This window comes from Leptonotus elevatus, chromosome 1 (assembly GCF_054856555.1).
Source record: "Leptonotus elevatus isolate MCC_2025b chromosome 1, RoL_Lele_1.0, whole genome shotgun sequence".
Taxonomy (NCBI): Eukaryota; Metazoa; Chordata; class Actinopteri; order Syngnathiformes; family Syngnathidae; genus Leptonotus; species Leptonotus elevatus.
In genome coordinates, this window is record NC_141239.1 from 4,361,494 (window position 1) to 4,505,672 (window position 144,179).

The 144,179-nt window shown below is 41.4% G+C and overlaps 2 protein-coding genes across 7 annotated transcripts in view; one reads left to right on the forward strand and one right to left on the reverse strand.

Annotated features, from left to right (window-relative positions):
* Nucleotides 1-4,276: 4,276 nt before the first annotated feature.
* Nucleotides 4,277-78,007, reverse strand: efr3a (EFR3 homolog A (S. cerevisiae)). Of its 4 annotated transcripts, none has more exons than XM_086079742.1 (25): nucleotides 77,472-78,007; nucleotides 55,088-55,164; nucleotides 54,123-54,250; nucleotides 51,643-51,793; nucleotides 47,914-48,035; nucleotides 46,599-46,748; nucleotides 40,947-41,093; nucleotides 35,191-35,269; nucleotides 34,467-34,602; nucleotides 31,105-31,176; nucleotides 27,611-27,778; nucleotides 27,428-27,542; nucleotides 24,607-24,658; nucleotides 23,076-23,248; nucleotides 21,763-21,838; nucleotides 21,516-21,677; nucleotides 19,620-19,751; nucleotides 17,039-17,106; nucleotides 16,832-16,959; nucleotides 14,109-14,159; nucleotides 11,273-11,358; nucleotides 9,525-9,573; nucleotides 8,892-8,995; nucleotides 8,709-8,758; nucleotides 4,277-8,289 (listed from the first exon to the last, which is right to left on the reverse strand). In XM_086079742.1, the coding sequence occupies exons 1-25, from the start codon at nucleotides 77,479-77,481 to the stop codon at nucleotides 8,184-8,186; spliced, it is 2,592 nt and encodes an 863-aa protein (XP_085935868.1). In that variant the 5' UTR covers nucleotides 77,482-78,007; the 3' UTR covers nucleotides 4,277-8,183. The 4 variants fall into 4 exon arrangements, with proteins under 4 accessions (XP_085935868.1, XP_085935860.1, XP_085935875.1 ...); XM_086079734.1 differs by lacking the exon at nucleotides 77,472-78,007 and adding an exon at nucleotides 64,568-64,607; XM_086079749.1 differs by lacking the exons at nucleotides 14,109-14,159; nucleotides 77,472-78,007 and adding an exon at nucleotides 64,568-64,607.
* A 16,159-nt stretch (nucleotides 78,008-94,166) lies between these two features.
* adcy8 (adenylate cyclase 8 (brain)) overlaps nucleotides 94,167-144,179 on the forward strand; it is a 66,654-nt gene continuing 16,641 nt past the window's right edge. The window contains exons 1-8 of one of the 3 annotated variants that reach the window (XM_086072250.1): nucleotides 94,167-96,120; nucleotides 124,849-124,998; nucleotides 127,951-128,081; nucleotides 129,017-129,128; nucleotides 129,517-129,644; nucleotides 132,926-133,084; nucleotides 136,375-136,645; nucleotides 142,133-142,330. In XM_086072250.1, the coding sequence (XP_085928376.1) occupies nucleotides 95,179-96,120; nucleotides 124,849-124,998; nucleotides 127,951-128,081; nucleotides 129,017-129,128; nucleotides 129,517-129,644; nucleotides 132,926-133,084; nucleotides 136,375-136,645; nucleotides 142,133-142,330 (2,091 nt within the window). In that variant the 5' untranslated portion in view covers nucleotides 94,167-95,178. The remainder of the gene's footprint in view (nucleotides 96,121-124,848; nucleotides 124,999-127,950; nucleotides 128,082-129,016; nucleotides 129,129-129,516; nucleotides 129,645-132,925; nucleotides 133,085-136,374; nucleotides 136,646-142,132; nucleotides 142,331-144,179) is intronic. The other 2 variants (XM_086072241.1, XM_086072232.1) reach the window with 2 other exon arrangements.

Genomic DNA, 144,179 nt, shown 5'->3' on the forward strand with positions numbered 1-144,179 from the left:
TTTGTGATTAAGAGCTATAGAAATAAACTTGACTTGACCTGACCGAAAAGGTCCATTTCCCATATACCGGTCAATAATACTCCCGTTATGTAGAGCTATTAATTGACACACAATTGATTATCTACAGAAGAGAATGAGGGCCAGTGTGTCGTGTTTCAGTTTAGTAGGGGTTTTGTGTTTTTGTGTTGTGTTTGTCACGTCTTCCTGAGTTAATTCCCTGTCTCGTTATGTCTGATCACGTCCACCTGCGTGTCTGCTGTTCCCTTCCAAGTGTGTTTGACCAATCAGTGCCCTCAGCCTATTGAGTTCTCCAGGTGTGTCTCATTAATCTTGGTGTGTTAAAGCCCGTTTCAATGAATCCTCATAAGTTCCTTACCGTTTAAGCCTTTCGTCCACACGATGGCGCCGTTTCGGAGCTTGAAAGCGATCACTTATGAAAAGCGGGCTCCAGAATGGAAACGGCGTCCGTCTGGATACTCCTCCAGTGATGACGTTTACGGTCGCAGCTCCGCGACGACGCATTGTCGCAGATTGGTGACGTATACGCGATCCGTCAGACTGTCGACAACAATGGCGGATAGCCGTGTTGTCGTCGTTTTGCTTGGCCTCCTTCTGCAAAAATATTTTGCTTCTTTATTCCCACGTTCAACAATCGGCGTTGTACTTGAATCAGCCGCCATTGTGCCGTCTCCTGTGTTCGTCTTTTTCATGTTGTTTTCATACATGCAAAGCCATGTTTGTTCTGTAGATTGCAATAAAGTTAGAAAAAAAAAAGTGTTTGTCTTCTTTGCTGATTCTTCTTCTACGCTTTCAGTTAACTAACGTCCGTTGGCGCCACTCCAGACTTGGCATCTACATTACAGCCGTGAAACGTCCTCAGCGTCTTCTTTTGGACTCACGCAAGTCTTGAAACGCTTCTGGGTGGACGAGATTTGTTTGAGGAACGGGGCCTAAGTCTGTTATGTTTGTCCAGTCGGCGTGTGATCGTTGTCAAAGTCATGCGTCGTCGTCGATGTGCTGTGTGAGAGTCTGTGTTTGTCGTCGCGTCAAGCTAAGCCTCATCACAGTTAAGTCGTCTTCGTCTCAGTCTCACTTTATTCACAGAATTTTGACTTTAAAGTGTACTTTTTTTCTCTCTCTCTTCACTGGCCCTAATCGTCTTCCGTAATTAGCAAATTAATCAACAAGTATTTTAATCATCGCATAATCATTTGGAGACATTTTTTTTAATTTCAAATTGTCCAAATCCTCTGATTTAGCATGTCAACAGTAATTGTTGACATGAAAGAAGCCCGATTATCTTTATCAAAATAAGATAGCAAACATCTGCTTTGACTTTGGAAAACAAAGAATCGAACCGGTAACATAGTAAAAAAAAAAAATTACTATACAAATACAAAAGTACAAAATAACCACCAATCACTGGTTAATAAACAGTAATCTGGGAAAAAATGCTTTTGCAATACACTCAAATGCAAAATCAAAAATAATCCAATTAGTCGATTAATTGATTGAATATTTGACAGATGAATCGATTCTAAAAATACTCAATAGTGACAGCACGTCCGTTATGAATTTCACACTTTTACACTCACCAACATTTTCCAAAAATGGTTGAGCCCTCGCCTGGAAAATGGCTTACCTTGTTTGCTGGTCCCGCTGACACCACCAGAAACCGAGTCCACGTCGCCGTCCTCGTTAGCCAAAGCTCACTTTCCTGTAACCTTCCAAAAGCTGCTCAGATGGCAACCTGGTGTGCGTGCGTGTGTGAGTGCTCTGTGCTCCCAAACCAGTGCGGGTTCGATCCCCGAGTGCATGCTTAGAAGTAAGGGTTCCAAAAGGGTTCTTCATGAAGAGCAGAGGTTCTACCCAGAACTATGGGCTTTTGAGGTACCTTAAAAAAAAAAAAAAATACAAATCTTCAAGGGTTATTTTGAAGTTAAGGGTTCCTGTAAGAACCGTTTCAATACAGAGAACCTCAAGCATGGCGGCTGGAACTCATGACCTTCTTGTTGGGAGACAACCACTGCACCACCTGAGCTATGCCGATCTTGTTTGTCGTTTCCCTCTCCTGCGTTGCCGGAGTGTCCAAAATGAGGCCAACACGGAGGCAACAAGGGTTCCATCTGACACTCGCAATATACTAACCCACAGCAGGAGCGGCATGGCTCAGGTGCTACACTGGCTTTCCACCAACCTGAAGTTGGTGGAGGTTGTGGATTTGCACCTCACCCTTTAAGTGGCCTTTTTATTTTACGGTGCGAATGTTTGCTGCTGGTTGTGTTGCCCATGGGTCAAAGCTGGATTTTAGTGCGTGCTGGCTGCCACGTCGGTTGCCCCGTGACAGTTGAATGACGGCTTTGCTACCGAATATACGATATGCCACGGGTGCAAAGGTACGACGCATGTGATATTGACAATTTTGATGGTGCATATTTATCAGCAGCGCTTGCCTGGATGAGCTTCACTAAAGGTTGGGACAAAGCGAAGGAAAGGTTACTACGACCATGAAGAATTTTTGGATGGCATATAACGCGCATGCAGGCCACCTGGCTGTTGAATTTCTTTGCACCACGATCGGTACGGCACGCCATTTTCTCCTTTTTCCTCCAGCCGTGCCCACCTCCATCTGTTTTTTAAAAAAAGTAACTTGTTTTAGAGGGAAACTCGCTCGTTAGCTGCCCCACCTGCCAATTACGTAAATTGTGATTGGAAGGCACGTCGCTGTCTGCAAGCACGTTGGACAAAAACAAATACATTTTAAATAAATACGAATTCCTGCTGTTGCAGGCTCTTTAGCTTTTCCATTTTAAGCAGTGTCTGCCCAATTGGGATGCTCTGTCGGTGTTCCCACGGAGAGTCTTGCACAGCTGTTCGATTATTCTGAAGTAAACGGAGCGCAAAACGTTTTCCTTCGCTCCATTCTCTAAATGCGCTTTCGTGGCGAGGTGCGGCGACAACAAGTGGAACTAATTCTATGAACATGACATTTTCAGGAAAAACAGCATGCACGAAGGAAAGATGGCCCCATTTGCCCCAACGCACGCATGGATGGAATCGGCGCCGATAGTGTCTGGTTGACTTCCACCACCGCCCCCGCGAAACAAAAATCAATAAATGCATACAACGGACTGCTCTCATTCGACCATGCATGACTTTACTTGACTTTTTAGAGATGTCTTCATCTGGTGCAGTATGTATGCCTTGCATTGGTGCTCCTCGCTGTCTTTTTTGTTTTCGTCCTCCCTTTCTATGTCACGATTGCTGATATGAATCCTCCTGGCTGAGGACATCCTGTCATGTTGCTGATTCCCCTGGACCTGTGTTCGTCTCTGTCCTGTCCTCCCTCGGGGACCTACATAATAGCTTTTCCTTAGACAGTCTGCTGTGCTTATCCATCATTGTTCAAAGATTTTTAATAAATAAAAACAAAATACAAATTATTTTTGAATGTTTCTTATTACTGTGTGGTTCTCAATACAAACCCTTATTTAAAAAAAAAAAAAAAACTCCTTGTGCAGTTTCTAGATAAAACCCTTGAGACATAAAAGGGTTCTCAGTGGAACTCCCTGTTTGAGATCTAGATGAAACCCTTAAAGGGTTCTTTACCTCTCATACAGGGTTCTGGGTGGAACCTTTCACATACAGGTGCTCGTCCCAAAATTTTAATATCCTCAAAAATTTGAATAATTTCCATAATTCCATTGAAAAAGTCAAATTTTCATAGATTATAGATTCAGGGCCCACAAGTGAAGTGATTTCAAGTATTTATTTGATTATTTGGGCTTCCAGCTCATAAAACCCACTAAAACAGGATGTCAAAAAATTTGAATAATGTGAAGAAATCGCTGTTTTATGAGCTGGAAGCCCAAATAATGTAAAAATAAACACAACAAAATACTTGAAATCACTTCAGTTTTGGCCACTGAATCTATCATCTATGAAAGTTTGACTTTTTAGCACTGAACAGTAAGCAATTACTACTGAGTATTTAGCAGCAGGTATTTAATAGCTTGTAACCAAAAATTAGCAAATAACATTTAGCAATATTTAGCATCCAGAATTGAAGCGCTTAGAAATGACTTTGAGTCCGTATCAAGCGTTGAACATTTAGCATGTAGCATTATTCAACATCTTTCAGTTAGCATTATTTAGCATCCAAGATAACAATTAGCATGAAGACTTTTTCATTTTGCGTTTTCTTGTCACTTGAATCAAAACAATGACTTGATTGTTGTCCCGCTTGTGTGACAAATGAAGACGCACTCGGTCAAGCTTGAGTGTCAAGTCAACTTTATTACCGTCACTTTGTCATGATTAAACAACAAACAAAGCACTTGCAAAGTTCACGAAGCGCCTAAGCCACACACGCACACACTTCGGAAAATAGGATTTGATGTGTTCCTTTTTTTGTGTGTCCAACTTTGTTGTACTTTGAAGAAAAACGCGACGAAAGGTTGCCAACTTTTGATTTCATGCTTCAATCAGTGACGTGCGGTGAGCTTCATGGCTGGCGAGGTGCCGACAAAGTCACATTTACAAATTTGAGGGCCAGTCTGTCAGAACAAATGGACATAAGTGATCCCACATTTACTCTTATAGTATTGCACAGCATTTATTCAGCGGTATAATCTTGTTTGAATCATGCAAGCCCCCGCGAGAAGGAACTTGACTCATGCTCCTGCAGCTGCAAAACAGGAACTGTGCCCTTACCACAAGATAGCGGCTGGAACATTTTGCGGTTGACGGTTGAAACTTTCAGTGCCGGAAAAAAAAAAAACACGTCCGCATTATTATCTGCGCAATGACTCATATACGTGATAGTTTTTACGTTGCTGCTGTGTTCTCCCCCAACCTTTAGAGCAGCAACGGCTGTGTAACTAGGGACCGCCCTAAAGAAATAAAAAGAGAGGGCTCGGCAGAGTGTGCTTCAGAACGGGTAGGAGATTGTAATCTGTGCACATCTCTGTCCGTTCTCCTTGCCAGCAAAAAAATGTGAAGTCTCCTTCCTTGTCTGTTGTTTATTAAATCTTCTAGGTTGACTGAACCTGATACATTCCCAAAAAACATGACGCACATGTCTTTGGACAGTCACATTTTATACCCTGATACTTTTTCATGCTTTAGTAAAAGAGATGGCTTGGTGAAAAAGTTGTTGGCAAAAAAACCTCATCTAATCACGCATCAAGGATATTTTTGGATTGAAAAAGAAAATCAATATTAAAGCACAGAGCAGACAAGTCAGATAGAAAATAATTTGATGGGCTCATCAGTTGCACGATGCCTCGCCTGACCGCACGTCCCTGACTTGACCGCTTCATCAACAACAACCACTGATCTGAATATATGACTGGATAGCCGTTGGGCAAATACTTTTTTGGTCAAGTCGCGAGGCCTCCACATTGCTCCACCCAAGAAACGTTTCTCGGCATACGATCCTATACATTTACAGAATCCAACTTGGAGAACATTTGAGACAGTACTTCGTAGAAACAGCTTGATTTATGATGTTCTAAATTTGTTAAACATAAACAAGACTTCAGACATTTTACAACTGGCCTTAAATACATGTATAAATTCTAAGTTTAATGACGTTTACAAGAGGAAACTTGTATATTTTTTTTAATGAAAGAACTGTAATTCAACAAAAGATGCCTCTGCCAAATCTAATATTGGGGTCTGAGGAACTGAGTGATAAAAGAAAAATGGGGTCAAAGTGCACATGTTAAAAAAATAGTGACCTCCCCGCCAGCCTTATACTAAGAGCTTACGAACTGTTCGCAAGATGGGAGGAGCAAGATGGCCGCCCAGTGGCTTCAACAGTTTGCACGGGCGTGTATGGGCTATCGGCTATCCTGTCATATATACAGATCAGTGGTATCAACCGAGCCACTCATGAAGGTCGCGGCGCCGCAAAATGTCAAAATATCCACATGCGCGCACATTACGTACGTTTGCTGTTAGCGGACTAAACACGACACATGAATCGGGAAATACATTCAAATATTGATTGACCCGCGCCGAAGCGACATTACGACGTGACAACAGACTTCTTGTCTTCTGCAATACGATCACGTCAGAACAAGCAGATAGAAAAATAGACCTTCTAGTGCTAAAATGACACATTCACAAACTACGACAGGTTGCTTAGAAAAATCTTAAGTGGATGTTGGCGCATTTTCAAATCAATCTTTTGATGTGCATCATGCGTGTGATGTCACGTTCAAGCCACATTAACATTCATTTCCACGCCGGCGGCTTTGATTCTCAAATCCTCCAACCATCAAACTTTCCCGACCAAAACGACTGACGTCCGATGTCTGTGAGATCGCGACGACGGGAGAGACGCCTGCCAAATCACTCGACAGCTTTTCTTGAAAACCTTCAACGAGTCCAAACCAAGACCAGGAAAAGTCTTCCGTGGTTCCAAAGTTCTTTCATTTCTTTGCACGTTCACCAGACTTGTTTTGAGTTCTTTCAAAGTTCTCCAAAGTCATTTAAGTCCATCAGCTGTCAAAGAACCTTAAAGGTTGGATCAAGATGTTGGGAAGTTCATCCAAAACCATGAAACTTCTTACTTAAAAGGTTTGAAATTTTGTCACTCAGATGACTGACTTTTTTCTTTCTTTTTAAGATGTTCAAATCAAAGTTCGGGTGGGGTGGGGGTGGGGGGGAGTGGGCACTCACAGTCGACTCGATACCATTCTGACATGACATGTCAGGGAAGCTGAAACATACTCAACGTAACATGCTAACCCTAACTTCAAAATAAAGTTGACCAAATACACTAATACATGGACGGCAATGCAAATAGCCTTAGTACACTTTTACTTTGAAGTTGGCCCATGTGGCGTCGTGACTTCCCTTTTAGATTAGATTTTGATTTTTTGATTGACATTGTAGTTGCAATCAACATCAACATAACGCTATCCCGAACTCATGTTCAATCGCTAATTGAGGATGCTAAGAAACCGCTAATTGATTACGCCGTCATTGTAGGACACGGCAGATGTTTGACTTTGGCTTACTTGAATTCTTTTTCAATATTCTGGGCCACAGCTACTTTGTAATTCACTCTCAATGTTTAAAGGAAGGGAACGTGCCTTAAATTGCACGTTGAGGTCTTTTCATTACTTAAAAAAAAAGATAAATATAATTTTGTCTTCATTTAGTCTATAAAACACCATTAAAAAAGAAAAACATTCAACTCAAAATGTCAAACTTAGCGGTTTAGATTTTAGGAACACAACTTTTAGCCATTAATACCTTCTTATTTCACACATGAACCTTTAAAAAATAAGAATGTTGCTGCCTCATATTGCACTTAAAAGTTGTGATCCTAAATCCTATGCGGCTATTTTAGATATTTTGAATTTTTTTTACATTTGTTTTTATTTAATGGAAAAAGCTTTTTACAAAATAAATGAAGACAAAAATATATCCTCAAAAGTTTTCAAGGTTCTTTGAAGTTCCTGAAACTTCTTCCTTCCTCTCTTTGATTTGTGAAGTTTTCAAGTGATTTTTAGGGATGGGAAAGTAACAGACCGCTCGATACCTGGCCTTATTTCAAGGTATCGGCATTTGCGACGGCGGCCGATTCTCTTGTGGGTGCTTTACGATCAGGAAGTAGAAAAGAGAAAAATAGAAAATTGACATTCATTTCACATAATTTGAAGGACAACTGCTATTTTGGAACAGATAGGTCTCTCTTTAAAATGATCTCTTATTGTTTTTTGGGGGTAAATTTGATGTATCAAACGTACTCGTGCTATCGGTACTTGGTATCGGTGACTATTCAAGAGCTGACTACGCATACTGGTATCAATGTGTGTGAAAATAGTGCTTTTGCACAACCCAAGTGATTTTCCGTTCTGTCCCCCCCAAGTCCGCGTACTTTCATGACCATCCAAAAAGTCGTGGTCGTGTCAGCAAACTCAACTTGCTCAGCTTTCAAGCATCTTTCCAAGCAACAAACAGCGCGAGAACTTTCTTGTCTTTTGAACGCATTTGTAACAACAAGCTGGTGATCGGCGGACATGACAAACTACCAACATGTTCAAGTCAGCGTTGATTGCACGAACTTGTTTGTTGAATCTTGTGCTGCTGCCCCCTAGTGGCTCTTTTTGTTGCGCGATGATGATGAGAATGTTGTGAGTACAGGCGTGTTGTGTTTGGACACACACTCAGTAGACGCACAGGTCGGGAAACTTCATCTCGTAGATGGGCACCGACTGGTGCTGGGCGTGGCCCGAGGACACCGACACCACGCCAGATGGACTTGGGGGGGGTCTGGGGGGAGGGTCATGTCACGCCATTAGCTCAATGCGACACTAGTATGGAGTGATGATGTCACTGGATTAGGGCTGCACGAAATTGGAAAATCATGCGATATTGATGTTGAAATTTTTAACATGTACCAAAAGAAATGACATGTTTATTATACAATGAAAAAATAAATCACAAAAATTGGGTCATTTTGTATAAAACAACCCAGAGGGTTGGGTCAAATTGACCCATAAAAAATGGTGGATCGGTCCACTGTTTTTAGAGTGCATTTTAGTTAGTGGCTGACTGGTCAAATTCAGATAAAAGCATAAAATTCCATATGAAACTTATTGCATGTTTTTGCGTTATGCATATTGCATGAGCCAAAATCTCAACATGGATATATTTTGGATATATTGTGCAGCCCTACACTAGATACTCACCTGATGGTGAGTTCGAAGATGTGCGCCAGACGCTCGTGTAGCATGTTGGCCTACACACACACGCGCACGCGCGCACACACACACACACACACACACACACACGCACGCACACACACACACACGCACACAAGTGAGGTGAGCGTGGATGTTTCTATTAAACAAGTTTCCCTTCCTCGTGAGTACCTTGGACTCGCAGTGCGCCGCGATCTCCTCAAACGGAGCTTTCTGGAATTTCTCCATCACCTGACGGCGACGCTCGCGTTCTTGATCCTCCAGGACGCTCGTGTCTGACCGGCACACACACATACAAGGATAATCAGGCGTTTACAGACTGTTTTAATTTATTTTTTAATTCTACCCTCTAACGTATCATATACAAGACATTTTGAGCCCTACTTCATGAGTATAATTTCCCCCCCCCCCCACATTAAAACCCTGACATATATGATCTAAAATGCATTGCACGGATAATCCATTAGAGGGCAGTATCACCCAGCTGATAACTTTTCCAGCAACCTTGCAAAGGCGGAACACTGGGGACGGTAGAGAGAGAAGGTAGTACCGGGGGACGGGCAGCACCCCAGAACCCCAGGCCGGGCAGGGAAAGGTCAGTTCTAAATGTATTGCGTTGAGACCAATGTATCAATTATGACACAAAAATCAAAAGTCATATGTAGAAGTTGATTTTCATTTTTTTTATTAGTTCAAAAGAACCAATAAATATTCTATTTACAAAGAATAAGAATTTTCTCTCATATATTTATTTCATGGTTCAGGCTTTGTAGGGTCAAAAAAGAAATTCTGTTAGAATCTTACCAATGGCTTTCTTCAGGGTCTCAAAGGTGATCTCCTCAGTCAGCTGTGACTAAACAGACAAACACATTCGGTTTTATTGTACAATATTAATAAAGTTAGAAACTTATTAAATCTCGCCCCTTTTTACACATTCAATTTAAAACCTAAAAACATTCATCTTTTCCGTCAAAAACTAACTTGAAACTATTTGTTAAATTAATAAAAAAATTATCATTGACACGATGTACAGAAATACAAAAATATTCACACCCGAGTATTGGTGCAATTCTTACTTACATTACATCAGTAAGTTTTCTACCAACAAAGAAAACAGTAAATGTATTAGTTAAGATAGCGCATACCAACACTGGTAATAGAAAATACGGAGCAACAACGGTACAAACAACAGTTGACACTAGGAAAACATACTAAATCTGATGCTATAAAAAGGTATGAAAATGAAAAGTATATAGGCATTGCTTTATTAGAATATCTTGTGAATTATTTGAGTTATTTACAGTTATATGTAGGGCTGAATGATTATGGAAAAAAATCGAATTGTGAAATACACTTAAAGAGGCTGCGGCAGCACATAAATGACGGTAACTAATGACGATTTTGTCAGTCTTAATTTTCATTCATGAAATTGGACGACAACATATGGCCACATACAGACCTATTTAACCTCAAAATATAGGACAACTCAAATTTATCAGCCGCTGCCGGCCGCACACTTGCGTGTACACTCAGTTTACAACACGCGCGACACTGCGGCAGCCGAAAAGTCATAACTCACAACGGTGAAGTGTTGTTTTAAAACCAAGATCAGATTAAACATGTTAGACCCTCGTCTCAAGGTGTTATGAGACAAAAAAAACTCACCAAAATGACGTGCACTTATGGCGCCAGTTACAGTGGTGACGTTCCTGCTCCCCCACTTCCCTCCTACCGCTCTGTTTCAATGCGCATTTAAATCGCAGCTTCTCGCGATTACGTTATCGCGTTTTGTCAAACCGCGGTTTAATTGCAAATGCAATTAATCGTTCAGCCCTAGTTATATGTATATATTTATGTTGGATTGAAGTAAAGCCTCCAGGCCCGGTTATCCCATATTTACTCTTATATTATTGCAAAGCATGACTCATGCTCTTGCAGCTTCAAAAACAAGAACTATGCTGGAACATTTTGCAGTTGAACTGTTGAACTTTGACTGTTGAAACTTTCAGTGTTGAAGAAAAACACGTCTACATTATTATCTGCACAATACCTCATATGCATGGTTTTAATGTTGCTGCTGTGTACCCCTCCCCTGTGTAACTAGGGAATGCCCTGAAGAAAAAAAAAAGAAGAGAGGGCTGGCAGAATGTGCTTAACAGCGGTAGGAGATTGTAACTGTGCACATCTCATGTCCGTTCTCCTCGCGAGCAAAAACGGAACAGAACGGGTAGGAGATTGTAATCTGGGCACATCTCTGTGCTCCTCGCGAGCAAAAAGAATCAAAGTCTCTTGTCTTCCTTCCTTGTCTGTTGTTTGTTAAATATTCTAGGTTGACTGAACCTGACACTTTTATTTATTTATTTTTTGGGCAGTTTTGGTCCTCCCTAAAGTTGAGGCTAGCTGGGCTCTGGGTGCCTTCGGTGCAGGCGGCGCGGGCTCACTTCCCGCCTGGGAAGACCACGTTTGTGTGTGTTTGTGTGGACGTGTGAGCGAGAGAGAAAAAACAAACAAACTTGAGGCTAGCTGTTAGCACACAAACTTGCGTGTCCGACCTTTTCCGGCAGGCTGCTGGCCAGGATGTCCACCTGCAGCGAGATGGTGTCCACAAAGCTCTTCCTCCTGGTCAGGCGCTCTTCATCTGCGGGACGCCACACGATTAGCACCGCATCAGGACTGCAAGCGCTAACGGCTAAAATCTTTCAGCAGTGCTGAAATCTTTTTTATTTTTTATTATTTATTTATTATTGATATTTATTACTCTATGCGGCGTGACTGGAGCCCAGCAGAGGGCCAATTTAGCAGTTTGCTTCACATGGACATTTTTTGACCTGGGAGTACATCACCAAGCCAAGGTGGACTTGCTTCACCTGTACAACTGTACAACTAAGGGACCAGTTGAGTCAAACATTTTGATGCTTAGGTTCAACTGCTGGAAGACGTTCAGTTATTCACGATCGTTTGTTGACATAAGAGAGATTTAAAAATTAAAAGTGATTTTTTTAAATTTCTGCAGAGGTTGATGAAAGTTGAACAAAACTTGTTTGAAAAAAAGTTTAAAGCATTTTTTGGTACCAGGAAAAAATAAAGCACATAAAAAAAATGTGGTCCAGGCAAATGCGCTCAGCAAATATTGTGGGTTTTTTTCTAGGAAAAAAAAGAATACTTTTTTCCCCCTGTGGTAATTATAAAGAGCATCCATAATTAACAAAATTTACAAGGGAATTTTGTTTCTAGATTTAAATTTTTGTAGGTAATCTAATTTTAAGTAAGGTAAGATAATTTTGCTAGCTCTTTTTTTCTTTCATGTATTTGCGTACAGTATTTGCCTTTTTCCAGGGGAAAATCAACCCACATTTTTAATGAAAATTTTAATGAGCAACAATTCATGTTTTTGGGGGGAGAATTTATGAGCGTCAATTTGCAGATTTTTTTATGACTTAAAAAAAATCATGGCAATTACAGTATGAGCGGCAATTCATATTTTTGCAGGAAAAAAGCAATTATAATGACCATCAGTTATTCGTATTTTTACGAGGGGTGGGGGCGGGGGGGGACACAAGTTCACAAGCACTTGCTGTTGGCCAAGTCACTCGGCTGGTGCTATCTTTAGCTATGATGCTAGCACAAACTGCAACAAACTAAAGGACTTTGTCTAAACACCACATGACCCAAACAGGAAATCAAATACTCAGCCCATGAGTCCAGGTGAGCCGCAGGCGGTCACAAGCCGTGCGACGTTAGCATTGGAAGTGACTAAACAACACTTGAAAGCGGTGGTTCTCAAACTGGGGTCCCCGGGGGTCTGCCAGCCATTGCTTCGAGCTCAGCATACATATTTCACAATAAATGATGCATTCGTGTTAAAAAACGGGCACACCTACATAACGTCGCTATCGAGTGTATTTCCAAAGATGGTACATTTTCATATTTTGTAAGATCCTAACTGCGTTAAATGAAGGCATTTGAGTCATTAAAATGCCATTGTCTTGACTTTGCACTAAAAGCATAAATTGGAGTCATACAAACATTTGCTAATTGCGATGTTTGTAAAATGTTGACAAAATGATTTCTTTAACCCTATAACGCCAAATGTAGCATATAAATACAAGACATTTTGAGCCCTCTATTTCATGAGCATAGTATTTTTTCCCCCATTAAAACCCTGACGTATATAATCTGACACATGAATTGCACGGATAATCCATTAGAGGGCAGTATCACCCAGTTGATGGCTTTTCTAGCGACCTTGCAAGATGGCCCCAATTGAGAAAGGAGAGACATTTATACTTATTAATAGTGGGGAATGTTCGTTCTGATTTTTGGAAACACTAATATGTTTGAAATGTCTGTTTATTATTTTTGACCGTTATAAAAGTGCGAATTTAAAGCACTATGACCAGATGTATCAAATATGATACAAATCAAAGGTCATATGTGGAAGTTGATTTAAAAAAATAAAAAACATATTTGTTCAAAAGGACTAATAAATACTTTATTTACAAAGAATGAGAATTTTCTCTCATATATTTCATGGTTCCTGCAGGCTTTTAACCCTATAAAGCCTGAACCATGAAATATATGTTTATATAACAATTATATATATAATAATAACATCTAATATATGTAATTAGGGCTGCCAAGATTAGTCGACTAGTCAAGACGATGTTGACAATCGCGACTACTGTTGGTGATTAGTCGTTTGTGGCAGCCCTAGAACTAATAAAAAGAAAAAAAGGAAAATCAACTTCCACATATGACTTTTGTGTCATAATTGATACATCCGGTCTCAACGGTTTAAAATGTACAGCATACATTTAGAACTGTCAACCGACGACCGGGACCTTTCCCTGCCGGGCCTGGGGTTCTGGGGTGCTGCCCGGTCCCTGTGCTCCCTCCTCTCTTCCCTGTTCAAAGAGGGCTCAAAATGTCTTGTATTAAATATGACACGTTTGGCGTTGCATTGAAATTAAATTGATTCTAAATGACGTTTTTCTGTTTTTGTAGATGATTGAAAGGCATTACATTTTATTTCAAGTGTTTACAAAGTCAAAGTTGAGCAAAATAATGTAGGCTTGACAAAAACAAACAAACAAACAAACAAACAAACAAACAAACAAAAAGGTTATCTTGTATCATCTCCTCTGTCTGGTGGAAACCTCGAATGTCCAAATATAATCAGTGATATATAAGTGATATTTTTTCACAAAAGGATTCCATTGGACTGCCCCCACGTGGTCTTGTCTGATTGATTTATTGGCCGATTCAAAATGAGGATTACAAGGTGGTTCTTGGGAGACTTTAATCCTGGACCCCAACATTTTGAGAAGCCCTGGTCTAAAGGTCATGTGGGTGGTCTGTTGCTACGGTTACTACAGTTGCTATGGTTACCTCTGGATGTCTGTTTGCACCTGTGCAGGATTTTCCCCACAGTGTAAAGCACTGACAGAAAAGGGAAAGATTAAAGTCATATGACACTTCTCAACCTTCTAGGACCTCAAGATGACCGAGAACTTGTCCGCAAGTTGTAGCAGACATTGTTAATGTTTACAAGTAGACACTGGTCGCATTCGTCGATAGAACTTTCACTTTGATTGGGCCGATTCATGAGTTCGAAAATACTAGCAAATGCTAAACGGAAGGACGTCGTCGGGACAGACACTTTGATATCTCACTGCGACTGGAAGGATAAGAGAGGAAAACGGAAAACAAGTTACAAAACAGAAAAAGATGAGAAGTAAGGGACGAAAAAGAAAAAGAAGGAAATGGGAAGGAGTAAGGAAGACAGTGAAGGCATAAATAGGAAGAAACAAAAAAGGGGAGTTAAGAAAAGAAGGAGAAGAAAACAGAAGTGAGTGATGAGAAAAGGAAAAGGGAAGAGCTTAATGAAAGAAGGAAAATTGACTGGAAGAAAAAAAGAAAGGTTATGCGTGAACAGAAGAAGGAAAAAGAGTGAGCGATGGGAAAGAAGTCAAAAGGAAGCAAGAGAAAAAGAGAAGAAAAGGCAATGGAAGGAGAAGAAAAGGAAAAGCAGGAAAAGAGAGAGAGGAAGGAAATTGGAAGAAGGAAAAAGAAAATGATGGATAAAGGAAAGAAAAAGTGGGTGCGAGGAAAGAGGAAGGAAGCAACTCATTAGAAAAGGAAAGTGAGTGACAGGATGAGAAAGAAGACGAGTGAATGATGTGAAAGAAGTGAAAGGGCAGGATACGAAATCAGGAAAAAGGAAACAAGAAATCAAAAGAAGAAACAAGAAAGGAGAAGAAAAGCAGAAAATGGAAAAGAGAAGTGAGTGATGGGAAAGAAGAAGGAAAACAAGAAGGAAAAGGGGACATGAGTGGAAGGAATGATAGAAGGAAGGAAACTGATAGGAAGAAAAATGATAGGAAGGAAAGAAGAAACAGCAGTGAGAAGGGAAAGAGAGAAAAAGGAGGAAGAAAGACTGAGGCTCAAAGTGAGCGATGGTGCGAAGTTGAAAAAGTAGAAGAAAAGAAACTGAAAAAGAAAAAATAAATCAATACAGAAATAAAGAAAACAAAAAATAAAGAAAATAAGTTGAAAAAGTAGAAGAAAAAGAAACAAAGAAGAAACAAAGAAAGAAAAAGAAAGAATAAAATAAACTAGAGCTGCGAGCAGCTATAAAGGGCCCTCGCAGCCCAGGCCCCTTTGGGGTACTTGCAGGTTGGGCAAAAGGCACATTGGGGTACAGGTACATTCAAAGCCAAATTTCTTTGAAAATGGCAAAATATACCTTTACATATGGATTGTTTTTATGTGTTCGCCAGGTGTGATGAGTGTGTAAAGCTCAAAGCGCTTTAGCCAATGTTAAGACCCTCAAAAATCAGGGTCCGTTTTTATTTTGGGGCAATAAGTTGCCCTGATTGGCATTTTTTTCAAGTACATATATACACATCATCGTTAGTTTTACTCATAGCACAATATTGCTTGTATTGTCCATAAAATAAAACAAAATAAATAAAAAGTACATATGTATTGATAGGTCTGATGTCACTGAACATTTTGAGTGGTGGAAAGTAAAAAAAATATTCATAAATGACTTAGTTATCACACAAAGAGTATCAAAATTTTGGACAAAATACCTTATGTGTCGTAATTTTGTTTTGTCGACCCGAGGTCTAGGTGGCGCTATATTTATAACTGATTATTGTCATAGAGATACCTTCAGGTCGTGACTATAAACATACATGTGAAGTTTGGGATTTTTTGGAGCAGTTACCAAGGAGGTATTACTTATTTTGTCTTTCATAGCGAAGGAAATGTAAAAAAAATATATGATAACCCTCCATCGTCATGTAGTATTTAGAAAACTCAAGAACGTAAAGTATGACATTTCTCGTCACCACTAGGTGGCGCTAGATGCATAACTACATTTTTACCATATGGATGTTTTCAGACCCTGACTATTAAGATGCATGAGATATTTGGGATTTTTGGGAGTTATTAAGCATTTGCTCTTTTTTGATGAAGGAAATGTTAAAGACAAAATTTGAGGCGCCGACCCCATCATATAGTATTTCAAAAAGTCAAGATTTTTTCCCCAGTTGTTGTCCCAAGTTAATCGGATGAAAACTGTTGGCAAATGACCACTGACTTTTTTGTGTGTCTCGGGGCGCTTCACGTGCCTGCCAATTTTTGTAGCCCTCGTGCAACAGTGCCGGGATTGGTGCATATTTATCCACCCTATATGTTGTTATGGCAACTTCATAATATAACATTTTTCGCCCGAGGAGTGTGCAAAGATTGGTGAGTTTTCGTAAATGTTTAGGTCCCCAAAAATGAGATAGTTTACAAAGAATTAGAATTCTTACAAAAAACAAGATAAATAATAATAAAATATAAATATATAAATAAATGAACAAATAAAACAAAAAATTAAGAAAAAGAAGTTGAAAAAGGAAAAATAAACGGAGAAAAAGAAGAAGAAAAAAAGAAAGAAAAAGAAGTTGAAAAAGTAAAAAGATAAGAAGAAAAAAAGAAATAACAAAATAAATAAAATATAAATAAATAAATAATATAAATGAATGAAGAAATAAAGAAAGGAAAAAAGAAAGAAAGAAATAAAGAAAAGTTGAATGTTGCCGGCGCGCATGGCTGACCTGTGACTTGCGGCACGTAGGGAACGTTGAGTCTGTCGGCGTTGTATCCGGCTCCCGCCAGACTGTCGGCCATGTCGGCGCTCTGGAAGAAGAGTGCCCCGTCGTCCCTGTCCAGGCTGTCGGGAAGCCTGCGCATTCAGAAAGGACCGCGTCGTCAGCGCGCGATGACGGCGACGGAGAAGAAGCGCGAGAAGAAGGCTGACGTACGAGCACTTGTCGCGGAAGACGTGCTCGGGGAGAAGGTAAGGGGCGTCCATGTTCCGCAGCTCGATCACCTGAAAGTCCACAAGACACAGCTGGGAAGAAAGCTCACCGGGAAAAAAATCCTTATGTGGTTAATTGAAGGCTCCTTCATCAATTAAAAAAATATATGAAAAAAATCTTTAAAGGCAAACTATTCTTCAATACACATTCATAAAGATGAACGTTTTTCTGGAAATATGGGAGGTAAATGTGAAGGGAAAAAAATCCCAGAACAACAGCAAAAAGAATTATCACAGAATTTGCTAATTTGCATGTTCCAAACTGCAAATATGCGCTAAGTGTTGTTTTAATATCACCATCCACCACTAGACGGCAGACATGGCTTAGTCGAGCCAGAGTCGTTAGAGTTTGGCCAACTCGGTTTAAGCAGGGCAATTACGAACAACATGGCGTCCATATGTCATGTGACCAGCAGTTGACCAATCACAGCGTACTACTGTGTTTGTGATTGGTCATCTGCTGGTCACATGACATATGGACGCCATCTTGCTAGTGACTGGCAAGGTTATTTTAGTTAACGAAAACGAATAAAAAAACTAAAATTAAAAAAACAATTTTGTTAACAAAATGAAATAAAAACCAAAATGCTTAAAAAAAATTAAACAACGAACACTAACTGAAGCTACATTTTATGTTTACAAAACTAACAAACTAATTATAATTATAGCGAAAATGTCCTTGGTTTTAGTAATCCATTCAATACATGAGCCTTTGGGGATGATTTTAAATGTGATTTGAAGAATATTTATTTCGATATTAACCGGAATAAAGACGTTTTCATCTAGCAGCAGCCAATAGAAAAGCACCTTCAGATGACGTTGCTCCGAGGCGATCATTTCTCTGCTCCAATGGCTCGCCTGCTTTTTTATTTAACTCCTTCAAAATGCAACGCTAGGTAAGAAATGTGTTACTTTCACTCTGTACAGGTTTATAATTTAAATCATACTTGTTATTTTCAATAACTCTTGATAAAAGGTGGAAAGCACCTACTTCAAATTGTGTTATTTGCACAACAATGAAGTGTTATTTGCTTTCCAATCCTCAACAACAACTGTAATATTTATTTGTGATCATTAAAGTTGAAATGCTTGTTTAATAGGGATTCAATACTTGCTCCAGTTTATTTGTGGTAACTGCTAAAAGAGTTAAGGCAGGTTTATTCTTTATCCTGATTAGTATTTGTTTTTCATTTTATTTATAGCTGTACTTACTTCTTTTCCATGCAACATTTTTACTTTTATGTTTGAGGTAAAAAGAATGTCCAAGAATGAAATGTCCAGATGAAGGAAACAAAATCAAATATTTTTCATAGTTGCGTTAAATTCTTACTTTGAGTGATTAGTGAGGGGTTAGTCATGGTACGGCAAAAAGGTTTGGGCGTACGTACATATTAGGGCCCGACCGATATGCATTTGTTGAGGCCGATGCCAATACCGATTTTTGGCAGAAAAAAAATACAGATTACCGATGAATCTGCCGATTATTTCAAAATATGTCCTTGTCGTTTGCATCCTTGAATTTTGAGAAAAGAAAGTCTTCTTGAAATATCAACTTGAAATATCAACTTGAAATATCAACTTGAAATATCAACTTGAAATATCAACTTGAAATATCAACTTGAAATATCAACTTGAAATATCAACTTGAAATATCAACTTGAAATATCAACTTGAAATATCAACTTGAAATATCAACTTGAAATATCAACTTGAAATATCAACTTGAAATATCAACTTGAAATATCAACTTGAAATATAACTTGGAAGGACAATGGCAAAATAAAACAATAAGAAAGTGAAATAAGAATAGAATAAACTAAAATAATAGCAAATGAAAAAAAAACAGTAAGAACAAATACTGACTGTTCCTGTGCGTTTTGGCCTCTTGGGGGCAGTGTGGTGCCGTGCATCCATGGCGTACACACTTAAAGTGAGTACAGAAGAAAGTTACAGGACTGGATTCCGATTGAATTCTAAAATAACTCATTTTTTCACACATTGGGAAAGATTTGTGCCTTTGCGTAGTGTTATCTTACCTGTGGATATGTGTTCCCACAAAGTGTGTGAATATTCGTTGTTTAAAGGAAAAACACTCTCGAAGTTGATGATAACTTCCTGTTAGCATTTAAATGGGACCCTAATTGGCTTTTAGCAACGTTTTAAAAATGAAGCACCTCTTGTATTTAAATATACAGTGGATGTCATTCTTATCGTCGTGTGTTTAGTTTGACAGTTACCTCCAACTGGGATGTTATTAAACGGCTTAAAGGACGCTTCGGGACAACAGAATAACCAGAATAACATACGCTACACACTTGCTAAATGCTAATGCTACGCAGGCAAAATGGTGCATTCACGGTACTTTCACAGTGTCGCAATTTTCGATTTTATTCTATGATAACGTTTTAAGGGGATGTTTGAAGGACAATCATTAATCGGTCGGGCCCTAGTACATATGTCCAAAATAGTTGTGAGGTGCGGGTTGCACAAGTGCAGGCATGCATGGGTGGTGCAGGTGTGCTGACCTTGCTGACGTGCTGGCAGAAGCCGGTGTTGGCGATCATCTGACTGAGGAAGTTGAGGTACGCCGCCACCAAGGCCAAAACGCCACAACGCAGCCACATGGACAAATTCTCCTCGCTGGACAAAGCCATGTCCTACACACATGCACATAAGAGACACTTGAAACCGCAACCTGCATTTCTGCCTCCAATTTGAAACTAAGTATGACTTCCATCCATGAATGTGGCTTGAAAAGCTCAATTGAAACCCAAATTTCAAAGCCTAACTATAGTTTGAAACCCCAACTTGCGAGTTGCAACCGTCACGTTTGCTAGAACCGTGTTCCAACCCTACCCGGTTTTGAAACCCTAACGCTTGCTTGAAATCCCAACTTGAACGTGAAACCCCAATTTGAAACGACAAACCTTATTTTAAACCCTTACCATAGTTTGAAACCCTATCTTAAAGGGGAAGTCAACCCCCAATAATATGTTCTATGCAGCCCAACTAGTCTAAATATGGTATTGTTTTTTTATTGATTTACTTATTTCGAACATTTAAAATGACAAGAAAGAAAAAGAAAAAAAAGAGAGAGCATAATTTCACAATTGTGTCAAAAACAAATAGACATTCAAGTTATTCCACAAAACAAGGATGCAATATAACGGTTTTCTTTCTCCATAAATAATAATAATAACTTCCAAAGAAACTCATTTATATAAGAAAAGACTTAATGAGTTTCTTTGGTTAATATTGCCTTAGTGGAATATGAGGTATGCAGCAAATCTAGCTGTTTTGATCAATATCAGAAGGCGGCCATTTTGCCATGGCATCACAGTTGCTCAGGTCTCATGTAACAACCAATTACAGCTCAGCTTGAGGAAACAGGTGAGCTGTGATAGGCGGTTGACTTAGCAACTGTCATGCCATCTTCAGACGACAACAAGTGACAAAATGGCTGCCCCCTGAGATGGATCGAAACGGCTGCATTTTGCTGCATAACTCATATTCCACAAATGTAATATTAATCAGAATGTCATGTTTAGATAAGTGAGGTCACATTTAACATTTCATTGTCAAGAAATGTTTAAGGTTGACTTCCCCAACCCTAGTTTGGAACTTTAACCTTGTTTCCGAACCTGGGTACCGATTTCGATTTCCAAAATAGTGTCGATTCGATTCAGAAGGCCCCGATTCAATTTGATACATGTTGATTTTTGATTCAGTTAAGGATTTCATGCTGTACCAATTTTTATTTTATATGAAAGACATTCTCAGAAATACCAATGCTGTAAATAGAAACTTATTGCTCTTACTTGGTGCCTTATTATGAAAAAAATATCAATATTTACATTTAAAATTTAATCCAATGCAGTTACATGAATCACGTATGTTTTATTGAACATTACCTTATCAAAACAATAAATAATAATTGAAAAATATGAAATAATAAATAATTAATAAAATATAAATATAATAAAATAATAAAAAAGAATTTAAAATAATAAAAAAGAATTTAAAATAAAAAAGAATTTAAAATAATAAATAAATAAAAACTAAATAAAAATAATACCAAATAATACATTTTGAAATTGAAAAAATATGAATATTTACATTTAAAATTGAATCCAATGCAGTCATATTAATCATGCATGTTTTATTGGACATGAACTGATCCAAACAATAAATAATCATTGAAATAGATTACAACCCCAGCACTAAGTAAATAAAGTGGCAAAAACACTGGGCTTCTTTGTCAAATAAATTTCTCCGTGACGCGGGCAGGCACATGAATTTATGTTGAGGGCCGTAGTAAAAGTATCGATTCATGTTTTTTTTCGAATCGATAATGAGCTATGAAAATAAATATAGATTTTTTTTCAACCCAGCCCAACTTGAAACCCAGTATGGCCTCGGACCTGCAGCGCCACGGCGAGGCGCACGAGCTCGACGACGACGTCCTCGTTGGCCAGCTCGATGGTGATGACGGCGAGCGTGGTGAAGAGCATCTCGAAGTTCTTGTGCACGTTGTCGTCCTCCTTGCAGCCCAGGTAGATGTGGCGGTACAGCTGCTGGCCGTGCTGACACACAACACAGGCATGCTAATGGTTTCTGTGGCGACCGCATCTAAACTAATCGAAACGTCAATCAATGACTTTGACCAACCTTCTTCATGAAGGCCACGTCCTGCTTGGAAATCTTCTCCCGTTTGATCTTGAGAGCCGCAACGTTGGGGATGATCCTTCAGCACACACACAGTTAGACATTAGCATTTGCAACTAGAAATGAGCATTTAGTATACATTATTTAGGATCGAGCAATTACAATGTAGCAATATTTAACAGCACACAGCCTTACTTAGCATCTAACATTTAGCAATTAGCATTAAGAGGTCAGCTGCCAGCCTTTTGTGATTAATCTGTAGCATTGATTACCATCCAGCATTTAGCAATAGCTACTTAGCACTGAACAGTAAGCAATTACTACTGAGTATTGAGCAACAGGTATTTAAAAGCTTGTCATCAGAAAATAGCAAATAACATCTAGCATTATTTAGCATCCAGAATTGAAGCGCTTAGAAATTAGTTCTAGTACGTATCAAGCGTTGAACATTTAGCATGTAGCAGTATTCAACATGTTTCAGTTAGCATTATTTAGCGTCCAACATAACAATTAGCATTAAGACTTTAGCAGCCATCATTTCACGATGAATCTGTAGCATTGTTTACTATCTAGCATGTAGCAATGCTTAGCATTGAACATTTAGGAATTACGATGGAACATTATTTATCACCAAGCATTTAATAGTTTGCATCCAGAAATGAGCAATTAGAATCTAGCATTATTTAGCATCCAGTACTTAGCACTTACAAATGTGTACAATTACGTATCAAACATTCAACATTTTAACACGTAGCATTAAAATCTTTCATTTAGCTTTATTTAGCATCTAACATTTTGTGATGAAGAGTTTAGCATCCAGAATTTAGCGATTCATTTGTAGCATTGTTTACTATTTGGTATTTAGCAATACTTAGCACTGAACATTAAGCAATTACCATCGAGCATTATTTAGCACCAAGCATTTAATAGTTTGCATCCAGAAATTAGCATTAGCATGTAGTATTATTTAGCATCAAGCATTTAGCCTGGAGCACTTAAAAATCTGTAGTATTTAGTATCTAGCATCTAAAAATCAGCATTGATTGAATCTGAGTGTCCATGGGACGTTATTATGAATCCCAGCGGAGTTGTAGGCAGGACACGCCCTCCTGGAATTATAATTGGCTGCTGCATCCAGGCAGGTCACACCCTACTGCATCCAGGAGAGCTACTGTGTCTCATTTGTACAAAACAAATCACATTTGTTTGGGTTCAGGTTTGCTTGGATTTGTAGTAACGCCGCCACACTGAAGTCAGACAATGCCGTTTCCGACCAGAATGCAGCAGCCAATCCCAACATGATGCGTCGGCGGCACCTGATGCCTCGGAGTTTGGCGCGGTTGTCGTGTCGGTCGATGATGTTGTGCAGGATCTCGAGCACCAGCTGGCGCAGCTCGCTGTCCTCCATCAGTGAGATGGAGAAGAGTGGGTCCAGGAAGGGGGGCGGCAGAGCACCCGACATCGACTTGGACTTGAATCCCGACGTCACCTGGAAGCACCAACCAGGGAGTGACAGCACTCAAACCAAGACACGGACCAGAACCTTAACGAATGACAAGTATCTTCTCTCGGGACTAGAAACTACTCTTTATATACAAATAAAACCTTTCTTGGGACGAGAACCTTCACATACGACGAGACCATTGTCTTGGGACTTGACCATTGTTTTGGGACTAGAACCTTCTCTCAGAGACTATAACCTCTTTTCCTGGACTACAACCTTCTCTCGGGCATAAAACCTTTGCTTGGCACGAGAACCATCACTTCGGACTAGTACCTTCCCTTGGAACCACAACCCCTTCCTTGGACTACGACTTTCTCTATGGAGTATAACCTTATCACATGAGTAGATACTTCTCTCAAGACTATTCCTTTGGGATTAGAACCCTCTTTTAGGAACGACGACTTCTAATGAGACTAGACCATGGGTGCCCAAGTCCGGTCCTCGAGAGCCTCCATCTAGCCTGTTTTTCCCATGTTTCTCTCCACCAACACACCTGATTGATGATCAGGATCGTTATCGAAGCTTGCTGATAAGATGATGATTGGATTCAGCTGCGCAGGAGGAGGGAGACATGGAAAACAAGCTGAATAGAAGCTCTTAAAGACCGGACTTGGGCACCTCTGGACTAGACCATTCCCTTGGGACTGGTACCTTCTCATAGGACTACAACCCTCTACATTGGACTACAAACTTCTTTTGCCTCTAAATCTGCACTTTTTTAGGATTAGACCTTGGGAGCAAAACCTTCAATTGGGAGCTTCTTACTGGATGGTCCCGTTCCAATCAAAAGGTTTTACCTTTGATTGGAACGGGACCATTCATCTGGAACAAGACAATTTCCTTGGGAATAGGACATTCTATTAGGGCCAAAACCTTGACTTTAGACAAGGACCTTTTACTTGGAACTAAAACATTTTCTTGGGAATAAAACAGTTTCTCCTCTTGGGTATGGGCCATTCTCTCGGCATTAAAACCTTTTCCTGAGACTAGACCATTGTCTTGGGACTAGTACATTCTCTCAGGACCAAAACCTTCACTTTGGACAAGTCCATTCCATTAGAAAGTTGGTACAAACCATCTCTCGAGATGACACCCTCTTCCCTAGACTAGAAAACCCTCTCTGGATACTATGTTCCCTACGGAATAAAAGCTTCACTTGGGACTAAAACCTTTCCTTGTGACAAGAAAGTTTTCTCGAAACAAGAACATAATGGGACCATTCACATTCTCTTGCCCAGTCTCTTGGGACTTGTACCTTCGCTCAGGAAAACAACCTTCACTTGTGAGAGGAACCTAATGTCGGGATTAGGTGTCAATTCATAGTCTATGTTGTGATGACTGACCATGATGAGGGAGCTGAGCAACATGGTCTGGATCCTCTTGGTCCCCTGATGCCTGAAGCCAACAGCCCCGCAGGTCCCGGAAGGTGAGAGGAAAAAACGAAAACAACAACGTCAGCAGCTGTTGTGTCAACAGACAAACGTCAGTGTTTGTGTGTGATGGGGGTGATGTTGCGAGGGGATGGGCGGGGGTCTAATCTTCATGTGAAGGGAGGATTTGCTGTTAGCACGGTTGCTGGATTAGCTTCCCTCCTTTTGGCCAGGACACAGCAGGACGTCCATAAGGGCAAGTCAGAATAACAGGGAGTGTTTATGTGACCAAACATAATATTTAATTGGATAATTTTACAAATGTATGTAATTAAGTACCTCGTTTCCAAAAATTGTTGGAAAGTAAGAGACTGTCAGCAAAACTTCAATACAAAATCTTTCCAAATGCAGGAATATGCTAACATTCATGCCTTAGGTGGTTTTATTTTGAAGTTGTTCCTGGCAGCGAGTCGCGCCGTAACTGCCAACTCGACTCATCTCATCAGCCACTGTGGTTGCGGTGTCTTACAAACGTTTGTCAACAACACGATGTCGTCCTGAAATCAAGTTCAGATCGCTAAAAAAATGCTGACGTATTATGCAGTGCCTGTTGCCAGCATTCAGAACAGGCTCCAGTGTTAGCCGCTGCTAATCTGCAGCAAGCAAGAGGGTGAGAGCAGTTTAATAGACAAAAATGACTCTGTACACACCCTTCTGCACGTACACTCAGGGTTATTATAGTTTGGGAATTTTCATTTGAGTTAGTTTTTATTTCGTTTTGAGTTTTGTTTTTTAAATTTAGTGGTTCTTTTAGTTTTTATTAGTTTTAGTTATTTTAAAAATGCTTAGTTTTAGCTAGCTTCAGTATTGTTTTTTTTTTTAAAATGTGTATTACTTGTGCGCAGAGGTGGCAAAGCCAGGTCCAGAAAGTAAAAACCCTGCCACAGTTTGGCTTTAGTCATTGATGCTAGCAAGCTAGCTAGCTAGCAGGTAAACGAGCACTATGGGAGCTAGCTAGGTAGCACCCGAAAGTAAAAACACTGCCATAGTTTGGCTTTAGCCCCTGAATCTAGCTAGCTAATAACAAATTTCTTAGCTAAGCATTTGGTTGTGGCCTCGGAGCGACGTCATCTGAAGGTGCTTTCCTATTGGCTGCTACTAGATGACGTCACTTCTGTGTGACACTTTCAAACGTCCTTATTACTTCAAATCACATTTAAAATCCTCCCCAAAGGCTCATGCATTAAAAGTGCCAAAGACTAAAACCAATGACATTTTTGCTATAATTATAGTTAGTTTTAGTTCGCTTTGTAAACATAAAATGTAGTTTCAGTTGTTTTTTGTTTTTTAAAAAGCATTTTCATTTTTATTTTATTTTATTAACAAAACAGTTTTTTGAATTTTAGTTTTTGTCAACTAAAATAACCTTGTGTACACTATGCGCACATGACGTCACGTCCGCAGACAGTGGGTGGGAAATTGGAACCCGAATCCTGACTGAAACAATTGCCCAGAGGTTTGCAGGAGTACCCATTGAGTTCATCTAATAATAAAAAAAGTTTTCAGTGATAAATGGTCAAATAAAAAGGAAATTTTAAAGATATTTTTAGGTAAATTGTTACAAAGAGCAGCTTTAAACCACAAAAATCGCTAATGACATCACTTTGTTTTCATCCATCAAAATCTATGGGAAGAGATTTATGTAAAAATTTTAGAAGAAAAAAAATAATCAGAAAAACAGGCAATATTCATAGTAAAGAAGCTTGTTTCACTTTTAATAGAGAATAAACAACAAGCCTTTTTGATATCCCCAAATGAATTATCAATCAATCGTCAAAAATATCAATCTCCCTAGAGAGGATTCAAAGAAATGGATTTTGGGACTCAGCAGTCCGAAATGACTCAAATCACTCAAATGTCCTTGACACTTGGCCAAAATGTTGGCCAGTAAGGAAATCAGGGGACCGTACAAACAGCCTTTTAACTAATTTGCTCCCAAAAATGTATAAAAACGTTATTTTTCAAACAGTGCCATGGTCCCAAAACCGTATTTATACGTTCTTTATGTTTTTGATGCTAGAGCATACAGAAGGCTTTGATACAGCCATTGACCTGAAGAAGTCGTTTAAAGCAATGGTAGTTATTACAAAAAACGTCCAGCAGGTGGCAGCAGAGTATAAGAGATCAACCAGGGCCATGTTGCAAAAACTATTTTCACCAGTGTTTTGAACAGGTTTGTGAGTAACGATGAAACTTCGCTATATTGTAATGCTAATTGATGCCAAACGGAAACAGATAGAAATATACTTTTTTTTCTGATGAAAGAAAAGACTAATCTTTCTTTTGGTAGCTTCCTTTTTTTTTTATAGCAAAATAACACAATTTTCTGTAGGCCTTGAAAAATCTGTTAAAATCCAGTAAAACAGCTGGGAGTGAAGGGGGTTGCTTCATTGAAAATGGCTGCCAGTCAGAGAGTTAAGGGTGATTTTTTTTTCTTTTTAGGGGCGTAAAGCATATAATAAACATGAGTGCGTATTACACACAGGATTTTACACTAGGTTAGAAACAGTAGTTAGGGTCGGTTGGTAAGTAGGTGGCATCAGAAATGAGAAAATCTACATAGGTAAGCAAGTGGGAAGGAAGACTATATAGGTTGGTGAATTATGTAGATCAGACATGTAGGCAGGTGGTACAGTAGATTAGACATGTATGTACAGTAAATAGGTGCCGTATCATGTACTGTAGGTAGGCGGAGCAACCGGCCTCGCGTAGGCTTGACTTGCTTGCGACTCACCCGATCTTGACGGTGTCCAGCGTGTGGCACGGCGTCCCGTAGACGGGCACCTTGCCCATGATGAACATCATCACCTCGGCCCTCTGGTAGTCGGGAAGGTTACCGCCAAAGAATCCTGCCGGGGCGCAAGAAAAGCACGTCACCTTGGCGCTCACGTAGACGTGAAGACGTCCAAATGCGTACCGATGGTCTGAATGATGGCGTTCTGAACGATGCGCTCGTCGCTTTCCTTGCCGCGGCCCGACGAGGCGCTGCTGGCCGAGTTCCTGCGGGAGCTCTCGCCCAGCTCCAGGTCCACGCTCATGCGCAAGTGTTTCAGCAGCGTGTTGAACACCTCCAGCACCGTCGGACCTAAACGTTGGCGAGTGAGAGGTATGAGCCGCTTCCGCGGGCAAATCCAAATCGCCGACAAACAAACTCAGGCTACGGCCGCACGCCTTGGAGCTATGCTAGTACACGCCAGGGTTATTTGAGTTAACGAAAACTAACAAAAATACTAAAACTAACTAACTAAAATTAAATTAAAAACACAAATGCTTTTTAATTCATTCAATGCCAATGACGGCTATAAATGTCAAAATTTCATTTGAACTATTTCTATTAGTTTAACATTTTTTCCCACTTTTGTTAACAAGAGTATGAAAACCTAGAATTTGTTTTATTGTACATTTAGAACAGATATACAATTTGTGATTAATTGTGAGTTAACTAATGAAGTCATTAAATCTTTTTTTATGAATTTATGGCAATGGATGGATTAAAAAAAAAACTAACTAACCGAAACTACATTTTATGTTTACAAAGCTAACTGAAACTAACTATATTTATAGTAAAAATGTCCCTCGTTTTAGTCTTTGGTAATTAATTTAATGCACCTTTGGGGATGATTGCAAATGTGATTGGAAGTATATTTATTTTACTTTAACTTAACTTTTAATTTAATCGAAAGTGTCACACAGAAGTGACATCATCTAGCAGCAGCCAATCGAAAAGCATCTTCAGACGACAACAAAATGCAACGCTAGGTAAGAAATTAGTTACATTTCTCATGTTATCATTATTAAATATTGCGCAGAAGCAGAGGTGGCAAATCCAGGTCCAGAAAATAAAAACCCTGTTAAAGTTTGGCTTTAACCCCTGGTGCTAATTAGCTAGCTCTTAGCTCTCTGGACCTGGTTTGACACCTTTGCGCACAAGTAATACACATTAAAAACAAAACAAAAACCAATACTGAAACTAACTAAAACTAAACAAAAACTAAGCATTTTTTAAATAACTAAAACTAAGAAAAACTAACAGAACCACCCTGAAAACTAAGTTAAATTAAAAAAACAAAACTCAAAACGAAATAAAAACTAACTAAAATGAATATTCCCAAACTATAATAACCCTGGTAGTACACGCTAGCACACGCTTATACATGTTAGCACATGCTACGTGAGGGCTGGGCAAACTTGTACGCTCTGGGGCCACAATGCATTTTTTTCAAAATAGGCCCAGCTCATAATGTAGGAAAGGTAAAAAATAAAGAAATAGTGTTCCCTCATTTTTCGCCGGGGTTAGGTTCCAAAAAATACCCGGAATAAATAAAATCCGCCAAGTAGTTAGCTTTATGTTTTACATTTATTATAAATGTTTTAAGGCTCTAAAGCCACACAGTTTATACACTTTTCTCATTACTGTATTTACATTTTCTCACATTTCTTTCTTGTTTTAACATTCTCAATGTTCAAACCTTCATCATTTTTTTATAAAATAGGTACATTACTGTAAAAAAAAAAAAAAATAATGCATGCAAAAGTGCACTAAAAAAATCTGTGATACAGCAAGGCCGCGAAAAGTGAACCACGTTATAGCAAGGGAACACTGGACAATAAATAGTTGCAATGAATAATAAATTATTGGAATTGTAAAAAAGTGCTTGAATTGTAATCAACCAATTCAAATTAACATGGACTTTTTTTTTCTTATATTTTGGCAGAATTGTTTAAATAATAAAATATTTCAAATGTTATGTTGTTATTATTATAATGTTATTTCATCATTTTAAAAGCACATTTAAATTAGTTTCTTTTATTTGTATTTGATGTAAAATGCTTTATTTCAGGACCGAAGTAATTAATGCTCCTTTTTAGAATGTAAAATAAAAATGTAACGGATGTAAAATAGTTTGTTTTAATAAAATATATTCTCAGTGTTTCCCACAGATTTGAAATCTACTTGGGTGGTGTTCTAACCTCATGATCCACAAATGAGTGACGGCGAACTAATGTTACATGCGCTATATCTCGTCGTGACACGTTTTGTGTGTTACATTTTTTTCTTAATATATTTGTATTTAATTTAACTTGGGTGGTGGCCAGTTTACTTGGGTGTCCCGCCCAAGTATTAACATGGTGTGGGAAACCTATGGAACAAAATTAAAACATGAAGTTTATTTTCTGTTTTATGTAAAAATTTCATTAAAAACCATTCAATGCATTTTTTGCAATAAGATAAGTTAATAAAATGTAACTTTTTTTTGTAAAAAGGTTTATTTTGTACTTTTATTGGATAAAATGAAAACATAAAAATGTGTTCATTAAAATATGTTGTTTTATTTAAATTGTCAAACATAAATGAATGTTTAAAAGTATTTATTTTAAATGAATAAAGCTATTTGATAAACAGAAAAACAAATGCATATGTAAAATTTTAACAATATTGTTTACTTGTACTACTTTCATTCGTTAAGTCAAATTGATTTATACGGCCCTCAATTACAAAAGTACGGTGGCCCTGAAGTGCAAAACGCAAAAACAAAAAAACTGATACGACTGAAAATCAAAAAACACAAACCAAATTTAAAAAACAACAACACACAAACAAAAAACAATATAGAAAAATAAAAATGTTATGCACACACAAATCAAAAACCTCAAACACAAAAACCGGAACAAAACAACAAAAAGTTTACCGCAAACACAAAAGGAACAAGCACATATGGTGCACATATTTAGCTGGCGTAAAAGGAAGTGCTCTCTCGCCCACTAGCTCGCGAGCACGCGCCAAACGCCGGTGCGAAACATCCTATCAAGCTGCACCTCTTGTCCAATCAGTCGTGAGTACGGTTCCTCCTGACCCCCCCCCCCTCCCCCCCTACCTACCAACTACTTCCGTTCGGAAAATATTGCGCTTGTTCCTTTTGTGTTTGCGGGAACCTTTTTGTTGTTTTGTTCCGGTTTTTGTGTTTGTGTTTTTTTATTTGTGTTTGCAATAATTTTTTTGTTTTTCGTTTTCATATGTTGTTGTGTTTTTTTATTAGTAATTGCGATTACTTTTTGTTGTTTTGTTTCATATTTTGTGTTTTGTGTGTTTGCAATTACCTTTTGTGTTTGTGTTTTTTATTACCTTTTCATTTATGTGATTTTTGATTTGCTGTGGTGTTTAGTTTTTGTGTTTTTTGATTTTATTTGGTTTGTTTTATGATTTGCAGTCGTGTGAGTTTTTTGTTTTTGCGTTTTGCACTTCAGGGCCACCGTACAAAATAACTCCAAATGCAAGAAAACAAAACCCAGTGAATATCCGAATGAAGCCATAAAAAAATAAAAAATAAAATATAAAAAAATTCTGAATGAAATTTGCACTTTGCCCAGCCCTGCTGGACTAGGCCTTGATCTACACTTGATCCTGCGTACCGAGCCACAGGTTGGGAGGTGTGGCGTGTTTGCTGTCCGGCGCCTCGCCCGCTTTGCACTCTTGGATGCTTCCTGGTCAGCAGACATTTTGTTTATTTTCTCAACACGGTGGGCAACGGCGAAGCACACAAGATAAAACACACGAAAGCAGGTATGTGTTGGGACGCACTAACCCAGTAACACACCAGTAACATAGATTAATTAATTAATTTGATTATTCTGATTAATACAATAATTGTAAACATAATCATTTAATATAATAATATAATATTTTTTTAATTTTCCATCCATCCATCATCTACTACTTATCCGGGGTTGGGTCGCGGGGGCAGCAGCTTTAGCAGGGAAGCCCAGACTTCCCTCTCCCCAGCCACTTCAAGGCGTTCCCAGGCCAGCCGAGAGACATAGTCTCTCCAGCGTGTCCTGGGTCGTCCCCGGGGACTCCCGCCGGTGGGACATGCCCGGAACACCTCTCCAGGGAGGCGTCCAGGAGGCATCCCAACCAGATGCCCGAGCCACCTCAACTAGTTCCTCTCAATGCGGTGGAGTAGCGGCTCAACACGGCAGTTCCTCCCGGATGATCGAGCTTCTCACCCTATCTCTAAGGGAGAGCCCGGATACCCTGCGGAGGAAACTCATTTCGGCCGCTTGACAAAGGGCAACCTTGGTGGAGTCCAACCCTCACTGGAAACAAATTCGATTTACTGCCGGCAATGCGGACCAAACTCTCACACCGGTCGTACAGGGACCGAACCGCCCGTATCAGGGGACTCGGTACCCTGTACTCCCAAAGCACAGGACTCCCCCTACTTAAAAAATAAATAAATAAATAATAATAAAATATATATATATATATATATATATATATATATATATAATTGAGGGCAGTTTAGTGCAATATGCCCTTTTTTTTTTAAATGTATAAAATATAAAATTATTAATAAAAAGCTCAAACAAGCTACCGCTCCTCCCAAGGAAAGAAATAAAAATATTTTAATTAAAAAATTACGAAAAAATTCACCCCCACCTTGCGAACTGGTGAATCCACAGGTGCCAAATGCGAGTTTGTTGAGCTTCACTGTATTTTCAGTTCCTTATTACTCGATCCCATCACATTAAAGGAATAGTTTTTCCACTTGCTGTCAACTGAAGATGACATCACCTGTGCTGAGGAAGTAGGTAACGACCAATCATGGCTCACCTGTTGTCTGGGTTTGGTCATCAAACTGAGCCACGATTGGTCCCACTTTCCACGCCCACTTCCATACATACTGCTCAGTGGCGCATTTGGTAAATTGCCTTGTCCAGTACCCAGGAGGTCGCGGGTTCGAATCCCACCTCTGATTGTACTTTGCAAATATATCCATGGCTATTATTCTAAGGTGTATACATGTATATCTACTGACTAACATAGTTCCAGTTTTCCATCTAAATGAATGGAGGATACTGCATGCCTAGGTGGCGCTATTGGGTGATACATTTTTTTGGGCTACGTATTAATACGTTACATAACAAAACAAATTCACTAAGTAACTTTAACAAACATATGAACCAAAATACGAGTGGACTGAAGAAAATTAAGGAGAGACTTAAAACCTTGCGTTGCGAAGCTCAAAGGCTGAATGAGAAGCACCCCGATTGTGCTCTGTGGTGTAGGATGGGGTGGGCTGAGCGGGGGCTGTGAGCGACTCACGGCGAAAAGAGAGAGAGAGAAAAATAAGTGAGAGAAGAGCGCTGGAGTACGAATACAGATAATAAGGAATTATATCCGGGTTATGTTCGTATCTGGAGAAAATGAATTATCTGTACCGGATACTCGTGTTGTACGGATATCCGGTTCATGCCTAGTAACGACCAATCATGGCTCAGTTTGATAACTAAACCCTGACAACAGGTGAGCCATGATTGGTCGTTACCTACTTTCTCAGCACAAGTGATGTCATCTTCAGTTGACAGCAAGTGGAAAAATTTGTTATTACATGAATTAATTGTACATGAAAAAAAAAGTTATATCAAATTAAATCTGGACAAAATATGAACTTTTTACTGCTGAAAATGACTCAATGATACTCATACATTACGGTACAGTACTGTACTGTAGTTCCCCTCTCTGCCACAACCCGGCCAAGCAGCCGAGCAGCACCGCGCCATTTGCGCATTTCAACTACCTCTCTGTCCAGCGATGCACGGTACAGGAGCCACTAACTAGATATTTGCTAGGCATGGCTGACCACAATCAGAGGTGTCAAATTCAGGTCCAGAAGGTAAAAACCCTGCCACAGTTTGGCTTTAGTCTCAGGTGCTAGTTAGCTCGCTCCCTAGCAAGCTCCCATGGTGCTCGTTTACGTGCTAGGGAGTTAGCTAGCCCCCTTGCTAGCTCCCTTGGTGCTTGTTTACCTGCTAGGGAGTTAGCTAGCCCACTAGCTAGCTTGGAAATCACTTGAATCTGACTCGGCGGTCGCCATCTTGACTCACCAATCACATTCATGTGCATTTCACGCACAGTCGGAAAACATACTTTCCTGAGAACGTTAGACCCAGCAATGACTTCCACTTCAGCAGCCTCACATGAACTCGACTCAAAAATGTCTCCACCGCTATTGTCCAGTAAGCATGTTTATTTTGTTTTCATTGCATTGTACTGTGTAAAAATTACTTTAGATTTACTGTGAGGAAAAGTGGTTCAGATAATGGATGGATGATGTAATTTAATGTATTTTTTATTTAATTTATGTACTGTATAGAATTTAACTTGTTTAATTTTTTTAAGAATGTTTTACATATTTTTATTATTTTATTTTTTAACTTATTTGCTCCCAAAAACGTATAAATACGTTCCATTTTAAATATAACCATGCTCCCAAAGTTGTATTTATACGTTTTTTTTTAATGTTTTTTTTATGCTAGAGCATACAGAAGGCTTTGATGCAGCCTCTGAACTGAAAAGAATGCTTGAAGCAATGGTAGTTATTACAAAAACGGCCAGCAAGTGAGTATAAGAGATCAACAAGGGCCATGTTGCCAAAAGCTCTTTCCCCCACTGTTTTAAACTGATTTGTGAATAATGATGAAACTTCGCTATATTATAATGTATTGCTGCAACAACAAATAGAAATATAGTTTTTTTTCCTGATGAAAGAAGAGATCCTAAGCTTCCATGTTTTTATAGCATTAAAACACAATATTCTGTGGGCCTTGCAAAATCAGCCCAAAAGCAGTAAAACAGCCGGAGCGAAGGGGGTTGCTTCAGTGAAAATGTCTGCGTGTGAATGAATTAAAAAATAATTTCATAAAATTTTATTTTGAAACGATTGTGAAGTGGTGATTTTTCCCGCAAAGACGAACGGCGCGTTGGGACTTACCCACGGAGCCTTTGGCGGCGATGGCCACCGTCTCCAGCAGCACTTGTACGATGCCGGCGCGTACCCTGGGAGTGCTCTTGTTGTGGGTGTCCAGGTGGCCCAGGACCTGCTGGATGACGTGGTGAGAGTGCTGCGCCTGCGACGCCATCAGGAGAACAATGCCGCCATTTCATTTTGCTTGTAAAAACTTCCCTATTCCACTCCTGCACAGTCACAACTTTAAAAGACATGCTTCGGAAACGAAACATGGCACCGTTTGAATTTACGTGAATGGGTAGTAAGTACCGGAAGAACCGACCCAAATCGGTCCATACCAACAAAAAGTACCGTATTTGGTACCCATACTTAAGTGGCAGGCATTTATTATGCCATTGGCATAAATAGAATAATATTTTAAATGATAATACAATAATAATAATAACAATAATAATAAGCTGTGAATAATATACACCTTCACTTTATACTCCAAGACAATATTTTTTTTCTAAAACTGCATACTGAAAAGCGAACCGTGGAATTTGTGAACTTTTCCACCCCAAGTAGGCATGTAGATATCTTGGTAAATTAGATTAGGTAGATTAGGAAAGTGGATGAGGCAGGTAAATAAAATAGATAGTTTTATCAGATTAGGCAGACTTCAAATGTGAAATTGTATTGTTGTGACAAATTGTGAGATTTTTCTTCCAGTCCATATCATGCAGGTGAGATCAACGTGGACGCTGACCTGGATGGAGTACATGATGATCCTGAAGCAGGAAACGGCAAACTCGTTGGGTTCCCACAGGTGATGATTGTCCAGGTGACTGCGGAAGCAAAAACATCACTTCGTCAAGTCACGCGTGCTCACAGGAAGTCGATGCAAGGTCACACGTGACAGACGACGGCAGACAGATTGGCCCACCGACCTACACCCCCACCCCCACCCCCACCCCGTCCCCCCACCCAAGAGGCTGGCGCGTCTGCGAGCCACATCTGCCACTCGTCTCCCGATGAGGAAGACAGCAGCTGGCCTGATGAGTTTCATTCCCTGATGTCTGCTGGTGTAGGGGGTGGGGGGTGGGGGGGGGGGGGGGGCTGGGGGGAGGTGATTACCTGTCAATCATATGGATGCCATGATTGTAACGCTCAGCTAGTAAATCTTAATTGTCAGGTTTAGTCAACCTAGAACATTTAATAAACAATAGACAAGGAAGGAAGACAAGAGACTTGATTCGTTTTGCTCGTGAGGAGAACAAACAAAGATGTGTGATCTCCTACCCGTTCTGAAGCACACTCCACCAAACCTTCTCTATTTATTGGGCAGTCCCTGATTACATAGCATAATGCTGCTCTAAAGGGGTTGGGGATGCACATAGCAGCAACGTGGCAATCATCCCAGATAGGAGTCAAAAACGTTTTTCTTCAGCACGGAAACTTTCAGTCAAAGTTCACAGTTCAACTGCAAAATGTTCTAGCCGCTATCTTGTCAGGTTTCACTTCCTGTTTTGCAACTGCAGCTTCTCTGCTCTCTTCGCAGACGACCACATGGTTCAAACATAGGTCACACTGCAGAATAAATGCTTTGCAATATTATAAGAGTAAATATGGGATAACTTATGTACATTTATTCTAACACTAATTGAGCTTTCAATTCACTTGCAATTGGTGGCGGAACTGGACCGAGCCCTGCTGCCAACTGTAATTGCCTCGAGGTGCCACAAGGTGGCAGCTAAGCACTACTTGTGTATACATCATGAAAAACAGCTCCTGCCATCACAAACCTGAACAAATGACATCACAATCAGTCAACCAGATTTTGAAATAGTTTTTCCTTTGCAATCCTGCTCACTTGTAAGTTTACAATGTGCAATATTTTCAAAGCCTGCATCTTTTTTTTTTTGCACTGACTATTGCTATTTCCTACTGTCAAACTTACAAGTGTTTCCATTACCTATTTGCGTGTTTGTTCAATGTCTGCATCAGACACAGTGGCTCTCCTTGCCCACATGAAGGGCCGTTAGTGCGCTAATTTCTTCCTCCCGACCCACGTCACTCAAGCGGCAGTGTATCTGAAGCTCGCTGGTGTACACTGAGAGAATGAAAACAAACGAAGCAACATGCCAAAATGGTGTCCCCAAGGTGCCAGTTGTCTTCTTCTACTCTGACCTCACTCTCAGTCCATACACACTTTATTCAATCAAATGCCTCTACCGAACAGACACCACGCCGACCTCCATGCTGACCTCAGCCTAGACTTTTTTTATTTGTGCTGGAGAAGGGGTCAGAGGTCGTCGTAGCAACTCCAATATTGCTGCTCTTCAGCTGACATCTTCAATTGAAACTAGGGATGCAATGACGGCGGTGTTCGGTTTAGGTGAATGGTATGGGATTTTTTTTAATAGGTTTTTGGTGAACTAACGAATACACACACACTCGCACGCACGCACACACACATATACACACACACACACACACACACACACACACACACACACACACATATACAAAAAAAAAAGAAAAAAAAAAGAGCAATGATGATGACATTACCGAATGAACAATACTGAGCTCTTCAAAAAAAAAAAAAAAAAAAAACTAGGGATGCACTGACGGCGGTGTTCGGTTTAGGTGAATGGTATGGGATTTTTTTTAATAGGTTTTTGGTGAACTAACGAATACACACACACTCGCACGCACGCACGCACACACACACACACACACACACACACACACACACACACACACACACACACACACACACACACACGCACGCACGCACGCACGCACACACACACACATACAAAAAAAAAAAAAGAGCAATGATGATGACATTACCGAATGAACAATACTGAGCTCTTCAAAAAAAAAACGAAAAAAAACTAGGGATGCACGATAATATCGGTGGCCGATAGTTATCGGCAATTATCGACCAATTTGGCGTCATACAGATAAACCAGATAATAAAGAAATCCGCCGATAATTATTGCCAATTATTGACCAATTTGACATCAAACAGATAAGCCGAATAAAAAAGAAACACGGCGATAATTAGCGTCAATTATCAACCAATTTGATGTCATACAGATAAATCAGATAATAAAGGAATATCGATAATCAATATTGATTGAATTAAATCAGGGAAAAATCGAACTCAAATCGATTGAAGAAATTAGAATCGATACCCAGCACTACTAGTTTGACTTACATATATCATGAATAGACCCATAAAAAAGTTTCAAGATGCAAAAAAGACACAAGAAATCTGCCATTTTATTCTGAATCGGCCATTTTAGGCTCATTTCTTGAAGTCCTTGAATTCGACCGAGAGATTTTGATAATTCAGCCCCCTTGGGCCGTTTGACTTCAGAGCATGAAATTCAGTTGACATGCCTATCATGAGTATAACCCCCCCCCCCCCCCCAAAAGTCATGCATGAAAAAACACACGTCTTTCTTGTCAGCCTTGACAAGAACGAGACAAAAACTTTAACAAAAAAATGATTCCACATGGGCACGTTGCCTCCTCCTCGCCTCCTTGCTGGCGTCAAGCACAGTATTACTTTACCGCATACAAAAAAAGCTCAGCATCCATTTTCAGCAAACTCCTCATTCTAGCTGCAGTCCAACGTGACGTCAATGTGAAAGCCGCCCCCAAAATCCTCCCCCCCCCCCCCCATGATGAACCCCCAGTGCTTCTATTTATAGAAACAATCCTCCCCCTGCGGGAGGAGATGAAGCCTGGCCAGTGACACCGCAAGAGAGAAAGAAAGTCATGAAAAGATCCCGACGGACGCCCACGTCAGCGACGCTTTGTTAGGTTGACCACTGGAGGGCGCAACACCCCCTCCGACCCTCCGAAAGCAAACCACCTCGCCGTGCGAGGGTGCGCAGAGAGTTGACCTTGAGATCCGCATGTGATTAACCTGTCATCATTAATAATAACCAGGCCAGGCGCTCGCTTGATGGATCGAAAAGGAACAATTAACACGCAACTAATCACTCATTTGTTCTTCTTACGTCACAGGAAATAAAATCCTCACTTACGTGTGTGTCATTTGTGTGTGGAGTTAATGCAATTGCATTTTACATGTCAGTAATGTGCATGTTTAATTGTGAGTTAAATAGTGAAGTCATGCGATCAATTACAATTAAATATTTTATCTCCTGACGCCTCTACTTTTTAATTTATTTTCTTCTTCTTTTTTTTTTTAAAAGAAAAGAAAAGATTATTAAAAATTCGGGGTGTCAGGAGATTAATTTTTTTGTAATTAATCGCATGACTTCACTAGTTAACGATTAATCACAAATTTTGTATCTTTTCTAAATGTACAATTTAAAAAATCATAGGTTTTCATACCCTTTTATTAAAAGTGGGAAAAATGTGAAACTAATAGAAATAGTTCAAATGAATTTTTGACATCTACAGCCGTCAATGGCAGTGAATGAGTTAATAATGTTTATGTACCGTTGCTTACAAGTAAGGCTGGGAAAAAAAGTTGAGTAAGTCGGTTGGGTCGTCCACAAAAATTGGTTGACGCAAAAATGCATGCTTCAAAGCTATTTTAATCATTTTTTTAAAACATATTTGCGGCACCTGGAAGTTGCTGGAACCAATATTTGGTGTTTCCGCACGGACACTTATTGCTGACGGACTCTGACCGGCATTCGCCACTACTAAGATGCTTCTCAGGGTTTGTTTGTGGTAGGGGTGCAGCAATTAACCGGTTTTATGATGAAACGTGTTTTTAAAACGTCAGGATTAAATAACCGCAGCCGTTCAACAACAGCGGTTATTTCCACTCACAACAGTCCGTCAATTTAAACTCACGTGCGGCGCAAAACGCAGCTTTGAACGCCGCGCGGGCAGAGTTGCGAGGCTGGGTCAAGTTGAGTGGACGTGGGGAAAAGAGAGGCCGAAACGAGGCGGCGCAGGGCGCGACGATCGGGCCTCTCGGCCTCTCGGCACACAGCTCGACTTTTCAAGCCGCGGGGCCGCCATCTTGGGACTCCCAAGAAACGTATGTCGGCATACGCATTTGGCTGCAAAATGCCTACATGTGTAGCGGTAAACTGCACAAATCGCCAGTTTAAAGGCTGTGGACGAACATTTCCCCTGCAAGTATGGAAAGATGAAAGAAAAAGATGATTTTCTTTTAAGATGAAAGAAAAAGAGGGTACATACTTGCTAAAATAGCGGCAGCTGGCAGTCGCTAGACTGTCTACGTCAGTCAATTAGATCCATTTCATTATATTGTCATTAGCCAACCAAAATGCTTTCTTTCCATTGTCGTTCGCCAGCGGAAGCTGGACAGCGGCCATCTTATCACTCCCATCTCGTAAGCAGACTACTGTATAAACTATACGTAAACGTACAGATTAGACATATGCAGCTCATAGGCTCTTAGTATATAAATAATGCTGTTTCTATTAAGTACCGTCTCAAAGGTTCTCCAATTTTGATACTGTAAACGTATAGGATCGTATGCCGAGAAGCGTTTCTTGGGAGTGGTAATATGGCGGCCTCGCGGCATCAAAGCAAAGTGACTTCCTGTGCAAACGTAAAGGTAAAGCTAATTCAACACAGTATATTTCAAATGTTCTACTTTTAGTAAGTTTTGCATGACCAAATATACATTGCACAGATTTTTTTAAAATTAAATTTCCAATAAACATATATTTTTTTAAAATACATTTTACTTTAATTCAACAAATAATCGACATCAATCCATTAAAGAGTTGAAAGTACAAGATGTGGTTTTATACTGTGTTAATAGATGTTCGACAGTACCATGCTTAATTACAGTATTGTTTTTGTTATTTGTGGACCAAACTTCAATTCAAACATTTAGAAAATATTTGTCTTACATCAAAGTTTCGTCAAAACTAGAATGATAGTTTTATCTGCATCTGTAAAAGAGGTTCACAAATACAATTGTTATTGTGCCAATCTGATACATCTAAAAATAAGGTAATACTAACAGGCTACACCACAAGGTGGCGTTGTCCACACTTTTTGAAAGGTATGCATCGTTAGGAGGCAATTTTAAAAGTTGCATATTTTAAATACAATATAGCTCGTTATAATTGCATCTCTCAGCCCTTAACTGACATTGGAGAGTTAAAAAAAATCTCTCTAAATAAATTAAAAAAATTAAAATAAAAAATAACAAATAATAAATAAATAAAAAGGCAGCAACTTTTTAAAATGTATTTTCAGTTATTTATTGTTATCAATGCTGATGTGATTTTTTTTGGTCTACAAAAGTAACCGTAAATAACGTAAAACTGCGTGTATATATATATATATATATATATATATATACATACACACACACACACATCCATTTTTGATCAGTTACAGTATAAATATCCATGTTGAAGGGAATGGTGATCTATTTTCCATTGATACACTAAAAAGGTTCAACTTCTACAATTTGATTAAAAGGTGAACCAAAGCGAGCTGGTCTGAGCCATGAAAGTGAAAATGTTGTTTGTTGCTACTCACACGAGCACAGGTCTGACGGCGTTGTTCATGTTTCCGTAGGCGGCACGTCCCAGCAGTTCTCGGAAGCAGCTTTCGGCCAGCGTGGACGGATTCTCATCGCCGTCTTGATCCGACACGCATGGCGTGCTCGGATGCCCCGCCCCCACCCTGACACACACAATAAAAACAGACACATTCAGTATAACTGCAATTAACCATTACTTTAAGAATCGATTGATCTGGCGATTATTTTTCGATGATGCAACAAATCGGATAATAGAACAAAGAAGACATTATTCCTTCTTGAAAAAAACTGATCGTGATTCAGTTGCTGGTTTGGTCCGTTGGTCCGTAATGAAAATATTTTCATCTCATCCTTGCTGATGTTTGTGTAACACTTAAGTGATTATAACACGTGTTACTTTCATTAATAAACAAAATCATTTGACCAGTTACTGCCTCCAGAAATGTTACTTTTATTATTAAAATGTCGTATCTGATGAGTATTTATCAAGGCCTTGACATTTAAGAATTGATGTTCCATAATTAATCAATATCAGATTGAACTAAAGTGAATCAAATCGAAAAAAAATCTAAATCAAATCAAACTGAAACTCTTGTGAATTAGGGCTAAAAATCGATATCGAATCGATATTCCTTTTCATAGCCCAATATCGATTCAGAAAACCATGAATCGATATTTTTAAATATGGCTACCAAATGCAAATGTGCCCTTCTGTTATTCAGAGTAGCCCAAAAGGAGCCCAGTGTTTTTGCCACTTTATTTACATAGCGCTGTGGTTGCAATTGATTTAAATTATTATTTATTGTTTTGATCAAGTCATGTTCAATAAAACATACATGATTCATGTAGCTGTGGGATTCAAATGTAAATGTAAATATTCATATTAATGCATCAAATGACAGCAAGAAGTTTCTAGTTGCAGCATTGATACTTCTGAGAATGTCTTCCTCCAAAGAAAAGTCAAATTTGTACTGCACGAAATCCTTAACTGAATCGAAAATGAATTGTGAGTCGAATCAAACCAATTTTGTCAATCTGAATCGATACCCAGCCCTATTGTGAATCGATTGAAGAAATTAGAATCGATATGCAGCTCTATTCAAAGTGGGCATCCGTCAATGTTCCGTCAATCGTCACCAAAATGTATTGACGGATTGTCGATTACCTTGATGGACGAAAACCCCTTACTGTCAATGCTTAGTTTATCATTTTTTCGACTAATCGATTAATTGTCAACAAAATGGCCGTCCGTCAATATTGACGAGCATTGGGCATTGAAAAATATTCCACAACCCTGCCCAGCCAAAAGCACGTGTGAGGTCAATAGTAGGGCTGGGTTTTAAAAATCCAATAATTGATATCGAATCAATTTTTCTTTTAGAGCATGATATTGATTCATAATACCATGAATAGATTATAACTCATATCTTTTTTCTCTTGAATTAAACAACAAAATAGAATTTTAAAGGCCAAACATTTTTTGCATCTTACTGTTTTCTTCAAATTTATTGTTTACGTGTATTTAAAAGTATTTTCTTATATATTTATGAAAGAACTGACTTATTGCACTTTATGACAATTCAGAATCTTTTTTATTTATATTTAATGTTTGTGGAGTTTTTTTTTTATCATGTCCTTGTTATTTAAGAAGATTTGATGTTCCATAATTAATCAATATCGGATTAAACCAAGTTAATCAAATCCGGAAAAATCTAAATCGCATCAAACTGAACTCTTGTGAATCGAAATCGAATCGATTGAGGAAATTTGAATTGACACCTTGCCAAGGTTATTTACAGAAAACTAATGGGAAAACGAAAACTAAAATTCGAAAACTGTGGCAGGGTTTTTACTTTCTGGACCGAAATTTGCCACCTCTGATTGTCGCGCCGTTGTAACTACCGTGACTACTTCCGTAAATACCGGTACGAGGACTAGCTAGCTAGCTTCAGGGGCTTAAGACAAACTATGGTATGTTTTTACCTTCAGGTGCTGACTAGCTAGCTAGCTAGCTCCCTAGCTAGTTCCCGTTTACCTGCTAGGGAGCTAGCTAGCTAGCAGCAATGGCTAAAGCCAAACTGTGGCAGGGTTTTTACTCTCTTGAACTGGATTTGCCACCTCTGCACACAAGTAATACACATAAAAAAAAAGTTTTTTAAGAAAACTAATACTGAAACTAACTAAACAAAACTAAAATTAAGCATTTTTAAAATAACTAGAGCTGTTAAACGATATTTTTTTTTAAATCAGATTAATCACATCTTAGAATTTTGATTAATCGCTTAATAAAAAATGCTTTTTTTACAAAAAAAAATCCCCGCTAAATTTGCAGGGCAGAATTATGTGTTAATTCTTTTGACATTTAATGTTATGAGGAAGTTTTCAACATTTTTTATCTACTGCGCACGTCATCCTCCTCTTTTTCTAATCAGTTAATTACTTGCATAATTTAAAATGGAAAAGCATAATTTAAAATGAGGAAAAAAATGACCCCAATATTTTGACTAGTGATGCACTGAAAATTTTGGCTATCTTTGCCATTTTCGGCATTCGGCTGAAATAAAATTAAAGCCGAAAGAATATGGCCGAAATAGAATGTTGTGGTGGTGCAAGCACACAAAAAAACGCTGCAAGCAAGCGTCTGTTTGAATTAAACAGCAAACGCGGGGGTGAGTGTCCGCCTAGCACCCCGGAGGAGAGGGGCGTCGCTTGGTGTACAACATTTAAGTGGGTCGAAAAAAAAGACAGAACTGCCGTGTAGTGCAGTACAGGTGAGCCACTCTTTCACCTGCAGCGCCCCCCCATCCCTTTTTTTTTTAATAAGAGCTCCTTAAACACTTCCACTTTTACACCGGCATCCCGGTGGCCGTGCTAAATACTTGAGCTAATGCTAGCACTATTGCTTTCAACGGTTTTAAACACGAAAACACTTTCCGCTATCTGCGGGTGGCGACAGACCTGTACAGGACGCCAAGTGTGACTTTGCAGTCCGTTCCCGAAGCCAATTAGCTGGTGCGATTTATTTTTAAACGTTGGTGAATATGTGAATGTGCCGATTTTAAGTGCGCCGCACCTTGTCCCGCCGCACGCATCCGTGTCCGCCTGTGGTGCAATCGCACCGCCAGAAAATGCTCAACCCTCATTTGGTGTTTAATGTACCTTTAGCCAACATGTCTGCCGTGTGGGCACGTTTAAATTTATATTGTGCTTGGTTAAAATGCCGGCGCTAAATAATTTTTTATAATAATATTACAATTTTAATTAATTATAATAAATGCAATGATAGACTGAGATGTCCAGAGGAGAGATAGTCCGTATATTGGCAGAAGGATGCCGAGTTTCCAAATGCCAGGCAGAAGGTCGAGAGGAAGGCCAAAGAGGAGGTTTATGGATGTAGTTAAAGAGGACATGAAGGAAGTTGGTGTGAGAGCAGAGGATGTAGAGGACAGGGTTCGATGGAGGCAACTGATTGGCTGTGGCGACCCCTGACGGGAAAAGCCCAAAGCAAAAGAAGAAATGCAATGATAGTAAAAATTGGCAGAATTTTTTTTCGGCGTTTCGTCCAAGCATTTTTCATTTTCGGTTTTCGGTTTCAGCCAAACATTTTCATTTCGGTGCATCCCTAATTTTGACATGAACAAATATACTAAATGTGATACGCAAACATTTAAAAACGCTTTCCTTTAATGCATGTAATTATCATCCACTGTCACGCTAAAGGATAATGTATGGTAAAAATTAATAGCGCGATTAATCTTCGTTAAACATGATTTATGCGATAATTTTTGTGTGATTAATTAATCAGTTAACGCTTTAACTTTGACAGCACTAAAAATAACTCAAACTAATTAAAACTAACCAAACCACCCTGAGAACTAATTAAAACTAAATTAAAAAACAAAACTCAAAAAGAAATAATAACTCAAATGACAATTCCAAAACTCTAATATATATAAATGTATATAAAGGACGCCAAGATGGCAGACAGCGGCGGTGCTGCGGCCCAACCCAAGCCAGATAATTGGAAGCTGCCTGGCATCATGTGAGGACGCTCCAGTCGGAGCAGAGAGAAATCATCATCCTTACCCGGGGAAAAGCTGCCAGAGGAGGAAAGGAAGGAAAATGTCTGACCAGGTCTAAAAATAGATTTCTGTTGACATGGAAACTACCTCCATGGCAAAAACTAGAAATAAACTGAAAAGACCCATATCCTATCTTTCCCAAATGAAATGACTGGAAATTCCATGAATCCACCTGTATGGTTGTCTTGTCAGCAACGGCAATAATGTTCCCGGGTCAAATTGACCCAGGCTATGCTTCATTTTGAAAACGCATTCCCAATAACTGATTTTGTTGCAAATATTTCAAGTCAACCATTTTGAACAAGTTCCATCATCAAATACTGCTATTTGCTCTTTAACTTTGACCCGCGCTATGTTTCATGCTCCAAAAGCATTCTGATCATTATAGCCCTTCACTAACTCAATGACTGTCAGCCATTTTCACGGAAGCAACCCATTTGCTCCCGGCTGTTTTGTTAAATTCCAAAAAGTCTATTGCCTATTTTACGTGTGGAAGTTTGTGCGTCAAATAACCGTCACAGCCATGTCGTCTTCGGCACCACAAAGTCATCGCCACAGCCAAGACGTCCTTCGTCACAGCTAACCAAGACGTCCTTCGTCACAGCTAACCAAGACGTCCTTCGTCACAGCTAACCAAGACGTCCTTCGTCACAGCTAACCAAGCCGTCAGCGTCACAGCTAACCAAGACATCCTCGTCACAGCCAAGTCATCATCGTCACAGCTAGACAAGTCGTCACGTCACAGCTAAACAAGTCGTCATCGTCAGTTAACCAAGCCATCATCGTCACAGCTAACCAAGCCGTCATCGTCACAGCTAAACAAGCCGTCATCGTCACAGCTAACCAAGCCGTCAGCGTCACAGCTAACCAAGCCGTCAGCGTCACAGCTAACCAAGCCGTCAGCGTCACAGCTAACCAAGCCGTCAGCGTCACAGCTAACCAAGCCGTCAGCGTCACAGCTAACCAAGACATCCTCATCACAGATAACCAAGTCTTCCTCATTACAGCCAAGAAGCCATAGCCCCAGCCAAGTCAGGTCAAGGCAAATCAGGTGCTGTCACATCACGCTCGTTCCAATCATGGCGACCAGTCCACTCACGTCCCACCCAGTCATGGCGACCAGTCCACTCACATTCCACCCAGTCATTATTGTCTGCTCACTTTTCTCCCTATGTTTGATAAAATGTCCTCATATAGCACTTGATTCCTGCCTCACGGCCTTGCTTCCCCACATTTGGGTCCACCATCCCTAAACCACTCACGCCCACCCTGACATTGGGCAGTAGAAGACAGCCAGATGCACCTAGATTAATCAGCCATTCATATTACAGCAGGGTGTGTCCTGCCTAGACCTCAACTGGGGTTCATGATGCCTCAAATTTCATTTGTAAGGCTCTAATATTAGTTGTTCTATGCAGAGGATAAAGAATCTAGAAAAGCAAATACTGTTACATAGCCAGTGTACATGCTCGTACCGCCATGGCTCGCACCTTGAAAACATGCAAGTTGTGTCACTTGCATCTCGAAGGCACCAGTGTACTGTCTCTACGAGCTACGTTGTGTTACCTGTCCATGTCGTCTGCGTCCTGCATGTTAAAGAGCATGGACGGGATGAGTTTGTCCATGTGCTGCGGCTCCCAGATGATGGCCTGCAGTTCGTCGTTGACCGTCTTTCGGACCACCCCCTGCAGACCCTTGATGCCCGCCACACGGATCCTGACACCAGCGTACGAAAAGCAACATTATCTTTGATGTTACAGACATTATCATCACATTGATATTTTCAAACCTAAAGCTATACATCTATTGCGGCATCGGTCATGTATAGACAGATGATAAATCTTTTGCAAAATAAATAATAGCTAGCTGGCGTCAATGGCTAAAGCAAACTGTGGTTAGGTTTTTAACTTTCTGGACCTGGATTTGCCACCGCTGATTGTCGCGTCGTAAATACCGTGACTACCGGCACGGGGACTAGCTAGCTAGCTTCAGGGGCTATAGCCAAACTATGGCAGTGTTTTTACTTTCAGGTGCTAGCTAGCGAGCTAGCTCCCTGGCTAGAGCTCCCATGGTGCTCGTTTACCTGCTAGGAAGCTAGCTAGCTAGCTAGCATCAATGGCTAAAGCCAAACTGTGGCAGGGTTTTTTAATTGCAGGTGCTTGCTAGCTAGCTAGGTAGCTCCCATGGTGCTTGTTTACCTGCTAGGGAGCTAGCTAGCTAGCATCAATGGCTAAAGCCAAACTATGGCAGTGTTTTTACTTTCAGGTGCTTGCTAGCTAGCTCCCTGGCTAGCTCCCATGGTGCTTTTGTTTACCTGCTAGCATCAATGGCTAAAGTCAAACTGTGGCGGGATTTTAACTTTCTGGACCTGCCACCTCTGATTGTCACACTGTTGTAACTACCGTGACGACTTCTGTAAATACCGGCACGAGAACTAGCTAGCTAGCTTGAGGCAGTGTTTTTACTTTCAGGCGCTTGCTAGCAAGCTAGCTCGCTAGCTAGCATCAATGGCTAAAGCCAAACTATGGCAGGGTTTTTACTTTCTGGACCTGGATTTGCCACGTCTGCGCACAATACACACACACACGCACGCACGCACGCACGCACGCACACACACACACACACACACACACACACACACACACACACACAAAAAACGAAAACTAATACTGAAACTAACTAAAACAAAACTAAAACTAAACATTTTTAAAATAACTAAAACTAATTAAAACTAACTAAATTTAAAAAACAAAACTCAAAAATAAATCAAAACTAACTCAAATGAAAATTCTAAAACTATCATATTAAACCCGGAAGTCACCATCAAGCAGTAAGTGACGAGCAAGGATCACGCGGTCACTAGCTGATCCAAGGTACCAACCTGGTCCTGGTGTCCGGGTCCTCGTGGGTGGAGTGGCACATGGCGCTGAACTGAGACACAAAGAAGTCATAGCGGCGGTGGTAGGATGGTGTATCCTCCTCGATGTTGGCGAACTTCACAAACTGGCCGCAGTAAAAAGCAAAACAAAAAGTCATCAGTGACAAATTGATAGGAAATACCGCTAGAGCAAAATTACCATTATTACCATATTATCACTATAATGGGAATTAGCAGTGGTTAGAGGTCCGCAACACCGCAAATTATGTAGTGTTAAATTGAGGTAAAAATCTAGTGTTAATTATTTTTGAGTTAATAGGTGTTGATTTGGGTATTGTAGTGTTAACACTAAAACTGTGAGAAATGAATACCAAAAAATGAAAGAAAATAACACTGACAATGTGAAAAATAACACTGATATGTGAAAGTAATAACACTTTAAAGTGTAAAAAGTTAACTTTTTTTGTGTCAAATAACACTACGGGTGTTGTAATTTCACTCTATCAAAGTGTTACATTTTTACACTTTTGGAAGTGTAAATTTAACTGGTGAGAACCGTATATAATTATATAAAACTCAGATAAAGTGTTAAACACTATGGGAGTTAAATTTACACTTCCAATTTTACTGTGATAGTTGGCGGCGGCAGTTGTTAGCAGTCTCTAGTGGCTTTTAGCAGTTTTTAGCGGCCTTAAGCTATTGTCATTGGTAATTAGTAGCTCTTAGCTGTTCTTCGGGGTCTTTACTAGTTGATAGATGCTGTTAGCAGTGCTTAGCGGTCATTCACTTTAGTTAGTGGTTGTTAGTATTCTCTAGTGCTTGTTAGCTGTTGTTAGTGTTGCTAGTGACCAACAGTTGTGAGAGAGAGAGAGAGTGGGGGGGGGGGGTGGAGAAACAGAGAGAACGAGAGATAGATCGATAGATAGATACTACGTTGAAGGTAGCACAGGTTGTTTTTGAGCAATAAACATAATTACATGCATTAAAGTAAAGCATTTAATAAATGTTTGCGTATCACATTTCGAATATCTGTTCATGTCAAAATATTGGGGTCATTTTAAATTATGCAAGTAATTAACTGTTTAGAAAAAGAGGAGGATGAGCGTGTGCAGTGGATCAAAAAAGATTGAAGACTTCCTCATAACATTAATTGTCAAGAGAATTAACACATAACCGGCGCTCTTCAAATTTGGCTGGAAAAAAATGTTGATAAAAAAAAAAAGCCTTCTAAAACACTGGCTCCTAATCTTAGAATTATTCTCAGATCAAATTACAATTGTGCTATTATAAAATGAAATGACTAAATAAATTATTTGATGGACATAAGTCAAAGATGTGTCATAATCCATATCTGATATGGATAGAATAATGTTTATTTCGTCATGATTCTCTCTACATGATGTGTGAATGAGCTCAATTCATGCTCTAAGTAGCTATGGAACCTTAGTCACGTCTTCATTCACGTTCTAAACACCACCACATTGGATTTCAAACGAAACGGACAAGATGTGCTTTAATTGCAGACTTCCACCTTTATTTTGAGAAGATTTGCAGTCTCGATACCCCTCGAAATTCGAAAAGTCCGTCGTAATGCGTATCGAGGACGACGGCGCGGGCGTCGGTTAGCTGCTTGCTATATGCTAGCATCAAATATCCTCAGGTTAATTAAGCTAAGTGCCCGTTTGAAACAAAACACCACAGTCATGAACGTAGCGATTTCCAGTCAGTTGTAATTCTGAGGTCCGTTTTGTGTATCAGAAAGCTTGCTTGGGATCAATAAAGACTCGGCAGCTATGCTTTAGGAAGCTAACGGCAGTAGTCATGAAATCCGAGAAGCTTTACCCGACCTGTTGCAATATAATTGCCTGTTGCGTCGCTAGAAGAATGTGACACGTATCCCATTACGCGCGCCTTAACCATGGACGCGAGCCATATTGGTGTAGCGTCGCTGGGAATCTGGGTTTGCACTCATGAGAGGGGACCAAAATAAAAAATGAAAAAATTCATTAATGGACCGAACGGAAAGTACGAAACTATTAAACCGATCGGCTTTGTCGGTTTTCAAAAAACTTTCCCTAATAATATATATATATATATATATATATATATATATATATATATATATATATATATATAGATATATATATAAAGATATATATATAAAGATATATATATATATAAAGATATATATATATATAAAGATATAGATATATATATATAGATATATATATATAGATATATAGATATATAGATAGATAGACAGATAGATAGATAGAGCGATTGATAAAGAAAGAAAATGTGACTGCTCTGGCTTTGTGCCTAATGAGCAGCTTTCAAGCCGCCATTTTTCTTTGTCTTGTGCCGTGACGCATAAACGGCCCACACAAACTACGTGCGCGCACACGCTGCACAGCAGACGTGGCTGCTTTGTGAGGGAAATGTCATTAACCCGAGAGTGAACCCCAAGGCGCCACCCTGCCTACAACCTGCCCGCTCCTCCATCAGCCTCCAAATACCACCGAGAAAAAAAGAAAAAGAAAAAAAGACCAGCTCGCCAAAGAAAAGACCACCTCAAGTCATAAATACAAATCCCACTCGTAAATAATGCAGCTCAGCCTCCTGCTGAGATGAACCTCCTACAGTGGAGCAGGCAAAAAAAAATCAAAAATGGAAGAGATTTGGGCAGCACGCTTGCCTCGTGTTTACCATGTCTGCCTCACAGTCAGAAGATCCGGGTTTGACTCTCTGTTGTCTCTATTTGTGAGGAGTTCTGCCAGCCCTTACGCGTTTTTTTCCCGCCCTGACATTGACTGGCAACCAAACCACTGATTTCGCCATGTGTCCTTATGTTTACTGACAACCAGTCCATTGTTTGTCTCTGTTCTGACATTGGCTGGCGACCAGTCCTTCATGTGCAGAGACCAATCTATTGTTTGTGTATATATTCTGAGATCGACTGGCGACCACTGATTGGTTGAGTGGAGACCAGTTGGTTGTTTCTGGAATTCCAGATAAGAAGTTTGTCTGTCCATCTATTTTCCCTCTTTTGCATTGACCTTGAAGAGTGCGCAAAGGTGGCGGCGCGTCTGACATTTACCGCTTGCAGGCTCATCATATTAACAATCATGATGAGGCGCATGCTCCCCAGGATGTCATAAAAGCCATTTTCAGTGGCAGCGTTACCTTCAATTAGCAGCTTAAGCGCTAACGTGCGCCTGCAGGCAGACTGGTCGCCTCCATTATCTTGTGAAAAGGCCACAAAAGAAGAAACTCAAAAGCTATTTTGCATTTGAGTGCTGACAAACAACATGGCTGAAGTGAAAAGGACTTTCTATTCAAAGAACAGCTACTAATTGTACCTCGATTTCAAAGCACCATTTTTTGTGACATGGTTGCGGATAACGAAAAGCACCACGATGTCAAATAAAAATGTCAAAATAGCGGCTGTCGAAAGATATATGTCTTTGAGTATTGTTATATTATCAGCTTGTGCGAGTTCCTACAGTGCATTTGAGGGTATCTGATGACTTCTAGGGAACTATTCGCTTTTCGTTTGTAAAACAAAGTGTGTGTTGTTTTTAAGTGCGTGTGTGCAGAGATGGCAAATCCAGGTCCAGAAAGTAAAAACCCTGCTACAGTTTAGCTTTAGCCCCTCGTGCGAGCTAGCTAGCTCCCTAGCAGGTAAACAAGCACCCAGGGAGCTAGCTAGGGAGCTACACATAGTGGTCTCACCGAGTTGGTCCCCAGAACCTGTAGATCCGGCTCCCTGGACTCCAGTAGCTTGGCCACCATGTGCAAAAAGCTCTCCACAAAGGGTTTGATGCTCTGCGAGTGGCAGGCCATCAGCAGCTGATCCAGAGCCTCCATGGCGATCACCACGTTCCTGAGTACACAAGCGCATTGTTTTTAGCTTGAAAGCCTTAATAAAAGAGGAGAAAAAGCAGTGCAGAGGCTAGTGAGCAAAGCGGCTAACACAAAACATTTAAAGAGGTACCACTATCACTAACAGCGCCAATATGATGCTAACACAAGGCTAACGTGGCCGCTAACATGGCAGAGGCAAGAGACGTTCCAGAATGCTAAGACTGTGCTAACGACTAGGCCATATTTGTTGTTATCGCTTCCTGCTTCCTTGCTGTATACAGTAGTAAGGTTGCTACTTCTTTGGCTCATATCAAAATGTACAAAGAAATGGTTCGGCAGTCGTCATGTTTCGGTTCGGTGGGGGTTGGGTTTTTGTTTGTTATGGGTGTTCTTGTTGTTTTTATCTGTGGCTGGTGTTTTTTGTCTTATGTTCCTGGTTTCTTCCCTTGTCTTGTTATGTCTAACCACATCCACGTGTGTGTGCCTTCCCTTCCCCAGGTATGTCTCATTAGTGTTGGTGTATTTAGTCTGTTGTTTGTCCAGTCTGTGTGGGTGCATTGCCTATGTTCTGTGTGGAAGTTCGTGCGCCAAGTCATTGCCACAGCCAAGTCGTCTTCGCTACAGCTAAGTAGCCATTGTCACCACCAAGTCATCGCTACAGCCAAGTCCTCTTCGCCACAACCAGCCAAGTCGTCCTCGTCACAGCTAACAAAGTCATCATCGTCACTTCACAGCAAGTCAAGTCAAGGCAAATCAGGTCCTGTCACGCTCATTCAAGTCATGGCGACCAGTCTCCTCACGTCCTCTCCAGTCATGGTGACCAGTCTACTCGCGTCCTGTCCCGTCATGGTGACCAGTCCACTCAAGTCTCGTCCAGTCCTGGCGACCAGTCCAGTCACATCCCGTCCAGTCATGATTGTCTGCTCACCTTTCTCACTCTGGTTAATAAAACTAGCATGCATTGCACTTGATTTCTGTTTCCCTGCATTTGGGTCCACCATCCCTCATCCACTCACATTACCTCATGACGGAGTCGTCGGCATTCCCCATGCATACATCAAGATTTTTGGTGCTATATGTTGAACCCACTTTAAGATTGGCGGCCCATATTATCTGGTCAAACCCACTCTCAAATCCCCTCACAGACTACAGTGTAATATTATACGACAATCTTACAAGACCTTTAAAGGAGCTGGTCCTTGGGACTAGGGATGCACCGAAATGAATTTTTTGGGCCGAAACCGAAAACCGAAAATGAGAAATGCTTGGCCGAAAACTGAAACGGCCCCAAAAAATTATTAATTAATAAAATTTTTTATTATCATTACATTTATTATAATTATTTAAAATTACAATATTATTATAAAACATTTAGGCCTATTTAGCACGGGCATTTTAACAAAGCACAATATCAATTGAAATACGTCCACACCAGACATCAGAGACATGTTGGCAAATGGTACATTAAACACCAATCGAGGGGCGGGCAACGGAGCATTTTCTGGCGGTGCAATTGCACTTTATAGTAAATGTACAGTACTTCGCACCAGCGGGCACAGATGCATGCGGTGCGGTGCGGATGACGCATTTGTAGGCTATTTGGAGCGGGACACGGTGCGGCACATTCATATATTCACCAAAGTTTAAAAATAAATAAATGTATTGGCTTTGGGAACGGACTGCAAAGTCACACACGGCGTCCTGTACAGATCTGAAGTCACCCGGAGATAGTGACTGGTAAGTGTTGACTTGTTTAAAACTGTTGATAGCAATAGTGCTAACATTAGCTAAAGTTTTTAGTACAGCCACCAGAATGCAAGTGGAAAAGTGGAAGCGCTCGTGGGGCTCTCATCAAAGAAGAACAGGAAGGCGCTGCAGGAGCAAGAGTGGCTCACCTGTAGTGCAGTACTCGGCAGCGCTCTCTTTTTCGTCATTGTTTACCAAGCGACCCTCCCCTTCTCCGGTGTGCACAATGAAGCTGCCGGTACCCATAAAACGCCAGCGAGCAGCAAAGCGGACACCCACACCCGTGTTTGGTGTTTAATTCAAACAGATATTTGCTTGCAGCGTTTTTTTTTGTGCTTGCGTCACCACAACATCTTCTTTCGGCTTGAATTTTATAAAGCATAGTTTTGCCATTTTCGGCCGAAAATTTTCCGTGGCCGAATATTCGGTGCATCACTACTTGGGACAAAGACAATGTGTTAATTGGGCCTCAGCCACATGCCTGGCTATAGTAACTGAATTTTCCTCAGGTGCACAGTGATTGAACGACAATCTTTCGCCGGGACCATTTGTGAGGTCAATAGTTAGCCGATGCTAACACGTAGCGTGACCTTCCTACTCACCCGTAGCGATGGCGCACCACATCACGGCTGAGTCGCTCGGCCAGGTACGCCCCGATGCGGTCCAGCTTCTCCGGAGCCGACACGGCATAGAAGGTCAGCTTCTCCATGTCCGACTTACTCAGACCGTCCTGAAGATACCGTACATGAACAAAAGCTAACAATGCTAACAAGGCTTGAAATCCATCTGCTTTTATGCACGCTCATCATTTGTTGTCATAAAATAGAGTAAAGCTGGCAGAATTTGTAACTTTGAGTTTTAAAGGAGTCAGGGTTTTATAGTAAAATTTCAAAGGAGTCAATGAGTGCATGTTTTTTTTTTACACTAAGTCACACAATTGAATCAGCCGTCGAAATGGGTATCAAGGAGGGTTTGGCTTCCATGCAGCGTCACAATTTATTTATTTATTTTACAGTTGGCATAAAAATACAAATTAATTTTAAAAAAAAAAAAGCAAAAAAAAAAAGTTATAAAAAATATATACAAATTTGTAAAATAAAAATTTGTAAAATATAGATTTTTTAATTAGCACAGTCAGCATAACAGTTAGCATAAAGATTTGTTGGAAAATTCAGCTGTCAGAATGTGTGCCTTTAGGTTGTGAAGCAGTCAAGGTTTCAAAGTAGGGTTTCAAATGAGGGTTTGGCATAACATACACGGTCACAATTTATTTATTAAAAAAAAAAAAAAAAAATTCTTCCAGTTGTCACAAAATTGCATTGAAAATTCAACTGTCAAAATGTGTGATTGTCATAAGCAGAGTAGAGGTCATTCTGACCTGGAAAATATGTTTACACCTGAGAGCTTTCTTTGCAGGGAAAATCATCTCATTTTGTAATGCACTTGTCATTTATTTGGACTTTGAAAGGCTAACGAGTTAGCTACGGTGTTAGCTTCACGTGTGTGTGTGGGGGGGGGGGGGTGTGCGTGCGTGTGTGTGACATTTTTAAGGTAATATTAATCTCACCTTGGGGTCCTCTGGGTAGATGTTGTCCACCAGACGTTTGTAGCGAGGCCTGAGCGGCCCGCAGCACCCGCAAACTCCTGCAACATGATGACAGCAGACTGTTAGCATGTTAGCACAAAAGGCGGCTATCATTTTCTATCATGCTTGTCCTCATTAGGGCAAAGGTGAACTACCGGGTGACACCAAAAAATGGTCATCACCTAAACTTGAATAACTTTTGAAAAAATGAATCAATTCTTTTTATTTTTCAGATTGACCAAGAAGAGTCTACCAAATTTGACCTTCGAGATGCTATGGATTACTGAGGAAACAACATTTATATTTGAGGTATATTTTCGTCTAAGGTCTATCCTTGCAGCTCAATTGCAAATCAAAGAACGGTTCGGATGTCGCGAATTTCCTGTCCACTCAATGATCTACAGATGGGTCAACAAGTTCAGAACCCATGGGACTGTTCATAACCTTAATGTTAAGACACTAACAGACAGATCTGCGATGAAAATTCTCCGCACAGACTCGCGGTTGATTCCAAGCTCCTGACTTCGCCGACACACAGACTTGCTTGGGCTGCGGACAACAGAGTCTCTGACTGCAGCAACGTTGTGTGGTGTCCTTGATGATTTCGGTGGTCCAGAGTGTGATTGTCTGTTAGTGTCTTTACATTAATTCTTCTTGGTAAATCTGAAAAATAAAAATAATTGACTAATTATTTCAAAAGTTATTTCGATTTTTGGTGATGACCGTTTTTGTGTGCGTGTCACCCTGTATCTCGGGGATGACACATCAGGGCACATAGTCGATTGTTGTTCATTGTTTGTCTATATTAGCCCTGACATTGACTGGCGACCGGTCCACCTCTCACCCAAAGTCAGCAGGGATAGACAGCAGCTCACCTCAACACAACACGCTCTAGAAAATGGATTGTTGTTGACTGTTATGTGCTCTTATTTGTGCTCATGTTGACAGCAGCGAGCATTCTCTTTAAGTACGATCTGCTGCTGTGACTTCCACGCTAACCCCTCATCCGTCATGGTACCCACAAAGTCCCCGTCGGAGGACTTCATTACCCAGCAACCTTTGCTCTTGCTCACCGCAGGTCGTCACCCGTGCGCAGACGACAACAGACCGTAATTAACCATAATTGGCTGGCTTTAGTTGCCACGGCAACATTTAAACATTGCACAATTGTGATTGAACTTTCTGCTACTTTCGTTTATATCTGCTAGATCACGAATTAACGGCTATTTGGGAGTAATGTTACACAAATAAACAGTAATTGGCTGCCTTTAGTCGCCACGGTAACAGCGTTATTTATTTGTGTGTCAACTTCCTGCTAGTTTTATTTACACCTGCCGGCAGGAATCCTTACAGTAATTATTAGTATCGCATTCTGCATTGACCCCGCGCCTTGGGATAAGTCGACTTTAAAAATAGGTTGAGTAAAAATGTATGCCTTGAAGCGCCACTGGAAACATGTTTGTGTTAGAATAAATGTACATAAGTTAGCCCATATTTACTCTTATAATATTGCAAAGCATGACTCATGCTGTTGCAACTGCAAAAGAAGAATTGTGCCCCTTATCACAAGATAGCGGTTTGAAACACTTTGCGGATGAACTGTTGAACTTGACCGTTGAAACCTTCAGCGCCGAAGAAAGACACATCTGTATTTTTATCTGCACAATGACTCATATCTGTGATGGTTGCTGCTGTGTGAACCCCTTCTTTTTAGAGCAGCAAAATCGATGTAACTAGGGAACATCCTATTAAAAAGAGAGGACTTGGCGGAGTGTGCCTTAGAGCGGGTCGGAGATTCGTTCTCCTTGCGTGCAAAAAGTCTGCGCCGCCGTTTCTGCTTCGACATGGACCTTTTGTGGACAGGAAGTTCCTGAGCCCATGGTAGCTAACAAGCTGCTCCACTCGTTCACTCAACGACTATTGTTGACGCATCTTCCGTCCGTAAGTGACTTTTAAGACACTATAACATGTGTAATGTAGATATAATGATGTATGTGTGAACTAAACAGTAGTTAGTGTTTGTTTACATTTTTAAAATGTTATTAGTGCATGTTTTCTTTGCAGTTAGCATATTTGTGTTGAGCAAATCTCTCTTTTAATTTCCTTTTTGTTCTGCCTTTTTGTTATCATTCAACATTTTAAACATCACTACAGAGTGCCTTGGCTTCCAGTCAACTTTTTTCCTGCTTGATTGCTACTCGTATTTTGGCCGTACCCTCCAAGAGCACCCGTAGTCAACTTTTCAGCCCCACTTGAGCGCTCACTTTACCTGCGTTTTATTAGGTGGTTAGTGTGCGTTTACCTTAAAAAGTAATCGCTAGGGAGCTGGTGCTAATCGCAATTGCTAGCTGTTTGGCATAGGCTAATTTTGTTGGTGTCCAATAATGCACATGTACAGAATAAATAATAAGTAGTTATAGCCCACTCAATTCAATCTTAGTGGATTAACAAAAAAGAAATTACAATTATTCAATGAAATAAAAATAAGGATAATCGATTTTAAACAATTAGATAGTGACACCCTATTTGTTACGTACCGCGATGCATGTGGTGTGACAGTCACGATTCAATGATGCAATGATTTTTTACTCTTTTACTGCCAAACGTTATCCAAAAAACAACCCGAAAGTGCCAGCCGATTTGGAGCATTTTCACGAGTGATGCACCGAATACTCGGCCATCGAAAATTTTGGGCCGAAAATGGCTATTTTTGCCATTTTCGGCATTTATAACTTTTATGGACAGAATTTCTAGGCGCAGCAGAAGCGTTGAGTGGGGTCCGGTTTGGTGACCTCAGCATTGTATCTCTGCTTTTTGCAGATGATGTGGTGCTGTTGGCTTCATCAAGGCATGATCTCCAACTCTCACTGGAGCGGTTCGCAGCCGAATGTGAAGCGGTTGGGATGAAGATCAGCACCTCCAAATCCGAGACCATGGTTCTCAGTCGGAAAAGGGTGGTGTTCCCTCTCCGGGTCGGGGATGAGATCCTGCCCCAAGTGGAGGAGTTCAAGTATCTTGGGGTCTTGTTCACAATTGGATGGTCTGGGAACGCCTTGGGATCCCGCCGGAGGAGCTGGTTGAAGTGGCTGGGGAGAGGGAAGTCTCAGCTAGCCTCCTAAATCTGCTGCCCCTGCGACCCGACCTCGGATAAGCGGTAGAAGATGGATGGATGGATAATAAAATAAATTTTAATAAAATAAAAAAATAATGATTTATATTATTCTTATTATATTATATATATTGCCGTTATTATTACATCCCTACTACAAACAGAAGAGCATTTCATATTTTCATTTGACCTACCAGTTCTCAGCAACACTTGGTCACGCGAGTGCGTGTACCTAAATGCCCAGTCCGCTTCGGTGCGCGGAACCCGTCCATACGCCGTACGCGAGCCGCCGCGCAATAGCACGCAGAAAGACGACATGCGGGCGACCGATCGCAGATGATGCTCACTCTGCGGCTGAATGAGGAACGGTCGCCTGCGCGACTACACGGGTAGACTTTCAGGCTTTTGAAAAGGCGCCGCCGCCCGCGGACTGCAAGGTGAGTCGCGACGCCAGGGCTCAGGTTGCTTACGCACAAGTAAGATGACACCAGGTGTGTGCGCTCAATTACCTACACAGGAGAAATGTGGCTTTCTACGTGGACCTTTTGTGAACAGGAAGTTCCTGAGCCCATGGTAGCTAACAAGCTGCTCCACTCGTTTATTCAACGATTATTGTTGACGCATCTTCCGTCTAAGTGACTTTTAAGACACTATAACATGTGTAATGTAGATATAATGATGTATGTGTGAACTAAACAGTAGTTAGTGTTTGTTTACATTTTTAAAATGTTATTAGTGCATGTTTACTTAGCAGTTAGCATATTTGTGTTGAGAAAATCTCTCTTTTAACTTCCTTTTTGTTCTGCCTTTTTGTTATCATTCTACATTTTAAACATCACTACAGAGTGCCTTGGATTCCAGCAAGTCAACTTTTTTCCTGCTTGATTGCTACTCGTATTTTGGCTTCTAGCGGCCAATCGCAATAGCGCATGTTGATGACGCTATGGTATCTCACGGAGGAGCAAGACGTGCGTTAACGTCCAGTATTCAACCATCATTGCAGCTTTCTCGGCTGCTCGCCATCCCTGGTTTAAATGTTTATTGAACAGCTTGTCAGATATGCATCATTTAAATTATATAAAAAAAATTTTTTTATCTTAGACAATAGACAGCTTTGTTTTAAAATAAAAATAAAAAAATAAAAAGTGCAGGGAGTTCCTAGCCTCAGTAGGATCTCTTTGAAAGGTAAGTGGAAAAAAAAAAAAAAATCCTGAGGTTAGCCAAATTTGAAGGTGATCTCCTATCGGCTCATTCGGCTGGCAGATGTTTCAAAAAGGCCAAAGCTAATAGACGTCAAAATAATGCCAAATATCGGGATGATCATCATTCTATCCCGAGTTCCCCAGATCCGGTCCTCGAGGGCTGGATTCCTGCAGGTTTTAGATATTTCCAAGCTTTTTCAAGAAAGCTGATTCATGATCATCAGCAAGCTCTGCATAAGCCTGATAACGATCCTGTTGATTGGAATCAGCTGCAGTTCAAGTAGGGAAACCTCTACGACGTGCAGGACTCCGGCCCTCGAGGACCACAGTTTGCCATCCCTGATTTAAACCAAGTTAACTATTTGGGTTTGCATTATTCAAAATATTGACAAATATTTGCTGTTTTCGTGCAAACGAATATCGGCTCCAAATCGGTTATCGGTCTCCTTGACTAATAATAAATAAGGCTGGGCAATAAATTGAATTCATTTGATTAATCATCCTTTTAAAAAACGGAATCTTTGAAAATTTGCTAAATTGTGAAATCGAATTTTGTCTTCTGGATAATTAAAAGCTGTTTTTCTTATGTTCTGTTACATCCAAATTAGTGACTCACCGAATATTCGGCCACCGCCAATTTTCGGCTGAAATAATATTAAAGCTGAAAGAATATGGATAGTAAAAATGGGCATAATTTTTTTCCGGCGTTTCGGTTTTCGGCCAAGCACTTTTCATTTTCGGTGCATCCCTAATCAAAATGTTATTGTGAGTTGTAATTTTGCACAAGTGGCAGAATGCTGGTTAGGTGGTTTACAAGACACGTTTACAATCGCTACCAACTACTTCATTGTGGCATTTAAGCACAAACTAAAGCCTGGTTCACACGGCAGGAGAATTGGCCCGATTTTAGCCCCGAATTCCCCCTCCCGACAATCGCAAGGACGCGCCGACACGCAAACGATAATCTTAACAGATAATCCTGCCGTGTGTGTTGACACCACACACGGCGCATCCCGATATCGGCGCTCGGAAGGACCTCCGACTATATTCAACATGTTGGATTGTTTTGGCCCGACCGAGTGTGCGGTGTGCCACGAGGACAAACCACCGCGCAGCGGGTTGACAGTGACGTGCAGCCAATCAGAAAGCGAGCTGGAGAGGAAGCCGGTGGGAAATCCAAAATCAATTTGGGGGGGCTTTATCGCCCAGTCCTACTAATAATCGGCCTATCGCTATCAGGAACTACTCTGGGAATGCTAGGTGCTAAACAAATTTGCACCACAGTGGAGCGTAATCACTACAAACAGCAAATTAGCATGCAAATCAGGCATTTCGGGGGGTAACAATTTTTTGGAGCTGTCAAACGATTAATTTTTTTTAAAAATCAGATTAATCACATCTTAGAATTTTTATTAATCACGATTAAGGATGGGAATCGAAAACCCAGTGTTTTAATTCCTTCGCATCGTTTGCCGTTTTTGCTAACGATTCCCTTATCGGTTCCGTGTTTGACGATGACGTCACCAAACCTGCAATTTCCGAGCAACAAACATGGCGCCACGCTGGAAAGTTTGTTGACATCTTTCAAGAAAAGCTAACAACAGGCCAACTTGCAATGTTTGCAAATCGGATCTTTCGTCTGAGGGAGGAAACGCTGCCACTATGCAAACGCATTTGCACACGCAGCATGCGGTGACTGTCTGTCGTGCTTGGGAGCGCTCCGGAGTCCCGGTGGGATGGCCGCCAGCAATGCAAGCGTTCTCTCCTATCAACACCCCAGGTACGGGTAGTAACTATATTAGCGCCAGTTAACGTGCCGTTAGTACGGGTAACTGTTAGTGTTAAATCCCGTGTCTCACTAAACCATGACTTAAAAGCAAAAGTCGCTACTTCCACACATTCTGAATCTGTTCACGAGCGTCACACACCCGTCTACTGGCTGCGTCTGTTTTGACTGAGGCAAGGAGGAGGAGTTTTTCAGTGCTCAGAGTTCATCTTAGTGTTGAAATGTTACTGTAGTTGGACATCATTGTCACAAAATAATCTAGGTTGTATTTTGTAAATTTCTGCAGAAGATTATTGTCAAATATGTAAATGTGTTTATTTTCAAACTGTGCGTGCAGGCTGGAATGGGTGGAGAAGAGTGTCAGGTGTGATGTGTGATAAAAGAGTTTCAGCTCAAATGAAAGCTTAGGTTTATCAAACTGTGGTGAGACCAGCCATGTTGTTTGTTCTGGAGACAGAGCCACTGAGTAAAAGACGGGAGGCAGAGCTGGAGGTGGCAGAGATGAAGATGCTGAGCTTCTCTGTGGGAGGGACCAGGATGAGTATAATCAGGAATGAGTACATCAGAGGGACAGCACATGTTAGAGATCAAGTCTGAGATGGTTTGGACATGTCCAGAGGAGAGACAGTCCGTATATTGGCAGAAGGACGCCGAGTTCCCAAATGCCAGGCAGGAGGTCTCGAGGAAGACCAAAGAGGACATGAAGGAAGTTGGTGTGAGAGCAGGGGATGCAAAGGACAGGGTTCGATGGAGGCAACTGATTGGCTGTGGCGACCCCTGAAGGGAAAAGCCCAAAGCAAGAGAAGAAGAAATAATAATATGTGATACGCAAACATTTATTAAATGCATGTAATTATCATCCGCTGTCACGCTTAAGGATAATCTATGATAAAAAGGAACAGTGCGATTAATCTGCGTCAATTCATGATTAATGCAATAAGTTTTGTGATTCATTTATCAGTTAACGCTTTAACTTTAAGCACACAAGTCTAAGAAACGGAAACCGACGTCAGCAGGGAGGAAGCCTATAAGGTCAAAAGTATATATTCATGTACAATATACTGTATTCAAAATGTAACATGTCAACAAAGTCATTTGTGGTTATTTGCACTATTTTAAGCCAGTGTCAAGTTTTGTACAGAGTACATCAAGGTAAAAGCAATCAGTAAACATCAGGTTAATGATTTAGTTTGAAGGGCCATAATCATAATTAAGCCGGCCAATTAATCGGTTGGGCCCTAATTGCTAATAGCTAGCTAGCTCCCACGGCGCTCGTTTCCCTAGCGGTCAATTGTGGTGATGTTTGTTGACACAATTTCTTTTTGGCTTATTCTATCGATGATTCCATTGATTAATGGAGCTATTAACACTGACTTAATCACGTCAATTGACACTCACACTGCTCAGGAGACAAACGCAGCCAATAGCAACCCTGCTCTTCTTCCTGTCAGCCATCTTGTCTCCGCCTCCTGAGCTCTGCTTTCAATCTGCTCGCTCCAAATATTTCAGCCCGTCAACAGTCAATTTACTGTCTGTGCTTGTGTGTGCGCAAGCGCTTTAATTCCTCAAAAGACCAAATATGGACATTCCACTAGAAACGTGTGTGTGTGTGCGGGCATGTGTGTGAGTGGCACTGCAGTGGGCGGGACTTAATGAAGCATGAAAGACAAGCACAATGTCCTCCAACGCTTCAGGCTTTCCGCCAATCAAACATCTGCTGGCCTGCAGTACCAAGTCACTTAATGTCCAACACGTGTGTGTGCGCGCGCACCCCCCCCCCCCCCCACACACACACACACACGCGCTCACACACGCACACACACCCTAACCTCAACCATAACCCAATTCAAACCTAAACTCTAAAACCAAGTTTTGACCCTCAAAAAGAGGTTTGGACTCAGGGGGGGGCCACCAAAATGTCCCCACAATGATAGTAAAAATCCAGAAAATGGTCACCATGATGTGATATAACCCACCACACACACACGCACCAAAACAACACTCTCATATCTCTCTCTCATTTTATACATCTCTCTTTTCTTTCTCTCTCCATCTCATAACTCTCATTTGTCTCATGTATATATTTCTCCCTCTTTAATATCACGCTCATATATATACATCTCTCATTACTATCTCATTCTCTCTCTAACTCTCATATATATATATATATCTTGATTGTATCGCTCTCATTTCTCTCTCTCTTGATTGCATCGCTCTCATTTCTCTCTTGTGAATAAAAAAAATTCAACATCGACACACACAAAAACAACACTCTCATTTTTCCTCATCTCTCTCTTTATCTCATATCTCTTTCATCTCTATCATACATCTCTCTCTCATAGCTCTTATGTAATCTGTCTCATACTCATATCTCTCTAATGTCTCATCGCTTTATTCTTTCTTATCTCATCTCTCTCTCCATCTCATCTTTCTCATTACACATCTCTCATTTCTCAAACTCCTATCTCATCTCTCTCTCATATTTCTCTAATTTCTCTCTCATCTATTATATATATATTTATATATATCATCTTTCTTATCTCATATCTCTCTCATATATATGTCTCTCATAGCTCTTATCTCTCTCATTCTCATATCTAATTTCTCATCTCTCTCAAATCTCATACTCATACCTCTCATTCTCATATCTCATGCCTCATATTTCTCTCATGCCTATTATATATTCATCTCATCTATCTGTCTCATGTCTCTCATCTATTTCATATACATATATATCATCTCTCTTATCTCATATCCCTCTCATTTCTCATACCTCTCATATATACATATCATCTCTCTCTCATTTATATCTCTCTTATCGACCAGATATACCACATGTAATATTAGTTCGCCGGCTCACTTGTGGATCGTGAGGTTAGAGGAGACGCAAGTAGCAGGACTGGGAACCTCACACCCCTCCCCCCAGAGTCCACCCACTCAAGTAGATTTCAAATCGGTGGGAAACACTGATATCTGTCTCTAATTGCATATCTCATCTTTTTCTCATCTCTCTCTAATCTAATCTCATCTCTCTTATCTCACATCTCTCTCATATTTCATCTCTCTCATGTTTCATCTCTCTCTCATAACTCTCACATGTCTCTCTCGCCTCTCTTTCGTCAACACATAAAATGTCAACATCAACACACACACGCACACACACTCACACGCATCCCGACTCCCATTGGTTGGAGCACCTGTCTGGCTCCTGGATGCTGGTGTCTGATTGGACGGTGAGATGAACGGTCGTCAGCCACTATGCTGGACAGCTTCCACACCGCGGTTCTCACAACACGCACACACGCACACACGCGCACCCCCCCCCCCCCCCCACACACACACGTGGCATCAAAGCGGCTTCCTACCAAACTGGCTGTTCTCAGAGTCCATCTTGCAGGAGATGAAGTGGCGTTCCGCCTGTCAGGTGGACATTGATGTCTCTCTCTCTCTCTCCCTCTCTCTCTGTCTCTCCTGTTTGTGGTGCGTGTGGCCCTCACTCGTCCACTCTCTCTCTGACCTTGCAGTTTTTCGTCTCAGCACGCTGCAGGTGAAGCTGCAGTGCTACACAAAGCGCTAACGTGTTTATATTGTAAATATAAACGTAAAATATTCTGAATTGTCTTGAAGTGCAATAAGTCACATCGTCTTTCATAAATTTACAAAAAATACTTTGAAATTCACGTGAACAGTAAATTTCAAGAAAACAATAAGATACAAAAAAATGGCCTTTAAAATGTTATTTTCTTCTGAATTTATGGGGAAAATAATAAATTTTCGATGGTTTCATGAATCAATATTGGGCTAAAAAAGGAAATCCCTTTGATATTGATTATTCGATTTTTTAAACTCAGGCCTATAATACGTGTTACTTTCATTAGCCTCTGCATCGAATCCTCAGAAAAATGCAGGATGGGCAAAAAAAAAAAAAAAGACGGTGGAAATGGCCACTGTGGCTCTGAGCGCCATGACTGGAGCGCAAGCCGACCTGTCCAAGGCCTGTGAGCACATGTCACAGGTGAAGAACGACCGAGCTGCATCCAACATCGCCACAAACAGAATGGCAATGAACTTGTCTACAAAGCTGAACAACCTGGAGATGATTGCTCGTCGGAACGCTGCGATGAACAGAAATCGAGACGAGGAAGGAACCGACTGCACGGTGAGGCTGGATGCCGGCTGCCATTTATTCTTAGCTAGCCAATGCTACTGGACCAAACTGATCAACAAGAGAACAAATCAACATTTAAGACTATTGGCAAGACGAACTTTTGCATCAATCAAAAACGTAATCCACACAACGAGATATGTGACGAATTACCACTTTGATTATCTGCGTCCTATTGCATTCTGGGAACGGGAGCACTTTTTATTGTCGGGTATAATTGTGAAAAGTGAATGTTGCAAATTGTCTCAATGATTGTCCGAAAGGAAAAAATGAACAAATAAAAACAAAAACAAAAACAATTTGGAAATGAATGTTTGTGGAATTTTATTATGTCCTTGTGACGGCCCCGCATCGACATCTGCCAGTAAAGGCACTGATTACATCAGCCTCTTTTTTCCAAGTAATTAGCGGAATGTGGAGCACCTTGCCCAGTGTTTCAACTGCCGCTACAAAGGCCCACTTTGTCATGATCCGGCTCATAACCCATGACAATTTAACAGGGGAGACCGCTTTCGTGAATTAATCCAAATAATTTAGTACAAATGAAAAGACGAAATCAAAGAATAAGCAACAATGGCGTGTGTATCGTCTGCAGTATCAGTAGTGTACACTGTGTGTGTGTGTGCGCGCGCGTGTGTGTGTGTGTGTGTATAAATGGTGAATGAAAATGAAGTTGCTGCGCTTGAAGTAATTATTACTTGCAGCTTTTGGATAATTGGCTGCGCGTTTTGGTTTGTTTGTAAGGTGTTTTCTGCTTTTTGATCGGTTTGATTAGTGCTGCTGACGGCATGGGCGCCGACACGTGCGTTAGTCAGTTTAGTGTATTTGTGAATGTTTGCGTATTTCTTTTTTTTTGTTTACGTGTCGGGTGGTCCTTGTTTTGGCGTTTGGGCTTGAATGGGCTGCTCGCGCGTTTTGTTTGGCGTCTCTGGGGGTTTTCCTGTGACGTCATTTTCCTTATATGGATAGTCTTGCTTTTTAGCGCTCTTGAGGGGAGACAGCGGGGTTAATTGGCTCATTGTTGTTCTTCCGCGTTGAAGTTGGAGCGGAGGACGTTTTTGGTCGTTGCTGTTCTGTGGCACGAAAGTAAATAAATGCATGACCAGTGCGATGAATTTTGTTTTAAAGATGCGGATTTCCTTGTAGGTGTAGGCAACTTTCTCATAAGGAGATTGCCGCGGGGTGGTATTAGGGAAGGAGGCAAGTGCGGGTTCAGCTTCCATTTCCCCTTTTCTCTATCATCGGTTCGGGGGGTGTTCAGGACCGCTTGGCCGCTGTGAGCAACACGGAATTCCCACTGCTACGTGTCCAGAAGACTAGGGGGGGAGTTAGTTTAGAGTTTTCTCGGTAGCTTAGCGGAGATCCGTGTTTTTGGTGTTCATTGCTGGGTTATCACTTAAGCTTCTGTGGTTTTTAGCGTTTGTTGAGTCGCAATGCGTGAGCACTTTGGACATTTGTATTAGAAAGCAATTGGCTTTGATTGGCGAGTATTATAAATTGGATGTTGGTGATCACTTTGTCATTTTGATCAAATTCTCTTACATCTGCCCGTGTCTAAGCGTCGCGAGTTATCAGAACTAATGAATGGATTTCCATGTTTATTTGTCGATGTGCCATCGCGTACTGACTGGATCGAGCGTGACATTGACGTCAGTGACGCGCCTCTCATTAAACAAAGATTTTATCGGAGGGCCCCCGCTAAACTGGAACATCTTGATTCTGAAATCAATAGAAATGCTGAGCCGTCCCTTTCAAGTTGGGCATCTCCATGCATCTTGGTACCAAAAGTTGACAAGACACTTGAGAAAGGTTAATGCGGTTACAAAATCCGACTGTTTTCCGTTGCCTAGAACGGACGACTGTATTGACCGAGTTGATTCAGCCAAATTTGTTAGTAAGTTTGATTTGCTTAAAGGTTGCTGGCAAGTTCCTTTGACCAAACGTGCACAGGACATCTCCGCGTGTCACTCCGTCCGGGCTATTCTCCTACAACGTCGTGCCGTTTGGACTAAAAAATGCTCCGGCAACTTTCAAACGATGAAACAACCGCGTTGTAGCTGGTTTGGAGGGTTGTGCAGTCTATTTAGATGACTTGGTGGTTTATAGTGACACATGGCAATCACATCCGCAGCGGGTCCGAGCACTTTGGGAGAGGCTTGCGTTGGCGCGACTTACAATAAATTTGGCTAAGTGCGAATTTGCGATGGCGAAGGTGACATATCTTGGCCGTGTTGTAGGACAGGGTTGGGTCGCTCCGGTTGAGGCAAAAGTTCTTGCAGTCTCGCAGTTTCCTAGGCCTACCACTAAGAGGGGTTGGGGTTGGTGGGTTACTACAGGAGTTTCTGCAAGAATTTCTCGTCCGTTGTTTTCACATTAACGGAGTTGCTAAAAGCCAGTGAAGGCACTAACTACATCTGCCTCTTTTTTTCATATCGAAGAAGAATTTATGTTACTTAAATATATGAATTAGAGCCTGACCGATTAATCGGCCGCCGATTATTGACCTTCAAACATCGGCCAATTGGGCCAAATGGTCGATTATTTTCCCTTAAAACGTTATCATAGAATAAAACCGAAGCTTCCGACACTGTGAAAGTACCGTGAATGCACCATTTTGCTTGCTAGCATTAGCAAGTGGCAAATAAGTAGCATATGTTATTCTGGTTATTTTGTTGTCTCTAAGCATCCTTTAAGCTATATAATGACACACCATTTGGAGTTAACTGTAAAACTAAACACACAATGTTAAGAATTACATCTACTGTATATTTAAATACAAAATATGCTTAGTTTTTAAGACATAGCTAGCCTAGCGCTAATGCTAAAAGCGAAGGGAAGATACCATTTAAATGCTAACAGGAAGTTAGCATCGACTTCGGAAAGGTTTTTCCTTCAAATAACGAATATTTGCACACAATTTTATGCATAAATTATTTTATATATTTTAATAATCGGCAGATTAATTGGTAATCGATATTTTTTTCTGCCAAAAGTCAATATCAGCATTGACCTAAAAAATATTAATCGATACTCCCAATAATCCCCAAAAAATATTTAAATCAAAAGCGAATTGAATTGTGAATCGAAATAGAATCGATTCAAGAAATTAGTATGGATGCCCAGCCCTATGCAACCCCCCCCCCCCCCACACACACACAACTCAACACTCAAACACACATGCTCACACCTACACACACTCACGCGCACACGCACACACACACACACACACATCGTACAATCACATCAATGTGCGCACACACAGCGTGTGTTCTGTTTTAATCATCCTAATGGAGTGCAATTATGCCGTCTGAGAGCCAACTTGTGACGTACACGTGCCATTGTGACTGCAGGACTGCAGCTGAGCCTCACTCATGTAAACAAAAGAAGAGGATAAGTGCAGGGCACGCATGATGCATTTGAATGGGATCTTCCCTTCGCTTTTAGCATTAGCGCTAGGCTAGCGATGTTTTAAAAACGAAGCATGTTTTGTATTTAAATATACAGTGGATGTAATTCTTATCATCGTGTGTTTAGTTTTACAATTAACTCCAACTGGGTTGTCATTAAACAGCTAGCTAGCTAACTGAAAGTAAAAACCCTGCGACAGTTTGGTTATAGCCCCTGATGCTAGCTAACTATCTAGTTAGCTCCCTAGCAGGTAAACGAGCACCATGGGAGCTAGCTAGCTAACACCTGAAACTAAAAACCTTGCCACACTTTGGCTTTAGCCCCTGAAGCTAGCTAGCTATTCAAATAGCTAGCTAACAGTCGATACTAACTTCCTTTTGGACCAAACAGAATTTTTTATTGATTTATTTATGTTGGCAAATACTTGAAATTGGAGTGCAGCATGTGCACTGTGTAGTAAGACGATCTTTTATTTTTTGAATTTCAACAATTGGTCATCAATTAGTGTCATGGCACATAATGGACTGGTCACGAGTAAATCTCGGGACCCATATGACAAACACTTGATTGGTCACCAAGACCTCAAGATACTTGAACTCCTCCACTTGGGGAAGGATCTCATCCCCGAACCGGAGAGAGCACTGCACCCTTTTCCGACTGAGGACCATGGTCTCAGATTTGGAGGTCCTGATTTTCATCCCAACCGCTTCACACTCGGCTGCAAACCGCTCCAGCGAGTTGGAGATCACGGCATGAAGAAGCCAACAGCACCACGTCATCTGCAAAAAGCAGAGATGCAATGTTGAGGCCACAAAACCGGACCCCCTCAACACCTGGGCTGCGCCTAGAAATTCTGTTCATAAAAAATATGAACAGAATCGGTGACAAAGGGGTAACCTTGGCGGAGTCCAACCAGATCACTGGAAACAAATCCGACCTACTGTCGGCAATGCGGACCAAGCTCTGGTACCGATCGTACAGGGAACGCACATCCCGTATCAAGGGGCTCGGTAACCCGTACTCCCAAAGAACCACCCGCAGGAAGCCCCGAGGGACCCGGTCAAACGCCTTCTCCAAATGCACAAAACACATGTAGACTGGTTGGGCGAACTCCAGCGCACCCTCGAGGACCCTGCAGATGGTGAAGAGCTGGTTCACTGTTCCACGGCTGGGAGAAAAACCACACTGCTCCTCCTGAATCCAAGATTCGACTTCCCGAAGGACCCTCCTCTCCAGCACCCCTGAATAGACCTTACTAGGGAGGCTAAAGTGTGTGATCCTTCTATAGTTGGAACACACTCTTCAGTCCCCCTTCTTAAAAAGGGGGACCACCACCCCGGTCTGCCAATAGAGAGGCACTGTCCCCGATGTCCATGCGATGTTGTAGAGGCGTGTCAACCACAACATCCAGAGCCTTTAAGAACTCCGGGCGGATCTCATCCACCCCCGGGCCCTGCCACCAAGGAGCTTTCAAACCACCTTAGTGACTTCGACCCCAGAGATAGGAGAGCCCACCTCAAAGTCGCCAGACTCTGCTTCCTCAAAGGAAGACGTGTCGGTCGAATTGAGGAGGACTTCGAAGTACTCTGCCCACCGCCTCACGACGTCCCGAGTCGAGGTCAGCAGCACCCCATCTCCACTATACACAGTGTTTATGGTGCACTCCTTTCCTCTCCTGAGATGCCGGATGGTGAACAAGAATTTCTTCGAAGCCGTCCGGAAGTCGTTTTCCATGGCCTCACCGAACTCCTCACTTGTCCGAGTTTTTGCCTCAGCGACCACTGAAGCTGCGTTCTGCTTGGCCAGCCGGTACCTTTCTGCTGCCTCCAGAGCCCCACAGGCCAAAAAGGGCCGATAAGATTCCTTCTTCAGCTCGACGGCATCCCTTACCGTTGGTGTCCAGCAGCGAGTTTGAGGATTGCCGCTGCGACAGGCACCGACCCCCTTACTGCCACAGCTCCGATCAGCCGCCTCGACAACGGAGGCGCCGAACATGGCACACTCGGACTCTATGTCCCCCGCCTCCCCCGGGACAAGAGAGAAGTTCTTCCGGGAATGGGCGTTGAAACTCTTTCTGACAGGGGATTCCGCCAGACGTTCCCAGCAAACCCTCACAATACGTTTGGGTCTGCCAGATCTGACCGGCATCTTCCCCCACCATCGGAGCCAACACACCACCAGGTGGTGATCAGTTGACAGCTCCGCCCCTCTCTTCACCCGAGTGTCCAAAACATGCGGCCACAAATCTGATGACACGACTACAAAGTCGATCATCGAACTGCAGCCTAGCGTGTCCTGGTGCCAAGTGCACATATGATCACCCTTGTGTTTGAACATGGTGTTCGTTATGGACAATCCGTGACGAGCACAGAAGTCCAATAACAGAACACCACTCAGGTTCCGATCGGGGGTCAGGTCTCACTGTCATTGCCCACGTGAGCGTTGAAGTCCCCCAGCAGAACAAGGAAGTCCCCAGAGGGAGCGCTCTCCAGCACACCCTCCAAGGACTCCCGTGAGGGTGGGTACTCTGAACTGCTGTTTAGTGCATATGCACAAACAACAGTCAGGACCCGTCCCCCCCCACCCGAAGGCGGAGGGAGGTTACCCTCTCGTCTACCGGTGTGAACCCCAACGTACAGGCGCCAAGCCGGGGGGCAATAACTATGCCCACACCTGCTCTGCGCCTCGCACTGTGGGCAACTCCAGAGTGGAAGAGAGGAAAACCCCTCTTGAGAGGACTGGTACCAGAGCCCAAGCTGTGTGTAGAGGCGAATCAGACTATGTCTAGTCGGAACTTCTCGGCCTCACACACCAGCTCTGGCTTTTTCATCGCTAGAGAGGTGACATTCCATGTCCGGGAGGGAGGGGAGAGAAATCCCGGTGACCGGCATCCGGGCAAGGGAAACGACAGTCCATTTATTTCACTCGTCATAGGGGTCTTTTGAGCCGTGCTTTGTCTAGCCCCTCACCTGGACCTGTTTGCCATGGGTGACCCTGCCAGGGGCATAAAGCCCCAGACAACATAGCTCCTAGAATCATTGGGACGCACAAGCCCCTCCACCACAGTAAGGTGCCGGCTCAAGGAGGGGCGTGCGGGCATGCATTCATTCATTCATTCATTTATATGCCGCAGGACGATCATTTATTTTTGGGTATAAAACAAGAAAATGTTTAAATGTAAAAAAACAAATTAAAAAAATTAAGACATAAAATTATTTGAAATGCTATAATCATGCGAGTTCCTTTTGGATGAAACAAAATGTATTAAATTAGTTATTTTAAAAATGCAAAAAGATGCAAATGTTTAAATTTAAACAACTCAAAAATGAATCATCTTTTTTTCCGATTATGTTGATTTTGTAATTGTGAAATGATTGAAATTATAATTGAATTTTGATGAATTGCACAGCCCTAATTGTAATCACTCCCACCACAAATAAATAAAAAAGACGAAGCACTCGTATGTGAAGGCAATTTCCCAGCAGCAGGCCCGTGAATCCGTTTGTGCTCCATAATGACTTAATTGAGGTGGTTAACACTTTGAGGATAACGAGCGCCTCGAGAGCGCAACACGTCTTACGATTATTAATAGCAGCCATCATCTACTTGCAGTCTTGGAGGCTGAAAAGAAATGAGGACATGGAGGCCGCCGTGCGCCGCTTTCATCATCGTAGGAGCTGCGGCAAGCGTCAACATCTCAAACCACAGCAGATGCACCAAACAACTACTTGTCGTTGGGCACAAAGATGCATTTAAAAAATGGTTTTGTTATTATGGGGGGTAGTGAATATACTGTATGCTCCAAATTCGCTCATATCTCATCCCTTTTCTCATCTCTCTCTCATATCTCTTAAAATCAGCATAAATGCCAAAAAAAGTTCATGTTACATTTTTGAGTTGTTTAAATTTATACCTCTCTCATACCTCTTATCTCATATATATATATATCTCGTCTCTCATATTTAATCTCTCTCTATTCTCTCTCCCATTGTCATCTCTCTCTCTCATTTCTCATCTCTTCCTCATAGCTCTCCTGTCATATCTCTCTTTCATATCTTATCTCTCATTTCTTATCTCACTCTCATTTCTCATCTCTTCCTCATATCTCATTTCTCTCTCATGTTCATATCTCATCCCTCTCTCATCTCTCTCTAATGTATCTCTCTCATCTCTCATCTCTTTTTTCTCATCTCTCTCTTATATCTCATAAAATCAGCATCATCGTAAAAAAAAAAGGTATACATTTAAACAACTCAAAAATAAGTATTAATAATACATATTTTTGAGTTGTTTAAATTTATACCTATACAAAGCGGGGCCGAGAATACGGGCCTGCAGCATCCCAGGGTCGTTGGGCCCCCCTTCCGGCTTGAGTCCAATGCCAGGAATTCTACCTCAAGAGGCCACTTTCAGGAATTTGACCAATCGGCTTCGCCCAGCCCGCGAAGCGGGCCCATAGCTTGTCAAGCGGGGCCGAGAACACGGGCGTGGAGCATCCCAGGGTTGCTGGTTCGTCCCTCCGCCAAAGTCGAATTCCAGGAGGTGGAAGTGGATATCCAAGTTCTGTGCGCCAATTCCAAGTTCTGTACTTTTGGCCTTGAAGAACCAAATTTTGGGATGAAAACTATTGGTCTCTTGCTGCCATCTTGTGGCCAACAAGCAGAAGCGCAGCAATTTGGACTTTCTGTCATTTGTCATCTCTCTCTCATCGCTCTCATATCTCTCATATCTCTCTCTCTCATATTTCATCTCTTTATTTTCTCTCTCATTTCATCTCTCTCATTTGTCATCTCTCTCTCCTTACTCATCTCTCTCTCTCATTCTCATCTCTCTCTCTCATTCTCATCTCTCTCTGTCATATTTCTCTCATATCTCATCTCTCTCTCAATTTCATATCTCATCTCTCCCTCATCCCTCATCTCTCTCTTATCTCATAAAATCTGAATAATAGTCAAAAATTAAATTAATTCAAATTTGAGTTATTTAAATTTATACCTCTCTCATTTGTCTCTCATTTATATATATATATACACATACATACACATACACACACATATATATCTTTTCACACACACACACACATATATATATATATATACATATATATATATACATATATATATATATATATATATATATATATACATATATATATATACATATATATATATATATATATATATATATATATATATATATATATATATATATATATATATATATATATATATATATATATATATATATATATACATATATATATACATATATATATATATATATATATATATATATATATATATATATACATATATATATATATATACATATATATATATATATACATATATATATATATATACATATATATATATATATATATATATATATATATATATACATATATATATATATATATATATATATATATATACATATATATATATATATATATATATATATATACATATATATATATATATATATATATATATATATATATATATATATATATATATATATATATATATATATATATATATATACACACACACACGCATATATATATATATATACACACACACATACATATATATATATATATATATATATATATATATATATATATTATATTATATATACATACACATATATATTATATATAAATATATACAAAACATCAAATTCTGTTTGGTCCAAAAGGAACTTACATAATTATAGTGTTTCTATTTTTTTTTTATTAGTCTTGATATTTTTTAAATACTTAATATTCTTGTTTTGTACCAAAAACTAAATAATCGTTTGAATAATCGTGATTTCAATTATTGCCAAAATAATGGCGATTTTTTCCCCCCCCCCATAATCGAGCAGCCCTAGCAAGAAACGTTTTGACTCGTCGACTTGGAGAAGGCCTCGGAATTCCAGCCCATGTGAGCTTATTTGTGGATATTTATTGAACTGAAACTTGTCAGCCAATAGGAGACGGGCTATCTTGAGCAGTGGATGATGTGAAAAGATTGAGAAAGAATCACGTTATAAAGTCTGGCTGTAATTTGAAGGGATTTGTGGAGCCCATTTTCTGACACAAAAACAGTCCCCAAACAGACTTATTTGATCACATGAACACAGGCTGGGGAATACTGTGACCCTTGCCAAGTCTCTGCCCACACCTGCGCTAAATTGAGCCCTTCCGCAGCTTTCCCAGACACTAATCCGTCTTCCCAGACGAGCGAGCGCAGCCTCTAAATCATTCCCGACAGCTTCCGTGTTGGAAGGTCACACAGGTGTGCTCCTGGGGGAAGTTCACCGCTAGCCCGACACTCAAAACAGCTGTCGGAGTTTAACAAGGTGTCCGTCAAGCGTCAGTCCTTGACCGCGTGACCGGCAGCGGTGCCCAAGTCCAAAGTCCACTCATGTGACTCGGCTTGTCAATCAGCTGCACTGAATTAACGAGCTGTCGGAGCAAGCAACAACAACAAAAAGTGTTCTGTACACATTAGGGCTGGGTTTTAAAAATAAAAAAAAATAAAAAATCATTAGAATCGATTTTCCTTTTCGAGACCAATATCGATTCATAAAACTATGAATCGAATATTTAAATATCTAATTTTTCCCCCCCATCAATTCTGAAGAAAATTTTATTTTAAAGGCCAATTTGTATCTAACAGTTTTCTTAAAAATGTACTGTTTACATGAATTTAAAAGTATTTTCTTACATTTATAAAATACCTGACTTACTGCACTTTAAGACAATTCAGAATCGTTTTAGTTTATGTTTACAATTATTAGATTAGAATTGTGAAAATATTTTTATCTCATCTTTGCTAATGTCAATGTTTGTGTAAGTGATTGTAACACGTGTTATTTTTTATTAAAAACTCAATCATTTAACCAGTTACTTCCTCAGCCAAATTTTTTTTATAATTTTATCTTATTTATTTATATTGTATTTATTTTTATTTAAATAATTTTATTTAATATTTGTGTAGTTTTTATCATGTCCTTGACATTTAAGAAGATTTGATGTTCCAAAATTAATTGATATCGGATTGAACTGAAGTCAGTCGAATTGAATCGGGAAAAATCTAAATTGAATCAAAATGAACTCTTGTGCATCGAAATCAATTGATGAAATTAGAATTGATATCCAGCCCTAGTACACATAGCTACAACCTTCATGCTAATGTGTTTGATTCATGGTTTAGCATTTTTTAAATGTTGTTAATTAAATTAAACACAAAAAAAAAGTGTTCCAACTAGGACTGCCACAAACGATTATTTTGCGAGTTGACTAATCACCAACAGTAGTCGGGATTAGTTGACTAATCGGAACATATCGTCGCCGTCTTGTGAAAAACATTGATGTCCTTTTTAAAAAATAAAATAAAAATGTTTTTACATTTTTTTGGGATGTCTGCATTCAGTTTTATCTCATAAACATAAAAATGTCAAAATGTACGTGTTTTTCACAGGACAGTGCCGATATGTAAATAGCAGCACATTGTACCTGCTCTTTTTAAAACCATCATTAGTTTACATTTTGAATTCTTTAGAAGTACAGTATGTACAAATTAATAATGCAGACAACAGAAGAAAATAACATAGGCTACACACTAGCTAGTTGCTAATGCTCCGCAAGCAAAATGGTGCATTCAGAGTACTTTCACAACATCAGAAACTTCGGTTTACTTTGATGACGTTTTAAGGGGAAAATGGCCAATTGTTTGGCCGATGTGATGACGACTGACAGCATAACAAACAATTTATCATAATCAGCCATCATTGTTGTTTACATTTGCCTCGAACACTTTTGAGGTCGAACAATCCGAGCGAGATCATTACGACTTCCCACCTTCCTCGAATGCAGCATTACCTTGGTGAAAGGAAGCTCTCTGCTCATTGAAAAGCATTGGAATTTAGAGCGTTGTAATTGCCATTATTTTGACTTGAAAATGTGGTTTGACTACTATAGCAATCTGCCCGGTTTGTATGCTAGTCACAGGCAAAAGAAATACAAATATGTTGTTTGTTGTCAACGAATTGTGAACATCGCGGATGTTTTCCCATCTCGGCCGGGTCTGGAACACATGGTCCACTATAAAAGGGGGTTCAACTGTTGTCCAAACACAATCTACTCAACCCCGGGGTCCCTAAACGCACCACTAATGCTTGGTGTGTGGTTCTCAAATGGGGGTACGTGAAGGCACTCCAGGAGGTACGTGAGATTTTAAAATATATTTTTTAAAGTATATGTAAATATTTCTAAAAAAGTTCATAAAATGAATTTTATATTCAGTAGGCAATTGAATTTCAGTGTCGTAAAAACACAGAAATCTCCCCCATACCAGAATGGTTTGACCCAACTTGTCATCTGCCACCAAGAATTGCCTGTCAATCACTTGAAAACTTTATTTAAAATTTAGTTTATTATTTCTTTTTTAGAACAGAGCTTTACTATAATCCCAAAATATGACACTTTATGTTGATGATAATCTGTATGTGCACAAATCTTTATTTGTTTGTTATTAGTTAGTTATCTCTTTTTATTTCCAAATTGTTCAAGAGATCAAATGTTTCACAGGGGGTACGTCACTGAATCAAGGTTGAGAACCACTGTTTTAAAAGTTCTCGGCCACGTCACAGGTACATATCAACATTCAAGCTTGAAATCCTTTCTGTCCCGTGTGTGCTCTTACCTGCTGGCATGTCGGCGAAGTCCAAGTGTCGCAGTGACTGTGTGGGCAGCTAGTTAGTTAGCCTCCATCTTTCTGACATCGGAATGGCGACCACTTCCGCGTCCCGACGGCACCCGACCGTCAAAGTTAACGAGCCAGCGAGCTCCAGGACAACACGCAGAAGGTCGCCGACACAAGCCGAACTCGCTCCGCGGACGAGCAGCCTACAGAGCGTTTAGCCTCTCGAGCTAACGTACGGTCCGAGCACCACCACCGTCCACCGCTATGCTTCGACTCACTCACTCACTCACTCACTCGGGGGTGGGAGACCTTCACAGAGGCGCGGGCGTCTGTGGACGCTCACAAGGCAGACGGAAGCCGCCCGTCGGCCTCGTTTCAGACTTCCTTCTCGGTGCGAGCACAACACGGAAGTGTTTACACGTGAGCGGAATACACAAAAAAAAAGGGGGGGGGGGGACAAGAAACGAAAAGAAACCCCCCCGCGCTCTTGGAGTGCACAGAGTGACAGCCAAACAAACGAGGATCCGTGAAGGCACCGTGATGGAACGCTGACTCGCGCAGGTGTGCAAGACCCGCCCCCGCCGCGCGCGCGCGCAAGAGATAACGGTAAGGTGACGTCATTGCATGATTCCCCCACGTGCCGTCTGACTTGACTGACTATTCGTTAAAATTACCACATTATCGGTTGATTTGTTGATTGATCAGTTGACTTTGACACTTGGACAACTAATGCAAACGTTGTGGCAAAAGTCAGGTTACTTTTTTACCTAAAGGTTTAGGTATGTTGGATCCACTTTGGATTGTTGAGGAAATAAGCACATTGTTGTTTTAACTTGATAAATGTAACTCTGCTAAGTTTGTTTTGTCATCCACATTGGGCAAAACAAAGCAACTGCTTTCAATTCAGGTGAATGCCAGTCTGATGTGGCTGTCGTATTTTTACATGTGAAACCTTTTGAAATACTTGCCCCCATTTTATTTATTTATTTATTTATTAGAGTTGTATAGAATAACAGCAGAGCTGGGTAGCTCGTATATTTGATTCCGAAGACACAACAAGGACAAAAGGTAGCTTTGTTTTGTTTTGCTGAACACGGAAGTGAAGTAAAACTTAACATGTTAAAGTGAAACTTTATCATGTTATAGTTAGCATGTTAAATTGTGAAACTTATCACGTTACGATGTGCGACTTGTCTCTTTATAATGTCAATGTTATCGCATTAACTCGTGAAACTCATTAGGTTATAATGTTAAAGTTATCACAATAAATCATGATATTTAATCACGTTTTAACGTGTAAGTAATCACGGTATAGCGTAACATTGAACTTTTTTTTTCTGGTGTTGCAACAATACGCTTCCATAGATTTGTATTACTTCTTTCCTGATAATTTTTTTATTGCAAGGAAATATCGCACACAACGTGAAAAGTAGTACTGCCGGAATTTGCTAAATTTCAGGATCTTTTCACAAATCCATGCTATTAATCAGTTCATGTGTGTGGGTGTCATTTTTACAAATTATTGACCAAACTTAAGTGTTGGGAAAGATTTAGCTTCAAGCTAATTAGCCAGCATGTCGCTAAAAATAACAGCAGGCCGCGCTAGTTGAGTGTGAAAGTCGGTTGTGCTTTTTAAGCTCTTAAAGACCTTTTGGGTTTAAGGCCGCCGATTAGAGGATTGGACGTGTCTCTTCAAGTCAAATGATTGACATCTGCCAGCAGGGCTGACCAATGGAAATACTGTACACAAACAAGAGCATAGTAGCACCAGGGGCGGAGCTACATGGTGCCCATGGACACCCCTCTGGCCACCCCCATACCAAAGGGAACATTTTTGTATCCGTGATTTTTCTTCATGATTATGATGATGATGATGATTATTGATTATTATTATGTATGTTATTGATTTTATTGTTATTGTTTTTAACATTATTAAATTTTTAGATTTGTATTTATTTATGATTACTATTATTATCATTATTATGATTATTATTATTGATTAGTATTAATGTTATTAATTGTATTATTATTGTTTTAATAATAATATTATTATTATTATTTGTTATATTAGATTTTATGGATTTATTTATGATTATTATTATTAATGTTATTATTATTGTTTTTATATTAGATTTTATTTTTTTATTTATGATGATGATTATTATTGGTGATTATTATTGTTATTAATTATATATATATATATATATATATATATATATATATATATATATATATATTATTTAGTTTTTATCTATTATATAAGATTTTATTTATTTATAAAATGACACTGGCCACCCCAATGAAAATTTTCTGGCTACGCTCCTGAGTAGCACCACGATGATGATGTAATCGATCCTTGACAGCTATGATCCGAGTTGAAACATTTTCATAAGATAAGACTTTTGAGCACTGGGAAGCAAATTACAATAAACACCGATTGAAATGTAAATTAACTGTAAAATTACATTCATTTGTCCTGGCATATCCTTGACATTGAAGTCACCGTGAGACTCCGCACTGCTTTTCAATGCAGCATTCCCACATATGTTTTTGTGATTTTTGTTCTCCTCACTATTTTTGCCATGAAACTACTCCCACATAATACATCTGATTCTCAACGTTCAAATTTCAACTTGCTTCAAAAATTCACGCCTTCCGGGGTGTCTATCGTCTGATTTACAGTATTGGCACAATTTAACGTTGATAGTCAACTTTCAATGAAATCATCTAGTCTATTTGCAAAAAGGTTTTGTTTTTTGTTTCCAAAAATGTTAGAAAACCTTTTTACAAATAGACTAGATGATTTCATTGAAAAGTATGAATTGTTAAATGACTGTTGGGTTCATTCAACCTTGAACATTTAATAAACAGACACGGAAGGAAGACGAGATATAGACTCGCGAGGAGGATTAACAGAGATGTGCAGATCACAACCTCCTGCCCATTTCGGTCGTTTCTCCTCTTTTTATTGGGATGACCTACCACATGGACATTACTGCTCTGAGGGGTTTGGGGAAACACGCAGCAGCAATGTGACAATCATTTACACAGGCAACAATGCAGACATTCTTTAACACTAAAAGCTTCTCGGCCATAAAAATGTTCCGGCCATTTGTCTTGTGATCAGGGCACATTTCCTGTCTTTTGACTGCAGTTGACTCCAACTCACACAGTTCAAACAGAGGTCACAATGTTGAATACATTCACAAGGTTGAATAAATGCTTTACAATTAATAAAAGACTAAATATGGGATAACTAAGATACCTCTATCTAACAATGACAGTCAATATGGATTTAGACTAAGGTTGATTCACATCAACTAGCTCAGTGGGCTAGTGGTAGAGTGTCCGCCCTGAGACTGGGAGGTTGTGGGTTCAATCCCCGGCAGGGTCATACCAAAGACTCTAAATATGGGATCCATTTGCCTCCCTGCTTGATACTCAGCATTAAGGGTTGGAATTGGGGGGTTGGATCACCAAATGATTCCCAAGCGCGGCTCCTGCTGCTGCTGCTGCTCACCGCTCCCTCAGGGGATGGCTCTAGAGAATGAATTTCGCACCACTTAGGCGGCAGTGACAATTAGTGGTACTTTAATTTTAATGTCATTAATGGGGCTAATGGAATAAATGACCAGTTCTCTGGACCCAAAAAAATGCAATAGGAGGATTTGTAGACTTAAAAAAAAAAGCATTTGACACAATAAATCATCATGTACTAGTTAGGAAACTTGAAAAATATGGAATTAGAGGAGTTGCACTCAACTGCTTGATACATTTTCTATCCAAGAGGAATCAATTTGTGTAATTGGGAAATCACAAATCAACTCAAATGGGTATTACTTGTGGAGTCCCACAAGGGTCGGTTTTGGGACCAAAATTGTTCATTATGTACATAAGCGACATTTGTATGGTTTGGAAAATCTTAAAGTTTGTGCTATTTGCAGATGACACAAACATTTTCTGTTCTGGGCACAACATGCAGCAGCTTGTGCTGGTGGTCACCAAAGAATTAAATAAACTTAAAACATGCTTTGATTTAAACAAACTTCTTCTGAATAAAACCAAACTGATGTTGTTTGGAAACCGTAAAATAAATACACAAATAATACAGAGGAATAATGACGCTCAAATTGAACGGGTTTGTGTAAATAAATTTCTGGGTGTGATTCTTGTCGACAAAATCTGCTGGAAAGCCCATATAAAACATGATTGTTTTTTTATTATTATTATTATTATTGTATTATATTATATTTAATTTATTTATATATAAAACATTTTAGGGCAAAGGTAGCAAGCACTGTTGGATTGTTGGGAAAGGCCAGACACATATTAAATGAAAAAGCAATGTATATTTTGTATTGTTTATTAATATTAGCATATTTGAATTACTGTGTAGAAGTTTGGGGTAATTTCTACAAAACCACAATACAATCATTATGCACACTGCAAAAAAAAAAAGCCATAAGAATAATAAATCATGTAGGATACCTTAAACACACCAATAAACTATTTTTTAAATTATGCACACTAAAGTTTAGGGATCTGGTAGATTTTAAAAATGGACAAATAATGTATAGGCAAATCATAAAATGCTGCCCGGCAACATACAACAATTATTTACAGAGAGAGAGGGTGTTATTATTTAAAAGTAAATTGAAATTCAAACAACATTATGCTCGCACGAAACTCAAAAGTATGTGCATTTCGATCTGTGGAGTGGTTTTGTGGAATGGTCTTGAGGAAAACATTAAAAGAAGTAAAAATATTTGGCAATCATTTTTAAGGCATTTATGAATAATGAGTTCAAGTAATAAATTTGGTAAAATCGGGGTATTGGACTAGATAAGCAGTTGCTTCATCCTATTCCATTTCAAACAGTAAGTCTTTTCTTTTGTAAATGAGTTTTTTTGGAAGTCATTACTATTATTTATGGGGAAAAAAAAGTTATATTTCATCCTTGTTTTGCGGAATAACTTAAATGTCTCTGTTTGATTTGTTTTTGAAATAATTGTGAAATTATGTTCTTTTGTTTTATTGTCATTTTAAATGTTCGAAATAAAGTTAAGAAAAAACTTTTCCCCATTCATTTTCAATGGGACTGACATTAGACATCTTACTTTCCACGCCCACTTCCATACATACAACTGATTATCAGCTGCTAGGGAGCTAGCTAGCTACAACAGCAACAGATAGCTTGTTAGCATCATGGGCTAAAGCCAAATTGTGGGAGGGTTTTTACTTTCAGGTGCTAGCTAGCTAGCACTCATGGCGCTCGTTTCCCTGCTAGGGAGCTAGCTAGCTAGCTAGCATCAGGGGCTAAAGCCAAATTGTGGTGGCAAGGTTTTTACTTTCAGGTGCTAGCTCTCTAGCTAGCTCCCATTGTGCTCTTTTATCTGCTAGGTAGCTAGCTAGCTGGCATCAGGGGCTAAAGTCAAATTGTGGCAGGGTTTTTACTTTCATGTGCTAGCTAGCTAGCTTTCTAGCTAGCTCCCATGGTGCTAGCTAGCTAGCATTAGGGGTTAAAGCCAGGGTTTTTACTTTCTGGACCTGGATTTGCCACCTCTGTACAACACTTGCTGGGGCTTTTGGTAGAAGTGGCGCTAATTAGAAAAACTGGACAGCAGTTTGTTACTTTTTATATATAAAGAGTGTTATAGAAATCAAATTTGATTGGACAATCAAATATGTTTTTATTTAATTGGGAAAATAATTGATTAAGTGGTGTAATAATGATATCATGATGAACAATGCAATTAAATGAAAAGATTTATGATACAGTTTAAAAATGAGAAAACCATTATTTTGTTGAAATAAAATATTTTAGTAAGATATTTAAGCATGAACCTTTTTGGGGCGAAAATAAATATTTTTTGCTAAACTTTAAATATACATTTTATAATGTTTTATTGTATTGAATTTCAAAATGAAAATCAATCGTTATCTTTTAAACTACTTTAAATGCGGAAATAATAACTACATAAAAAAAACTTTGCAGAGGAGCACGTCAAAATTCTAAGAAAGAATTCTGGAATCCTCTGCACTTCCTGCCTGTCAGCCAAACACAGGCGACGTTGGGCCTCCCAGCGTGAATGTATGAATATTCATGAGCTTGTTATTTAAGAAGCTCTTGCGATCAGATTGCCGACGAGTTGAACTTAATCCCACTTCTTCTTTTTTTTAATCTGATGATCCGCGCGCTTCCGAAAAGTGGACAGATGATACGTAAGCTTCTTACGTTCTCGCTGTTTGCAAACGCTGCCAACATATTTAGACTTACTTCTTCTTTTTCTATATAAAATTTCGGGCTCATGGCCAACATTTGAAAACCTCGTTACTTTGAAGAAAAAGAATCATTTTTTAATGTCATTAAATTGATTATACTGATAATCACTCATGGGGGATTTCAGTGTAAGCCTGTAGGCTGCAATTTCATATCAAACTCAACATTTTTGCTCTGTCGTTTGCCAGTTGCAACCTGTGAAAATAAAAAAATTGTAACATTTGGCTAAAATGGGTTTCATCACTTTGAACATTTGAGTCATTTGTGAGTTCCTTTTTCACAAATGTCCATCTTGTCAAATGATGGTGCAGTCCTAAGTCTTGCAAAACGTTGTTTTTTGGGTTTCCGGGTATCGGCATTTCCTTTTTCAGTTTTTTTTTTCTTCCAACCTGCGCATTGTGCAAACAAACGGCAATGTAGTTGAAGTTGTCAAATCAACGTTTGACACAAACCACGAAGACACTTCTCACAGTTAAAAAGAAAAAAAGGAAATTGTGAGAAAATTTAATCAAAAATCTTCATCTTCTTCTCATCTTGTTGGCGGCAGAAAATGACCTTTTGTGACCTTTCAGCATCTGTTTGACTAATTAATCAATCAATCAATCAATCTGTCATGCCGGGTGTGAGTGGTTGCAAGATGGTGGACCCAAATGCGGGAAAACATGGCAGGGAGACAGGAATGCAGGGCAATGTGAGAAACTTTCTTAAAACAGATAGAGGAAGGTGAGTAGACAATAACTGGACGTGACGTGAATGGACATGAGTAGACTGGTCGCCATGACTGGACTAGAGGACTAGGCAGAACGTGGCGACTTGGCAGAGAGTGTGACTGTGACGAGGACGACTAGACTGTGACGAGGACGACATGACTGTGACCAAGACGACTAGACTGTGACGAGGACGACTAGACTGTGACGAGGACGACTAGACTGTGACGAGGACGACTAGACTGTGACGTGGACGACTAGACTGTGACGTGGACGACTAGACTGTGACGAGGATGACTAGACTGTGACGAGGACGACTAGACTGTGACGTGGACGACTAGACTGTGACGTGGACGACTAGACTGTGACGAGGACGACTAGACTGTGACGAGGACGACATGACTGTGACCAAGACGACTAGACTGTGACGAGGACGACTAGACCGTGACGTGGACGACTAGACTGTGACGTGGACGACTGGACTGTGACGAGGACGACTGGACTGTGACGAGGACGACTAGACTGTGAAGAGGACGACTAGACTGTGACGAAGTGGACTCGACTGTGACGTGGACGACTAGACTGTGACGCGGACGACTAGACTGTGAAGAGGACGACTTGACTGTGACGTGGACGACTAGACTGTGACGTGGACGACTAGACTTTGAAGAGGACGACTAGACTGTGACGAGAACGACTAGACTGTGACGAGGACGACTAGACTGTGACGTGGACGACTAGACTGTGAAGAGGACGACTAGACTGTGACGAAGTGGACGACTAGACTGTGAAGAGGACGACTTGACTGTGACGTGGATGACTAGACTGTGACGTGGACGACTAGACTTTGAAGAGGACGACTAGACTGTGACGAGAACGACTAGACTGTGACGAGGACGACTAGACTGTGACGTGGACGACTAGACTGTGAAGAGGACGACTAGACTGTGACGAAGTGGACGACTAGACTGTGAAGAGGACGACTTGACTGTGACGTGGACGACTAGACTGTGACGTGGACGACTAGACTTTGAAGAGGACGACTAGACTGTGACGAGAACGACTAGACTGTGATGAGGACGACTAGACTGTGATGTGGTCGACTAGACTGTGACGAGGACGACTAGACTGACGAAGACAACTTGACTGAGAAGAAGACGACTAGACTGTGACGCGGACGACTAGACTGTGACACATACATTTTTATTTTTATTTTTCTCTCCAGAGGACACATACATTTTTCATCGGCATTCCAAAATTTTGGACCTCTGAATGCAATATTGTTCTTGTATTGAGATGTTTGACATAAGGGCAAATTAAAATTACAACCATTCCTAGGAGAATATTGGTGAAAATCAGGAGAAAGGGCAAATAAACGGAGAATTAGTCTGTCCATTTTTTAAAAATTAACTGATGAATCCGTTTAAAAAAAAAAACATTCCGTTATTCCACAAAAACAGGGCATTATTTCACATTGACATTCATTTTGTCCCCCTGAAATGTTGTTGTTCTTGAGGATTTTTGATAGCCTGGCAAGCCACACCCACTTTCTTGAAAGACAGGAAGTGGGTGTACTGTGGAAAGGCTGCCATTGACGACTGTTTGGCCCGGTTCAAAATGAAGCGTGCAATCAAATTTGTTTATTTGCTGTCACATATTCCTTGTGAGCAACGTCACTCTTTGCCGGCGCAAGTGCTTTCAAAATGGCGCTCGTTTGTTTCCTTCAGAAAAGAGCAGAAACACAAATTCAATAAAACCTTGGCAGGCGATCAATCAATCAATCAAACTTGATTTGTTTTGCACCTTTTATGCATTAAATTGCAACAATTAAAACATCCATAGTACAATAAAAAAGAAAAATGGACTTGTACTGGAATGGAAACGTAAAGCCATTTTTCCAGCTTGTTACCAAAGGAGAGCAAAAATCCGAAAGGTGAACTTTGACCTTCCTGTCTCAAAGCAGCAAGGATAATTTCCCCTGTTTTCATTTGCCAAATTGCGACCAAAGGGGCTTTAGCAAACGTGGATTTCACTTTGATGAGGCGTCAAATCTCATCGCGTCACGCTCGCGTTGCTCGCAAAAAAACAACAACCAAATCCTAACATGATTGTGCAGACGTTTGTGGATCCTCCTGAGCGTCCCCAAGTCACGCAATATCAGCTTGGCAGGGTGGCACCGACCCGGCCGGGGCCGGGTTTGCGCGCGTCCTGGTGTCGTTGGTGTTGACTCCTCTCAGCTGCTGCAACACTTTTGCTGCTCCACCAGCTGGCGGTGTTCGCGACGCCGACGTTTTGGCGACAGACGCCGCGCCGCGCTGCCTCGCTCTTTTCACGGCCAAGAAAATCTGCCAGCAATCGGATTCAATCAAACCTTATTATGTCATCTCGGGGAAGTCCGTTATCTTAATGCTAAATGAAAATGTGGAACACCATTGATGGGCTAACAGAATTAGCATCAAAGTTGCACTAAATTGTAAACCTCCAAACAACACATGTGAAAAGAAAAAAAAAACTATATAAAATATTATTTCGGCTCTGTAGGAACTATTACTGTAGCTTAGTAGGGGGCCTCCTCTGCCTCTTCTTCTTGCTCTTAATTCTCTGCCATAAATTCATTGTGTTGCTATTTGTTAGCCACCCCAATTTCCATTATGCCTTAGCTTTATGCTAACGGAGTCGATTCCCGATGTGGCAAACTGGGGACTGTGTAGCTGCAACCATCATCCTTAGTTCTTAGTGTAGATTAGCATGAGCAGCATTAGCGTCTTTCTAATGGTGACGTTGTTGACACAAATTGACAAGTGCAACTTAGTACCTTGACTTCACCGTGCTGTTAACTCAGTTGACTACATTTTCCAATGATTTTGTTAATATTTAAAAAACTAAACTAAAAGCTATCGCCGTATTGTGAACGATGACTAAAAGAACCTTGTAAAAGTGAAGGTCAAGAAGACAAACTCATTTATTTACGTTCAAACTTCAGCTTGCAGCCATCGCCAGATACGATTGGGAACGCAGTTCTTCCTTTTTTTTCCAATTACAGACAAATATTGCGACCAAGCTAATACTGGTCTCTTTGTACCTTCAATGTACCTCTATATGAGCCCTGCCATTGGCTGCCGACCAATCCATTGTTTGCCTTTAAACCTTGCCATTGGCTGGCGACCATTCAGTTCTCTGCCCTGTGCCCAATCATGCTAAGCTAAGATGCCACGCTATGCTAAAACGCTGTGCTACATTGTTACGCTATGCAAAGATACTATGTTATTTATGCTATGCTACAGTGTCTTGCTATGCCCAAAATGCTATGCTATTATGCTATACTGCAGTGTCACACTATGCTAAGATGCTATGCTATGATGCTATACTTGAGTTCAACATTATCCTAAAAGGCTCAACTACAGTGTCATTCTATGCTTAGGTACTATACTATTATTTCATGCTATGCTAAAAAGTCACTGTTATGATACAGTATCATGCTATGCTAAAATGCTATGCTATGATGCTCATTTCTAATGGCACGCTCTGCTAAGATGATATGCTTTTAGCAATGCTACTGTCACGCTATGCTAAGATGCTATTCTATGATGCTATACCTGAGGTCAACTTAATGCTAAGATGTGATGCCACAAAAGTGTCAATCTAAGATGCCATGCTATGATTTCATGCTACGCTTGCTAAAATGTCAGGCTATGCTCAGACGCTATGCTACAGTATCATGCTTTGTTAAAAGGCAGTGCTATGATGCTAATCTTTGATGTCACTCTATGCTAAGATGCTATGCTATTAGCTATGCTACAGTGCCATGATATGGTACAATGCTATGCTAAGGCGCTTTGCGATGACTGTATGCTACAGTGTTATGGTGTGCTAAGATGTTTGTTACGCTATTGATGCAATGCTAAAAAGCTACTGATCTCAGATTTACAGTTCCTGATGTTCCCTTTTTCACTTGTTACTCGCCGTTCCTCCGCCGCTGGCTGTTACCATGGCGACCCTCTGCACACCTTATCTACCTGCTGGAGCTCATCAGCATGTTTGCTTTTGCGGCCGGAGATCGACATCGTCTTCACACACAGACGCACTCAGACACACAATGAATCTAGTGTTAGCATGTTAGTCAAAAAAATTATGTACTCGATCGTGTGTGTGTGTGTGTGTGTAAATTGAAGTCCCGTAATGCATGTATGTAAATAAATGTGCATGTGTTTTTATTGTCAGTTAAAAAAAATGCACAAAAATAACGTTACTTTGCATGTGATTTTTGCAATGCAAAGAATATGAAGCACAATGAGGCGCTCTAGACAATTTAGGGTGTGGGTGTTATTGACGGTGTACTAGGTGCACATCAGGACATTTGGAACGAACAAAGCGGCGGTAAATCATCGAGGGGTCGCGCGTGCTGTCCGCTCAGCTGCTGCGCTTTGACCAATTTTGCGGCGGCGACCTTCGCGGCGGGAAGCCGCTGCTGATGCTGCTCAGGAAAGCGCACGCTCGCGCACAACAAACCGTAAGAGGCTGTTTAGGCGTGTGTTTCTTCTTTTCAACGTTGCGCGTGAGGGACGGTCCAGCACGGCGTGAAGCCTCTGGGTGCGTGAATAAAAAACAGGGGTGAGGAGGAAGGAAGAAAGCTGCCAATGGAGGGAAGATGGGAAGGTGGAAAAGGAAGAATACGAGGGAAGAAACGAAAGAAAGATGAGAATGAAAGTAAGGAATGAGGAAAGGAAGATAGGAGACAAGGAATGAATGAAAGAAAGTTTGGAAGGAAAGGAGGGAAGAATGGAGGAAAAGAAGAATGTAAAGAAGAAAGGACTGAGGAAAAGATGAAGGAATGAATGCAAGAAGGATGGAGGGAAGGAATGAAAGGATACATGCTTGAAAGGAACAAAGTATGTAAGGAAAGGAGGAAAGGACTGAATGAAAGAAGGGAGGGAGGATGGAAGGGGATAGCTAAGGAAGGAAGGTTGCTAGAAAAAAAAAGGACGAGAGGGAGGAAGAAAGGAAATAAGGAAGGATGAAGGAAAAAGGGACATAAGCAAGGAAAGAGGGTTGATGGAAGAAAGGGAGGAAATTGGAAGAAAAGGAAGGAACAAACAAACAAGGGAAGGAAAGATGCAAGGAATGAAAGAGGGAAGAAACTAAAGAAAGGTGAGGATGAAAGTAAGGAATGAAGGATAAATGCATGAAAGGAAGGAAGTGTGTATGGAAAGAGGAAAGGAAGGAGGGACTAAATTAATGAGGAGGTAGCTAAGGAAGGAAGGACAAAAAGAAGGATGAAGCAAACACAGGAGGGATGAAGGAAGGAAGGAAGGAAGGAAAAAATAATGAAGTTAGAAGGGACGTAAGCAAGGAAAGAGGGTTGACAGAAAGAAGGAGGGAGGAACGCGAGGTCAGAGGCAATGAAGGAAGAAAGGAGTGATTGATGGAAGGAATGAAAGAAAGATGAGGATGAAAGGAATGAATGAGGATTGAAAGATAGGAGACAAGGAATGAAAGAAGGATAGACGCATGAAAGGAAGAAAGTTTGGAAGGAAAGGAGGGAAGGAATGAGGGATGGAAAAAAATAATGAAGGATGGAAGCAACAAGGCGGTAGTTTGGGAGGAGGAAAAACGGAGGAAAGGAAGAACGTAAAGAAGAACGGGAAGGAAGGATGAAAGGAAGGGGGATGAGGAAAAGAAGATGAAGGATGAATGGAAGGAAGGAAAATGGGCAGTAATCCCGGAAAGAAGGATCAAGGGAAGGAAGGAAAAAACACATGCTTGAAAGGAAAAAAGTGTGTCAGGAATGGATGAAGGGAGGAAGGAAGATAGGTAGAAAAGAAAGAAGGATGACAGGAAGTAAATGAGGAAGAAGGAAATGAAGGACGCAAGTATTTTTGAAGGCGACTTGAGCGCACGTGTGGTTCACCTGACGCGGGCCGTCTGATGGCCTACTTGATGATCACAAGTGCTGCTTCTTTTTTTCTTTTTTTTTTACTGCTCGTCGACGTCTCCTCGGCAGCAGCGGCACAAAGCGGCACAAAGCGGCGCAGACTAAAGGAAGACGGGTAAAAATAGACGGAATAGCAATGAGGCAACTTTCCTCCTCGACGCCGCCGGGCATGCGTGAGTCAAAATGGGGGTGGGCGGGGGGGCAGAGTGGGCTCCTCAAGGTTTTCGGTTTCACAGAGAATCATCGCTGCTCGTCTCATTGCTGACAAGCCTTGGCCCCGTTTTGCTCCGCTTCTTTCGCTAAGCAGAAAAAAAAAGTGGGCCAGGAATTTGGCGTGATGACGATGGACACCCGAAATTGCCACAAAACGGCGGCAAGAAGAGGAAAACATCAAAGAGTGCTTTGGCCCGTTTACCTGCAGAGAAAAACAAACAAACAAAACAAATGTTTGCCGTTTGCTTTTGTGTCCCATCTCACAGCCGACGCCCATCTCATGTACGACTGGTGTTTGCTAACTGGCAGCCAATCAGAGCCATGCAAGCCGTTTGCCATTCATTGCCATTAACTCGTCGACTGGCAGCCATTTTCACCGAAGCAACCCCCTTCGCTCCCGGCTGTTTGACTGGATTTGGACTGATTATGAAAGGCTCACTGAATATTGTGTTCTATTGCTATAAAAACATGAAACCTACCAGAAGAAACATTAGAGGTTCTTTCATCAGGAAAAAAAAGTATATTTCTATCTGGGAACTAGCTAACTTGGTCTAAAAATAACCCGAGATTCTTCACCTCAAATTCACAAATCAATATAAAAGCCGAAAGTACAGAAGGCGCAAGAATTTCCGTGTTTTGAGAGCCAAGCCATCCTACATTAAAGCATACAATGCCATGTCGTCCGGTCCGGGCAGTATCGGCAAATGTTTGCAATCGATTCCACTAACCAAACGTTTCAACGTTTTACCGCTGCAAAGAATGTCTTGCTTACACAAGCAACGTTAAGAGGAAGCTGGCGGTGACATTCATAAATAACAAAAGAACATTTGGTGTAAACACAATCGAAGTAAAGTTGACACCGGTGGAAAGTTGACCCAACGTGAGGGGCGGGCTCGCCATAACCGTAACGTCAGTGAATACCACGTATAGGCGGGGTACATCCTGAACTGGTTGCTGGCCAATCGCAGTAAAACAATTTCTTGAGGTGTTTTGTACAAAACAAAGCAACAAATTTGGGGTCATTTAAAAACGGACCAATTTTGGACATTGTTTTATACAAAAGGAAGCAGTTTTGGGGTTGTTTTGTACAAAATAAACGAATTTCCATCTTTCTGAGCTGTCTTTGGGCAGTATAGGCAGAGGTGGCAAATTCAGGTCCAGAAAGTAAAAACCCTGCCACAGTTTGGCTTAAGCCCCAGGTGCTAGCTAGCTACTAGTTCCCGCGCAGGTAAACAAGCACCATGGGAGCTAGCTAGGGAGCTAGCTAGCTAGCACCTGGGGCTAAAGCCAAACTGTGGCAGGATTTTTAATTTCTGGACCTGGATTTGCCACCTCTGACTGTCATGGCTTTAGCACCAGGTGCTAGCTAGCTAGCTCCCTAGCAGGTAAACAAGCATCATGGGAGCTAGCTAGGGAGGTAACTAACTAGCACCTGAGGCTAAAGCCAAACTGGCAGGACTTTTACTTTCTGGATTTAGGCGGGGTACACCCTGAACTGGTTGGCAGCCAATCGCAGTAAACCAATTTCTTGGGGTGTTTTGGAAGGAAAAAAAAAGAAGTAATTTTGCAAAAAAACAGACCAATTTTGGACGTTGTTTTATACAAAAGGAAGCAGTTTTGGGGCTGTTTTGTACAAAATAAACTAATTTCCATCTTTCTGAGCTGTCTTCGGGCAGTATAGGCAGAGGTGGCAAATCCAGGTCCAGAAAGTAAAAACCCTGCCACAGTTTGGCTTTAGCCCCAGGTGCTAGTTAGTTAGCGCCCATGATGCTTGTTTACCTGCTCGGGAACTAGTAGCTAGCGAGCACCTGGGGCTAAAGCCAAACTGTGGCAGGATTTTTACTTTCTGGACCTGGATTTGCCACCTCTGACCGTCATGGCTTTAGCACCAGGTGCTAGCTAGCTACTAGTTCCCGAGCAGGTAAACAAGCATCATGGGGGCTAGCTAGGGAGCTAATTAACTAGCACCTGAGGCTAAAGCCAAACTGGCAGGATTTTTACTTTCTGGACCTGGATTTAGGCGGGGTACATCCTGAACTGGTTGGTAGCCAATCGCAGTAAACCAATTTTCTTGGGGTGTTTTGGAAGGGAAAAAAAGTCATTTTGCAAAAAATCAGACCAATTTTGGACGTGGTTTTATACAAAATGAATACATTTTTTGGTTTTGTTAAAAAGAATAGGGAAGTTGGGTCACACTTACCCAAGTCGGAGTTTGGTCCCTTTTTGACTCCAATTGATTTATTTTTACCAAACAGTTTTGCGAGAGTAAACGCATTTGACTTTGTTTTGTCCCCACTTGTGTTGAGCAAAGTTTTGGATGGGTGTGCATTTGTTTTGATGAGAACATGATTGCTGATTGGAACAACAACAACATGGACTTCTCAGCCATATTTGCTTGCTACGTTGTGAAAATATGACATATCTGCTAATACTGAGTCTCGATCCGCTACGCCAGCGATGCATCACAAAGACAAACAGAGAAAATCCAAATCGTGTTAGTTATCTTCATCCATCCATTTTCCGAGCCGCTCATCCTCACGAGGGTCGCGGGGATGCTGGAGCCTATCCCAGCTGTCAATGGGCGGCACCTTGAACTCGTCTTGTCATCTTAACTTTTTCAAAATTCTAATTAAGATATTCCAAAATAACTTTTTATATGGCACCTAGTCAAGTAAACAAATAAAATATTTTAGTCTTGAGTTTAGAAAGAAGAAGAAAAAAAAAGTCAAAAATCCAATATTTTTCAGCCGATACAATCAGCTAAAATTTTTTTAATCATGTGATCACATGACTGTATTGGGACAACTAAAATAATTATTTGACTTTGCAAAACTTTCTAAGGACTTTTGGGGTCAATTGCTTTGAAAATTCTTTCAGTAGGTGTCGCTCATTGGAGATTGTGACACGTGGCCGAGAAAGGAGGACTCAGATGCGGAGTAGGAAAAAAAAAAAAGGCCAAACAATGACTAGAGTTTTATTTTCAAGCCCAAAAAATCACCTCTGAAAAAAAAAAAAGGCACTGGCAGAGACCAACAAAAGGCGCTCCAATAAGGGAGGTAAAGACGAGAAGAAAAACACTCACGTGACAAGACAAAAGGACCATGGAACAAGTCTGCGAAAACCGCGTCTGTGAAAACCGCGTCTGTGAAAACCGCGTCTGTGAAAACTAGGGTAACACATCGGCATGTGACTGGGAAGACGAGGACTATTTAACATCTGGGGTTAACACGGCACAGGTGCGAACAATCAGGGCTAAAAACATACGAGGAAAGGCAAGCTAACTGAAAGGAGAAGAGTCAGACTTCAAAATAAAACAGGAAATGGCTAGGATAACGAAAACAAAGACAGACAGACCACACCACGGCGTAACAGATTGTGATGCATATTTTGAGCGAGGAAAAAAAATTGTTTTGAATCTTTCCGTTCTAATGTTATAAGAAGACCATCATTGAAAAACTCATTCACATTATTTTGCGGGAATATTCCGGAATTTTTCCGATGGTGATTCGGAATCATTCACCATTCCCGACTCTCCAATAAAGGGATTTTTCTGGAACAATTTGGGTCAGGGGACACCACTAGCCCACGGGCGTCTTCTAGAAATAGCTCAACAGTGATGGGACATTGTGATTTGCTAGGAATGGTGTTGAAGATGTTGAACATTGGCAGTGATGTATTTTGATATTGATCATTGTGGGAAATCACAATCATGAGTATTCATTTAAAAAAAATCACTTATTAAAGGTATTTTGAGCACATTTATATTTGCGCAAGTGTGAATCAAACTGGTAGCCCCCAAATAGCTCTTGGTGCTCGGTGACCCCTGATCTGTGTCCACTAAAATAAAACAAGAAAAAAAGTCCCCCCTGCTGTGATTACAAAGGGACAAACTGGTCCTCAAGGTCAAACAGCATGTGGTGAAGGTCATTCGAAGCACGTGCTTTTGAAATGTCAATCATAACAGAAAACAGAGCGCGTACGTCGTGGCGGCTATGACGTCACACGCTGACCTCACAGAAACGAGGAAGAAAAGGAGGAAGGTCGGAGGTGTGTTTTTATTCTCCTTTTGGCGGAAGCAGAAAGAAGGGCTCGCACTGAAATCTGGATTCCCCCCGCCCTCCCTCCCTCCCCATCAGACAGAGGCAGGTGTTGCGTGGCGTGGAGCGAGGAAGAGGAGGAGGAGGAGGAGGGAGGAATGCTTTGCGCGCACTCGCCGTCGAGCGTCAGTCGGTCAAGACGCCAACAAATCCAGAAGCGGAGCGCGCGAACGTCGTGCTTGTTTCCCAGCTGCGCGTTTGCGGATGCTTCCGCGCGTGGAGCTAATCCGCGCGCCCATTCCACGCTCGCGCGGATTTATCATTATCAGGCGTCTCGTCGCGTGACGGCGACGACGAGGACGCTGGTGAGGATGAGGACGATGACGACGAGCTCCCCCCGCGACGCCGCAGCCGCCTCGCGCCGCGCCGCGCCCGCCACCACCACCAGCAGCAGCAGCAGCAGCAGCAGCAGCAACGCGCACACCAGGACGTGTCCCCCGCCGAGGTGCTGAGGTAACTGGCCCGTGCACTCGCCGGCATGGAGCTGTCCGAGGTTCGCTGTTCGAGCGCCAGCGAGGAGCTGTACACCATCAAGCGCACGCCGAGCTGCAGCAGCGGCGAAGGCGGCGGCGGCAGCGGCGGCGGCGGCGGCAAGCGGCTGCTGTGGCAGAACGCGGTCCGCCACATCACCGAGCAGCGCTTCATCCACGAGCAGGGCGGGGGAGGAGGCGAGCCCGAGCGGCCGGACGCCCGCAAGCAGTCGTCCGGCCACCAGACCACGGTGGGCGAGCTGCAGCTTCAGCAGCAACAGCAACAGCAGCAGCAGCAGCAGCAGCAACAGCACAACAACGGCGGCACCAAGGTGTTCCCCGAGCGGGCCAGCAGCGACCTGGGCTTCCTGCAGATCGACTCGTCGTGCGCGCCCAGCAACTCGGACTTCTTCCTCAACTGGGGCTACACGTACCGCGGCGTGATCTTCCCCACGCTGCGCAACGCCTTCAAGTCGCGCGACCTGGAGCGCCTGTACCAGCGCTACTTCCTGGGCCAGCGGCGGAAGTCGCTGGTGGTCATGAACATCCTGGACGTGGTGACCAAGCTGACGCTGCTGGCGCTGCACCTGGCCCTGGCCCCGGCGCCCGTGGACCCGGTCAAGGGCGCGCTGCTGGGCTTCTTCGCCGGCGTGGAGGTGGTGGTGTGCGCCCTGGTGGCGGTGCGCAAGGACGCCACGTCGCACGGCTACCTGCAGTACAGCGGCGCCGTCACCTGGGTGGCCATGGCCACGCAGATCCTGGCCGCCGGCCTGGGCTACGGCCTGCTGGGCGACGGCGTGGGCTACGTGCTCTTCGCGCTCTTCGCCACCTACGGCATGCTGCCGCTGCCCCTGGCCTGGGCCATCCTGGCCGGACTCTTCGCGCCCGGCCTGCACCTGCTCGTCAGGCTGCTGCTGTCCCGCGACGACGCCGCGCTCTCCGACAACCAGGTGGGTCCGAGTTGAACGAGCTCCGTTGCCTTCCGGCTCCTTCGCGCGCGAACCCCTCCGTGCTCATATTCCCACAATGCGTTCGTTCCGCTGGTTCCTTCAATGGAGGCTAACCTGCGTTTTTTTCCATTTCTCTTCATTCCTCTCGTCCCGGCTTCATTTCCTGCCCACTTATCCTTTCATTTATTCATTCTTCACTCATCCTTTCATCACCGTTTTCATTTATCACTTCATTTGTTTCATTCCCGCTTTCATCCCATCATGACCTCATTTATTCATCACTTTCCTTCTTCCCTTCATCTATTCACTTCTTCACTTTGTTCTCTCATCCTTTTATGGCTTCTTCACGTTTCCGTTTCCCTCCATCACTTCATTTGCTCACCCCTTCATCCTTTTACTATGCCTCATTATCACTTTCGTGTTATTCACACTTTCATTCTTCTATCCTTCCATTATTTTATTTCTTCACTCCCTACTTTCATTCATCCGTTCATCATTTCGCTTCACTTTTTTCTTTCATCCTCTCATTGCTTCACTTTTTCATCCTCATTCATTTCCTTTATCCGCTCTTGTATTGCTTCTTACATTTTCCTCTATTACTATTTGCTCACTCCTTCATCCTTCCACTGCCTCTTCATTTATTCACCCTCTCATCATATCATGACTTCATTTATTCATGCCTTCTTATCCTTTTGTCATTTCATTTCTTCACTCACTACTTTCCTTCTTCTTTTCATCAATTCACTTTTTCACTTGGTTCTCTCATTGCTTCACTTCTTCATTCGCTCATCCTTTCATTACTTCATTTTGGTTCGGTATTTTTTTTCAGTATATATTTTGAAATACTCTTTCTTTTATTTATTTATTTATTTATGTATGTATGTATTTATGCATTCATATATTGGTACAAAACAAAATTGGTTCAAATTGACCCACGGATACAGTCCATTTATTCTCATTATTATTATTTTCCCAAATTGGGTTATTTGTAACCCAGCAGAATCGAGAGGGTCAAAAATAACCCAATTTGGGTGAAAAAGTTTACAATCCACTACTTGGGTCAATTTGCGGTCCTTTTTTTTTTTTTACCCAATTTGGTTATATTTGACCCAGCAGTTTGAAGAGTCAATAGGGTCAAAATATCCCAATTTTGGTCAAAAAATGAACCGGTCCACTATTTGGGTCAATCCGAACCAACTTTATGGGTTGGTTTTGTACAAGCAACATATGCAACCATTCATATGGATCACAATTAGCCTCCTCTTTATTAGCATTAGCACAGTGGACAAGCGCTTAGCGTGTCTGCCTCACAGTTTTCATGTAACAGGTTCAAATCTGTTCTCAAACGCTCCAGTGTTTGTCTTCATTTGTGCAAATATTTTCTGGCGACCAGTTCTGTGTTTGTCCGCTTGTGCCCTGACATTGGCTGGCGACCAGTTCAGTGGGCAACATGAAGACAACTACTTTTTGCGTTGACTTCAAAGGTGACGTTAGGGGAAGACCTGATTGGATGCTCATAGAGGTCAGGGGTCAAATGAACCAATAATCTGCACAGGGGATAGCGTTAATCTCACGCTGAGGTCAGAGGTCGAAAGAAAGATTGGAGTCTTTCTTGTGATACTCCGTCTGTTGTGTCATGTGCTGACCTAAAATTCAGCCCTTGTGGGCCGTGGCCAAGTTGACTTAACGACATGAAATTCGGTAGACATGTCTCTTATGAGTATTAAACACCAAAAGTGTCAAGAAGCTATGATGGAAAAGGCACAGGAAGTCTGCCATTTTGTTTCAAAGCTGCCATTTTAGACTCATTTGAGTCATTTCCAAGGGTCCTTTGAATGTTTTTGAAAATGCAGCCCCTGAAGCCAGTTTGATTTAGCAACATGAAATTTGGTAGACACGTCTATCATGAGGAGACCCACAAAAAAGGTCTCAAGAAGGCATACCCGAAAAAGACCCAGGAAGTCTCTCATTGTTTGATCTAATCGTACGTTTTAGGCCTATTGTGGCCATTTTCAAGGATTCTTCAAAGACAAGTGCATCCTCCAGATTTTGTCCGATCGCTACCGAATGCCACTTAATCTCAGGTTTGAGTTAGCCGACGTTCTTATGGGGTGCCCTGTCCTTGAAATGACCTTTTGACTGGCACATGTGCAGTAAGACGGCGAGCGTGTGCGCTTCCATCCAGATTTAGTTGGCGATTCCCAAGCGGGCTCGGTCGCTCTCATCCCGTCAGGCCGGGAATAGCCGGCATCGATCGGACGCTGTCGTCTTGGAGCCTCCCGAGGGGGGGCGGCCGGGCGGGGGGCCGGGCGGCCCGTTGCGCTACGCTCTTTGTCTCCGTATCGAACGCCGCTTTTCCTTTAAAAGCGCGGCACTCTGATCTTCTCTGGGAACAATAAGAAGCTGGAACTGGCCTCTTTCATCATTCACAGCAGAAAAGCCTCCAAGCCGATGACATTCTGCTTTTACAATCGCTTGTTATTCACGCCTTTTTTTTTTGTAATTTAAAGATTCGATTTTGCCAAAGACACACTTTATCTTATTAAAAGACACTTTTTAAAGTGTTCTTTCGTGACTGCTTTCACTCTTTCGGTCAGGAAATGGGAGAGCAACGTTCAACATCACTTTGAGAAAGTGAAAAGACGACTTGTCTCATGCCAAATAAGAAGCCAAGCGCGCTTGCGTCATGCTTAGGGATGGGAATCGAAAACCGGTTCTTGTTGAGAACCGGCTCCCAGTGTTTCAATTCCTTGGCATCGTTTGCCGTTTTTTGCTAACGATTCCCTTATCGGTTCCGTGTGGGACGTTGACGTCACCACGCGCGCAACATTTTGGGTCTACGGGAGGAAACACTACCACTATGCAAGAGCATTTGCACTCACAGCATGCGATGACTTTCTGTCGCGTTAGTGAGCGCTCCGGAATCCCGGAGGGATCAACACAGCAGCAACGGTCGCCAGCAAAGGTGGCATATCCAAGTCCAGAAAGTAAAAACCCTGCCACAGTTTGGCTTTAGCGCCCTAGCTAGCTCCCATGGTGCGAATTTACCTGCTAGGGAGCTGGCTAGCTGAGCTAGTATCTGGGCTAGAGCCAAACTGTGGCAGGATTTTTGCTTTCAGGTGCTAGCTAGCTAGCTCCCATTGAGCGCGTTTACCTGCTAGAAACGAAATGTTCAATCAAACTGTATACAGAATAAAAGCTCACTAGCTTGATGCTAACTTAGAATGGCACGAGCCATAGATGGTCTAGCGTAGATGTTATATTTAAACAACGAGATGTTCAAGTAAACTGTACAAAATGAACGCTTGTTAGCTTGATGCTAGCTTCTAATGCCAAAAGCCATAGATGGGCTAATTGAAGTTAGTGTAGATGTTACATTTAAACAAGATGTTAAATCAAACCGTATAAAGAATGAACACTCGTTAGCTTGATGCTAATTTATGATGCCAAAACCAAAGATGTGCTAATTGAAGTTAGCATAGATGTTACAGTCATTCTAAACCCTTCAACAGCTGCCACTGAAAAACACGCAAAAAGACCATACGAGCATCTTCAGGCATTTATTCTCTGCTGCCAATTACGCTGTGCGTCTTTCTCGAATTCAGTGCTGCCACCCGGTTTGTTGTGGCCAAACGGTGGCACGACACTGAAGGTATGCAATTGTAAATTACAATTTGCCAGAAAGAGGATGTAGCGGGGGTGTTGACTGCGTGTCAACACGAGTGTGTCTTTCTACGGGTTTGTGGAGTGCGTGTGCGATGGCGCCGAGGGCTTTTGTGTGAAGCGGAAGCCATTATCAAGTCAATGGCAGTCTATATCGTGCTCACGCACGCACACGCACACGCGCACGTTTCCACACAAATCCCGAGCTCCGTCGATTAGCCGCCGCCGCCGCCGCTTCCTTTTTTCAAGGTCAAACTCGGCTTACCTGAAGCGGAGGCTGCGGCGCCGAGATAAAGGGGGAACATGAGAGAAAAGGCAAGCGGGGTAAGTGGGGGTTCCATCAAGCGAGCGTTGCAAAGAAGCTGGGTTTTTGTTTTTTTTGGGGGGGGGGCATAAAAAAATCCGCCACGGCTTTGCTGGCAAGATGATTTTGTAGGTCGCACAATGAGCCGCCAGCCCCTGGTGACCCCCTTTCTTTCCCTCTCGCATTGATGTCTTATAAAGAATGCACAGTAACCCCCCCCAGCATTCACCCCCACCCGCCCGCCTGTTACCGTTCCACCATGCAGTCCGCCGAGCATCATCGCAGTTCGGGAAAAAAAAAATGCAAGCAGAAAATGTTGATGAAAATACTGTAAGATGTGCCTTTGAGAAGCGGGGGTCGAGACCGATTATCGGCGCCAATGTTCAGCATTTTGACAAATATCGGCATCGGCCATTTTGAAGAATCATATGGCCGATCTTAGATCCATTGTAAAAAAAATTAAAAAAAGGGTGTTAACTTCAGGGAACTCATTTCTTTTTTATTATTATTAATTAATTAAATTTTCAGAGATGCTAATGACCCAGGGAACTCTGCACCTTCTGTTTTTGTTTGAAATTAAAACTAAGATAAGTAAAAATGTAGTACTTTAGATAATTTGAAATATTTGAACACTTTATTTACTGTAGAAAACAACTGCTTATGTTTTTATTAAACTTTTGAAAACATGCTACTGCCTTACTGATTTCCGTAACTTTTTGTTAGATTTTTAAAAGCAAAGATGTCTATTGACTAAGATTTGTTTCCATTTTTTTAAACTTCCTATTTTACAAACCCTAAAAGTTGCTCAATAAACATTTCCTTTAAAACTCCCCCCAAAAATTAAGAGCTGGACTTTGTATTTTTTTTCCCCCAAATTTTGATGCCAATGTTTTCCCTTTTAGTGAAAAGGAATATCGGCTTCAAATATCGGTTATTGGCATTCTTGACTACTAATAATCAGTATTGGTATCGGTCCCCCCAAAAAACATCGGTCTATCTCGAGCTTTTATGGCATTACATTTAAATGTGATGACTAATTGTTTACTGCCACTGACACAAATATTTTCATCAGTGGGTGGGGTGGTGGTATGCATGGTGAGCAAAGAGAGAGTGAAGCTGGGATGGGCTCTTGCAAATATCTATTGATGATCAAAATTGATGATCAAAATCATTCATCAACATCTATTTTGATAATGCTTCATCTTTTAAAGCTACTGTTGAACTGAAAATAGCTCAATCTCATTTCAGCCTCTCATTGGTAAATATTGTCCATTTTCTGTAATTGTCCAACAAACTTTTAATTTGGATAATAACGATCAACATTTTTGTCGTATATTTGTATCTGTTTCCGTTTTGCAGCAATTAGCATTAGAATATAGCGAAGTTTCATCATTATTCACATATCTGTTTAAAACAGTGGGGGGAAGAGCTTTTGGCAACATGGCCCTGGTTGATCTCTTATACTCTGCTGCCACCTGCTGGACGTTTTTTGTTATTACTACCATTGCTTTAAGTGACCTCTTCAGGTCAGAGGCTGCATCAAAGCCTTCTGTATGCTCTAGCATAAAAAAAACATTAAAAAACAAAATATATAAATACGTTTTTGGGAACATGGCAATATTTAAAATAGAATGTTTTATAGTTAAAAGTTAAGTTAAAATGTAGTAAAATCTTACTGAAAAGCATTCACATGGAACAACGATATTAAATCAAATCGAATTGAGAGCTTGTTTGGTAGAAGTAAAAACCCTGCCACAGTTTGGCTTTAGCTCTGGATATTAGCTAGCTAGCTCCCTAAAAGCTAAACAAGCACCATGGGAGCTAGCTAGCATCTGGGGCTAAAGTCAAACTTTGGCAGGGTTTTTACTTTCTGGACCTGGATTTGCCACCTCTGTTATAGTTAATCTATAATAAAATAAACTCTGATCAGAGGTGGCAAATCCAGGTCCAAAAAGTAAAAACCCTGCCACAGTTTGGCTTTAGCCATTGATGTTAGGTAGCTAGCTAGCTAGATAGCTCCCTAGCAGGTAAACGACCACCATGGAAGCTAGCTAGGGAGCTAGCTAGTAAAAACTCTGCCACAGTTTGACTTTAGCCCCAGGTGCTAGCTAGTTAGCTCTCTAGCAGGTAAACAAGAACCATGTGAGCTAGCTAGGGTGCTAGCTATCTACCTGGGGCTAAAGCCAAACTGTGGCAGGGTTTTTTACTTTCTGGACCTGGATTTGCCATCTATGTTATAGCTAATCTATATTAAAATGAACTATGATCAGGTCTATAATTGAAGCATTAAAACAAGTAAACTAAAAATCACACTTTGTAAAAAAAAAATAAAAAAATGTCCGTTTGATTTTTGGGGCTGTATCGCCGAGCCCTGCGTGATTGTCCTTCAGCTAATCGTCTATTTATAGCCACATGCACAAAAGCGCTCATGTTCCCGTCGTGTAGCGTGACACCGTGCTGATATTTGACCTCGACTTGCCATTCACGCGTCTCCAGTCGCGAGGACTCGACGGCGGTCTCCCTTGTCTGCATCGTGAGCGTGACGAGGGAGATCGCCAGCAAGCCACCCGCCCGCCTGCCCGCCCGCACGCCGCAGACGTGCACTCAGCCGTGCTAAATGTTTCATGACGCTTTTAGCGTCCGCGCCGTGACCTCGCAGGCGCGTCCAAAAATGTCTGCAAAAAAAAAGAAGAAGCTTTTAGCGAGTCGCCACAATCAGGACACGCTGCAGGGAAATAATCCATCTGTCCCTCAATCTTTTGTTATTACGTTGATGAATTCACACTAATGCTGATCAATTGATTACAAATATTAATTCAAGTTGTGTCCTGTTTGTGTCAAAGCTGATGAGGTGCGCCCCAAAAAAACAAAGCAAAAAAAAAACCCCAGCAGGGCTGCGTTGATACGGCCGCATAAGGAAATCACAGATTTTTTCCCCACAAAAAGCCTTTTTTTTTGGGGTCGGGGGGGGGGGGGGGGGGGGGGGGGGTTAGAAAAATCAAATGAAAAATGTTTTCTTGTGATGTTTTGAAAAGTCAGCCCCTGAAGCCTGATTTGATGTCGCACACAAACACACAAAAATAGTCTCTGGAAGCCATGCCAGTCCAGAACAGACAGAAAATGTCTGCCGTTTTGCTTTGAAGCGGCCATTTTAGGGTCATTTTTCAGACAGATTTGTCCGAAAGAGATATTTAGAAAATTGTGAAAGTTGAGAAAGAAAAGCTTGTTTGGGGAAAAAACAGAAAATTCCACTCAAGAACGCAAGCTCGAATGAATGGCTAAAATTGCTTAATGGCCCAGCGATCTTTTTCTTTTTGATGTTTGGCCGTCTGACTGCAATGTGGAGCCTTCACTCCCCGCTGCCACTTTAATTAGGCAGCAGTTCGGCTCGCGGCCAGTCGGAGCGGCGGCGGGTGGAGACCTATGGATTGTCTGGCCGCCTTCAGCTGCGTCTCGGCACACAATTTGGGCAGGAAGGTTCCAAGGTCGAGCGTGATGAGGAGGAGCAGGTGAAGATGAGCCGTTACTGTCGTCCGTCTTCTTGACGGCACCGAAGTCACGTGCGGGCCCAAACCTTCTGGAAAATGTCCACATGCTCATCAACTCGGCTCATCAACACCCCAAAAGCCAGTTTGACTGAGCGGCGGGAAATTTGGCAGGCATGACTCTCATGAGGAGACCGAAAGAAACAATCCCTTAAAAGAATTGTGAAGTCTGCCATTTTGGTTGAAAGCGGACATTTTCCTCTTGACAAGCTTGTCTGAGTGAAATTTAGAAAATTCAGTCCTCCGACCCAGTTTGATCTCGAAAATGGAAAATTGTTAGGGTAGGCATGTCTATCATTAGTAGACCTACAAAAAGTCTGGGCGGGAAACTAAACTTAAAAAAACTAAACTAAAATCAAGACTTTTGCTTTGAAACGGCCATTTTAGGGTGATTTTTCAAACACAATTGCTGTTAAAATCAAGTATAGTAATCAGTAAAGTAACTAAATTGCTTTTCAAATAAAGTAATCAGTAAAGTCATTAAGGTACGTTTAAAGTCTAGTAATTAAAGTATTTAATTATTTTTTTTTCTTCTTCTTTTTTTTCTTTCTTTAAGAGCTCAGTATTGTTCATTCGGAAATGTCATCATCATTGCTCTTTTATTTATTTATTTATTTTTTTATTATTATTTTTTATTTATTTAAGTATTTAATTTGTTATAATCATTAAAGTAACTAAATTGCTGTTAAAATAAAGTAATCAGTAAAGTAATAAAGTTACTTATAAAATGAAGTAATCACTAAAGTAATTGAGTTACTTTGAAAACCAAGTAATAAGTAAACTACATTGCTTTTAAAATCAAGTAATCAGTAAAGTAACTAAATTGCTGTTAAAATCAAGTAATCAGTAAAGTAATAAAGTTACTTTTAAAATGAAGTAATCACTAAAGTAATTGAGTTACTTTTAACAACATTGCTTTCTAAAATCAACTAAACTAATCAGTAATTAATTTCTTATAATCAGTAAAGTAAAAATAAGTAGTAATCATGAAAGTAACTTTTTCCAGTCAACTGTGGCCATAACAATCTCCAGGCAGAGACGGCCGATGAACATGTTTTGCTCTCCTGTGTGCACACAAAAGGCAAACGTCAGCCAGCGCGAGCAGGAAACTGGCAACGAAGAAGAGTATTTCTCGCTCGCTCGCTCGCACACACGGCGCCACCTCCTGGCGGTGGCACACACGCCCACATCCGAATGGAGCTTTGAGGCTGATTTGTGTTGATCCTCCACATTGAGCATGATTTCACTTGGGATTATCTCCCAGAGGTAATCTATTCATAGCGCCCGTCCGGGTCAGCGTTTAATGAGATTAGGGCGGGATTACGCTTATCTCTTTGAAATGTGGAAAAACAGCAGGTCGCCGCCCGTGGAAGGCGAGCATCTGTGCTCTGTTGGACCACACGGAAAGAAAAAACGAAGGGGCCAAATTTGGCATTTGACATCCAAGTATTAATGTGAGAGCATTTGAGTCGAGTGTTTCTTGGGTGGATGTGAGAGCGTTTGACTTTTCTTTGCGTGGCTTTCCAGTCGAAAGGCCGCTTGTGGCTTTTCCCACTAAAAGGCACCTCGTCAAAGTGGTTCACCTCGCAAGAGTGTGCGAGAGCTAATCCTGAATTATGGATCAGTGCCTGGCTTCCATTTGAATTTGGACACTTCCCCATCTGATCCTGGATCAGCCACTGTCTCCTGTTGGCCGTGACTAGATTTGAGACACATCAAGCACTCTGCGAGTCACAAAACAGACGCCATTGTTTTCTTTTGACTTGAGTCTGATCAATTATTATTATTTTTTTAATGAATTTGTTATTGTCGTGTTACGACTTGTTTCTGGGAAATAGGCAACTTTGTCATGGTGGACCCAAATGTAGGAAAATAAGGCAGTGAAACGGGAATCAAGTGCAATGCGTCTACTTTAATGAAACATAGAGAAAAAGGTGAGCAGACATCCATGACTGGACGTGACATGACTGGACTGGTCGCCATGACTGGACGGGACCAGACTAGCCGCCATGACTGGAACAAGCATGACTGGACTGGTCGCCATGACTGGACGGAACGGAACCGTACTGGTTCCCCATGACTGGACGGAACGGGACCAAACTGGTCACCATGACTGGAACGAGTGTGACCGGACTGGTCGTCATGACTGGACAGGTCGTGACCAGACTGGTCGCCATGATTGGACACGTCGTGACCAGAGTGGTCGCCATGACTGGAACGAGCGTGACCGGACTGGTCGCCATAACTGGACTGGGCGGGACCGGAAAGGCCGCCATGACTGGACAGGTCGTGACCAGACTGGTCGCCATGACTGGAACGAGCGTGACCAGACTGGTCGCCATAAATGGACTGGACGGGACCGAACTGGTCGCCATGACTGAAACGAGCGTGACCGGACTGGTCGCCATGACTGGATAGGTCGTGACCAGACTGGTCGCCCTGACTGGACCAAGCGTGACCGGACGGGCCACTATGACTGGACGTGACATGACCGGACTGGTCGCCATGACTGGACGGAACGGGACCGGAGTACTGGTCGCCATGTCTGGACGGGACCGGACTGGTCGCCATGACTGGAACGAGCGTGATCGGACTGGTGGCCATGATTGGACAGGTCGTGACCAGACTGGTCGCCATGACTGGACCGAGTGTGACTGGACTGGTCACCATGACTGGATAGGTCGTGACCAGACTGGTCGCCATGACTGGACGGGTCACTATGACTGGACGTGACATGACCGGACTGGTCGCCATGACTGGACGGAACGGGACCGGACTGGTCACCATGACTGGACGGGGCGTGACATGACTGGTCACCATGACTGGACGGGACCGAACTGGTCGCCACAGTCAATGAGTTGATTGTGTTTAGGATTTTGTGGGGCAATTTGTCCTTGAAAAAATGTAAGAGCTCCCGAAAAGGCGCTTGAATGGAGTCCATTAGCGCTGCGGTGCACTCGACATGTCTGCTGCTTTTCTATTCCCGCTTCTCGCTGGCGCCGCGTGGTCTCCTGGGACGTTAGTAGTCGGTGACTACATTTCAGATGATTTCTTCTTCTACCGCCAGCTGCCGGCCGGCTCCTCGGGGATCCAAAAGAAGCTCGGCCGCGGGCTAACCTGTTTACATATGTCCTGCTGGAATTGGACAAACGGGGGGGAAATGAAAGATTGCAAGCAGGCAGAGTCACAAGGGCGAAAAACAAAAACATGTGGACAAAAGTATTGGGACGTTAATACGACATGAAGAAAGTGCAAATACAAGTATTTGGGACTCGAACAGGAAAAAAGTTTTGGGATACAAACAAAGTGAAAGAAATGTGGACGCAATTATTTGGACACATACAGGAAGTTAAAAAAAATGGATAAAAGTATTTGGACTTGAACAGGAAAAGAAAAAACGTGGACAAACATGTTGGGACTCCAACAGGAAGTGAAAAAAACGTGGGCAAAAGTTTTGGGACTCCCCCACAGCAAGTGAACAAATGTAGACAACGTTAGGACTACAAAACTTGGGCCCCCAACAGGAAGCGAAAAAATGTGGACCAAAGTTTGGGACCCCAACTGGAAGTGAAAAAATGTGGAGCAATATATTGTCTAATCCCACCAAGTTGTAAAGCTCCAAAGCCGTTGGGAAGGTTGTGTCTTGTGTTCCAATCACAAAGTGTCCATCTGGCAGGCCGGCAGCATATTGGGCGACCAGTCATCTTACAGCGACGCCTCCTCATTCCCGGCGGCGTCTCCATGGCAGCTTGTCTCCGTGGGCGTCGCCTGCTGCCGCTTGTGATGACTCAAGTGCCACGTTTGCACTTTTTGCCACGTTGACGGCTTGCTGTCAAGAAAGTACTGCCAAAGCAGCAGGTGGCGCTAGAACCTCAAACTGGCAGACATAATGCGCAGGCATGCAAGGAAGTCCTTAAATTGAAAAACGACACCTTCAGGTACAAAACAAAGAGAATTGGCATCTTGTGTGTTTCAAACAACAACATAGCCCTGCAGGCTCAACGCTAACACAAAATGTGAAACTCCCGAAAGCAGCTAGCAATAAGTGGTCCTAAACTTTTAATTAAAAAAAAAACATGCGGAAGTCTGCTAAGCTTAATGCTAACAATGCACAGGCTAACAATTACCACCGGTATTGAGGTGTTACAAACTTTTAATACACTTTATTAATAATATTTAATACACTGATTTAGTTATTTTATATATACTTTATCCTCTGCAAATAGACTAAAGAGGATGTATGGTTGCCATGACTGGACAGGACAGGACCGGACCGGTCGCCATGACGTGACGTGACATGACTGGTCTCCAGGACTGGACGGGACATGACTGGTCGCCATGACTGGACAGGACGGGGCCGGACTGGTCGTCATGACGGGACCAGACTGGTCACCATGACTGGACGTGACGTGACTGGACTGGCCGTTACCAGACTGGTCGCCATGACTGGAACAAGCGTGAACAGACTGGTCGCCATAACTGGACTGGGCGGGACCGGACTGGTCGCCATGACTGGACGTGGCGTGAACGGACTGGTCGCCATGACTGCAATGAGCGTGGCCAGACTGGTCGGCGTGACTGGACAGGACGTGACCGGACTGGTCGTGACCGAACCAGTCGCCATGACTGGATGGGATGTGACCGGACTGGTCGCAATGACTGGACGGTCACAAAGAGCGGCTTGTTGAGCAATTATTTCATTATTAGAGCGTTAATTAATACTTTAGCTTCTGATCCAGCTCAGGAGCGAATTTCCTGGGCTCTCTTTCAAATTCATTACAACCAATGTTTCAAATTACAAACATCGTATTTGTTTCTATTCTCTTATTTGTTAACTATTGTGTAAACAAACCGTACTTCTCCCCATTTTCTGAGGAACATAATGAAGTTAGAATGGAGTACTACACCTGATCATTTTGAATTCATTGTAAATCATTTTATTAGCCTGTAACTGAAATAAATTCTTCACGTAATATCTTTTTGAGTTGCCCTATAGTTTGGGCAGCATCATCTCATGGAGTGTCATTTGCATATTTAATTGCAAGTGAGCCATTTGATCTACATGTTGCTCAATTGTATTCAACTGCTTTCTGTATCTGATCTCATGCAACTTTTTCCAGAACTTGACTTGATGCCGGTTAGCAACATAACGACTTTCTTGGTCTGACAAAATGTTTCTTTGTTGTTTTGGTTTTCCGTCGTGATTTGGAAAGTATTTGTCATTAAACTGTTAAAAGGAACCCCGACTGTCATGACAAGTTTGCTCAAATATTATTTATTTGGTTGTGAACTGTCTCGGCCTCGTTTGGACAGTCAGCTAAACTAATCTTCAACATCACGACTCTGAAGACGCCGTTCTGATCCACATGTTGAAAAAGAAGGTAGATAAAAGAAGAGAAGATATCACTTTTCACTTACAAAGTTAAAAGAAAAACACCTCAAATGTACACATGATTTAAATTATTCACAAACGAACTAAACAATTGAACATGAACTCAACCATTACAGTAATGACATTAGGCTAACACAATTAGCAGGTGCTAGCATGAAGTATAAACATCACCAAATAAACATCGTTTCAAATAATAATGCCACACAAATGTGAACAACAATACTTATACATACCCACGATGCTACCGAAGGCGTTAGCTGGGGCGGCCGTGGCTCAGGGTGTAAGAGCCGATCGCCCAGTAACCAGAGGGTCGGCTGTTCGATCCCCGCTCTCCCCAAGTCATGTGGCGTTGTGTCCTAGTGTGTCTTAGCGGACTGGCTCAATCCATTCTTGCTGGGTTGGATGTTCTTGTTCTTGTCGTCGTCGTGAGTCATCTCCTGTTAATCAGCTGTCAGATACGACGACCCTAATATGCTATGCGAGTGTGGGAGCATTCTTTATCGTAGCGTTCCGAAAGAAAAACTCTTGAAGTGTGTCTGGGGAATGACCGAGAGCACGGCATGTTTGTTTAGGAACGCTACGAGGCTTACCTTGCTTTCTTTATATGCGTTTCACGTTGCTACGTCAATAACAATGGCGGCGTACGTCCAAATAAAGTTTCTACAAAATGTATTCAACTGGAAATTATTTTTTAAAAAATGAATCTCATAGTTATGTCGGTAACAGCCAAATAAATAATATAGAGCAAACTTGTCATTACAGTTGGGGTTCCTTTCCTCTTCCCCCAAATGATAATTGGCAACTTCTTCTGCTAGATCAATAAAATTTCCATCCAAAAGTCAATCTTGAATTTCTTCCAATAAATTCATTTCATTTCTTGAATTTGATGTCATTTGGTTACAATTGTTTGCAATCTACGAAATTCATTCAAGTGTGTCATGTCATTTGACTTGCTTGCTTCCATTTGGACTTGATCCAGTTTTGCTTCATATACTTCTTCACTTTTTAATCCAGCCAAGGAGCTGAAACTTTCCTTTTCCTGACGGGAGCTTGTTTCGCCTTCAGCAAGTTGTTAACCACCATTACGGCCTTTACGTGGATTCAGTTCTTGGATTACCGCTCACCAATCAGCGCTCCTTACGTCTGCTATAAAATGAAATTGTTGATATTGAATTGTGACCGTCTCCCTCATGGTCAAGATGCACAAATCTGTTTGAGTGTGACAAAAACATTCAAAATTTTTTTTTTTTATATATATATACAAATATACATTCAGAGAGTACTGTTTTTTTTTTTTCTTGTTAAAACCCTCAAAATCTGAACCTGTCATTCCCGACAGGAAAATACGCATGTTTTTCAAATCACCGCAACTCCTGAACCGTTAGCGCTAGCCACGTAATGGGCTCATTGAACAAATCTACTACTTCCTGAACTCAGTACCAATCCTTCATTTCCTGTCTTTCGTGATTGGACAAACTGATTAATCCAGGTGTGTCTAGCCATTGTCGTCGTGGTTACTTAGGTCAGGCACACCTGGATTAATCACAGTTTGTCCAATCATGAAAGACAGGAAATGAAGGATTGGCACTGAGTTCAGGAAGTAGTGGATTTGTGCAAAGAGCCCCTTCCAACGGATTCTGAAAGCAGAGAAGCGGAGTTTTGCATCAATACGTTAGGGTAGCTAGTTCTACACGTATTTCTCTACGAAGCAGTGAGTCATAGAGGAGAGTGACGCAGGACACCGGAGATGACGCATGTTTTTTTTTTGCGCTCGAAACAAAATCTGAAAAAAGAAAAAACTAAACACTAAAAACTGCTACAAGCAAACAAACAATGGGCCAACAAGAACTGAAACAAAAACAGGGTTAAATACTTACTAACTAATTGACATGACGAGACACACCTGGGTGAGACACAAGTGGCAGGGGGGGGGCACTGATTGGTTGACACACGAGGAAGTTCAGGCAAACACAGATGGATCACATAAAGCTTGACGAGACAAGGGAAGGACACAGGGACAACATAACAAAACACATGACGGTAGTCGGGTTTCCATCCAATTGTTTCAAATTTTTTAAGCAAATTTACCGAAAATGCGCAAAACGAACATGCGACTTCTGCCCGTTTCCATCCGTTCTTCTTTTGCGAATATTGAGAGGGGACTCCGCCGCTGTAGATGGCGCTATACACCATTAAGCGATGTGATCTACCAGTGATTTAAAAGAAGAAGAAGAAGACCAGGAAGCGACTGCGCCGTGCGATAACGTTGTAAGTTTTCTTTAGTAATTCTTGATCAACCGTAGTGTTTTTTTTTGCTTTTTTTCAATCTAAAATAGCATTAATATTCGCTTCTTTAATGAATTCCAAAAATATTTCTGTTTCGTCATTCCCCCAAACTTACTTTATTGTCCGACATTGCTTTGGGACTACAGTCAAAAACTTGCGACGTGTATCCAGTCTTACCGGCGCTTATTCGCAAAACCTGTTCCAGAAGTGTTTCCATCGCCAAAATTTCACTTCAAAATCTACCCCAGCGTGAAAACTTTTTTGCGAATTTTTGACCCTTTTTCGAATTTCTAGCGTTTACATTCAGTTTTATTTTCACATTTCTTAAAAATGGATGGATGGATGGAAACCCAACTACAGACAATGGACACAAACACCCAAAACTAAAATCCAACCTCATAAAACCGAAACATATCACACTGTCAAAATTAATCAATTAACAAATTAGGCGGCAACTATTTTAATAATCGAGTAATCATTTGTCGACATTTTTGAATTTCAAATTGTCCAAATCCTCTGATTTCAGCATAACAACGGTAATTGTTGACTGATTTCTGTCGTCCTTCATGAAAGAAGACTGATTATCTTCTGTGTTTAATTCAAATAAGACATTTGCAAACATCTCTTTTTTTCTTTCGAAAACAATGATCGAACCGGTAACATAGTACAACATCAATCCACTTTCTTTTTTATCCACGAATACGAAGTAGGAAAATAGGGTCCGACCGATATGCATTTTTTTAGGTCGATGCTGATACCGATTTTGGCAGAAAAAAATACTGATTAATCTGCCGATTATTTGAAAACATATATTTAATGTATAAAATTGTGTGTGAATATTTGTTATTTGAAGGAAAAACAGTCCCGAAGTCGATGCTAACTCCCTGTTAGCATTTGAACGGGATCTTCCCTTCACTTTTAGCATTAGCGCTAGGCTAGCTATGTTTTAAAAACGAAGCATGTTTTGTATTTAAATATACAGTGGATGTCATTCTTGTTGTCGTGTGTTTAGTTTTACAGTTAACTCCAACTGCAATGTCAATAAACATCTTAAAGGATGCTACACACTTGCTAGTTGCTAATGCTACGCAAGCAAAATGGAGCATTCAGGGTACTCTCACAGAGTCAGAAACTTTAGTTTTGTTTTTTTTTGTTTTGTTTTTATTTGTTCATTTTTTCCTTTCGGACAATCATTGAGACAATTTGCAACATTCACTTTTCACAATTATACCCGAAAATAAAAAGTGCTCCCGTTCCCAGAATGCAATAGGACGCAGATAATCAAAGTGGTAATTCGTCACATATCTAGTTGTGTGGATTACGTTTTTGATTGATGCAAAAGTTCGTCTTGCCAATAGTCTTAAATGTTGATTTGTTCTCTTGTTGATCAGTTTGGTCCAGTAGCATTGGCTAGCTAAGAATAAATGCAGCGTTCCGACGAGCAATCATCTCCAGGTTGTTCAGCTTTGTAGACAAGTTCATTGCCATTCTGTTTGTGGCGATGTTGGATGCAGCTCGGTCGTTCTTCACCTGTGACATGTGCTCACAGGCCTTGGACGGGTCGGCTTGCGCTCCAGTCATGGCGCTCAGAGCCACAGTGGCCATTTCCACCGTCTTTTTTTTTTTTTTTGCCCATCCTGCTTTTTTCTGAGGATTCGATGCAGCCAGAGGGCTCCGATCCTTAGCAGAAGCATCCCGGCCACCAGCGCGATGAACAGGTAGATGTCCTCGGCGTCTTCAAGACACAGCGGCCGCCATCTTCCCCAGCGACCTTCACCAAATCCAGTTCCACCCGGACATGAGCGTTGTCCAGGTCCAGTTCGCATTGTTGAGAAGATCTTTGTCCAGAGCACTTAAAGACCAGTTCACTAGTTCCATGTTGTTTTCCAGGCTAGAATCAGTACTTGGTGGGTCAGATCGGTAGTTGCTTTTCAAAGACGTAACAGCTCCCAAGTCCTTGAGCAAAGATATTAGCTTCAGCTGTGTTTACTTTTTTTTTTTTTCTTCTAAGAACGCCAAGCCTTGTTTACAGTTCAGGGTTTTCACCCAGATTTTGAACCTTGTGTGCAAATGTCATCATATCCAGAATGTATCGATTTTCATCAGTGTATCTGTTAAATATAAGTTCTTTATACTTTTTTTTTGTTAAGCCAGCCAATGTCCCTGTGCTAGTTACTCCAAAATCCAAGTTATTCCATTGTTGTACATGCGTAGGTCAGGACACTCTCGATTGTACAGTGGTAAAAATTTGTCAACAAACGTTGAGGGGAGTTTGTTCCTCCTAAGCGTTCTCAGGAAAAAGAGACGCTGCTGGGCTTCTTTTTTTTTTTATTTTTTATTTTTTTTTATAAACGATGTGGGTGGTATTCACAGTCCAGCTCAGGCCCTCTGAGATGTGCAATCCCAGGAACTTGTAGTTGCTGACCCGCTCGACTTTTTCCTTATTGATTCTCAGGCCTGCGTGTGATGTGGTCTTTGTCTTCCGGAAGTCGATGATGACTTCTTTTGTCTTCTTGCTGGTCACTGCTGCCGGTGCTCGGACCTCCTCCCTGCATGGTGCTTCGTCGTCATTAACAAGTCATCGATTATTATTCCCAATACCTTGTGTTCTCGAACACGTTTGATATTCACATTGCTGACTTGAGCGTTTAGCGTTTCTTGAAGTCATTTTTTTTACCAAATAACACAAATTTTCTCTTGTTAAGATTCCGTGAATTTCAGTTTGTTTGCATGAAACCATTGTTGCAGCTTGTACAAATTCTTCGTTTACGCTTTGGGCCAGCTTGTTTAAATCCTCACCGGCACAGAAAATATTCGTACCGTTTTGAAGACACTAGAGACCTTGCATATGTCATTTATGTATAGTATAAACAATTTAGGATTCAAAACTGAGCCCTGCGGTACACCACATGTGACTTCATTTCCTCAAACCATACTGACTCTGGTTTAGTCATTTGTGCTTTGTTATAAATTGAGCAAGCCTGTCATTAAAAAGGTTTTTGACAATTGTGCTAATATTGAAATGTGTAATTGCCAAATTGGTGTGAATCTCCCCCTTTACGAACAGGGACAACTTTAGCAAATTTCATCTCGTTATAAATCATAAATGAGACGTTGCATATGTGATTTAGGGGCTGTCGAATTTTGCTTATTATAAGCTTGATTCGTTTGATGTCATTTCATTTGGCTGCGCATTTTGCAAGCAGGTGTCTTTTCTCAGCGACTGGTTCCGGAAATATCGAGCGGAAGTTCCGTACTTGAGTGTGTTGAAGTCATGACCGATAGATGCAAAAAAAAACGTGTAAATGTATTGACTATGTTCTCATTATTTTCATAAAAATAGTCCGGATAAAATGGCTTGGACTTTTTTTCCTTAATAATCCCATTCATGATTTCCCATAACTTGCAAGTGTATTGTCCTCTAACAGTTTAGTATGATACTGTTTTTTGTTTTTTTTACAGATTCTTAAAATAGCATTTAGTTTATTACGATATTTCTTGTATCTAATTTCTGCCTATTTTGTTTGTTGGTTCATAAATATCTTATATAAGTTATTCTTTTTTTTTTCTACGAGCATTTATAAGAGACTTGGTCATCCGTGGTTTGTTTTTCGGATTTTCTTTACTGGACAGTGTTTTTGCTCAAGTTTGAATACGCCGCATTCACGTCCATTGCATCATCGTCACAATCCCAGCTTTGAGTTAACAAATCATTTCTAAATGCGTTAATATTTCCATCTGACCTCAAATGTCTGTGTTTGACGGATGTTATTACTTTGATGCCATTCATAGTTAGTGAAAATCAGGAGGCGATCAGTAATGTCATTAATCAGTGGTCCACTCATTTAGCAGGACATTGGTGAATATGTTATCTATTAAAGTGGCACTGTTGTGGGACGTCATTCTCGTCGGTTGTGTCATTAATGGATGAAGTCCTAATGAGTGCATTTTTGTTAGGGTTTAACAAATCAATATTCATGTCACACCACAGACAAAGACATGCTTGTTGTTAACTCTATTTTTTTTAAGCATTCAGTGGAAAGTTCGACCTTGGAGTCCGGCGCACGGTAGATACAACTTATAATTATATTTTCACCTTTTGGCAGAGAAAATTCAATCGTTACGCATTCCATAAGATTTTCAACCTTAGTCGACATATTGTTTAATATGTCAAACGGGGCGACTCCTCCTCCACACTTGATACCATATTGTATCCATGGAGATCCAAGTCGGATCCTTTGTTATCTTTCATCCATGTTTCAGAAACAGCTATAAGGTGGAGTTTCTTCAAAGTCAAACTTTTGTAAATAATTCTTGATGTTGAAATGGATTCAAGAGAGTTTACCGCCCAAATTGAATGATTTGTTGTATTGGGCTTCAGTGTAGTATTTGCATTTGTCCGATTTGTTGTTGTAGACGTTTTTATCAGGATCAAATATTCCATTTTCATCACCCCTGGTTTTGATTTTGCAATTGGCATTCCAGCTCGCCACCATTTTTACACCTTTCTTCAGTTGACGTGCCTTTCTTGCGATTACAATAATAATAATAATAATAATGCATTGGATTTATATAGCGCTTTTCTATTTAATCAGATACTCAAAGACGCTCCACAGTGGTTGCATTATTCGTGCGCTCACACATTGACACCGTGGTGGCGCTAAGCTACTTTAGCTGCCCTGGGGAAGGCAGCGTGCGCCTACGGCCCCTCCCACCACCACCAAATATTCCCACCTTCCATACACCAGTGTGAGTAGCAACACATTGGTGTGTCCAAAAAAAAACAATGGAGTTGTTATTACAACTCGTGCCGCAGGAGTGAAAGTGAAATTGCGGAGCCATAAAATGAGGGTCTTTCCTCGATCAGAGTCGAGAAGCGATGATAACGTATTAAGGGGAAAATAATCGGCGTTGTTTGGAGGGCAATAATCGGCCAATTATAATCGGATGCTGATTAATTGGTCGGGCCCTAGTGCGAAATAAACACCAATCACTGGTTAATAAACAGTAATCAGGGCAAAAAAATGCTTTTGTAATACACTTCATTGCAAAATTCAAATGAATCCAATTAGTCGATGAATCGATAGATTAATCGATTCTAAAAATATTTGATAGTAACAGTACTAAAATGTATTTGACTTGTGTTTGAATGACGGCGTTTTGAATCTTCAGTCAAGTGAACATGCACAAATGTTTTTCAGATCTTGCAGGAAAAAACATGCTAACGCCAAAAAAATTAATGAAAAAATAATCCAGAGTCGAACCCAAATCTCTGACCTGTGAGGCAGACGTGCTCGCCGCTATTTGACCACGCTGTGTTTCCCATCTTCAACGATTGGAAAAATAATCCTCCTGCATCAGCGACCGCTCGCTCGTTTGTGTCTTATACCGTCGGAAGGCACATTTGGGCCGGCTGCCGTGCCAAGTGGAGTTTAATAGCGGCCGGCCACGCCCCCTCGCCGGCGTTGAGGCCGCAAAGACTGCCGCTGCCAGCGGGACGTGTCACCCTGCCAGCTGCTCCTGGCACGTCTGCATGCGCACGCACGCAAACCTTTCAATAGAGAAGGCAAATAGCCATCAAGTGGTGCCTTCGCTGGCCAAATTGGATCTGTTGATGGATCGTCACTTCGGGCCCCTTTTGCCTTTCAGGAGCTGAAAAAATAAATCAATTCTTATGTGGTATCCTTTTCAAAAAGTGCAAATGGGGCACCAATTCAACAAACATCAAAACTTTGACAGTACGCCAATCAGAGATGGCAAATCCATGTCCAGAAAGTAAAAACTCTGCCACAGTTTGGCTTTAGCCCCTTGTGCTAGCTAGCTAGCTTCCGAGCAGGTGAACAAGCATTCAGGGAGATAGCTAGGGAGCTAGCTAGTTTTGTATTTAAATATACACTGGATGTAATTCTTATCGTGGTGTGTTTAGTTTGACAGTTAACTCCAACTGGGATGTCTTTAAACAGCTTAAAGGATGCTTAGGGACAACAGAATAACCAGAATAACACGCTACGTACTTGCTAGTTACTAATGCTACGCAAGTAAATTCAGAGCACTTTGACAGCGTTGAAAACGTCGTTTTTTTTTCTTCTTCTTTCGATTGTATTGTTTTAAAGGTTGGGTCTTTAGTTTTGTCCGTTTGTGTTTGTAAACAACCAATTCAAAACGGACTCCTCCCATGGCTCCACCCCCATTCCTCTCGTCAACATTGCGCCTGCCTTCAGCGACACGCCCCCCGCTCTGTGATTGGCTGGAGGGGTAAACATAGACTTTCCGCCCACAAACGTCCCTCTCATGGCAAAACACAACAAAATGGTGGATGATGAAAATGAGCCCATATTTGAGCACAGGGCGGCCATCTTTACGATGTGCGATGTGGAGTGCAGCCTGGCTTAGTGCCTTAGCCGGTCAAAGGTCAACAACAGACATCAGCCGGTCTAAGCAGGCCGTGTTTGCCGGGCTAAGCTGCACAAATCCTCGCATGTCAAAACTTGTCAGAAGAAGAAGAAGAAGAAGAAGAGATGACAAACGCACGCATCCCATTGCATCATCTTTCCCCTCCCAGCCACTCGCTTGGCCATTACATTATATTGTAGAGTTACTTGGACATTGCAGGAGCGTGCGGTGGATCCAAAAATGTGGAAGACATCCTCGTAACATTAAATATAGAAAGAAAGAATCAACACATAACAGCTGCTCTTCAAATCTGGAGGGCAAAACATTTTGATAAAAAAGCCTTTTTAATGGAGTGATTAACTCATTTGCTCCCAAAAACGTATAAATGCGTTCTATTTTAAATGTTTAAGTGTCCCAAAGACGTATTTATACTTTTTTTTTTTTTTTTTGCTAGAGCGTACAGAAGGCTTTCATGCAGCCTCAACTGCAAAGAACGCTTGAAGAAATGGTAGTTATTACACTAACGGCCAGCAGGTGGCAGCACAGCAAAGGAGATCAACCAGGGCAATGTTGAAAAAAGCTCATTCACTCACAATTCTAAACAGATTTGTGAATAATGATGAAACTTAACTATATTCTAATGCTAATTGCTGAAAAAACGGATAGAAATGTACTTTTTTTTAAGACGCTAATCTTTCTTTTGTTAGGTTCCATGTTTTTATAGCAATAGAACACAATATTCTGTGGGTCCAAATCCAGTAAAAAAGAAAAAGGAAAAAAAAAGCCGTGAGCGAAGGGGGTTGCTTCAGTCAATGCCAGTTTATCATATTAATCAAAATTCTAAGATGTGATTAAGCTGATAAAATTGTTTATTGTTTGACAGCTCAATTGTGTGTGTGTGTGTGTATATATATATATATATATATATATATATATATATATATATATATATATATATATATATATATATATATATATATATATTACTTGTGCCATTTGCATTCTTGCTGTTCAGAAGCATCCGTGGCTGTTTATCTCCTGCGCTCAGCGTCGAGTGAATCCCCCCCCCCCCCCCGCGGCTCCAAAACAAACACTTAGCATCTTTAGCATGCGCTCACGTGAGCCTGAGTCATGATCCGCGGGCTTTCGCTTCCTTTGAAGACGATTGTGGATGACACGAGGATTGTTGCTGGGATGCGCGTCAGTGGCGCTAATGTCTGAGGAGTCATGTCCGTGCACGTGCACGCGAGTGTTGTTGCCATGGTGATGGGATCCGGGTCAGTCCAGATCACCCTGATGATGTTTGATGCAAACACACAAGAAGAAGAAAAGTACAGTTAGTGAAAAGGCCCTCGTGTGAATAGTGGGAATGTTGAAATAGAGTTCATCATCAAGCCAAACTTACCGCCAACACGTTAATAATCAGAGATGGCAAATCCAGATGAAGAAAGTAAAATACATGCCACAGTTTGGCTTTAGCCCCTGTCGCTAGCTCGCTAGCTAGCACCCTAGCAGTTAAACGAGCACCATGAGAGCTAGTTAGGGAGCGAGCTAGCTAGCTAGCTAGCACCTGAAAGTACAAACCCTGCCACAGTTTGGCTTTAGCCCCAGGTGCTAGCTCGCTCCCATGGTGCCCGTTTACCTGCTAGGGAGCTAGCTAGCTAGGTAGCATCAGGGTTTAAAGCCAAACGGTGACAGGGTTTGTACTTTCAGGTGCTAGCTAGCTAGCTCCCTAGCTAGATCCCATGGTGCTCGTTTACCTGCTAGGGAGCTAGCTAGCTATCTTAAGAGAAACCTATTTTGTTTCCTGACTTGTATCAAGTAAACACACAATAGAAGATCAGAAAAAGGCACATTTTTCAATTTTGATTCAAGAAACGGGAGATGGTGCGTTCCTATTCAGTAGAGACAGCATCACTGCCTCCTAGTGGACGGAGGAGGAACGGCCTCCTGCCTTTCAACATAAAAATCTTGAAATTACGGAAGCGTGGGACTGCCGATGTGGACTCAACATTTTTGACATTTGAACGTACTCGCAAATATACGTTTGAGCGTACTTTTAGGCTAAATGCTGCAAACATAACATATTAGGACAAGAAACGTTCTCGTTTGACCCCAAAAGTTTTCATGACTCCGAAACGTTCTTGTTCGGTAAGAGAAACGTCTTTACCTGCGAGCGCTCGCTTGTTTAGCAGCCTACAAGACTAAATGTCTCTCAGGCACAACATCGTTGTGGCCACTTGCAAGTCAAGTCACAGCCAGGTGAGAAATATAACCAGACGAGGTCATTTTTATTCCGAAATGCAAACCCAAATGTGATTATAGGCTCTCACATGCTAGCATGCAATGGACTACTTCATCATCATAATGAGAAACTTTTTTCAAGATTAATTTTTTTTAACCGTTCATGACAACATAAATGAATGATAATGAAATTCAAACATTCCCCACCCCAAAAAGAAAAAAAAATCTACCCCCCTCCCCCCAAAAAGGCAATCTTTGATGTTTTTTTTCCTCTCTCTGTTGTAAAGTTCAAATCGTGCTAAAGGACAAAGTGTTAAAAAAAAAAGAAAAGTTCTTCCTGTAATTTGTATCTTTATAGCGTAAGAAACCCAAAAATAAGTTCTTCATTCATTAATTATTTTTTAAATTAATGAGCCAATTAAAGTGTATTTAATTCTGCTAAATATCCAAATAGGCTTAAAAAAAATCCAAGTTGGTTGATTTCGAGTCAAAACTGTGCAAAAATTATTAGTATTTTTTTTTTCAATTCAATTAAAAAATATATTTCATTCTTTAAAAGAAAAAGTGAATTATGAAAGAGGACAGAAAGAAGAAATATCTGTAACACTCAAAATAATAAAAGAAAAACGGTCAACATATAATAAATGACAGCAAACAGTCAAGAGTAACAATTTAACCAAATAATACACGGAATGACCTCATGCTAATTATGTTTTTCCAGCTGTGCTGTGAAAAACAATAACCTGCAATTTATTTCTTATTTCCTTTGTGTGTGTGTGTGTGTGTGTGTGTTGTCAACTTCTTTTCCATGCAACATGTTCCCGTTCCTAATGAGAGCTCGTTAAAAAAAGATCCACCTGGGTGGTGTTCCAAAACAAAATGTCGCAGTTTGTGTGCATTAGGGGGAGGGGCTTGGGGGTTAGGAGGGGGTGGAGCTTTCATGTGGCCGGCCTTGGGGACTCAAACCTTTGGGGCCACAGCCAAGAAATTGAATCAGTGCTGATGTCGTCCTGGGAGAGATTGGCAATAAGACAGAGTGGCACGCCGTAATGCGCCCGGGGGAGATGGCGGGGCGGTTGGTGGGGTGGGGGGGGGGGACACACCAGGGTGATCCTCTCATCCTCCCACACGGCGTGCCAGCGTGAAATAAACATTCGCTTTGCTTGTTGACGCGCGGCGCTCTGCCGCCCACCGCCGTCCGGTCATGGAGCGGTCGCCACCTGCTCCAACGTGTTCGTCATCCACTCCGGCATGTTCTTTTTATGCCCATTGGCTACATGCACGCACGCACGCACGCACACAAAACAAAATAACCCAATATACTGTAGGTCAACAAAGCAGCTGACCCAATGTACGTTCAACCCTAAAAAAATGAATCAAAATGAATAATCCAATTTGGGTAAAAATGAATGAATGAATGAATGAATGAATAAATAAATAAGACTGATCCACTACTTCAAAATGAATAACACATAAAACAACCTGAACAACAACTTGTCGGGAAGAATCAACAAGAACACTAAAAACAGTCGGTCCAAAAATGACACAAATTGAGTTGATCATTTCAACCAAATGAATAGATATAGAATGATATCGACTAGATATATATACAGAATAAGAAAAACAAAGCCAATCCCCCACAACTTTTCTTCTTCTTCAATTTGTGATTGTCAAAACGAATAGCCCACAAAACTTTTTGGTTTAAATGCATAACCCAAAAAGCTGGTTCAAATGTGCTGTTTTGTAAACAAACAACCCAGGGTAGTTTTGTAGGTTATTCATTTGACACAAATCTTTGGTTTAAATAAATAACCCAAAATGTTGGGTCCCCCCCCCCCCCCCAACCCAATTTTGTGTTTTTGGTTGGTTATTCATTTGACCCAACTTTTTAGTTTAAATAAATAACAAAAAAGCGCTGGGTTGGTCCCCAAAAATGGGTTATTTTGTGGGTTATTCACTGGACACAAATCTTTGGTTTAAATAAATGATCCAAAATGTTGGGTGGGTCCGAAAATTGGGTTGTTTTGTGGGTTATCCATTTGACACAACTCCTTGGTGTAGAAAAAACACTCCAAAATGTTGGGTCAGTTCCTTTTAATAGTAATGATAATAATAATAATAATAATGCATGGGATCTATTTAGCGCTTTTTTTGGACACTGAAAGAGGCTTCACAGTGGCTGCATTACGCGCGCGCTCACACATTCTCACTGTGGCGGCGGCAAGCTACTTAAGTAGCCACAGCTGGCCTGGGCAAGGCAGGCGGCGTTTGACGCAATTTGGACTATTTTAGACCCAACAGTATTTCGAGCGTGGTATTTTGCGTTTGAAAAATCAAGATGGTGGGAATGTGCAGATCCATCATTCGGTGATCGATTGCAATCAAACTTTTCCAAGTTGACCCGCCAAACTTTGAACGAGGGCGCATATGACGTGAATCACTGCGCGGACTATTTTTAGATTCCAGCTGGTGAGTCACTGAGTGGCTTTTGTACTGTAAGGATGTTTGTCATGTGAGTCATGGTGTGACTAACTGAATGGATGTAACAGAACCAAAACGCTGCCAAGTCCATGTGGCAAAACTTCCACCGATGTGCCGTTGGTGTCCAGTGTGGGAGGGGCTGACCATCCATACAATCGTTTTGGAATCTTCTCCTCCAACAATGGAGTCATCGGACACATGAGCTTTTTTTTTTTTCTTCTTTTTTTTCATAGCCCTGGCCCAATGCCACGAATCCTTCCTGTCTCCGCTTTCTAACTTTGACCTTTTTCCGTAATGACTTTCAGCATTCGCACAACTTTTCAGATTATTTAGTGAGTCAGTTGGTGGCGCGTGTGTGCGTGTGTTTTGCGTGGCTGATGTAACAGCCAGACGCCTCTTGTGGGCCAACATGAGCGTCCTGGACGACCTTTGGCAATAAAACTAGAGAAAGACCTGCCCGCACTTGTCCACCATGCTAATTACCCTGGGGAGTGTGTGAATGTGCATGTTTGTGTTTTTGTGTGTGTGTGTGTGCGCTTGTTACAGTGACTGTTTGCATTGTGTTACATCATCTCTACCTTCAAACAGTGGAGGGATGGAGCAGGTCAGGTGTCATGTGACCTGCTGGCCGTCACATCCAACATGTTGAACAAACAAGCTAACGACTTCCAGTGTGCTTCGCTAGCAAGAAGTCAAAGTAAACATAAGGTCTGGGTTTCAAAAAATCGAATACTCGATCTCTCGAGCCTGATATATCATAAAACCATGAGTCGATTATTTTAATCTCTTTTTCCCATAAATATGCATATATGTATGTACGTATACACAGACACGTACGTACATGTGTGTGTGTGTGTGTGTGTGTGTGCGTGCGTGCGCGTGTGTGTGTGCAGTTTGATGCACTCGTAACATTTAAATTAAATCCCAAAAAAATTCCGCTTCAAACTGTTTTTTGTTCCACCCCTAGAGTGTGAGTTGCCTAAACTTGTCCAAATTAGAACGTTTTGGGGGGTTTGTAATTGATGTTGTCAAAGCACTTGAAATGGAACGTATTGTAAAACATTAGTTGAAGTATTCGCCACAAACGTTCACGCCTTTAAATGAGGCTCATTAGTAATGTTTGCTGGCCTAAATAACAAAACATGGCTTTGAAATAATCCAGGCAAATTGTAAACTTGAATTCAACTTCCCAGTCTTTTGGGTGGCTGCATCAGAAGAGAACCGGAAAACATCTTTCAGTTTCACCTTGTGCTCAAAATGCCAACAAAACATGACATCGCAAACGCACGATCAATGGATGAACGCTTACAGCAATGCCATGATTCCACCAGATGGCACCAAACTCAACCTTTATCACTTTGACTTGCACACACAAAAACTGCAAAAAGACATGATGTTCAAGCGAATAAAAAAAAAAACTGTGGCAGTTGACCATTGTCAGGTTCAGTCAACCTAGAACAAATAAATAGACAAGGAAGGAAGACAAGAGACCGTTTCTTTTTACTCGCGAGGAGAACAGACAGAGATGTGCACAGATTACAATCTCCTGCCCGCTCTAAGGCACACTCCGCCGAGTCCTCTCGTAATTATAGGGACGTCTATTTGGGAACCTTTTCGTTTCATGCCAGCGGGAACCGACCACCGGGTGGTAATATTTACGTGGAGGTCTTGAGACTGACCTCACCCCCGGGGTCCCAGAACCATGGCCACCACTGGGGAAATTTAACTCCTTCCTGGGCCGTCCGCCGCCCGTCATTCCCGGAGTCCAAGTTCCCAAAATGGCACAAAAAGTGCTCCAGCCTGGGGGGAGGAACTTATACCTCTTGGTGCACCCATAAGTGCCTTAAAATGTAAAGTGCCACATAATGCACCAAAGTGCCCCAAAATGAAGGGGCCTTAAATCCTTTGAGGTCACTTGGGGCCCTAAGTGCCCTTGATCTTTTGAAGATCAAAGGAAAAAAGTTGCCCTAAACCTATCGATTCCTTCCTTTTTTACAGGATGTTCCGTGGTTTACTTACACAGATGTTGCTGCTCTAAAGGGAGGGGGAGCACACAGCAGCAACCTTCAAGGAGATGAGTCATTGTGCAGATAATAATACAGACATGTCTTTCTTTAGCGCTGAAGGTCTCAACAGTCAAAGTTCAACTGTTTATCCGCAAAGTGTTTCAGCTGCTATCTTGTGATATCAGATCAGATATCACAGATCCTGCCCTGAAGCTGCAGGAGCATCCTTCCCACGGGGCTCTGCTCTCCTCACAGATAACTCCAACTCACATAATTCAAACAAGTTCATACCGCTGAATAAATGCTTATAAGAGTAAATATGGGGTAATTTATGTACATTTATTCTAACAACCTTATACCAAAACGATCTTAATGCTAACCGTGCTAAGCTACTTTGTTGCTGATGTGTGGCAGGTGGCGGCCCAGACGGTTCTGTTCATGTGTATGAACACGGCCGGGATCTTCATCAGTTACCTGTCGGACCGCGCCCAGCGGCAGGCCTTCTTGGAAACGCGACGCTGCATCGAGGCCAGGTTGCGTCTGGAGACAGAGAACCAGAGACAGGTCAGGTCCTCGCCGCAACTCTGCCGTGGAAAGACGGCTCAGGTGGACACGTTTGTACGGATAGACCGATTATCGGCATTTTGACAAATATTGGCAATTTTGCATTTTCGGCAGGATTTGTAAGATGTTCACAGACAGTTTTTACTTGTCGCAACGACATTTCGAACATATTCAGACATTTTTTTTTACTGTCTGTGAAGATCTTTTGAAACCTTTTACGAGCCCTGACGAAAACCCCAAATGAGCTACACTCGCATGCATTTGTCACTCAGTGAGACACGGGGAACTTTTAATTTATGCATTTATTTAAATTTCAACTTTATAAAAAATAAAGTGATGCTGTCACTTTGAACTCACTACAATTACGAAATTATGTTGACATTTTGGAAAACTTTATTTACAGTAGAAAACTTTAGGGAACAATTTACTACCTAAATCTTTAATTTAGCTTAACACATGCTGATGACCCTGGAAGCTCCCTGCAATTTTTGTTAGAATTTTTAAACAAAGCTGTCAATAATTTATATGTTTAAAATTAAAAGAAAAAAAATAATTTTAAAAATGTTGCAAATTAATATTGGCTTGAAATATTGGTCTCCTTGACTACTAGAGGTGTGCCAAAAAAATTGTTTCTAATAAGAATTGCAATTCTCATTTAGTACGATTCAGAATCGATTTTAAATGTCCCAAAATCTATTTTATTTCAATTATTTTATACTGTCTTGCCCTTGTTTGCGTGCCTTTATTGGGAGCGCTGTTCATGTTGTACACGATTTGGCCATTTAGAGGCAGTGTGATTCCGCACGTTCGGATACACTGTTAAGTTGAAGCCACATGAGAGAGTAGAAGGAAAAAGTCACGATCAAGTTATGCCAATAAAAGTATATTTTTTTTTTGCAGTGTAGGAAGAGCATATAACATTCCTGAAGCATCTTGTATGAATAGCCGTTCTTTTCAGTGATAAAAGTGCTGCGAGTAGCGTGCTATTTAGCATTAGCGAGTCAGACTGGAGTAGAGCATGACGATTCTTCGCACATCTATAAATTGAAGCAGAAATCATTGTCAATCAAATCATTTTAAATTCAAAAAATCGTTCTGAATCAAAAACCGATTCTGAATCAAATGGCAGACACAAATCGGAATTGAATCGAATTGTGAGACCGTCAAAGATTCCCACCCCTACTGACTACTAATAATCGGTATCGGTATCAGCCTTGAAAAAACCATATCGGTCTATCACTACACGTTTGTGACAATTATTTTCACGTCGCAGCTTTTTAAATCCGCGCACGGAAGCGTGCGGCACACTTTCTGTCTGTTTGATGCGATGCGACGCGCCGACAAGTTTGACGCGAGTAGCGATTGATGGATTTGTGTTGACAATGTTTGCGACTCTGCTCCTAATGAGCCCGCTGACGGGAGACAAACACGGAGGCCGCATCGATCTGCTGTCACACACGCAAACACTCACGCGCACGCACACGCACGGCGGGTGAGTGAGCGGCGTTTGTTTACGCAGTGAAGTGGACGGCGCAGAAAGCTTTTCTGGCATCTTGTTTCCTGGAAGCCTTGAGGCGTGAGAAGCTCAGCCAGGGCTGAAATGGAAAGAGGGGGCGCGGCCCCATTAAGAGCCAGTCACAGACCAGAGTTTGTTGTACAGGAGATGAAAGTCATTCTGTCCATCATTCTTACGTGCCCGAAATCAGTTTCAGATCCATGGAAGTCATCAAAGTGGACTTCAGGATCCGGATCCAATGTTGTTGTAAATTGGACTTAAAATCCAGATCCAGTCCCATCCTTGTAGCCATCCGTCCGTTTTTCAAACTGCTTATCCTCACGAGGGTTGCGAGCGGGCCAATCTCAGCTGTCTACGGGCAGTATCGGTACCAGAACTGGTGTACTCGTGACAATTTAGAGCGTCCATGCATGTTTTGGGGAATGCAGGAGGAACCAAATGACCTGGAGAAAAGCCATGCAGGCACGGGGAGAACATGCAAATTCCACACAGGAAGGCCGAGCCAGTTTCCATTTAAATAGTTTGTAAACTGGATTTTAAAATAAAGACCTACATTCAGTTTGTTTTTAAACTGGCTTCAGATCCATATACTGTGGATGCTTATAAACTAGATCATATCTCGATCCATTCTGATTGTTAACTGGACTTGGACGTTCGGATCCTGATCTGTTCAGGTCCAGTTTCATTGTGGTCATAAACTGGACTACTGTGGGTGTAAACTGAATTTAAATTTTCGGATCTAGATCCAGCATAGTCATAAAATGGACTCAAACTTTAAAATCTAGATCACTTCTGGTTGTAAAAGTGGACTTAAAAGTCAGCTCCAGTCAGATCCAGATCAAGTGTGGTTGTAAATTGGACTAAAAAGTTCAGACCCAGCTCAAACACAGTGGTGAACTCAGTTTACTTGTTCTGATCAAAAAAAATTTGAATGTAAAATGAGTGTAAAAGTTCAAATCCAGATCAAAGTCGTAAACCAGACTGAAATGTCTAGATTTATTGTGGTCGTATGGTCCAGATCCATTGTGGTCTTGAGCTGGTCTTTAAAGATACACTCCAGTCAAATCCAGATCCAATGTGGTTGGAAAACTGGCCCCTAAAAGTTCTGACCCAGATCCAGGATCGTCTTGAACTGGACTGATATATTGACTTTCAGATTCAATATGGTTGTAAATTGGACTGTAAAGTTCAGGTTCAGGTCCAGCATCAGATAGACTAAAACATTCAAATCCAAAGTAGTTTTAAACTGCCCATTAGAAAGTCCAATTTAGATCCGGCACCATCTTACACTGGACATAAAAGTTCAGATCCAGGTCTAGTATGACCATAAACTGGACTTTGGTGAACTTTTGTAGCTGTTCTTAAAAATTCCCGTTATTTGTTTCTGTCCCAGCTTATCACCTGCAATCTTTCCATTGTGGCCTCTGTGTCCCCAGGAGCGTCTGGTCCTATCTGTCCTACCTCGCTTCGTGGTTCTGGAAATGATCAACGACATGACCAACGTGGAGGATGAAAACCTCCAACATCAGTTCCATCGGATCTACATCCACCGCTATGAGAATGTCAGGTCAGACTCAGTGAGCGCTAAAGGGCCTGTCTCACTGACGGAGACATCTGACCAGTCCAGGCGCCTCGGCAGACCAAAATATGGCTTGCGCTTTCAACAGATGACGACTCGCGGAGGTCACCGTGCAGAAGTCTTGTCACGGCGACCTCCAGGCAAATTGGTCTCCAGTACCTACGTGAAGGTGTCTTGATTATTTTTGCCAGGCCAGTTGTCAGTTGGTCAGTGGACAGTCATGTGGTCTTGCGAGTGAAGAGTCTTTGTGTGGCGATGGCTGTACGACGTCTCCTCAGCCTACTTAACCTCCAGCAGGTCTTGGAGCTGTTGCAAAGATCTTGCAGGGATGTCTCTCCAGTCGTGGACAGGATTAGTCTCCACAGAATCTGAGAGACCTGCTGGAGACTTGAAAAGTCCACTTAGGTCAAGCGTCATTGAATAGAGATCACCATGAAGTAGCGAGGACTTCCCTGCAATATCTCTGTCAGTCTCCTTGGTCTTCATCAAGTCTCAGAGAAGTCACAGATAACCTTGTGGAGACATGTACCCTGTTTCAGTGACGTCTCAGAGACCTGCTGAAGACTAGAAAAAGCCACATGGTTTTGTGGTTTAAGTGTTTCGTAGACATCCCCGCAACATCCCCTCAGTCTTGTTGGTCTCTAGCAAGTCTTGGCGATGTCACAGAGAACTCCTAGAGCAGGAGTCTCTTAGTCTGGTCCTAGAGAGCCCCTATCCGGCCTGTTTTACATGTGTCCCTCCTCCAACACACCTGAATCATATAACCAGGATCATTCCAGACGCTTTTGATTCAGCTGGGTTGGAGGAGGGAGACATGACGGCCGGATCGCGGCTCTCAAGGACTGTACGAGTGTTGTCCTTTAGACTTCATGTGAAAAGTCAAGGTTGTGTCCCCCAAAGTGACGTTTCTGTGTTTTATCCAGCATTCTTTTCGCAGACGTCAAAGGTTTCACAAATCTTTCCACAACGCTGTCGGCTCAGGAGCTCGTGCGGATGTTGAACGAGCTTTTCGCGCGCTTCGACCGCCTGGCACATGTGAGCGCAGCGTCTACATGCGTGCGTGTGCGTGTGTGTGTGTGCCTTTGTCTTTGCTACTTTGTGGGGCCCTTACACGCATGTTTTCCTGGTTTAACTACCATTATGGGGACCGACTTGAAATTGTGGGGACATTTTGGGGGTCCCCACAAGTTCAGATCTCTTTTTGGGGGTCAAGACTTGGTTTTAGGGTGTAGGTTTAAATTGGGTTATGGTTGCGGTTGGGGTAAGGAATGGGCAAGTTGGGGTTCGGAGAAGGGGGCTAGGAAATGCATCATGTCAATGAGATGTCCCCACGATGATACAAAGACAATTGTGTGTGTGTGTGTGTATGCGTGGTGCCGTGTTGCCTGCGGGAAAGGCTGAGGCGGTCCCGCTCTGCTTGCAGGAGCATCACTGCCTGCGCATCAAGATCCTGGGAGATTGCTACTACTGCGTGTCGGGCCTTCCCGAGGCGCGGCAGGACCACGCCCACTGCTGCGTGGAGATGGGCCTCAGCATGATCAAAACCATCAGGTGAACGCCCAAACGCCCGCTGCTGACCCCTCCAAGGGTTCATCCTTTTTCGGGGCAAATTCCAAAAGTGTGCGAAAATCACAGACCCTCATTTGCATATGGAAACACGCGCTTGTTGTTCATGGAAGGCAGGACTTCCCTAATCCTAGTCCTGGCGGGCCGGAGTCCTGCAGGTTTTAGTACCCGCCCAAGTTTCTTACCGTTTGAACAGGGCCTTAGATGTTTCCATCCTCCAATGCACCTGATTCTAAAGATCAGGAATCCGAGGCTTCTGCAGAGCTTGCTGATGATAGGAATCAGGTGTGTTGGAGCATGGAAACATATAAGACCTGCATGAGTCCAGCACTCGAGAACCAGGACTGAGGAAGGCTGATGTAAGGGTACGACGGAACAATAGTTGAGTTTCTATCTACCCATTTCTATTTGAATTTTCAAGCAATGCAAAAATTCAAACTGAATGGAAACTCTAGAAATTTGAAAAAGGGTCCGAAATTCGCAAAAAAATAAGTTTTCTCGTTTAGTAGATTTTGAAGCGCATTGAAAAAAAATGCGAATCTTGGCAATGAAAACCGGTTTTGCGAATAAGCGCTGGCAAGACCGGGCACACGTGGCACGTTTTGATCGGATATGACGTCACACGTACGTTTGTAGTCCCAAAGCAATGTCGGACGATAAAGTGAGGTATGTTTGGGGGTTAATCAACATTTTTACATCTGTTCTAAATGTACAACAAAAAATATATAGCTTTTCATATTCTTGCTAACAAAAGTGGAAACAAATGTTAAACTAATAGAAATAGTTCAAATGAATTTGAGGCCGTGAATGAGTTCATAGCTAATTTCCTGGCAACAAACATGAGTGCGCCCCCAAGTGTCAATAGTTTATGCAGCCGCCATTATTTTTCCAAGCCTGCCTTAAGTCTCTTGGGCATGGAGTTGAGCAGAGTTTCACAGGTTGCCACTGGAATCTTCTTCCACGATGACATCATGGAGCCGGTGAATATTCAAGATCCTTACGCCACTCCGCCTTCTCGATGTTCAATAGGGTTTAGGTCTGGCGACATGCTTGGCCAGTCCGTCACACGTTTTGGTCTTGAGTACTGACAAGCTGACTTTCCACCTTTTCAATCTTCAAGACACAACCTCTGGATCTGACACTGAGCAGTTGCACTCAACTTCTTTGGCCGACGACCATGGCGAGGCCTAGCTGGACCCTGCCCCGGTCTTGGCCACATGTTGGTGATCTTCTTATAGCCGAGGCCACCTGTATTATTTTGTATTCAAATATTGAGAGTTCTTTGCCATGAGGTGTTATGTTGAACTTTCAGTGACCAGTTTGAGAGCTATAATAGCAAATTTAACACACCTGCTCACTATTTAGGTCTGAGACCTTGTAACAAAAACAAGTCACATGACAGTAGGGAGGGAAAATGTGCTCAAATTTTCACTTAGGCTGGGGTTGAGGTTGGCGTTTGTGGATCTCACTTTGCTTCATCTATCCTTCCTTCCTTTAGTCTTTCCCCTGGTCTCTTGATGTCTCCCTAATCTGTTGGAATTTAGATGTTTCTGGGGCTGGTGAAAGATTCTGGATTTGTAACTCTGTGGGTGGAAGGTGGTGTCTGGTTGTTGTTGGATTTCACTTTGTTTCATCTTTCTTTCTTTTGATCCTTCCTCTGGTCTCCTGACAACTTCACGACTGGCGAGTCTGAAGTATCCCAGTCTAGGATTTGTAACAGGTTTCAGGTGAATTAAAGAGCACAGACATGCACGCACACACACACACACACAAAAAGAGAGCGATGATGATGACTCGGAAAGGCTGCTGAATGAATCTTACTGAGCTCTCAGAAAAAAAAGGGGGGGGGGGGAAATCACTTAGGTGTGTACTCACTTTTGTTGCCAGGAGTTCAGTGATGTGCGGTCAGGGTAGGCAAGGTAGGCACTGCCTAGCCCAGGCTGAAATTAAAGTTGAAACCGTTTGGCTTAGGTTTAAAAGTGAAAACATTTGGTGATTTTTCATACCTCAATAAAAAAATGACTCATTACTTGGTCTGGCCTGCAGGCAAAAATGCTGCAAAAATGATCCTCCTGAAGGCACACCGCTACTTTGCCAGCCCTGTCCGCGGAGCGATGTGTGTTCGCGCATGCGTAGTCAGTTTCCCAGTAGAAAAGTCCTTGACGCAAATAGGCAGATCGCTGCGCAGCCTTTTTACGTCGCTGTATTTTTCCTACGCCAACGTACGAAAGTGGGTCTGGACCAGGGTTGTTTTAGTTTTGGAATTTTCATTTTGGTTAGTTTTTATTTCGTTTTTTAATTTAAGTTAGTTTTTATTATTATAAAAAATGCTTACTTTTTGTTTTAGTTTTAGTTTTAGTTTAGTTTTAGTTTAGTTTCAGTATTAGTTTTCATTTTCTTTTTTGTTTTTAATGTGTATCACTTGTGCACAGAGGTGGCAAATCCAGGTCCAGAGAGTTAAAAACCCTACCACAGTTTGGCTTTAGCAGGTAAAGGAACACCATGGGAGCTAGCCAGGGAGCTAGCTAGCTAGTTAGCACCTGGGGTTAAAGCCAAACTGTGACATGGTTTTGACTTTCTGGACTTGGATTTGCCCCTTCTGCTTGTGCGCAAAATTTAATAAACACTAAGGTAAAATCACGAGAAAAGTAACTCATTTCTTAGCTTACGTTGCATTTTGTTGTGGCCTCGGCGCGACGTCATCCGAAGGTGCTTTTCTATTGGCTGCTGCTCGATGACGTCACTGCTGTGTGACACTTTCAAACGTCCTTATTCCGGTTCATATAAAAATAAATATACTTAAAATCATCCCCAAATGCTCATGCATTAAACTAATTACCAAAGACTAAAACCAAGGACTTTTTTTGGCTATAATTATAGTTCCTTTTAGTTCGTTTTGTGAACATAAAATGTAGTTTCAGTTGTTTTTTTTGTTGTTTTTTAAAGCATGTTTTATTTAATTTTATTTCGTTAACTAAATAGTTTTTCGAATTTTTTTTATTTTTTTTTCCGTTAGTTTTCGTTAACTAAAATAATCTTGACATGTACTGGACTAGTCGCAACTCAGTGGTAGTGTATATAATGACAAAGTTGCGTTGCAATTGGCTGGCGACCAGTCCGGCATGTTTGGGAAAGACCAAAACATCCCTGCTGCGCGTTTGTCGCAAAAGAAGACGATGAACACGGAGGAAGATTCACCGGATGAGAAACTTGGAATGCGCATTTGCTGGCGTGCGATTGTTTTTGTTTTGTGTGTTTGTTGTCAGATACGTGCGCTCGCGCACCAAACACGACATCGACATGCGCATCGGGATCCACTCGGGCTCGGTGCTGTGCGGCGTGCTGGGCCTCAGGAAGTGGCAGTTCGACGTCTGGTCCTGGGACGTCGACATCGCCAACAAGCTGGAGTCCGGAGGCATACCGGGGTGAGGATGCGCCACGCGCTCGCTGCACGGCCTCACTGCTCAACGCAAATGTTGGGTCGGTCCCCTCCCATCCCATCCCCTATTACTATTATTTTTAGGTTATTTATTTGAGCCAACTTTTTAGTTTAAATAAACACAAGATGTTGGGTCGGTTCAAACTAATTGGTTGTTTTGTGGGTTATTCATTTGACCCAAATCTTTGGTTTAAATAAATAACCCAAAATGTTGGGTCGGTCCCCCCCACCCCCAAATTTTTGTTTTTGTTGGTTATTCATTTGACCCAACTTTTTAGTTTAAATAAATAACAAAAAAAAAAAAACGCTTGGTTGGTCCCCAAAAATGGGTTCTTTTGTAGGTTGTTCATTTGACACAAATCCTTGGTTTAAAAAAATAACCCAAAATGTTGGGTCGGTCCGAAAATGGGGTTGTTTTGTGGGTAATCAATTTGACACAACTCCTTGGTGTCGAAAAACACCCCAAAATGTTGGGTCAGTTCCTTCAATAATAATAATAATAATGGACCAGATTTATATCGCGCCTGCCTTTTTGGACACTCAAAGACGCTTCACAATGGTTGCATTATTCGTGCGCTCACACATTCTCACTCTGGTGGCGGTAATCTACTTAAGTAGCCACGACTTCCCTTGGGCAGGCCAACTCAACTTTATTTATAGAGCGCTTTTTAAACAACCAACACAAAGTGAGCATAGAGCAAAAAAATGAGTCCTACTGCAAGATGACAAGACGGTTAAAACAATGAGGTTACACAAGGTCAAAGACTTTTATTGAACCAGAATGCCTAAAAACCGACATCGAACCCATCTTTCTTCTACAGAAACGTGCTATTCGTGTCGCGTTTGCGGTTGTGGATACAGAGACCACACTAATCCAATATTCATACAACTTAAAATGTTAAAATTGAATGAATTGGTGGGAGTTAAACCGCCTTAAAATGATGTATGAAGGCCATTGTGAAATGTTACATGCAATTAAACAATTAACATGAGTACAAATGAAGAGGAACAAATATTTTTTCCAAACTTAAATACAGAACAAAACAAAAAGAACAAAGTATTTCAACTCAAGGTGTCATTTTGTGGAACAATCTGGATTATGAAACAAAATGATCTCAGTCCATTCGTATTTTTAAAAAAATGTATAAGAGCTCAACTACTGGAAAAAAAAAATATATAGTACAAGGTCATGTTGTTGATTCATTTTGTTTGTTACCATTATAGCATCTTCACTGCTTAATGTCAATTATTTTGTGTTGATTATTTTTACTTTTGTTATTTTTTCATTTTGATTTTATTTCTTTGATTTTTATTTTTTTTAATCAAGGGCAGATACCATAAGTTTCACTTCTTTCTGTCCCCTTTCATTTTTTTTTTTTTTTTTTAAAGAATGAAATCAAAATTTGAATCGAATTGAATTGAAATAAATGAATAACATAAAAACTGTAAACGCCACAAAACGCTCAATACCGAATTCTCAAAAATCAAAGATTGAAAGCCAAAGATTGGGACCGGACTCGATCCGCTCTGAGTCTCCGCTTGAAAACAAATCAAAGAATCTGAAAAATAATTTTAAAATGCCAGTGCCAGTTAGGAGACGAGCAGCAGTTACATGTGCATCGTCATCACACATCCGTCCTCACTCCAGGTTTTCTTTTCCTCGTAAATTGTTCAAAATAAGCATTTTCGCATGGAATTTTGCACCTCATGAACTTTTTTACTGCCAAACGTGATCCAAAAAGACGACCTCGAGAGTGCCAGCCGATTTCAAGCATTTTCACTCATCTTTCAAAGCAAACAGAATATTGTGTGCTCGGATTACGTGAACGTGGTGGATAACGTGAAAGATTGGATTCCAATCGCACATTAGAAAAAAAAAAAAAAGTAGGATTCTCGTTCTTCGGTAATCGCCATTTGAAAATAGGTCATTTGAGTGACACCAATAAGCTATCATGGAAAAAGTAAGGAGAAAACGAGCTTTTTGTGAAAAGATACATTTTCTGAAAAACTGACTTTGACATAAAAAATTTGTTTAGTGACTTTAGTTCTGTGAATGAGATTGAATGTGACAAAGGCGTTGATCATTCACGTCATCTTTGAAAATGTTCAATTTCCTAAGATCCGCCGTGGTGTCATTAGGGATGCACAATAATATCAGTGGCCGATAATTATCGGCAATTATTGGCCAACTTGATGTCATACAGATAAACCAGATAATGAATAAATCGGCCGACAATTATCGGCAATTATCAACCAATTTGACGTCATACCGATAAACCAGATAATATGGTAGAACTTGAAAGTATATTTGTATTCAAGTGAATTTTGCAAACAATTATCGGCTTTCTTATCAGTTATTGACATCGGTACTTTCTAAATGATTGGTTTATCGGTATCTGTTGAAAATAGCATTATCGTGCATCCCTAGTTGTCGTGTCTTTTGATCCATTGCAAAGAGATACAATGCTGCCATCTGCTGGCCATAGTAAGTGGGTGTTTTTTATTTTTTCAGGAATTGTACCCCATCAAAAAAAACTCTTATTATATTTTATTTATATATATATATATATATATATATATTTATATATATATATTTATATATATATATTTATATATATATATTTATATATATATATTTATATATATATTTATATATATTTATATATTTATTTATATATATTTATATATATATATATATATATATATATATAGAGGTGTCAGACGATTAACATTTTTATATTAATTAATCACATGATTTCAGTAGTTAAAACACAATTAAGCGCAAATCTGTTGTAAATGTACAATAAAATATTTTTTCCCTAAGCTCTTGTTAACATAAAAGTGGACAAAAATGTTTATTTCATAATTTATAAAATTGAGGTAACATTAAAACTGTGTGTGATATTAATTTGTGTTTTGAATTTTTCTTTTCATATTAAGAGCTATCTCATCTTTAGCATGAAGTAACTCGTGAAATTCAGCAAATGTTTAAAATTGTAAAATACACATGCATTTTCATAACTGCTCAATTTTGACATTGCAACTGGAATTCTCCCAGTAAGGAGTGGACATTAATCGCGCGTTAAAAAAATGAGTGGCGTTAAAGGAACTTTAAATGAAGTCAACGCACTAATTTTGACACCCCTAATATATATATGTATTTGTACATGGCCCTAATACGTCGCGGTACGAGTTAGCAATGAGCTGGTATCTTGAAAACCTCCTACGTGAGGTCCCATCCTGACCACGGCGTGCCCGTCTGTCCTCCCTCCGCAGGCGCATCCACATCTCCAAAGCGGCCCTGGACTGCCTGAACGGCGACTACGAGGTGGAGGCGGGCCACGGCAAGGACCGCAACGACTTCCTGCGCCGCCACAACATCGACACGTACCTCATCAAGCAGCCCGAAGACAGCCTGTTGGCCCTCCCCGAGGACATCATGAAGGAAGCGGCCGGCGCCGCCGACCGCCGCGCCAGCGCCGCCACCTTCAACGAGGCGTCTTGGAGCCCCGAGCTTCCTTTTGACAACATCGTGGGCAAGCAGAACGTGAGTGTGCGCCGGACGCCCGTCGCCGGGGAATGTTTGCATGCGTTCTTTTTGTCTCGCCTGTGCCGGAAGATGCCGTTGCCGCGGAAACGGCTGTGTTGTGTGAGGATGATTGTGCTTGTGCGTCCTCCTTTGCGTTTTTGCCGCCAAGACGAGCCGGTAAGCTTGTTTTGGTAACCGGACAGGATGTGACGACACTGGTCATCATGACCGGACGTGACGTGACGAGATTGGTCGCCGTGACCGGACGTCTGTTGTTTTTTTAGAACCAAGCAGAAAGGTATACATTTGGAATGGTGAGCGTTAGCCGTGACCTGTGGCTAACCCGCCAGCCGGTGAGGTGAGCGCTTGCGGCTCCTTCACAGGCGCGCGGATGCTATTTGATGTCGTGCGTTTGTCTTTCTTGAAAAAGTGGCCCCCCCATCACCTCACAATGGCGGCCGGCGGCGGCGCGTGCTTATGAAAGGATCCTCAGAAGAGTTCTGAAGCGTCTTTCATGTTGTGGCTTTGGCGCCGCTTCCTTGGCAGCCGCTCTCGACTCTCCCTACGCCACCTTGTCTGAAAATCTGACTGATAATCGATCGGGCCGATTATCGGCGCCAATATTTGGCATTTTGATGAATATCAGTATCTGCTTTTTTTTTTTTTTTTTTTCAAACCTCAAAGAACTATTTATTTACATTTTCAGTTCACTTTATAGGAGATGTTGCTGACCGTGGGAACTCTCTGCAACTTTTGTTTTTGTTTGAAAGTAAAACAAATATAGCAGCAATCCACTGCAAAAGTGCCGCATGAGCGTCTTGAAATCGTTTCCACAACATTCTGCTGTGTGAAAATATAGTAACAAATAAACGTTTAACATTTCAGTTATTTTTAAATTTTGAAAAAATGCATTTACTTTCGAAAACTATAAGGCGCTATATTTACTTGTACTAGTTTTTGTTAAACTTTTTAAGACATAATAATGAGCTCCCTGAACGTTTTGTTAGGATTTTAAAATAAAGATGTAAATTCTGTAAGATTAAAAACACCAACAAAAATAAAACATTTAGCAAATCTGAAAAGTTGTTCAATAAACATATGGTTTCAACAAAGTTAGGTGTTGGAATTTGTATTTTTTAAAAATTTTACACCAATAATTCCTCACAACCCCCCCCCCCCCCCCCCTTTTACTGAAAATGAATATCGACTCCAAATATCAGTTATCGGTATCATTCACTACTAATAATCGGTATTGAATCGGCCTGCAAAAAAAAAATCCATATCGGTCTATCTCGAGAAATAAGCATTTTCGCATAACATTTTGCCGGTCAAAATCAGAGGTGGCAAATCCAGGTCCAGAAAATAAATCCTTGCCACAGTTTGGCTTTAGCCCCTGATGCTAGTTAGCTAGCTAGCTAGCAATACAACTTTTTGTTAGATTTTTAAAACAAAGATGCCTATTCCATCCATCCATTTTCTTAACCGCTTGTCCTCACAAGGGTCGCTGGAGCCTATCCCAGCTGGCTTTGGGCAGTAGGCGGGGTACACCCTGAACTGGTTGCCAGCCAATCTCAGGGCACACGGAGACCAACAACCGTCCGCACTCACAATCACACCTATGGACAATTTGGAGTGTTCAATGAACCTGCCACGCAAGTCTTTGGAATGTGGGAGGAAACCGGATTACCCGGAGAAAAGCCACGCAAGCACGGGGAGAACATGCAAACTCCACCCATGAAGGACTCGATCTCACGTCCTCTGCACTGAGAGGCGGACGTGCTAACCAGTCAGGCACCGTGCCGCCCACAAAGATGTCTATTGACTAAGAGTTTTTTTTTTAAACCTCCTATTTTATGAATCCTAAAAGTTGCTCAATACACATTTCTTTTAAAATTCCCCCCAAAAATTAAGAGCTGGACTTTTTTTTCTTCAAATTTTGATGCCAATATTTTCCCATCTATCCATTTACTACCGCTTATCCGGGGTCGGGTCGCGGGGGCAGCAGATTTAGGATGGAAGCCCAGACTTCCTTCTCCCTAGCCACTTCAACCAGCACTTCAGACGGGATTTCATGGCGTTCCCAGGCCAGCCGAGAGACATCTCTCCAGGATGTCCTGGGTCGTCCCCGGGGCCTCCCGCCAGTGGGACATGCCCGGAACGCCTCTCCAGGGAGGCGTCCAGGAGGCATCCAAACCAGATGCCCGAGCCACCTCAACTGGCTCCTCTCGACGCTGAGTCCTTCCCGGATGACCAAACTTCTCACCCTATCTCTAAGGGAGAGCCCTTAGAGTATTCGGAATCTTGTTCTTTGGGTCATGACCCACAGCTCGTGACCATAGGTGAGGGTAGGAACGTAGATCGACCGGTAAATCGAGAGATTTGCCTTTCGGCTTCTTCTTCGCCACAATGAACCGATAAAGAGTCCACATCACTGCAGACGCTGCACCGACCCGCCTGTCGATCTCCCGCTCTAACCTACCCTCACTCGTTAACAAGACCCCAAGATACTTGAACTCCTCCACTTGAGGCAGGATCTCATCCCCGACCCGGAGAGGGCACTCCCCCCTTTTTCCTACTGAGGACCATGGTCTCGGATTTGGAGGTGCGGATCCTCATCCCAACCGCTTCGCACTCGGCTGCGAACCGCTCCAGTAAGAGTTGGAGATCACAACTTGATGAAGCCAACAACACCACATCATCTGCAAAAAGCAGAGATGCAATGTTGAGACCACCAAACCGGGAACCCCTCAATGCTTTGGCTACGGCGAGAAAATTTGTCCATAAAAGTTATGAACAGAATCGGTGACAAAGAGCAACCTTGGCGGAGTCCAACCCTCACTGGGAACGAATCCGACTTACTGTCGGCAATGCGGACCAAACTCTGACACCGGTCTTTCAGGGACCGAACAGCCCGTATCAGGGGGCCCGGTACCCCGTACTCCCGAAGCACCCCCCACAGGACTCCCCGAGGGACACGGTCAAACGCCTTCTCCAAATCCACAAAACACATGTAGACTGGTTGGGCGAACTCCCATGTACCCTCGAGGACCCTGCCGAGGGTGTAGAGCCGGTCCACTGTTCCACGGCCGGGACGAAAACCACACTGCTCTTTCTAAAACTGAGAGTCGTTCCCAGCAAACCCTCACAATACGTTTGGGTCTGCCAGATCATATCAGTCAACAGCGGGGTTATCAAATTTGGTTTTACAAACCATTAAGACTTGTCGTTCGCCCTCAAAAAAAACATCACACAACTTTCACGCAGATTCTGTAAGAAGACAATTTCAGACACACATACGGAAGCACGTCCAACTTTGTTTGACGTTTTTCTTGAAGAGACAAATGTCTCAAATTTTGTGGTGTTGAAAATTGTTTTAAAAAATGTTTTAAGGTTTACTCTTGATCTCATCTGAACTTGGACTTGGACTTTTGTGACCTAAAGCTGACTTGGACTTGGTAATGATGGACTTGACTACAGCCCTGGCCACAAGCAAATCCAAATCTTCTCTTCACTTAAGCATGGCGGGATACAAAAGATTGTTGTTTTTGTTCCATTCCAAGAACAAGACAAAGACAAGAACTTGTCTAGCGGAGCTAAAACCATGTGTGTGATACAAGGATAGAAAGACACAATGGCGCATGCGTCGTTGGTCACGCGTGATCAGTTGAAGGTCTCAGTGAAGGTTAGCTTAATGCTAAATGCTAATGGCAAGCAAAGAAAGAGGAAGAAGAGCTGAAACTTCGGATTTTCATCGTCAACGTCTGCAAACTGACGGACAACGCCTCAGCTCTCCTTCTCAGCAACAACATCTCACAACGCTCGCTAACACACTTGCTCACGCTAATGCTAACGGGACATCCATGACACTTCATTCAAATGTATCCGAGCGGAAACGTCGACGTGATGAGCCGATCAGGATTTCAGGAGCCAGTCCAGTCGCTTGTTTTATACTACCAAACATGACAACGTGTGCGGAAGGCGGGCGCAAACAAATGTGATTGGGACATCCCTACAAATGAATAAACAAGGTAAATCGGAATAAAAACAAAGTAAACAATAGAATGTAAGATTAAAAAAAAAATTAAGATGCAAAGTCAGCTGTAAAGGATACAAGCCTAAAAAGACAACAGTGCAAGAAGAGAAATGATATCGGAACGATACAAGTCGAGAAAGACAAATGATTGACGACGGGAACAATCGAAAACACACAGTTTTGAGTCTCACTTGTTGACAGCCTTCGAGCTCGTGCTGTCACCAACAAATATTTTTTGAATCAATTCATCAGATTTATTTTAATTTTGCATGCAAAAGCATTTTTTTCCTGATGACTGTTTATCAACAAGTTTATTTCGTACTTTGTATTCGTATAGTGATAAAAAAAAAGAAAAAAGAAAGAAAGAAGTGGGATTGATGTTGTACTATGTTATCGGTTTGGTAATTTTTTTCCAAAGTAAAAAAATATGTTTGCAAATGTCTTATTTTGATTTAACACACAAGATAATCAGTCGACTTTCATGAAGTACTACAGATATCAATAAACAATTACTGTTGATATGTTGAAATTAGAGGATTTGGACCATTTTTAATATTTAAAATAATGGCTCCAAACGATTACTTGATTATTAAAATTGTTGTCGATTCATTTGATAATCGATTACTTGTCCATTAACCAATTAATTGTGACAGCTCTACCTGTAGGAGTGCTATTTTTCCTGGTTAAAATACGCATTCCATTTTTTTTGTAACAGAATAATGTCATTTCCATTCATTTCAATTGTGAAAGATGATTTGAGGTCCAAGCGTTGTCACAGAACGAATGAACCTTGTATCCCAAGACTAGGGCTGCGTATCGATTCTAATTACCTCAATCGGTTCGATTTCGATTCACAAGCGTTCAGTTCGATTTGATTTTCCCCCGATTCAGTTCGCTTCAGTTCAATCTGATATCGATTAATTATGGAAGAACAAAAATAATTGTAAATATAAACTTAAAATATTCTGAATTGTCTTAAAGTGCAATAAGTTTGGACTTTCATACTTTTAAATTCATGTGAACAGCAAAAAAATACGGTAAGATACAAAAAATTCGGCCTTTAAAATTCAATTTTCTTTAGAATTTATGGGAAGAAATTATATATTTAAATAATCGATTCATATATATATATATATATATATATATATTCGACTTTTTTTTTGACCCAGCCGTACTCAAAACGCCACCGTCGTTTGTTTGCTGTTTTGCAGCAGAAAGTCTTTGCCGTGTTTGTCCATTTCTGTTGTGTGGGTGTGTGCGTGGGTGTGTGCGTGTGCATGTGTGTGTGTGTGTGTGTGTGTGTGAACACTAACAGGACGCCAGCAGGATGCGAGCAGAAAGTTTGCATTTTGCTCGCTTGTCTCTTGTTTTTGTTTTTCTTGTTTGTGATTGTGCTGATGCGAGTGTGGAGGTAAGAAGGAGGTGTCGCAGCATGCGGTTCATTCTATGTGCATGTGCTTCTCCCCTCCTAGACTCTGGCCGCCCTAACCAGAAATTCCATAAATCTGCTTCCAAACCATCTCGCACAAGCTTTGCATGTCCACTCCGGTCCTGAGGAAATTAACGAGCGCATAGAGAGCGCCATCGACTTACGGAGTGGCGATAAGTTGAGGAGAGAACATATCAAAGCGTTCTCGCTGATGTTTAAAGACTCCGGCCTGGAACACAAGGTAGCTGGGCCTTGGAGACGCCGCTGCGGCTGCGGCTGCTTCTTTTGTTTGTTTGTTTGGTTTTTTTGGTTGTTGTGTTTTTTGCTTCTTTTTTTTTTTTTTTTACTTTTCTTCTTTTTGTCTTCCTATTGCTTTTCCCCTCCCTCCTTATAAAATAAACCAAACACATCAAATCCGTCATGAGTAAACGAAAGCCAAAAATTGTACATTCTTGTTCTTCACTTTACAAAAAGTGAGATTTAAAAAAAAATAATAATAATTTTTGGTTAATTTTACATACAGAAGACCAAAAAAAAAACACCAACTGTTTTTCATTCTTATTTTGACTTCAATTTCAATCACTCAGCATTTTAACCTACACTGAACCCATTCTTCTTTTAAAGGTGAAGTCTTTAGTTTTCCCTCGGAAATAAACACTGGATGTATACACACGTAATCCTTCTCAATCAACACCTCCGGGCTTCTGTTAATGTGTGCTGCTGATTTTGTCATCATCCGCCACCACCCCAGCCTGTATTTTGCCATTTTGTTGTGTTTTGCCATGAGAGGGACGTTGGTGGGCGGAAAGTCTATGTTTACCCCTCCAGCCAATCACAGAGCGGCGGGCGTGTCGCTGAAGGCAGGCGCAATGTTGACGAGAAGAGGAGGAGTCTGTTTTGAATTGGTTGTTTACAAACACAAACGGACAAAACTAAAGACCCCACCTTTAAGGAAACGCGCTATTGGTGTCATTTTCGGATGTGGATACAGAGACCACACTAATCCAATATTTATACAACTAAAAACTCTCAAATTCAAAAAATGTATAAAGCCCATCATGAAAATTGACCAATTAACATGCAAATCAAACTAAACTAAAAGGAAAAGTGAGTACAAAAGAAAAATAACGATGTATTTCAACTCAAGGTGTCATTTTGTGAAACAATCTCGATTATAAAACAATCATCTCAGTCCATTCGTATTTTCATTTTTTTTTTATAAAATACTGGAAAAAAAACTATAGTACAAGGTCTTGCTCTTGTAGCATCTTTACTGCTTAATGTCATTTATTTTGTGTTGATTATTTTTACTTTTGTTATTTATTTATTTATTTGTTGTTGTTTTTTATCGGGCAGATACCATCATTTCTTTTTTGTAAGAACAAAATAAAAATTTGAATGGAATTGAAATAAATAAATAAAATCAGTAAACACCACAAAACACTCAATACGGAATTCTCATTCCGAGTCGAAAGCCAAAGAGTGGGACTGGACTCGATCCCCTCTGAGTCTCCGCTTGAAAACAAATCAAAGAATCTGAAAAATTATTTTAAAACGTGCAGGGAGCCAATGGAAGACGGCCAAAGTTGGAGTTATGTGCTCTTTCCTATGAGCGCCAGTTCGGAGGCGAGCAACTATGTGACATGGCAATAAAAACTGTAACAAAAAGACAAGTCAAGCTAGCCGTCAAGCTAGCCGTCAAGCTAGCCGTCAAGTAGAAAAGACAAGTCAAAAAAAGAAAAAAAAAGTCAAAAAAGAAAAAACAAGTCAAAAAGACAAGTTAAGCTAGCCGTCAAGCTAGCCGTCAAGTAGAAAAGACAAGTCAAAAAAGAAAAAAACAAGTCAAAAAAGAAAAAACAAGTCAAAAAACCTAAAAAGACAAGTCAAGTCAAGCTAGCCGACAAGCTAGCCGTGTGGGCCAACTTCAAAATAAAACCTTACTAAGGCTACTGCAGTGGCGTCAATGGATTATTTGTTTTTATTTTGAAGTTAGAAGCTTCCTTGACAAGTCAAGTCAACTTTATTTATATATCACTTACGAATGCAACTTAAAGTATTTTACAAAAAAAAAAAAATATATATATATATAT

Coding starts and splice junctions, on each gene's coding strand:
- efr3a (XM_086079734.1), bottom strand. CDS start 64,592: ATGGACTCTGAGAACAGCCAGTTTG. Junction 48,036..51,642: donor AGGTTCTGGGGACCAACTCG/GTGAGACCACTA, acceptor TACTGCGGCCAG/TTTGTGAAGTTCGCCAACAT. Junction 8,759..8,891: donor CGGCGCACTGCGAGTCCAAG/GTACTCACGAGG, acceptor GTGTGTGTGTAG/GCCAACATGCTACACGAGCG.